The sequence below is a fragment of the Haliotis rubra genome, unplaced genomic scaffold (assembly GCF_003918875.1).
Source record: "Haliotis rubra isolate DU_JTF1 unplaced genomic scaffold, ASM391887v1 Scf100, whole genome shotgun sequence".
Taxonomy (NCBI): domain Eukaryota; kingdom Metazoa; phylum Mollusca; class Gastropoda; order Lepetellida; family Haliotidae; genus Haliotis; species Haliotis rubra.
Window position 1 is genome coordinate 649,144 of NW_025764893.1, and position 144,179 is coordinate 793,322.

Below are 144,179 nucleotides of genomic sequence, written 5' to 3' on the forward strand. Positions count from 1 at the left end.
TTCAACCTGAAGTGATGCAAAGTCTGACATATTTCACACTTCCGTGAGCGAGTGAGTGAGTTTAGTTTTCAGCAATATTAAGGCAGGGGACACCGGAAATGAGCTTCACACATTGTGCCCATGTGGGGATTCGAACCCGGGTCTTCGGCGTGACGAGCCAACCCTTTAACCACTAGGCTACCCCACCTGACAAACGAAGAAAAAGCAAGAAGATGACTGTGATAACATCTATTGGTGAATATTTAAAGTAAATAGAAAAATGTATTCTCTGGTTTTGGGTCAGTTAAATTTAATTTAATTACGCTGCTGTTAGCAATATTCCCTTAATACTACAGCAGGGGATTTCAGAAATGAGCTTCACACATTGTACCCCATGAGGGTAATCAAAGTCAGACCTTCTGTGTGACAAGCGAACACTTTAATCACAAGGCTACCCATCCCTCCCATTAAAACCCTCTTTGATCACTGATCTAGTGAGTGAGTGAGTATGATTTTACGCCGCTTTTAGCAAGATTCCAGGAATATCACGGCGGGAGACACCAGAAATGGGCTTCACACATTGTACCCATGTGGGGAATCGAACCCGGGACTTCGGCATGACGAGCAAACGCTTTAACCACTAGGCTACCCATCCCTCCCATTAAAAACCCTCTTTGACCACCTCTCTACATGAAGATCTATGGACATGCAGAACACCCCAAATCAGGTGAACACTGAGCAAACTTTGACCTCCCAGAATAAATGAAGGATGACTGATTTCTTTAGCCAATCAGCTTTCTATAGAGATTCAGTTTCACTGCTTAACCTCCTCAATACCCAACATACAAGATACAAATATACCTTAAAAAGTACATTCAAATGTGCATCGATGGCACTAAATGCCATCATGGCACTCAAAAAAACTGATTAAGATGCACTTTTATCTTTTATCATTCAGAACTGCCTGTTTAGATTTGGTTCAGAATTTAACTATGTTTACCTCACTCTCGCTCCGAGGCACCAAGAATTTAGAAGTCTCAGTGCTAAATCAGAAAGTTTACCTGGGTCCCGATCAACAAAACGTTCGTATCGCTATGACATTCGTAAGCCTATGATAAACTGTAGACTTACGACAGGTTGTAACGTTGCGAACGCATTGTAAATCGGGACCCTGATCTGAAACAGGGCATCTTCAAGTCTTCAAAACAGAGTGATATTACATCGGAGTAAAAGACTGACTGACTGAGTTTAGTTTTACGCCGCTTTTAGCAATATTCCAGCTACATCACGGCGGGTGACACCAGAAATGGGCTTCACACATTGTGCCCATGTGGGGAATCGAACCCAGGTCTTCGCCGTGACGAGCGAACGCTTTAACCACTAGGCTACCACACCGGCCCCAGAGTAAAAGATCTGCCACTGTTATTTAGTAGGGCCAAATAAATAGAAAGATTCTAACTTCTCTGAGTGGCATTTATTAGAAGTTGGAGAGTCGGATAAGGGCGAACTTTATGGATGATCAGCCTTATTCGGGTGATGAGACGTTTCGATACAGAATCTTGTATCGTTCTCGAGCAGGTATCTGTATAGAAATGTTGCATCACCTGAATAAAGTTGTTCATCCGTAAAGTTTGTCCTTATCAGAAAGATGCTATGAATTAAATGATTCTACACTAATTCACACAAAGCCAAATATACAAGCTCTGATGTCTACTGGAGGTGAACTTGTTAATGCTCTTGAACAGTTTGTTCATTAAATGATATCTAAGCTTCAGATAACTCACACATTTGTCCTACAAACACATGCACAAAACTAAGCTTTGATTAAAAAATATAATATATACACACTATTAAAAAATAATTTGGGGTAAATGTGTTTACATAATTAATGAAAGGGTACAAGATATTTTCTGTATATTTGTATGCATTACTACACACCATCAACCTAACTTGAGACTAAAGCCTACAGTGACGCACGTCTTGAACGTTCACCATATTTTTCAAACTAAAGCATCGGTATGGTCTTAAGAGATCAAGGATTATATTTTGGGAAAATCTGATTATTTTATTTATTCAGAAGGTTTTATAGTTTAGGCCAGACCAATTTTATTTCTTGTTTTACGGACTTTTTTTCTCAGAAAACCTAAAGGTAGAAGGAAAAAAAAGAAAAATCATCAGTCAAAGTAATATTCCTCTTAAATTTTTTAAAAAATTTCTTATTCTTGAAAAAATACGCCCACGGATCCATAAAACAAGAAATAGACTTGGTCTGGCCTTATATTTCAACATTCATCAGCATTGGTACCACATCTTTCTTTGTCACTTTCAATGTCCTGGTCTATCATTTAACTCAACAGTTTGTAAGTCAATAAAACTGAAAAATATAACATTCACTCCAACAACAATTGAACACAAGAGGAAAATGCCTTCGAAAAAAATTCCATTTTGTTTACAAAATATCTAGGCCTGGTCCAATCACAAAGTTTCAAGAGAAACTACACAGTAGTGATTTTGACTACCCTTCGTCTCAGCACTATCATCTGTTTCGTAACAGAAATGATGATGAAGATAATACTGATTGATGGTAATGCTTGTGCTATATCGACAATGATCATAAATGTTTCTGCTGACCAACCATTCACATCAACAATTGGACAAACATCATACTGGAAAGTCTACTGACCTGAAACGTGATTAACATATAACATTCCTCAAAACATTGAAATTTAAGCTCTGAAGATACCTTGAAGTGAGCGAGTTTGTTTTTACGCTGCTTTTAGCAATATCACGGTGGGAGAGACCAGCAATATTCCAGCAATTTCACGGCGGGGGACACCAGAAATGGGCATCACACATTTAACCAAGTGGGGAATCTAACCCAGGTCTGTGGCTTGACGAGCAAATGCTTTAACCACAAGGCTACCCCACCGCCCCTGAAGATAGCTTGAAGAGAAGTCGATTTGCATGGGTCAAGTTTTATCTGTCAACAACTCAGACCAACAAGCTGAGGGTCTCTCTGTCACAAATACCTGACAGTAGGACAAGGTTACTCTTATATGTCAACAATCAAACAAGGCTGACAAACAGGATTGCTCATCACCCATGACAACTCATTTGCTGGACAACCAAATTTGTAAAACTGACAAATACATTTTCTTTAGTAACTGTTATCGCAAACATTTCTAATAGTTGTGGACAGACAGAATAAGTCACAAGTGATTTTCCAAATGCCACATGTTTTAATAGAGGAACATATATACTGATGGAAACAAATAAGGTAACACATGACAGTACAAGTGTTCGTTTATTCTTTTCCAGGTTTCTTCAAAGCTTTGTGATGTACTGTGGGTGAATATCTAGGCATAATTAAAGGAACAATGTGACTAAGATGTGTTACCTTAATTGTTTCCCTCAGTATATTTTGGATATGCAGAGATGCCAACCCTAATTTAGCCCAATTAGTATTTTGGCCAAAACCTGATGCAAAAATTAGTATTTGGGGGCCAAAATTAGTATTAACTTTTCCAAAGAATTTTCATATTAAATTTAAATGTTTTAAAATATATAGTATTAAGACCTTGTTCTTAACATTGTACTCACCTAAATCAGTGGTAAGTTTCTACAGATATTTTGATACTGAATAAAATGTGGTTAAAATTTATTGTGCATGGTACATATGATTTTTGAATTTAATTTAATGTATTATTTTTAAATTTCAGAATTTTATGATAAAATCTAATATGATAAAATCGTATGGGTTGGCATCTCTTGATATGACAAGCCCCAAAATAGTAAAGTTTTCATCCAACATTTATATCCATATTTGACTAACATGAGACAAAAGTGTAAGATAGCGTTCCTCACTACACAATAACAGTAACAGTGTCGACACCAAAAGCACTTGGGAGAAATGTGCGGTAAGAGCTGTGCGTTGTCAGTCCTTTAAACATCAAACACCGTGAAAACTGTATAAAAACTTTATAGAAAACTATACCAAGAGTATGTATGTCATTCTGGGTGGGAGAAAACACTACAGTTCAGTTCCCATCCCACGTCAAGATATGTTCAAGTGTAGGGCAGGGTTTCATTATCTTTACGATCTTCTTCTACCGAGAATACAACACCTTCATGGAAAAATAGCGGAAGAGTAGATGTAGAAAAATACATGGCAATTTAACAATCACTTTGTCACATCAGGTCATCACATTGAGAGATTTACAACAACTAAATTAACAATTAAAACAATCAAATTTAATAAAAATAGTTTTCAAATCTTAAGACAGCAGCATATTGTTTTAATTTAATATCTTCACAGAGCAACAAACAATAACTTCAGATATAGTTCTGAGACACAGGAACACCTGTTTATAATGCTGGACTTTGTTAACGTTATTTCAACTTGAATTTGTGTTCACGTCATTATGCAATAATTATTAGATTTCTTTTAGATTTAACACCCTACCTCAATGCAAACGACTTGCACCATGTAATTATCCCTAAGTACCTACAGATAAAGAATACTGTTGTATGTACCTGTCTTTTTTCAGAATTATACACCCAAATATGTAATCCTACCTAACATTTTTTTGTTTGTTTGGCTGCTTGCTTGTTTGTCTCAGCACTATAATTGAGTCTGGATATGACAATCCAGTGACTGACATCATAAGCATCGATCTATGGAACTGGCATACAATGACATGTGTCAACCAAGTCAGCGAGCCTGACCACCTAATCCCGTTAGTCGCCTCTTACAAGCATGGGTTACTGAAGATCAATTCTAACCTGGATCTTCATGTGTAACTTAACATTCATAATTTACGTAAATCACATATGTTAATTAATCAATATTTCTGGGTAATATGAAGAAAACATCAAACCCATCAGAAGTTAGTGTATGAAATATAGAACTGGGCCATACATATTGGACTATACACAACAATGGCCGAAGTGCAAGTGACCATGGCAAAAACGTTCAAGCATTTGAAAGTGTCACATCCATGTTCAGGACATCTTACATCAGCAGGAACATCAACACAAACACCACACATAACAAATATATTCAGTTTTGAAAATGGAAAATATTTGCTCAGAACTTCATGCCCTAATGGGATATATTTGCTAGGAACCTCATGCCCTAATGGGAAATATTTTCTTAGAACTTCATGCCCTTAAGTAAATATTTCCTAAGAACTTCATGCCCTAATGGGATATATTTGCCAGGAACCTCATGCCCTAATGGGAAATATTTTCTTAGAACTTCATGCCCTTAAGGAAAATATTTGCTAAGAACTTTATGCCCTAATGGGAAATATTTGCTTAGAACTTCATGCGCCATTCCTCCATATTGCATGAGAGTACACTGATACAACTTTTCCTCTTGCCCTAATTACTGATAAGTTAGATTCAGTATATGACAACAGAAATATATTCATAAATAAGTGACCGATATGAATACATTGGCAAAATACCACTCATGAAGTGATAATCTTTGATAACAAAGGACAAGGTACGAGAAGGGACTTTTTGGCCAACAAGATCTTAACAAAATTTAGCAAAACCTTAACAAAAGGTCATCCACTATTTTACTATAAACAGTACTTTCATCATTTGATTCATTAAAACAATAAACATATGGGTAAGGCAAAGAAATATTAAAAAGTATGATCCTGTAGGTTTTCATAACTCTGTTTTCTAACATTTAAACATGACAAAGTGTTTAAACCAAGATATGTACACACACCATGTAAATAAATACAATGTTACATGATAAAGAATCCATCTTTGTCAAAATATTTGCTCATTGCTAAACTTAAGCCGTGTTTTCTTAATTTTAACCAAAATAATTTTACCATAAGTCAAATTTTTATAACAACAAGAAAAAGTCAGTTTTAAACATTTCTACCGATAATTTCCATCCCTATATTTCCGAAATTCTAACTTTTACATGGACAATTCCAATGGGAGGGAAATACCATTTTAACATATCATCCAATTTCTGATGAGAAATACGAGATACATTTTAGCATGGTCCAACTTTTTAGCATATTCATTTTGAAAAAATACTGCTTCTAACTATCTGGATGTGCAATTTGACGTTTCTGTTTTACAAACCTATGTCGTTCAGTTTTGAACACATTATCAATAACATTACCAAGCACAAGATGTGTAACAAAAATCAATCGGTTTGAATCTGTTTACTTTGGAAATAAGAACCCTACAAATGTAAAACTAAATCAAACCAATTATACCATTGAGCAATTTCCAGATAAATCATTGTAAGTTGTGATCATAGATCAATCGTATTGTACAGCTAGAGACAATTATTGTACATGCACAATAGTGATTTCAGAAACCGAAGAAATAATTTGTTATATATTGTTAGTATGGCACTTTCTGTTGTGTTCCCAGTCAAACTATTGGCCTTATCAAACATGACATTGTTTCCATCCTAACCAGCTATTTTGCAATTTTCCTGGGGTTTTTTCCAGAAAACATATGCCAGAGAAGAGGCCATTATTTCAAGGGGAGTAACTCTTAATTCATAATTTGGAAAGAAAATTAAATTATGAATCATAACACATGAAAAGAGGTTCTTTTATAATATACATTATGGTAAATAATGTTTTCAATTCTTTAAGGTGGGCTTACTGACACCAATAATCTGGGCTGAAAAGGGAAAGGTAACTCCCATGGCAACACCTGTAGGTTCGGTCACATGATTATGTCTACCTATATAGAGACAGCGCTTCATAGCAATCACGGTACGGACATCATTGATTCCTTAACATCCCCGCAACACACAGACTTCAACAAGTTCAATATTTTCAGCAAAATTATGGAACATCATATCTGGGATAACAAATTGGCTTCCTGAATCACACTGGAATCAAACCAGGGTTTATGCATATAGAATGAACACACTCCCTGCTGGACTACAGGCCATGCTATCAGCAAGCTCCAGTTGCAGTATATACAGACAGTTTTCAACTACATCGGCCATTGATCACGAAACTAGTCTACAGTTAGACTAAACATTTGTTACAGATCAACCGGATACCTGCAGCCTGAAACAGCTTGTTTGGCGTTAGTTACAACTGTTTACCTAAAAACCACTTCTAATGATTAGAAATCGATCTAATGAAGAAACAAATGATAATGGACGTCAATCGCTTTGCTTGTGAGTGAAGAGGGAGAATGCTGACATTTGTGCAGACTGTCACACTTTCTTCGTTCTCGACATGCTGATTTCCTTACAAGTTCGAAAACCTGAAACAGATCTGAACCTGGTACGAGTCATCTGAGAAATCAGGTGAATGGAGTCGCCATTTGGTGAAATGATATTTGGTGTAGGGACTTCACGTTGTGTCTATTCTGATCATTCGCAGTTTGAAGTTGTCGGCGAGAACACATGCCGCCTCGTTAGATCCGCCGCAGTAGCGAGACGAAGAGAACACGGTCATCAGACGACCCTGTTGCTGAACCTGGTAAAGTAGAACTGTGACGTTAGGCCCAGGCTTTGTGCTCAAACAAACAAAATTGTTTAAATAATATGTACAATGAGGGCTGTCAGGACACCAAGGGTGTTTGAATGGTATATTTATCTAAAATCACTAGATACCCAATCAAGGGACAATTGACCCCACTCAGATCTATCTTCAGTCATCTCTGATTCTAAATGCTGTCTCCTGAAGTACAACTCAGTTATATGTCTCAAGCTTATAGTTGTCACCAGTTAAATGGCATCACTTCTGGTTTGAGAAAACATATGCCCATATATAACCATAATAAACCTCAGTAAAAGCTATGAATACAATCTTAGTTATATCAAACAATGTTCATGTCTGCCATTGTTTGGAAAGGGAAGCAACTCTGATTCAGGATTGGTTGGTCGGTTAGTTTGTTGTTTAAAGCCGCACTCAGCAATATCCCAGCTATATGGCGGCGGTCTGTAAACAATCGAGTGTGGGCCAGACAACCCAGTGATCAACAGCACGAGCATTGTTCTACGCAATTGGGATACGATGACATGTGTCAACCAAGTCAGCAAGCCTGACCACCCGGTCCCAATAGTCACCTTGTACGACAAACATGGGTTGCAGAAGATCAATTCTAACCCAGATCTTCACAGGTACTGATTCAGGAACCGTCACAGGAATGATGAGTAGAGTAGGGTACCTTGTGCAGTTGCAACAGACACATGGTACCAAGAGTTTATGTTGTGTGTTTACCATTCTATTTTCAGCTGTGGGGTCTGCAAATTGTTATATTAACCTCACATGAAGTTAACATGACATTCTGTCAAGCCGTCCAAGTGACAATTCAACTAATCATGAAAGGAAATTTAGTAGATATATAATACAATGAAGACATTGTACCCTGGAATATGGCGGATGTCCATTACCTGAAATCCTGTTTCCTGCACCTCGTGGGCTCGGATCACGTGGGACAGACCGTTTCGATCCAGGAAGGAAAAGAGAGCATCACAACTGAAGAAGTGTGCCGTGCCTCGCCGTGAGTTGAACACAAACCCATTGTTCTCAGTCAGGTCCTGCATGACATCAGGGGTCACCAGGTCAAGGCTGAAACACAGTGTACGCGATCATCACCACGCGATCATCACGCGATCATCACAGCACTGGGTGTAGGTATACAGGGTTATTATAGAATACTAAGTGTGACTTCCATGTGTATATTACAATATAGTATGAGTGAGTGAGTGAGTTTAGTTTTACGCCGGACTCAGCAATATTTCAGCTATATGGCGGCGGTCTGTACATAATCGAGTCTGGACCAGACAATCCAGTGATCAACAGCATGAACATGGATCTACGCAATTGTGAACCGATGACACCTGTCAACCAAGTCAGCGAGCCTGACCATCCGATCCCGTAAGTCGCCTCTTACAACAAGCATGGGTTACTGAAGATCAATATTCTAACCCGGACCCAGACTGGCAGGGGCACGGTGACCCCACTTACCTGATGGGATCACTCCAGAGTATCTCCCAGGCCATGGGACTCTCTGTCTCGGGATCCGGCAGGGGGCACGGTGACCCAACTTACCTGATGGGATCACTCCACAGTATCTCCCAGGCCATGGGACTCTCTGTCTCTGGGTCTGGCAGGGGCACGGTGACCCCACTTACCTGATGGGATCACTCCACAGTATCTCCCAGGCCATGGGACTCTCTGTCTCTGGATCTGGCAGGGGCACGGTGACCCAACTTACCTGATGGGATCACTCCACGGTATCTCCCAGGCCATGGGACTCTCTGTCTCTGGATCTGGCAGGGGCACGGTGACCCCACTTACCTGATGGGATCACTCCACAGTATCTCCCAGGCCATGGGACTCTCTGTCTCTGGGTCTGGCAGGGGCACAGTGACCCCACTTACCTGATGGGATCACTCCACAGTATCTCCCAGGCCATGGGACTCTCTGTCTCGGGATCAGGTAGGGGCACGGTGACCCCACTTACCTGATGGGATCACTCCACAGTATCTCCCAGGCCATGGGACTCTCTGTCTGGGGATCCGGCAGGGGCACGGTGACCCAACTTACCTGATGGGATCACTCCACAGTATCTCCCAGGCCATGGGACTCTCTGTCTAGGGGTCCGGCAGGGGCACGGTGACCCAACTTACCTGATGGGATCACTCCACAGTATCTCCCAGGCCATGGGACTCTCTGTCTCAGGGTCCGGCAGGGGCACGGTGACCCCACTTACCTGATGGGATCACTCCACAGTATCTCCCAGGCCATGGGACTCTCTGTCTGGGTCCGGCAGGCAATTGGAACACGGTGACCCCACTTACCTGATGGGATCACTCCACAGTATCTCCCAGGCCATGGGACTCTCTGTCTCAGGGTCCGGCAGGGGCACGGTGACCCCACTTACCTGATGGGATCACTCCACAGTATCTCCCAGGCCATGGGACTCTCTGTCTCTGGATCCGGCAGGGGCACAGTGACCCCACTTACCTGATGGGATCACTCCACAGTATCTCCCAGGCCATGGGACTCTCTGTCTCTGGGTCTGGCAGGGGCACGGTGACCCCACTTACCTGATGGGATCACTCCACGGTATCTCCCAGGCCATGGGACTCTCTGTCTCTGGGTCTGGCAGGGGCACAGTGACCCCACTTACCTGATGGGATCACTCCACGGTATCTCCCAGGCCATGGGACTCTCTGTCTCTGGGTCTGGCAGGGGCACGGTGACCCCACTTACCTGATGGGATCACTCCACAGTATCTCCCAGGCCATGGGACTCTCTGTCTCGGGGTCTGGCAGGGGCACGGGGATCTTGTTGATAGCCTCTATACTGCCGTTGTCGTGCTCAGTGCTGGGGATACCTCCATGTACACAGAACACCTGAAACAAGCATTGGACACAAACATGAGTGAAGCTTGGGGTATAGTTATAGACAAAACACATGAAGTGGGCTCACAAGCTTGCTCAACCTACTCTAAAATTCACACACACTGTGTCACTATAATAATGCTGATGCGGCGTAAACTTTCAACTCACTTAACACACACTGTATGTATCTTTTCTTTTCTACGTCCCTTCGTCCACTGTCTGTCTCTCTCCCTTCTGTCTCTCTCTCGTGAGTTAGTGAGTTAGCGAATGAGTAAGGTTTTATGCCACTTTTAGCAAACTTATATCATTAAAGCAATATCCGGACAGGGAACGCCAGGCTTCACATGTATCAAATCTAACCACTAGGCTACCCCGCCATCCCTCTACATAAGTGACAAGAGAAATTCCAAAATTCCAAAATTAGCAACTGATTTTTCTGTAAAAGCAACAAGCTTACTGTGTATAGTGTGCCTATAGTGCATGCATTGTCACCATGGCAACATCAGACAATATGGCAGACATCTATGAAGCTGCAAATGTGTGGGAGAAGTCAGATTTATCATCAGGATGTTATTTATTCAGGTTCATAACAATTTACAGAACTGACTGACTGACTGAGTTTGGCTTTATGCCGCTTTTAGCAATATTCCAGCAACATCACGGCAGGGGACACAAGAAATGGGCTTCACACGTTGTACCCATGTGGGGATTCGAACCCGGGTCTTTGGCGTGACGAGCTAACGCTTTAACCACTAGACTACCCCACCGCCCCAATTTACAGAAGAGAAACAACACTTGTCATATACTGTGATACACAATACATAGATTATTTATGCTACAAATGGCAATAACTGCAATAAGAAAGGCAGGCCTCTATCCATCACTACGCATTACCTTGTCATCAATGGTAGCAGCAATAGGCATACAATCAAAGCACTCATTGACAGCATCCCAAATTTGCTGGCCTACACTGTCGCCGAACTTGCTTAAACATTCACTGCGAACAGAGTGTGAGACATGTTACAATACAATCACCAAATTCATAGTATCCTGCAAATACACCTTGTGGAAAACTTCCGAACATTGTTGTGAAAATCATAGTTTAAACTTTAGACCTGATCACCATGTCCTTTCCCAATAAGAGAGGTGAGGTGAGGTGAGGTGAGGTGAAATTGGGTTTTACGTCGTAATTGAGAATATTTCGCTCATATGACGACGTGCATGCGTGTGTATGTGTATATGCGGCTGCTTGTACTAGCCCAGACTTAAGCTGGTTTTATAGTGCTAGCTCACTGAGATACCATGCCGCAGTGAAGCATGAATACCCTACTCAGACACATTATACTGACTCCGAGCCGACCAGTCCTTGTTGTACCCATTAATGCCAAGCGCCTGGCAGGGACCAACAAGTACCATATTTTAACGTCTTTTGGTTTGACGCGGTCGGGGATCGAGCCCGCGACCTTCCGCTCTCCGGGCGGACGCTCTAACCACTACACCACGGAGGCGGTCCTTTCCCAATAAGTAGATTATAGATCTGGTGTGCAGTGATATCATGATATTCTGGCACAAGTGTTGTAAACATAGAATGATATGGATACCGAAGTTGTCAAATTGAGGAAAATAAACCCAAATCTACTTTCAAACATAGGAAGTTGTCAAATTGAGGAAAATAAACCCAAATCTACTTTCAAACATAGGCTGGCTACCTGCCGTCGCTGTATGTAGAATGCAACATCACAGAAGAAATGTGACATCATAGCATTGTACATGACATCACGTCACCATAACAATGTGATACTTTGCCCTAGGGCATTGTATGAAAAATATGAACCCCGATATTTTCGCCCTTGTAGGTAATAATGTAGTGTCAAGTAAAATTGTATCTGGTCTGGTAAAGTTAGTAAACAATCATACCAGCAGTATAATCTAATGAAAATGGTGCCAAGAGATAACTTCAGAATCTTAAGTATTGGCACAGCCAGGTAATGTCTGATTAACAAATGGATGTTCCACTCGGTATCAGTCAGTAAATATGGGGTGCGGTGGGCGAGCTGGCTAAGGCGCCAGACTAGTGATCCAGCAACCTTGAGGTGACGAGATCGAGCCCACATGTGACCGGGTGTAAAAACCTTGGAGTCAACTTTGTGTGCAGACTCTTTCAATGTCGTCACAACCCCTAGTGTACAGTACACATCCCTGTGCACTTAAAAGAACCCATGAATCCACTGGTATATGACCAGATGGTGGCCACATGAATACGTGCAAACACCTAGTTGTGGGTACAGCAACGTGCAGTGAACTTGGACAAAGTACTGTGACTATATGTCCCAGTCCACCCAGCTATGAATGGGTACCTCGTTAGGATGAGAAGGCCACAATAACTTGTTGCGCCTAGTGATTGCAAGAGTTGTCTACTCCCCAGGGAGTTGAGACTGATAATACGATGTGCCTTTGAGATTGACATCAAATGATCGAGGGAAAAAATACCAGCGCCTTGAGCAAGCACTAATTGCCTGCATATGTGCACTATATAAATATCATATAATAATAATAACCTTATGCTTACTTACGTTTTGAAATGGAACATTTCTTGGACACTGCGGAGCTCATGGTTGCCTCTGAGCAGGAAGAACTTGTTCGGGGACAGAAGCTTCTGGGCCAGGAGGTAAGACACGACCTGGAAACAGGATCACATTTGTTAAAGATTAAGCCCAGGTTTTCTTCTCATGTGGTTATTAGATTTAAACCATTTCAAACTCTGAGTAAACTCTCAGTTTGCACATTTGACTTAGTATGTTGGACTGTCCATCGACTAACAATGGGAAAGGAGATTTCTTATCAACATTTCTTTTTTGCAGTGACACCTTTATTCTAATCACATTAGATGTCTCTGATTGACCGATCACATCAGCAATACTGCAGCCATATGACTTAAAGACATGATATCAGACATTCTCCGACAAGCTCACCTCAATCCCACACTCGCCCCTGTCAACGTAGTCCCCAAGGAACAGAAAGGATGCAGGAGTGAGGAGAGGACCCATCCTCCACAACGCCTTCTCAAAACTCACCAGGTCTCGGAAGTTGCCATGGATATCACCTTCATCAGAAACATGTCATGTATTATCTGGGCATCACTCGTATAAACCCCTGATATTTGGGGATCAGTACCATCGGGAAAGAGAAATGTTACATACATGTTATATACTTGTACTTAGTGAATCACTGTCATTAACACAATGTCATGTATTATCTGGACATGTCTGTTATAAAACTTGACATATTACCACCAACAAAAGAAGTGTTTGTACAAATTATCAGCCATCAAATGTAAGACCTTTTAAGGGCCTATTCAATGCCCAATAAACAAGATTAAGGCCCTATAAAACACATATAAAACATGAGTACATGTAGTTGAAGAAACATGAGGTTGGTCAAATTTGGGATCATCCATCCAAGGGAGATTACTCTTTGCTACATCACTGTGAAGGGAAAGTTTTGCTTCGCGATGGAGATTAATTAACACCGACAGTCACTGCAAGGTATTTTTTATGTATCGGTTTTCTGTAAAATCATAACTTAACAACTTTCAGGGCAAATCAGTGGCAAATAGGACCTTTTCAAGGCTCTAACGAATTTAGGGAGTTTGAACTGTACACATTTGACATCACATTTGAGGCTTTTTCCAGCCTAGGAAGGACTAGTGACATTTAATTGCAGACAATCAACTCACCATTTGCCATACAGCTCGTCTGTGTACCAGAACATCTTGTGGACAATTGAAAATACAGTGCACCCTGGATACAATGCCATGTTTTTGAGAGAACGGATTACAACAACTGTCGTAGGTTTTGAAATGGACATTTTAATGCTTATATGTAACCCAAGGAGGACTTCTGCTGAAAAAGAATTAATGTGTTAATTATTCATGTTTCAGATGGTTGGAGTGTCTTACCAAGTATATAAACTGGAGACTTGAGCTTGAGCAGTCGCGGTTCCTGGCTGAGGATGTCTTTAGCTTGACGACATAACGTCAGAAGGCACTTTGCAAGAGCATTTCTATCAACCTGGCCCCAGTTGAACGCAGGCTGGAACAGAACAGACATCCATGCTTGACATCAATCTATGAAGCAGGTTTCGAGATAATGTAGCATTTGTGATATTTGGGATGACGCTTTTTTAACTACAGTACTTTTGTTGGGTTGAGTCCCATCCGGGATTCGAACTCACACTCTCAGAGTCAGGCACCTAATCGCCAGCAAACAGTCAGCTGTCTAACTCATTCAGCCTCGTTGGCTTTCACAGAAATAGAAGTAGGCCAACTGGTAGTCTACATCACAGACTATGTATCCCTCTGACAAGTGTAAATTGGAACAACTCCTAAGTGCTGAAAAGCTAATAAGTGTCAATAAGCATGGCTCCCACATCCAAAAGCAATGAATATACAATACTATTCAGAAAGTGGTCAAATGAAACCAATATTTGGGATTATACTTCTCAATAAAGTACCGATTTTAGTACTTTGTTAGGTAGAGTCTCATCATGTTCAAAATGAAAACTCATTGGTACAAATGAGCGTGTCACAAAACAGAAAAAATACTGCACTGTCATACTGTCATGTGAGTCTAGACCAATCCTGAAGACAAGAAACATTCTAGGTTTTGGTCTTACCTTGGGGAGTCCACCATTCTCTCCCTTGATTGCTCTCTCAAAATATCGAAGTCCAGTCAGCATTTCATTAGGATGAGATCGCTGCAAGTATGGGAACAACAGTGTTAGACATGTATTTGTGACTAAAAAACTGGATTCACCAGAGTAAAGTAAGAAGTCTTCATCAACAAATCACAGACAGCAACCACTAATTTGGAACATAGAGTGAAAGTTTAGTATAACACCATTTTGTACAAGATTGTGGACATATTGAGTCATGTAAGCTTAATGTGGGTGGGAAGTCGTAATTGACATTTACCATTCTGGTGAAATACATGAATTCAGGTATGGTGGTGACATCTAGCAACATAATCGTAGCAATTAGTATGTAAACCAATGACCACAGGCTTCTGGCATTGCAAAGGGACACAACTCTGCACCGCTGCAGTGCCACACATGCCGCGAAACAAGATTGATTGATTGATTGATTGATTGATTGATTGATTGATTGATTGATTGATTGATCGATCGATCGTCACCGCACTCAGCAATATTCCAGCTTTATGGTGTCAGTCTGTAAATAATGGAAACTGGACCAGACAATCCAGTGACTGACAGCATGAGCATAAATCTACATAACTTTGATACAATGACACGTATCAACCAAGTTAGTGTGCCTCACCACACGATCCCGTTAGTCGCCTCTTATGACAAGCATGGATTGCTGAAGACCAATTCTAACCCGGATCTTCACAGGTATGCACTACAAGAATATACTTACTTGATTGAATGAGTCGATGGAGGGCATTCGTTGAAATCTAGAGACATCTCCTTCAAGATGATGGTCGGTACTTCCACTCACAGCCGGTGTACCTGCACAACAGACAAACTAACCCATCAGCAGATCAGTAATACAACTTTTGGAAAATGACTAATCATCCTGATATCCTCAGAGAATCTCTTATCTAACCTTCAGCACATTATGAGGTGAGGTGAGGTGAAATTGGGTTTAACGTCGTGCTTGAGCATATTTCACTCATATGACGACGTGCATGCGTGTGTATGTGTATGTGTGGCTGCTTGTACTAGCCCAGACTGAAGCTGGTTTTATAGTGCTAGCCCACTGAGATACCATGCCGCAGTGAAGCATGAATACCCCACTCAGACACATTATACTGACTCCGAGCTGACCAGTCCTTGTTGTACCCATTTATGCCGAGAGCCATGCAGGGACCAACAAGTACCATATTTTAACGTCTTTTGGTATGACGCGGTCAGGGAAAGCACATTATGAATAAAACCAGAACATTCTACAAACCAGTACTAAAGCCATCAGCAAGTTTCTAAAATGAGTGAGTGAGTAAGTATGGTTTTACGCCGTTTTTAGCAATATTCCAGCTATATCACGGCAGGGGACACCAGAAATGGCCTTCACACATTGTACCCATGTGGGGAATATAACCCAGGCCTTCAAAGTGACAAGCCAATGCTTTAACCATCCAACCGCCCCATTTCTAGAATGAAACCATTAGTCCATAAACACTGGCTAATCCTGATAATACTAGACTGACTGGAGAAATCACTGAATAAAGGTTGATGGGTTTCCCAGCCTTAAGTGAATCCTAGAATAATCAGTGGATGATGTTTACAATAAAGTCTATCCATTAACATAAAATGAAACCCTTGATTGTAAAACATACTAGGATGACTGAAAATGTTTTGGTTTACACCGCTTTAGCTATAAAGTCCAGAAATGCTAACATTGTATGTGGAGAATCGGTCCTGATAAAAACAGTTTTTAACCATAGAGACCCCACCGGAATAAGAATCATTCCACAAGAGAATCCATGAGCACTGAAGGAACTGATGTCTCCTAGAGTAGACTGATGAGTAATGGCTGCTGGAAGTGAGAATGGAATGGGGGAAGAATTGTTTATTAAATATATGCTATGGTTTTTGTGATCATGACTCCACACTCAACTGACCCTGTAGATCCCAGAGGGCCATGACATCTGCTAGCGTCCCTGTCCTCCGCACTTTGACGGTGTGCGTCGCCAGCTCGTACTTGGGTAAGGGGGACATCCTCACTGCATGGGGAGCTCGTCCATCAGGATGCTTGAACACTGGGTCTACCTTGCCTGCTGCAACACACAGAACATTCATCATTATCTCCACCATAAACTTCAGTACCAGTGGGTGAGTGAGTGGGTGAGAGGGTAAAAGGGTGGGTGAGAGGGTTAGTAGGTGAGAGGGTGTGTGAGAGAGTGAGGGTGTGGGTGGGTGAGTGAGGAAGAGTGGGTGTGAGGGGGTGGGTGAGAGGGTTGAAGGGTGGGTGAGAGGGAGGGTGAGTGGAGAGGGTGAGTGAAGAGAGGGTGGGTGAGTGGGTGAGAGGGTGGGAGGGTTAGTAGTGAGAGGGTGAGAGGGGTGGAGTGTGAGAGGGAGGGTTAGTGGGTGGAGTGTGAGAGGGTGAGTGGGTGTGTGAGAAGGTAAGTGGGGTGAGAAGGTAACTGAGTGAGAGGGTGGGTGAGGAGGGTGGGTGAGTGGGTGGGTGTGTGAGAGGGTTAAGAGAGGGTGAGAGTGGGGTGAGAGGGTGAATGGGTGAGAGGGTGAGTGGGTGAGGAGGGTGAATGAGTGAGAAGATTAATGGGTGAGGTGGAGGGTGAGTGAGTGTGTGAGGAGAGGGTTAGTGTGTGAGTGAGAGGGTGAGAGGGTGTGGGTGAGAGGGTGGGTGGGTGGGTGTTTTGAGTGAGTGAGTGAGTGTGATTTAATGCGTGATGTGTAACAATATTCCAATTACTATTTATATATGTATATATATGTAGCATGATGGGTCAGCTCAATGTGGGAGGAGGAAAGCATCATGATCAACAGTGTCAGCATCAATCGACTCCGTTTGGATACGTATGACGTGTCAACCAAGTCAGCAAGCCTGACCAACCAATCGAATTAGTTTGGATGAGTGAGTGAGTGAGTATGGCTTCACCGCTTTTAGCAATATTCCAGCAATATCACGGGCGGGGACACCAGAAATGGGCTTCACACATTGTGCCCATGTGGGGATTCGAACCCGGCCTTCGCTGGACGAGCCAACGCTTTAACCACCAACAGCTAGCTACCCACCCCCTAAGCCTCTTATGACAAATATGGGTTGCTGGAGACCAATTCTAACCCGGATCTTCACAGGTCTGATTTTAATGATGGCACCCCTTTACATCATATAAACTCACTGTCTTCTACATCTAGGGGCCATTGTGAGGATTTGATCAGCTTGGGTCTGGTCTTCTTGGAAGGTGGTTCTTCATCACTGTCATCAGACTTGTTGTTGTCGGTACTGATGCTGAAAGTAAGGACAAATGAGGTTTCTTATTCTTGTTTCTTATTCTTGTGTAGCTCTTTGTCAAACTTTGTCAAACAGTTGCATTGGAAATATAAGTGAGATCAGGGCAGGTGAAATGGGGTTTAATGTCATACTTAAGAATATTTCGCTCATATGACGACGTGCATGCGTGTGTATGTGTATGTGTGGTTGCTTGTACTAGCCCAGACATAAGCTGGCTTAATAGTGCTAGCTCACTAAGATGCCATGCCGCAGTTTAGCATGAATTACCCCACTTAAACACATTAATCTGACTCCGAGATGACCAGTCCTTGTTGTACCCATTAATGCCAAGAGCCAGGCAGGGAACAACACGTACCATATCTTAACGTCTTTTGGTATGACACGGCCGGGGATCGAACCCGCGACCTTCCCCTCTCCAGGTGGACGCTCTAACCAGGGAGGTGGTCAGAAATATAAGTAATCATATGCTGAAAGAAACAGTGCTAGCAAGGAAAGTAAGATTACAGTTCATGGAAGGGTTGGTAGTGTGTTACACTGTGGGACAACTGAAGGCAACTCTGTGTAGCAACAAGGAAAGTTTAGCACCTGTGTGGTATTTTAAGAGCTCAACATTCGTGTACATCACAACATACAGACACATGCAACACATTTATTATAACAAATCAACATGATATCAACTATTGTCAGTTACTTCTTTTTTGTTACACATCAGTTAGCCAATCAAACAGCTAGGTTCTGCAGCAAGTAATGATAAATACCCTTTTATATTACTTGTACAAGACACTGGAAGACGAAGTAGAACCGATGTTCCACGGAACTTGAGCTGTCCGACCGCAATGAGGAACTCTGCTAGAGGCAACTTGTCAACTGTGTCAGCACCAAATAATCTGGAATCATTGCAACATGACTGAAACTCTCCACTACCTCTACAATCCAAACTTCTTCAATTTGAAATGATATCACAAAATTCTTGAAACATACACTTCACCATTTCTATAAAGTGCAACATTAACATGTCTTTCCAACATTTCATCTTCTCCGATAGCAAGTAAAAACATTGGAACCTTTACTATAGGGAAGGTGCACTTACACCACCCCACTTAGTAGTGTTTTGGTTGGTTGATTGGTTTACTTCTCACTCAGCAATATTCCAGCTATACAGTGGCGGTCTGTAAATAATCGAGTCTGGACCTGACAATCCAGTGATCAACAGCATGAGCTACACCACTGGGATACGATGACATTTGTCAACCAAGTCAGCGAGCCTGATCCTGTTAGTCATCTCTTACGACAAGCATGGGTTGCTGAAGACCAATTCTAACCCAGATCTGAAGACTTCCACATGTAGCCAGCCTGGTACACCCATGTACATGCATGGAACACTCCAACAAAACTGGCAAGTTCCTTGAACCAGAAAATACACAAAGTTGGATTTTGAATTCTCCTCATCGGACGACAATACTGTTATCTTTACTGAAATCCTTCAGTTCATGTAAATAAATCACTTTGTTCTGTGTGTTCTGTGAGACAGACTTACTTTGCACTGTTGGTGGCATCCTCTAAGACTGCTTCCTCATCAACAGGGAGGCCCTTCAAGTGCCGCGACGTCTTGAACAAGATCTCTGAAAGTAAACACATGAAGATTATACTGCACTCTCTGCAACATACTGAAACAGAATCTTACTCCTAGAAGATACAAAAGTTTGCTTCAGATCCAATCAAGCATACTATGCATCAATGCAACTCAAATCTCACACATTCCACACACAGCCGATGACCACACAAAGGGGTACACTGGTTGGCTGGTTTGTTGCCAGCAATATTCCAGCTATATGGTGGCCGGTCATTAAATAATGGAATCTGGACCAGACAATCCAGTGATCAACAGCATGAGCATACACCAACTGGGACACAATGACATTTGTCAACCAAGTCAGCGAGCCTGAGCCTGATCCTGTTAGTCATCTCTTACGACAAGCATGGGTTGCTGAAGACCAATTCTAACCCAGATCTGAAGACTTCCACATGTAGCCAGCCTGGTACACCCATGTACATGCATGGAACACTCCAACAAAACTGGCAAGTTCCTTGAACCAGAAAATACACAAAGTTGGATTTTGAATTCTCCTCATCGGACGACAATACTGTTATCTTTACTGAAATCCTTCAGTTCATGTAAATAAATCACTTTGTTCTGTGTGTTCTGTGAGACAGACTTACTTTGCACTGTTGGTGGCATCCTCTAAGACTGCTTCCTCATCAACAGGGAGGCCCTTCAAGTGCCGCACGTCTTGAACAAGATCTCTGAAAGAAAACACATGAAGATTATACTGCACTCTCTGCAACATACTGAAACAGAATCTTACTCCTAGAAGATACAAAAAGTTTGCTTCAGATCCAATCAAGCATACTATGCATCAATGCAACTCAAATCTCACACATTCCACACACAGCCGATGACCACACAAGGGGTACACTGGTTGGCTGGTTTGTTGCCAGCAATATTCCAGCTATATGGCAGCGGTCGTTAAATAATGGAATCAGGACCAGACAATCCAGTGATCAACAGCATGAGCATCGATCTGCACAATTGGGACACAATGACATGTGTCAACCAAGTCAGCGAGCCTGACTACCGATCCCGTTAATCGCCTCTTACGACAAGCATGGGTTACTGAAGACTAATTCTTACCCGGATTATCATGGGCACGTCAGGGGTACAAAGAAAATGTCCAGAGCACAGGTATTAGTTACCTACTCTACAAGGATCTACATTGCCCGACGTCCGAGTCCAGTGTTTTTCTCTGCCGGGCAAGCAAATTTGCATATCACACTGTACCGGTGTCCAGTTGACTTTCCAATGTTAATTATGTTGTTTATTTAAAATCAACAAGAAAACGGACGGTATAGTGGAAAACTTATCAGGGCAAGTGATTTTACATGTGCCACTGTACCAGAGTACACTAGCAATTTCAAAGTTATTTCCACCCCTGGGTTTACTCACTTGAACTCATCAAACTGCAGGAAGTTATCGCTGTTCGAGTCGTAGTATCTGAAGATGTATCTACAACGAGCCTCGGCTGGCATGCCGCCATGCTGGGTGCATGGTTCCATACATGCCAACCCCAACAACAGCTCCTTGAACGTCAGGTAGTTCTTCTTGTGGATGTCAAATGCTCTGCAAGGATAGAGCGTGAAATCACTATGATGATGTTAGAAGTATTTGCTCTGCAAGGATAGAGCGTGAAATCACTATGATGATGTTAGAAGTATTGTTGTATAATAAAAGACCAGGGTTTTATCAGGTATTTTCATTTTTGTTGTTGGTTAATGCCACACTCAGCTTTATGGCAGCGGTCTGAAAATAATCGAGTCCCGACCTGACAATTAAGTGATCAACAGCATGAGCATCGATCTACGCAAATGGGATACAATGATAGGCGTCAACCAAGTCAGTGAGCCTGACCACCCCATCCCTTTAGTTTGAAGTGATTCCTGTCTTGGAAGTTTACAACCATTGTCTTAGACCATTACAGCTCTTCCAAGAAATTATCGGAGCAAATCTGGGATGCAAATCTGGTCCCATGTACAAAAACAAATCTTTGCACTATGATCATAGTAAATTTATGCTTATGCATAGCAGTAACGATCACCTTACTGCTAAAAAGCTATGTGGAACAAGGAGCTCAAACTCTCCACACAACAATATGCCTGATCAAAGCTTATGCCAATCTCTTTAACAACAGAAGAACAGCTTGATAACTGTGTGAAGAACTACCTGAACAGTGGCAGAGGTTTGTCTCCCTTGACTCCTTTAGTGGTGATGTACCGGTCGAATGTCAGGTAGTTCATAGAGTGGCTCGGGTGACAGAAGTCGATGAACTCTTCAAACAACAAGTCTTGTTCTGGAAATAAGATAGTAACAGATTACTTCGTGCCTTTCAATGTACAGACAGTAACTAATTACTTCGTGCTCTTCAATGTATAGACAGTAAATAATTACTTCATGCTCTTCAATGTACAGACAGGAGCTAATTACTTCGGTCTCTTCAATGTACAGACAGGAACTAATTACTTCGTGCTCTTCAATGTACAGACAGTAAACTACTGCTCTTCAATGTACAGACAGTAACTGCTCTTCAATGTACAGACAGTAACTAATTACTTCGTGCTCTTCAATGTACAGACAGTAACTAATTACTCGTGCTCTTCAATGTACAGACAGGAACTAATTACTCTCTTCAATGTACAGACAGGAACTAATTACTTCGTGCTCTTCAATGTACAGACAGGAACTAATTACTTCGTGCTCTTCAATGTACAGACAGGAACTAATTACTCGTGCTCTTCAATGTACAGACAGGAACTAATTACTTGGTGCTCTTCAATGTACAGACAGTAAATAATTACTCGTGCTCTTCAATGTACAGACAGTAACTAATTACTTCGTGCTCTTCAATGTACAGACAGTAACTAGTTACTTACATGCTCTTAATTGTTCAGACAGAAACATATCACTTACATGCTCTTAATTGTTCAGACAGAAACAGATTACTTTTGCAATGTCTAAGAAGTGTTGGGAGTTTTGGGGTTCAAAGGGGTTCAGGATATTCATCATGACATGGTGCTGATATAATACACATGCTGATATAATACACATGCTGATATAATACACATGCAATCATCAGACCTTTCTTAGTCAGTTTGGCCGACTTCACCAGTGTCTCCTGTGGCGTGAGTTGTGAGCCATTCCCTCCATCAATATACTCGACACCACTCTCCACCAAGCTCCCTACAGGGCAATTATCTGAAATAAGGAAATAACTTACAAATCTTTGTCCGTGTCATCCTGTGAGCCATGCAGTTTTCAACAACAGCAGTACTATTGACAACACTTACTATAGTTAAGTGAGTGAGTGAGTGAGTTTAGCTTTCGCCACTTTTAGCTATATTCAAGCAATATCACGGTAGGGGACACCAGAAATGGGCTTCACACATTGTACCCATGTGAGGAATCAAACTCGGGTCTTCAGTGTGACGAGCGAACACTTTAACCACTGGGGTACCCCACCTACTATAGTTAAGCATTAACACATGGGCAGTTCTTGGAGGAGGTTTTATCAGACAGGGGCTTACACAAACTGTATGTTGTACCAGTACGCTGAAATAAGCTTCTCATACAATACATACTGCAATATTTGTTCTGTGTTCCATGATAAAAAGAGTATATAACAAGTATCATTATTTTTTGATTCATTTAACAAATATCTGTGAGTGCCAACTGGTGTGACACTGGCATCATAAATATACTCTCACCTTCTTTGAGCTGCTGAATGAGCCGGAGTGGTTCAAAGCCTAAAAGCCCCGGCTCCATCCCTGGAGCCATCTGCTCTTCCATGTCCTTCTCTGTTAACCATACTGAGGTGTCTGGATACTGAAAATACAACAGAGGTACAGATAAGCTGCGTATCTGCGTAAATTACGCAAACATTCACGTGAAAACTCAATTCCTATTAAGTTTATTGCATACAAGTACGCTTGAAGTTTTGTAAATACTCTATGAATTTGATCTTACATGCATACACACAAAAATGTCAAATCTTAGCTTGCATACCGATGAATTAGTTCCTGTCACCAAACCTACTAGAATTTGGAGTAAGTAGACTGATGTGCTACAGATGGAGGTTACAGAGAATGGATAAAATAACTGAGGTATATTGTGAGGTTCTATTTCAGCACATGATTTTAGCAACTTGCAGTCTTTCTGATCGTTTCTCATATTACAGATCAAATATAAATAACAAACACGTAAACCTACATTTAAACTTTATTATATTTTTACAATTAATTGAAAATAGCAAAATACCCAATTGAATTTGAGTGAGGTGGATACAATTTATTTGGTTACTCAAAGGAAAATTAGGATACCCAATTGAGATGAACACAAGCGAGTACATAACTCAATGACCCAATAATGTTATCTGTAGATGGCTTTTGAGTCCTTTCTGATTGACTTGTGATAACTATTAGGGCTGGCTAAATAAATTGATAAATTGGAAATATCATCAATGGGAATGATTATTAATGATTGTCGACATGAGTGAGTGAGTTAAGTTTTACGCCACACTCAGCAATATTCCAGCTATATGGCGAAGGTCTGTAAATGATAGCGTCTGGACCAGACAATCCCATTATTATTGACATGAAGATTGTGTCATCTATAACAAGTGTTTGCCACTGATATGGCAATGTCCCCCACCGCCAAAGAATGGAATATCTATATTTACTACTTTTTATTTTGGGGTCACATACAAGATGACTGAAATGGCTGGTGTCTGCATAATCACCCAATGTAGGCTGTCAACATACTTGAAACATTGGGTGCAATGTTTTATGAGATATCTGCTTTAAAAAGCGGTCAAAGTATCGTGGTGACCTTGAAGATAAGGTCAAGGTCACCTAAATAAACTGGTGACTGTGTAATACTCCAATGTATGCTGTCACCAAATTTGAAGACATTGGGTACAACATTTCAAGAGATATCGCGTTAACAAGAGTTAAAAGTGTGAAAAGTGTCGTGGTGACCTTGAAGATAAGGTCAAGGTCACCCAAAATCAACTGTTGTCTGCGTAATCCCCCAATGTATGCTGTCACCAAATTTGAAGACATTGGGTACAACAGTCCATAAGATGCCGTGTTAAGAAGAGTTTGAAAAGTGTTCAAAGTGTCGTGGTGACCTTCAAAATAAGGTCAAGGTCACGCAAATCAACTGGTGTCTGCGTAATCCCCCCAATGTAGGCTGTCACCAAATTTGAAGACATTGGGTACACCAGTTCATGAGATATCCTGTGAACAAGAGTTGGAAAAGTGGTCAAAGTGTCGTGGTGACCTTGAAAATAAGGTCAAGGTCACGCAAATCGACTGATGTCTGCGTAATCCCCCAATGTAGGCTGACACCAAATTTGAAGACATTGGGTACAACAGTTCATGAGATATCGCGTTAACAAGAATCGGTACGTACGTACGGACGGACAGACGGACGCTGGTGAATACAAAGTCCCCTGTTCCGCGCTGTGGCGGGGGACAATAATGTTATTAAACTTCTGTGATCAAATAGCATTTGGATATACTGAAACAATACACATGGTTTAGATCTTTATTCATGGCTTGCTTCTAAATTATGTTCAGGACGGTGTTTTGTTAATAATCCCAAACATGTCAACACACACACCGGTGACGTGCAACATGTTGATTTGTTTCAGATTTATTGTCATTTTTGCTCAAGGCTACTTTTCCGATATTTATCAATATTAGATCAATTTTCAGTTAAAAATTATCAATCTCTATGATCTTGAATAGTCAGGAAACATATAAAACTCAGCTGTTACAATTCACTTGCATATTCAATAAACCGAACCATATTTCTTCATGAATTCATTTCATTATTCACAATCACAAGAATCAAATTACATGTATATGAAATTCATATTTCAATATTTTTAAACATGAGACTTTTCACTTGAATTTTTATTATTATTTATCAAAGCAAGATAATGAATATATCCAAGCTGGGCAGAATAATAGTAAAAACTCATATATTTCATTTGACAGCAATGGGGTTACTAGTCACTATCATCACATATTAACACTGTCAACATAGTCCAAAACATCAACTGGTGCTGCGCTATGATATTCACAAAAACATTCATATTTCTTACCCTATATTCTGATATACAGTACAACCAGAAATTATTGAGAATTTAAAGATTGTAAATTTTTTTTTTTTTTCACTCATTACTCACCTATTAAATGTGAATATTAGCAGAACATAACTCCACATTCAAAGACAGGTGAACAGTTAGTATTTTGTCAAGTCACCATGGGCAGCAATGCAGGCTTCAACGCGGCGGGGACATACTACTGATCAAAGAAGTTAGAAAGTCGTGGTCCATGCTGTCCCAATATCGGACCACCTCTTCTTTCATTTCAGCAATATTTGTCAGATTTTTCTTATTGACGCTTTCCTTCATAAGTCCCCAAACATTTTCTATTGGATTTAGGTCAGGGTTATAGTATGGCCAATCTAATAATGTCATATTTTGGGTCCGAAACCAGGCCTGTGAATGCTTTGAACGATGTTTTGGGTCGTTGTCCTGCTGGAAAATCCAAATATTTCCATAGAACACTTGAGCAAATGGAAGTAAATGTCCCTCGAGAATATCTGTGTACCGCTCACTGTTCATATTCCCTTCAAATACACAGAGGGGCGTTGCCCCTAACACAGATATGCCACCCCACACGTTAAATTTCGGACTGTACTTTGGGCGCTGATACAAAGGTTTTTCAGTTTGTTTGGTCCAGAATTTCAGTGTATTAGGAAACAGCCACACAGAACTTTCATCTGAGAAAATCACATTGTCCCAGTTAAAATTTCTATGCTGTAAGCACCAGTTCAACCTTCACTCCTTTTGTTCAGGTTTCATGATTGGTGATGGAATTCCTTGACTTTTCTTCCAACCAATTGCATGCAGCTCAGTTCTAATTGTCTCCTTACAGACAACCACAGTTCCTCTATCAATCATATCCAGCCTTAAGTTTTCTTAACAACTTTGTTTGTTTTAGAAACAAGAATACCAAGCCGCCTCCTGTCACTGACAGTCAATTTTCTGGGCCTACCTGCGCCTCCCTGGTGCTCAATGCCATATCCATTTGCAATATTTTTCAAAACACGATAAACAGTGGACAAAGGGATGCCTGTTCTACTTGAAATCACTTTAGCTGATCTGATGTCCTTGTTATAATCAACTTCCTCTTCTTCTCTAAATCATCCATACTGAGGATCACTGAAAATGTCGTCTGCTAGCAAGTAAACAAAGGGGGATAACTCTTCACAAACTAATGAAAAAGGATTAACGGAGTTGTCTCTCTTGAATGAAACCAAGCACTTGATAGCTGGTCAAGGTTGTTTATACTAGAAATCAAATTAAACATATTCCTAAAATTCTCAATAATTCCTGGTCATACTATATGTCATATTCATCTCATAGTGGACTTTTAGAATAAACAATACATCATAATTGCCAGCAGAAAGCCATGCAGCCAATAAGCAAAGAATAAAATCATGCAATCCAATGATGTTGAGTTATAAAGTGAATTACTACAACAGGTCACGTGTTGTACATAGACTATATGGATAAGAGTAGCACCCTGTATTCTTTAAACTATGATATTATAACAGATATGTAAAAATTCTACTTAGCATGTTAGGATTGTACGATTTTATCGATGGAATTTGAATATTATTCGTGCTGATGCACATTAGATAATGAGGTAAATCCATTAGGCTGGAACATGTAAAAATTAATATACTATAGATACAGAGCTAGATACACACATAAATGCATATATTATCTGTTTAACTTGACAGCAATGTGGTCACTGGCCCCTGTCATGATAAATAAACACTGTCAACATGGTCAAAACGGGTCAAAGAATTTATTTTGTTTCACTCAATATTTTGAATAATAAATCAACTATTGCATTCATTATAGTCTTATTTGTTACTTAATATTCGGGATATGTATCCATATTCATCTCATAGAAGATTTGTTGCAACCCATGTACACATGATCACTGATTCCAGCCAGGCTTTCACATGTTTTAGTCCCAATTTTGACAGTGGAATTTCACATTTCTGTAAATGATCTAGCCAGTTGTCCCAATTTTGACAGTGAGCTTACCTGCCGTCCCAATTTTGACAGTCCTCAGCCCACACATATTAATTAATCCCTGATTAGCCAGTGATTATGGGAACTACTGTAACAGAAGCGTGATACGACTAAAAACTAAGACTAAAACATACAAGAGTCATCAGAAGATGACAAATCCCCCCAGCCCCCATATATTTGAAAGAACAAATCATCTGACAGTTACTTAAACTCCAGCTTCATATTTTTTAGACAAAAGTCCAAATTGTTTCCATGGAAACCGGGAAAAATAAAAATGACAAAAATCTGCAAAAATAGCAAAAGGCACCACTTTGGGATCTGCCTCACATATATGCCAAGTTTTGCTGAAAGAAGATAAGAAGTTTTCTAGTTGTGCTCCGGAAACGAAGCCCACCCCTCCCTTTTGAGACTAAGTCCGAATCGTTTCAGAAACCGAGAAAACAATAAATCACAAAAATCTGTAAATAGCAAAAGGCACCACTATAGGTTCTGTTTGATATATCTACCAATTTTTGCAGAAAAATATTGAAAGATTTTTGAGTTATGCTCCGGAAACAAAGCTCACCCCTCCCTTTAAGACAAGTCCAAAACGTTTCCGTGGAAACCGCGAAAAATATAAATGACAAAAATTGTAAATAGCAAAAGGTGCCACCTTAGGTTCTGTTTGATATATCTATCAATTTTTGTTGAAAAATATTGAACTGTTTTTGAGTTATGCTCCGGAACAAAATGATTACAGACAGATGAGGCGTCAACCATAAAAAAACTCGTAAAAAAACTAAAACTAAAACTGTTTTTTCTTGAAAATCGATGGACATCTTCACAAGACCGGTAGAAAGACGAGGGTCCTAATTTCTGAATATTCCTGTAAAGAGCTTGGCCAAAATGAAAAAGCCAGTTCTTCAAGATAGAAGTGGAGAAGACATCTCTAACAACATTATATGAACAGCTATTTTGAAGTCCATGACCAGTGAAGCAGGTTTAGATGTCAGATGGTGTTTGGCTGCTCCAGTCATTAATAGGGTCCAAAAACAATAACTATTATCATCTGGAAGCAGTATTAGTGTTCAGGAACTTCACACCTTAACGGATCAGTGACCAAGACGCTGTCAAAAATGGGACACTACCCTTTCACTTAATTACCAGAGTGTATAGTATGCTGTATAATGTTATTGAATTCCCATCTTTACAGAACCCTCAGATCATGCATTCTGCAGGCATGGACCCTTTTGGGGTTTTAAGTCATGGTAGCTCACTCCATACATTGTGAAATATACAGTCGGACACTGGGGCCGGGTGGGTTGTAGACTTCTATCGGACTGGCATATGTGGTCAAAATATGTTCAAAACTTCAAAACAACAGTATAAAAATCACTGATTATACCTTATAGCTAAAAGCTTAACATGCTTAAAACAGCAATTGTTTTTACAAGGTATTCCTACTGTCATGAAAGTGTTCACTTTGATTAGTATCTAAGAAAGTGTCGCAACCCAACAGTATGCACAACAAACCTCTTTTTGAAATATTTCAACAAAAATATAGAATGCAGATCATCTAACATGTTTAACACCAAAGAATAATTAGCTGTGACAGGTGTTGTTCTAAGTGATTCATTTCCTCATTCAGTGAGAGGTTGTTTGAATGAACTCATGAAACCTGTAACTGATTTTTTTCATCAGTTCAGTGAATTTGTTGGGGCTGAATAATTAAGCATGACATATACACAATAACACAGTAGGTTGATGACGCACATGGTTTTAAGGCCTGTAGTATAATGTGATACAGAGTTAGTGAATATAGTAAACCATCATTAACAAATGTTGCTGCTTCATATATTGTTATTAACATAATGTACACAAGAAGACAAAGTCTTCAATATCCCCCACAATGGCAAAATACTCTTCATAAATAACTCTACAAGTTATGATCAAATGTTTTGACGTGTATATAGCTAAGTGGAAGGAGAGTACTGAAAGGTTTCAAAATTTCTTCTCCAGAAAAGAGCACTACCACCAAATTCAGTTGAAGCCAAAATTGTTGCCATGGAAACGCAAAAGAACCCATTTTATTCAGAAATCCAAAACTAGCAAAAGGCACCAGTTCACCACTAGACCTACCTATGTATGAAATTTGGTGATGACACAGTGAACAGTTTTTAAGTTCTGCTCTGGACAAGAGCACTACCACCAATTTAAGTCAAAGTGAAACTTGTTGCCATGGAAATGCCAAAAATATTTTATTCAGAAATCCAAAAATACCAAAAGGCACCAGTTTACCACCAGATCATCTCTGTGCCAAGTTTGGTGAAGAAATATTCAACAGTTTTAGAGTCCAGAAAAGTCAAAGGTACACGGACGCACAGGTGGACGGACAGAGTCCATTTTAATACCCCCCGCAAAAAGGGTTGAGGGGGGTAATTATAAAGAATAAACAGAAATGGTAATGACAAAAATGAAAGAAGGAAACATCCCTACAAATACATCTGTAGTAGGGCTGCAATGAATCCACTATGAGGTGAACATGATACACATCATATACTGGGTAATGAATACAGATATTGACAAATACAATAACACGTCAACAGTTGATGTAATATTCAGATTATTCAGTGAAAGAATAACAAAATACATATTTGATATGTTTTACCATGCTGACAGTGTTAATTTATCATGAGTGAGTGAGTGAGTATGGTTTTACGCCGCTTTTATCAATATTCCAGCAATATCACGGCAGGGGACACCAGAATGGGCTTCACATATTGTATTCACGTGAGGAATATATACTTTATCATGACAATGACCAGTGACCACTGTCAAATTATAAAAGAGCATTGACTATCATCCTGACTGGTGTGGATATATTCCATATAGCATATCTATTGTTTTGATATATAACACTCAAATTCAAGGAAAAACACTCTGTTTTATATAATTCATAATGTTTTTATTCTAGTGACCTTGAATAACAAACTGATTTCATGAAGGGTCCAATACAGTCTGATTCACCAAATATGCACACATTCTTAATGCCAATAGTATTTGACTAACATATTTCTACTAACCTGTTCTATGCTTGTGAGGGGTGATGTAAGAAAGATGACATGTGTTGATGAAGGTCGGTGAGAAAATCTTGTGATGTTGGTGCGTAATACGCCTTTCAAAGCTACCCTCTGTCCACATACCTAAAACAGAAAAATGGCCTAGGATTAATATGATAAGTTAGACAGCAATGCCAACAACAACCCTATTAAATACAGAATGTCTGAATCCTCAAGTCATCTGACCCATGATAACACATTTATCATCCAAAACTGTGTTCCACAGGAGATATCGCTTGTGTGAGATCAAACGATATCTCCTAGGAGATATCGTTTTGACAGTAGATTTTGTACAATGCCCTGACAATGTGATGACGTCATGTACTTGATGACGTCACAATGCTATGACATCGCTGCACTGCAAGTCTAATGGCAGTACCATGTTCAGAGATGTACATTTTTCATTGAAAATTAATGAAGAGTGATTTTGGATGATAAATAGAATCTCACCCTCGTGTCTTCTGACATCAAATATATCAACACTCGTTGATAAAGTAAAAATATCCTCGGCAAGCCTCGGATATTTGTAACTTTATCAACTCGGGTTGATATAATTGATATCAGAAGACACTTGGGTGAGATTCTCTATATCCCAACACGAGCTGAATTCGACGTTCTGGTGATTTCGACAATTGCATTGCCCGCGCTATATCGGGTGAGTACGTGTGAGATCGGAGTGCACAAACAGTTTCACTGGTAGGGCGGGTGCCCAGTCGCTGTCATGAGAAGTTTTATTGACAATGGAAATCGGGAAGTAAAGTTATATAAAAAGCAAACAAACATCAATATTATTTACCCGAGATCGTTAATACCACTTTAGATGCAAAATCAGTTGCCTTTATTACAAAAAATAGCAAGCGAAAATTCAGTGAGATCAGTCGTCTGCTGGTGACAGGCAATATATAAATAGGAAGCCACGTGATCACAACACTCCCTCACAGTGCGGAGCAAAAAGTATGGCTCATCGTCGAAAACCCATACAAAATACCCGGATGTTACGAGCGGCCACTGTTTCGCCGATACGATGTCATCAACGCTATTTTTGTAGGAAACACTTGATATTTTTGTGTTAAATAGATGAATATATCCTTTATCATTTAAGGTTAGTAAAATAAAAACTTTAAATGATATTACAGATAAAAATTACGTTTTTGTCTTACATCGTCGAAAACCCCTGACACAGGGATACTTTTCAACCACCGAACATAACACAACTTCTCTAGATCAGGTGACATCTAGACATGATGAGACTAAGAATAATAAAATAATGTAAATAACAGGTCTATTAGAAAAAAATCAGAATGCACATTTTGTACTCTGGAGGATAGTGGAATATTCCTTAAAATGATGTCCTGAATATAGACAATTTAAATGATTATGATTTCACTGGGCCGGTTTACTTCCTTGAAACATTTTCTTTGGTACTTTGTGACTAACATGAACATTGTTATTATACAATTCCATATAATTGATTCCAGATAATGCACTAGTTAAATCAATCCAGTTTTCAGTGTGACCTGCAAACGTCAGTAAAAGTCAGTGTGTGCATTTCATGCAGACGATCTTATTGACGTGAGTCATGAAAGCGTACCTCTTCAGCCAAGTGCAGAGCAACGGATTTCAGAGTTTCGTTTTTATGCCTCTCCGCTGTTGGCAGCCACAAACCCTTGTTATCATTGTTCACTAACAAAATCTTTCCGTGACTTGAGTCGGAGATAAGTACACTGACAAATTCTGTGCTTTTACGTGACATTTTTAGACTACATTCCTAGTTTTTGGAGGTAAACAATAAATCTATATAATCAACACAGTGTAGAAATATCATAAACTCCCTCTCTTGGCGTTGTAAAGGCAATGTTAGGAGCTAGCAAGTGGTCGCGTGTCCATTTCCGGTATGTCCTAGGCAAATATTAAGGAAGTATGAATGACACAAGATGGGTTCTCAATTGAGAAAGAAGACACTATTCATTGAATTATGTCATAATACGATATGGTAATGTATATCCCATTCCTTGTAAATCGCATTCTCGATTTTGACAATGGATACTCATAACTAACCCTTACACAATAGGACATCGCGCATGCTCTAAACATGAGCACATGTTGTGAGGAAACGCAGTAAGTTTGAGCAGGAGGGTGATAAATATCTTTTGACGAATTGAGAATGTGATTGTAGTCATCCAATTTGATAATATACAATTATAGTGCCCAAACATAGGAATTGTTTTTGTAACATTACCGTGCCTGGGACCCTTATCAAACTATACTTTATATGGTAATTAATGTTTCGGCTTTTAGTTATTTTTATGAGCTCTCTAGTAATTGTTGTGTTAGGTTTTGTTAATGATTTTAGTATATATCAATTTATAAATATTATTTGGGATGGGGGGAACGGAGGAACTCTTACCGCAATGAGGATTGATCACTGGATTGTCTGGTCCAGACTCGAATATTTACAGACCAGCACCATATAGCTGAAATATTTCTGAGTGCGGCGTCAATCAATTAGAATCGGCTAAAGGGCAAAGACTATCAGACAGAGTACACATTCACGGTTCATTTCTGTCTCTCTTTGTCATATATATGATTAATTTCAGTTAAGGAGTAGTGGATGGTTCAACTTTAAGCGAAACACACAGCTCCAGAGTTCAACCTTCAACATGCAGACACAGTGTGAAGTTTGTACAGAAGAGGCAGCCAAGTACAAGTGTCCTCAGTGTGTCCTCAGATAGTAAGTTATACACATTGACAAAAAAGTGTCTTCTGTTCTTCTTTCACAACATATTTTTAATAAGAACACAATTAAGCATGTTCTCACTAACAATTAACATATTCCCTCCACTAGTCACGGCATGTATTACTTTCAAACACTGTTTAACCTTTATCATGTTGATGTTTCATCACAATGATAATCAGGAAAATTCTGTCCAACTGGCATTCACTCAAGCCCAGGCATTTTATTCAAGCTCCAGCATTTAATTATGTTCATACAGTAACGTGCCTTATCAGGGTGATAGAAACTGAGAAATACAATAAGTGTCACAAGAGTGAAGCATTTTGGAGCCTTTAGTCGTCTAGTTGTATGATTTGAAAGTTAAGTCCCTTTTATGCGCTAGGATACACTGATCCTAGTTGGATTCCAGATTCCCCTTATTGATGATTCTTGTTATCAGCATATAACCTTTGAGGTTCTCTGTAGCCAGTGAGAGGCGAAACGGCCTACCGCCTCTTTTACACGGGATGGATAGGCTCTGCATAACTAAGTGAAGCACTTGATCCCATTTAAATCAATCACTGTGGAACCACTTGATCTGGTGCAAACATGGCGAGGGATGATTGAAGCACCCCATAAACTTCCCCAAGCACGGTGGTCAATTGGGTTCACTCACATTGTGCCTACATGACATTCTGCCTACAGTCCTATAAACATATATAGGGAGTGTAGGCACATTGGCAATGGAAAGTGAAAACATTCATCATCCCCATGTCTACATGGTCTGATCCAATTAAGTAACAGATAAAAAGAACAACATTCAGAGTGCATCAATTATTAAGATGATAATGATACCATCAAACATAGCATTATGTAAAGACACTTTTCATATCCATCATCTCTACACAAAATACAGTTCATTAAAGATTGAGTTTGGGCTCTTTTCCTTCTGTTAGCATCCTCAATGCTTTGTAGATGAGAGATGAATTCAAAGACATTTGGGTGTGCTCTTCTCAGTGATTTGTTTAATTGGGAATGCCAACCCTTCAAGTGATCGTTCGTACGAGGACCATCGTTACCGAACTGATTCCACATGGACACTTTAAACATAGCATCGTCCTCTACCCAGGTTGTTGTCACATTGTCTGCAAATGAGGGCTGGTTTGGTCTGTTATCAACATGATCAAGTGCTTCTGTCCAAGCTTCTTGTACCATGTCAATGGGCAAGAAAGGAAGACGTGCTGCTCGACGAACTAAAGCTTGCACTCCAGCATCTCTCTTGTAGTCTGTAACAAGTCCAATGGTTTGCACTTTTCTCAGCATACATTGGCTGTAGTGAAATAAGCAGCCTCTAACCTCACAGTCCGGGAAGACTTCTTCGATGGCTTGAACGGCAGGTAAATCAAAGTATGTGCTGCATCATTGTCGTCAAGGGCGTTAAGCTCCTCATTGTAAATCTGCTGCATGGGGGGACATTTCTTCTCTGGCATGGTTTCTTAACTTGCTGATGAAGCAGAGACTCTCAGCATCTTCAATCTTGGTGACTGTGTGGGGATACATATCTCACACAGTCACCTACTGGTAAGGCGACCTTTACAATTAGAAATGATGCATTTCCAGTGTGTGGCAGTTTGGCGATGGTTATTGAGACGATATCTGAAGTCTCCAAAGAGAACCTGCTGACCTGAGAAGTCTGAGAAGTAATATACTCTAGTCTCTGAAGCTCTGCTATTGTACAGTTTATCTGAGAAACTGTATCTAACTCTATATATAAGGCTTTTTACTTTTTTGTTTTGACATTTCTGCTTTTATGAGCAGTGTTGTATCAAATGCTATATAAATAAACTGCTTTATTCCTTTCGTTTTAACAGTACAGCTTCATAAGCCCAAAAGCCAGGAGTAGCTTGATAAATGTGTTTATTTAGTCTACAGAGTCTACTGTATATGTTTTGGACTGGTTTCTGGACTGGTCCATTTGTCGTTATTGGGTGAGGAAGGGTGTTATTATTTGTCAAAGTGCCTACACATGCAGAACCTACAGACTGTAATATGTTGTTTTAAGACTGTAGGCAGAATGGCATGTAGGCACATTGTGAGGACACCGTCAATTGTCACTCGTAAATAAACAGGTTTCTCGATCACAGATTGCACACTTTGATCATTTGCTCTCAAGAGATTACGAAGGATGAAAAATTGTATTCTGGTAATGGGGTATGACCTATGGAATTTTCCTGTTAATGTTACTGTTAGTTTATCTTGCAGGAATGTCAAAGTTAGTCTAATGTTATATTTATTTTGTTTCTTTTCTTTTTGTAGCTGTTCTGTCCAGTGTTACAAGAAACACAAAGGTATGTCATTACCAGCCACTTGTAAGTGGGATCTCAGTCATTTCAGCTTTTTTGGTGACCTTCATGTAAGGTCAAAGTCAGTAAAGGTCATATAGCTGATTCTGATATAACTAAAATTACTGACATAACTGAAAGAATTTTAAGGCAGGAGACATCCCTGACCCATACAGTTACTCCATCTCTCACATACTCTGTTTTGTTATCGGGGCAGTGGGGTAGCCTTGTGGTTGAAGCATTCACTCGTCACACCGAAGACCTGGGATCAATTCCCCTCATTGGTACATTGCACTCACTCACTCATTTACACTCTCACCCACTTACCCTCTCACACACTCACCCTCTCACTCACTCACTCACTCACTCACTCACTCACTGTATTGTTATCATGGTTATAGCCCTACGATATACATTTCAGAAACGTGTGCAAGAAAGGATGCCAATAGAAAGGATCCGGGATCCGAGACGTTAGAAAAAGAAAGGTTTCAAGAACAGAAAGGTATGTTGAAAGGATATGTACATGCTAATTGATGGCACCTCCCAACAGAAAGAACCGCCTCCGTGGTGTATTGGTTAGAGCGTCTGCCCAGAGAGCGGAAGGTTGCGGGTTCGATCCCTGCCTGCGTCACACCAAAAGCGTTAAAATATGGTACTTGTTGGTCCCTGCCTGGCGCTTGGCATTAATGGGTACAACAAGGACTGGTCGGCTCGGAGTCAGTATAATGTGTCTGAGTGGGGTATTCATGTTTCACTGGGGCATGGTATCTCAGTGAGCTAGCACTATAAAACCAGCTTCAGTCTGGGCTAGTACAAGCAGCCACACATACACATACACACGCATGCACGTCGTCATATGAGCGAAATAATCTTAAGTGCAACATTTAACCCCACCTCACCTCACCTCACCTCACCTCATGGATAGACAGGGGCGGTGGGGTAGCCTAGTGGTTAAAGCATTGGCTCGTCACGCCGAAGACCTGGGTTCGAATCCCCACATGGGTACAATGTGTGAAGCCCATTTCTGGTGTCCCCCGCCGTGATGTTGCTGGAACATTGCTAAAAGCGGCGTAAAACGAAACTCAGTCAGTCATGGATAGACACACCACTACAATGGAATCTGTCTAAACTGGCACTCGTCGGGACTGAAGAAATAATCCGGTTTAGACAGCGTGCCGGATTGTAGAGCTGACACAGTTACCTACGACTGTTGTATCACATGTCAATCACTGCACACACTGACAATAAAAGACAAAGATTTGAGCTCATATTCACTTTTATTCACTTAATAATATAAATATGATAAATCAACATCGTCAAAAACAATCAGACATTTTGGTTTGTTTATGACTCCTTGCCACACACCGGATTAGGCAGCGCTGATTACTGTATAAGCACATATTCCGGCGGCTTATTTCATGCTGAGATCTGGAATTGACAGCTGCCTGATTGCAGAGCTTTTATATGATGTTAAAAGTACTAACCATGGACGCAACTGAGATTTTATGCTGGTGTTGACAACTTGCCAGATTGGACAGCTGCCAGTTTTGACAGTTTCAACTGTAGTATATTAGTCTGGTACGTACGACAATACCCGCGAAGATCACTCTCTTTCTTTCTTCTCACATTAAGATGGGGCGGTGGGGTAGCCTAGTGGTTAAAGCGTTGGCTCCTCACAACGAAGACCCGGGTTCGAATCCCCAATTGGGTACAATGTGTGAAGCCCATTTCTGGTGTCCCCTGCCGTGATGTTGGTGGAATATTGCTAAAAGCGGCGTAAAACCAAAACTTAGTCAGTCAGTCAGTCAGTCTCATATTAAGAGATAATGTTGTAAGTGTCAATCGACCCATGATGATCCAAGTTAGAATTGGTCTTCAGTAACCCATGCTGGTTGTAAGGTGTGACTAACGGGATCGGTGGTCAGGCTCGCTGACTTGGTTGACACATTGCATAGATTGATGCTCATGATGTTGATCACTGGATTGTCAGGTCCAGACTGGATTATTTACAGACAATAGAGCTGGAATATTGCTGAGTGCAGCGTCAAACAACAAACCAGCCAACCGACAAGTTGTTTTCTAGCGTCTGACATAAGCCACTTGTCTGAAATGACCTAGTTTGATGTGAGCGGTGGTATGTACCCCAACTTATACTGTTTACTTTCTCAGCTCCATGAGGAATATATAATACAGCATCAAGTTGTATACAGCTTAAACACTATTAAAAGCTGAAAGTTGCCCCATTTCGCTCACACTGTACAGGAGAGACCAGCCATTCCACATATACTGATATTGTTCTTTATAAGAACTGCAGCTACCTTGAAACGCCAAATACATATGTTTGTTTCCATGGTTACAGAGGAGGGTGAGCTGTCAGACACGGAGCTTGAGACAACGGAAGACAAAGTGGATAGACACCTACTGGATAAACTAGGTATGATGTGTTTCTATATTTCATGTGACTGTTGATGGTTGTTGCTGAGATGATGGTAGTTCTTATGTTTACATGGTCATTGTCAATACAAGGGCTGTAACAATGCATCGAACTATTGATGGATTGCAATTGTTGAGTGTCTGATAGCAACTAATCGATGGTAGAAACGAAAAACTATCGATGCATTGATAGCATGTGTGACTATCAATAGTTTAGTAATGGACTTCCGTTGATAAATGCACAGCGCAAAAAATACAGGAAGTATCAGATTCGTTCACTTTGATTTGGAGTTATCTGCCCCTGTTACCTCTTAAACTTGATCTGGGTCTCATGTTACTTGTCAGTTATTTATTACAAGAGACTGAATTACTTCAGCTTGTGTTTATTTCATAACTATACATTCATTTGGGAAATGACTTCAAATCAGATAATTCAAGGGAAAAAAAACTATGGTTGGTCGCAATAGTATGTTGCAATAGACTATCGTATCACAATAGTTGTTTCTCCCTCAATAGTCACTCCTAGTCATTACTTCACAGGCTTTATATACACTAACATTACATTCCTCAATCGCCGTGGATACATACTACTGATTACCAAGAAGCTCCTACAATATATGACCGCAAATAAAGTAAAATTTTGAGGACCAAAACAAGCAATCTGTAGGAAGAGGTTGGCTTGTCTATAGGTTACACTTTCATCAAACTCACTTTTCTGGTGGTAAGAAAACTACATGTGAACAAACAGAACATTACTTTTGTCTGTGAAGACCTCAAATTTGCAATTAAACATACTAGACAAGATTATTTACCTTTTCAGTTCTAATTTATTTTTACTAATTTCATTCTATGATATACAGGGATTAAGAATACCATGTGTATTTGTCCCAGGAAGCAGAGCTGGAAATAGCAGTCTGTTACGGTTACTAATACTAGTATATGCCAAAACTTCCACATCCAAAAACTTCCACGTCCCAATACTACCACACATGTTAAAACAACAACTCCTCATCACCCCTTTTTAGGTAATAGGATAGCCCGGGAAGTGCACTGAACTGAAACAACAGATAATGATACTTCACCTGATTTAGGAGAGTAGAGATTTTAGTAGAGAAGAAAGCAGTTAGTTAATATATCTGAAATATATATAGAAGTTTGTGCATACTTCATGTAGGCAAAAAACGTTAAAAAAAATGTCTTGTTTTACCTTGAAATGTTGTTGATTACGTTCATAGTATTCTGAATATACAAAACATAAATTATGCAAGCTTAACGTATATTTAATGTACATGTATATTAAACTATGTAGTTTTACAAAATAACATGGCCAATGAGTTTTGAATTTTTATATTTATTGCTTAAAAGGGGCCAACAAGCCAAATATCTGTTACATTCAGACAGTGTGCAAAATAGCCACTGGCCCGCTAGCCCATGGCTAGTAAAAATCCAGTCAGACCAGTAAATCTCCACAGTCACTGGCCCATTTTGTACATATATCACTCTCTCTGACTTGTTATGTTATAATACACTTTTAAATCATGTATGATTATGGCCTGATAAAAATGTGCATCCTATAAATGTTCATCAGCGTAATGATGAAACCTGTGTCATGCCGACAATATCTTACTCTCATTTATTTTTGTAATCATTTGCTTAGTTTCTACATTCAAATTTCGGGGCTTGTAAATTTTTAGTGGGCTAGTAACTTTCAGGTATAGCTAGCCTGTTTGGCTAGGAAAAATTGGAAACTATTTTGCACACTGCATTCAGAGAGTATTATGAAATTCGTTTTCTTCCACAAAGTGACTGTTACGAATTAATGTTCTTGTGAGAGTGGTCTTGGAATTACCGGTGTATTTTCTGTCTTCTGTGCAGGAGAATCGGAGGACCTGAAGAACCTTCTCCAGAACCCCCATTTACGTGTGATGATGTCGGCGCTGGTAGGTGCTGAAAACCCTGGCAAACTCATGGAGGAAGCCATGAAGGAACCGATTTTTTACTGAATTTGCCGATGAGTGCTTGAAGGTCATAGAGCCGGAGCAGACATGACTGCGGCTGAGGAAACTGACTAGATGTGTTATATTGTAAAACAAGAAAACAGCTGTTGAAAAATGTGAAAGACATTATATGAAAGAATGCGAGGGTGACATCACCAGTGACAATCAAGTCTTGGATGTATACATGTTGGTATGTTTGGCCAATGGTCTGTTGATAATCTGTTAATGATCTATGGATGATATGTGGATGGTCTGTGGTGTTCAAAGCTGGTGAAGGAAACAGTCAAGTGGAGTCCTGATATCATGTCACAGAATACAAGGCATCACTGTCCATTGACAGTGGCCATATTACACAGCTAAGCTTGACATGTTGATCAACAAGATAAACAAGATGGCCACTGCATCTCCAGGTTCACCAGTTAGTAATGTGCTCCTTGATCCTCCAGTGACGGCAACATGCACAGGTTTCACATCATTAGACTGGCACATCAACAGCCTGTGGTCCAGTGTAGATCTAGTCTAGTGGCCAGTCCAGTGTTATACTGTTTCAGCTAGCATGAAAACAAATATCTTAGGGGCAGATACAGCTTTTTGAGAAAGAGGGGGTGCACACTTCATTTTAACAGTTTCAATGGTCATTTAATAAACTTACAGGACAAAAGGAGGGGTGCGCACCCTGCATGCATGCACGCATGCACACACACACTCTCTCTCTCTCTCGCTCTCCCTTTCCAGTCTACACCCAGAGTTATTTTGGCCCACTCACTCACTCACAGGTCTTGTGCTTCCTGCTGCTCTGTATAGAGGGAGATAACACACTTTGTGGAGGACATAATTACAGTTACTGCCTGTGCTATATATATTGCAAACGGGAGCCATTTTCAATGTGTAAGATTTCAAGTAAAGACATTGCAGTTATGATTAATAAATATCTCGTTTTGTTGAAAGGAATATACACATGAAGCAAGATATCTGTTTCATTGTATTTCTGTGTTAGTTATCATCAGTTGATTGAGTATTGTCATAGCAATGACTGATAAAAGCTCCACATTAAATATCTTTTTTGCATAAACTGGCCTCTCTCATTGCTTGTCTCTGTGATATCTGTGATTGCTTACATCAGTGTGAAACATATCTGAAACAGGATAAGTGGTTGACTGTGTGTCTTCCTACTGGATGACCTGGATGTTGCTCACATACCAGTCACTGGTTTATGGTTTATGTAGGCAATAGAACATTAATAGCTGTACGGCCAGGCTTACCTCCCCTGGTTGTTTACAGTCATAACAGACTTCATCATAGGAGAGGCTACGGGGATGGAGCCGTATCCGGAAGACTGTCTGTACTATTATTTATGAGCAAGTCAAGATTCAAGGCCTTTTCCCGAGCTTTCCCTTCTGCCTTTTTGCAAAGTCGGGATTATACATCGCAAATGCATAAATTGGTGTTTGTGTAAATCCACGAATTGTGTTTTTTTAATTTGGTTGGGCAGATGATATAGTGATGTTTACAAATATAGCAGGTGTCTGTTCAAAGCAGAGGGGCCTTGGCCCAGGTGTTTATGCAAAGATTGCTGGTGCAATACTTTCACTCAATTTCCTTTAACACCACTTTCCTGCCACCACTGTTTCCAATACAGTCTTTCTTGAAAGCTAACTTTACGGGTAAGAGGGCAATTCAAGGCCTTTAAGACCTGAATTGCCCATTTAAACGTATACTCGTATGGCGGCGGTCCAGACCATACAATCCAGTGATCAACATCATGAGTGTCGATCTACGCTTTTGGGATATGATGACCATGTGTCGACCAAGTCAGTGGGCCTGACCACCCGACCCCGTTAGTTAATAAATCTGAAATATATATCATAAAATTCGTGCATACTTCATGTAGGCAAAAAAAGTAAATTTTGTTTTCTTGTTTTACCTTGAAATGTTGTTGATTACGTTCATAGTATTCTGAATATACCAAACATAAATTATGCAAGCTTAACGTATATTTGATGTACATGTATATTTAAATATGTAGTTTTACAAAATAACATGACTGGGGTAGTCAGTATGCTAAAGTGTGTGACTCATCGAAGTTGGGGAGTCGCAGTCTGCAGTTGCCGATGTTACAATGTTCATCAGAGCACCATAATCTCGCCTTTGGGGTCGTTTCCTGCAGACCACTTCTGCCCAAGATCGCCCGAGAAGCAGTCGTCCAATAGTTACCACCCAAGCCCAGGACCGCTACATCCGGGTTGCTCACTTGCGTCATCGTCTTGCCACAGCCGTGGAGATTGCACAACGCATCCCTGGTTTGAGACGAACTGTCAGGAATCGATTGCATGAAGTGAGGTTTCGACCAAGAAAGCCAGTTCGCGCCCCTGTTTTGAGAGACTTCCATCGGCACAAACGCTTGGAACTGGAACGGTAGAAACTGGAGGCGAGTCTGGTTCAGTGATGAATCACGATTTTTTCTCCACCGGCGAGATGGAAGACAGCGTATTTACCGCCGGAGAAATGAACGTTTTGCCCCTAATTGCATTCGACAGGTTGACAGATTCGGTGGAGCCAGTGTCATGGTGTAGGGTGAGATATCCAGCACACAAAGATCAGATTGAGTGGTGGTTCAGGGAAATTTGACAGCAAATCGGTACATCAACGAAGTCACATGCTTCCGATTAAGGACCGACAGAGTTGTTCCAGCACTAGAAAGGCTACTTTGCATACAGCACTCGTCCCGGTCAGCTACCTTGCCAATTCTAACGTCAATGTCTTGCCATGCCATGGCCTTCCCGATCACCAGATCTAAACCCGGTAGAACAACTATGGGATGAACTCGATCGATGTGTACGTCAACGTCAGACACTTCCACAACTGGCCATCCCATTGCAGTAAGAGTGGGGATGAATTCCGCAAGAGCGACTTCGTCGACTTATATAGTCTGTGCCGAGACAGTGCCCAGCAGTAATTGCTGCCAATGATGGCCATACAAAGTACTGACTTTGACGCCATCTTGTGGACTCAAGTAAACATAAACACAACAATAAAGGCTGCTGATGTGTTGGCAAACTCTTTGTCTAAAGACGTGTGAATATTCACCTATTTACCATTGAAATTATATTACATAATTGCTCTTTAACGCAATAAATTCTTCTGAAAATGGCTCATGCGTTTCTTTTTTTCTAAGACCCGTGAAGATCCGGGGTAGAATAGGTCTTCAGCAACCCACAAAAGGCGACTGTGCTTGTCGTAAGAGGCGACTAACGGGATCGGGTGGTCAGGCTCGATGACTTGGTTGACACATGTCATCGGTTCCCAATTGCGCAGATCGATGCTCATGCTGTTGATCACTGGATTGTCTGGTCCAGACTCGATTATTTACAGACCGCCGCCATATAGCTGGAATATTGCTGAGTGGGGCGTAAAACTAAACTCACTCACTCACTCTTTTTTTCTGAAGAGTGAATGACGCTGACATTTGATTCTTTGCATTGTGTGATGATGTGAGGGAATTTGTGAACAATTTGGACTTTACGCCCTATTTAGAAATATTCCAGCAGTATCACAGCGGGGGACACAAACAATGCGCTTCGTACATTGTACCTATAGTTCATCATAAAATAGCAAAATCCTATGCAATATGCGATGATTTCAGTGAAAAAGCACTTGTTGGTAGTGATTGTGTCAGTCCAAATTCTTGAATTGTGTGATGATAACGTTTCATTTTCATTTAACCAAGCTACAGCGGAAATAATCGATCCCCAATGATTACATAGCATTTTTTAAACACCATTTACACCAATATATTTCCAGATATACATCAGAAAATTTGTAAACGTGAGTACATTATATTACAAACTCGCATGTGGGCGCTATATCTCATATACATTCCCTATTATAATACACCAGCTGTTGCCATATCACCGCTATACCGCGTTTGGATTACCCTAATCGATTGTTTACCCTACAGTCCGACCGGCAGGGATGTATATTCAATCCACGTCACTTCGTTACATTTCCGATAAAATACTCCGTCATGTCGTACACGGGATCTGTATGTACAAACCTGTTACGTGTTCCGCTGACTGGTCTGATCATGTGACCGAGTTGTGAACGTGTGTTTGAGGAAGATGAACGATGCTAAATGACAAATCCGGGATATTTCCACATAGGTAAGTGTGAGCGGAAAGGTATATTGTAATCAAGAGAGAAGGCTTTAGACTAGACTTATCGTTAACACGATGACTCATTCAATGCTTTATAATAAAATATCGCGTTGTTTAATGTGGTGCTCGTCACTCTCTGTTAGGGCTGGAGGTTGAGTGTCGTACAGGACGCCGTATTTCTGTGTTAGGGAAAGGGTACATGAGTAATCTCAGTGCTTCCTCCAGTAGATGTCGGACAGTTAAATATTGTTAAGGGAATACGTGTACATACTTAAGATTCCGTTGTGAGGGCACGGGTGGATGTCTGTAGTCTTATTTACCCCTCATTCACATTGGCCTGTAGGTCTAATTTTGAGATGCAATAAGGGTGGAGCTCGTTTGGCAAATACCCATTTCCCACTACCAGTTTCAGTTTTATTATATTTATAAGTATTTGATCTAATCTTTCTTTTCTGTTTTGCTTTGTTTATTTGTATCAGTTTAGTTTTGCTTGTTAGTTCTATATTGTTGTTAGTGCATTGTACATGTATTTCTGTTTGTTGTTCTATTTTTTGTTATTTTTTGTTTATTTAGTTCTGTTTGGGGGAAGGGGGTATTTAGTTTTTGTTTTGTTTGTTTGTTGTCTTTGTTTTGTTCTTGTTTTGTTTTTTCTTATTTCGGGGCGGAGGGGTGGGTGGTTGGTATTTTTTTAACGTGTTCAAATTCCTGTCAGAAACACTTGTACGCAATCTTCAATTTCCAATTTTTAGTATAAGCTTTCCAAACACTTGTACTACAGGTAAATGAATATATAGAGAATCTCACCCAAGTGTCTTCTGATATCAATTATATCAACACGATTTGATAAAGTTACAAATATCCGAGGCTTGCCGAGGATATTTTTACTTTATCAACAAGTGTTGATATATTTGATATCAGAAGACACGAGGGTGAGATTCTATTTATCATCCAAAATCACTCTTCATTAATTTTCAATGAAAAATGTACATCTCTGAACATGGTACTGCCATTACACTTGCAGTGCAGCGATGTCATAGCATTGTGATGTCATCAAGTACATGACGTCATAGCATTGTCAGGGCATTGTACAAAATCTACTGTCAAAGCGATATCTCCTAGGAGATATCGTTTGATCTCACACAAGCGATATCTCCTGTGGAACACAGTTTTGGATGATAAATCCCGTATTTCCGCATCGGAAATAGAAAGGTCTCTGTGTGTTCCATCTCATTCATACGTCAAACCCAGTCTCATCTGCGTATGACCGTGGGACAGTCTAACAGCTTTATGCTGTGGCAATATGAACAGACAAATGATCTATCCTTTCTGTATTGAATTTCATTTATGGTGCCAGTTGTCATAATTTCATATACTTATAAACAACGGAAAATCAACAGTTAAATAATCCATTCTTTCAATACACATTGTTGACGACCGCCTGCTGCTACCTGTATAGCAGGACAATGATATTACTGACGCCTGGTGTCAATACTGATTTTCAGGGATCCATTAATTTTCATCGCTTATTTGCTTTTCAGTCAGGTCAGATGAAATGAGGCTTAACGTCGCACTTAAGAATATTTCGCTCATATTGCGACGTGCATGAGAGTGTTGCTGCTTGTACTAGCCCAGACTTAAGCTGGTTTTATAGTGCTAGCTCACTGAGATACCATGCCGCAGTGAAGCGTGAATACCCTACTCAGACACATTATACTGACTCCGAGCCGACCAGTCCTTGTTGTACCCATTAATGTCGAGCGCCAGGCAGGGACCAACAAGTACCATATTTTAACGTCTTTTGGTATGACGCGGCCGGGGATCGAACCCGCGACCCTTCGCTCTCTGGGCGGACGCTCTAACCACTACACCACGGAGGCGGCTTTCAGTCAGGTAATGTTTTTCGAAAGAAAACAAATGGCTGATTATTATTTGTCGTTATAATCAATATCCCAGTGTGTTTAAATGGTGGAGACTAAAAGTCCTACATGGAGAAACGGTCAACATAATTTCTGGTGTCCCCCCGCCATGATGTAGCTGGAATATTGCTAAAAGCTGCGTAAAACTAAACTCACTCACACACACACACACTCACTTACTCAGTAAAAAAGAATTTGACAAGATCAACATTTAGTTTCAGTATATCGATTAAATAGAATATATGAATATCGATATGTATCCCCCATTCTCTCCCCCTCCATTCTTAATGTCCATTGCACCTCTGTCACGTGCGTTTTAAGGGAATATGACGAAATCTTGTATTTTTCTGTAAGTAAAAGCGAGAAAAGGCGTGTTGTTGTATATGCTCATGCGGATCTATATTATTTAATATACAGCTTGAGTGTCGGACCACATGCATTGACCGAACTCTATTGCCTATGGTATCACGTGATCAATTGCACCTGTCTCCGGTAGACTTTACTCACTTGGGCCTGGTTTCATATTTGAAAAAGATATTAGAAAGGTTACGGTGTCCTACCTGTTATTTGCGAAACACAATTTTCAATGTTGATGTGTATGAAATTTGAAAATGCTGAATCTTTGACCGATTAATAAATTTGAAGCCGTATGATATGTTTATTATTATGTTTAATGAAAACCATGTCGATGTTCTTTGTTGTCAGTTTCTATGAAGACAGGTCGACAATTATAATGTTTTTCTTCAATGATCCATTCAGCAGAGCACGTACAATACGTTCCTCGTGTGACGCAGTATTACAGCTCGTTCAGCCTGACCTGAGCTACTCTACGTATGCATGCCCCGGGAGGTCAAATGACGCAAACGGCAGGTCGAGATAACTCCTTTAAATAGGGGAGCAAAGAATGTTATTGATGTTGCGTTCGTGCAAAACATACATGCATGGATTCGTTACAGAACTTGTCCCGGAAAACAACACTTCTGAAAAACAATCATTTCATGTTTTAATTGAATTGTTTATACAGTCATATGCTATTTAGTTTGGTTTACTAACTTTACAACGTACCTGTAGACGTCAGTTACTTTCTCAATCCGTTTCACTCTCGCTGTCGCTCTCAACAACCAGTTCAATTATCACTTTTTCTATTTCATGTTCAACTGTAATATGTTTGTAGCTTCATTTTTAAAGAAAGTTAGGATATTGCTGACGATATCTCGACCCTGAGATGTGAAAAGGCGACCTTGTCTCGGCTGTTCGGACCTGTTGACAATCAACTGACAAAGGTGCACCCCTTCACAATAATAGACCCAACCAGCTGTGACACGGTCATGCAATTCATTAGTATTCACTTGATCAGGTCAAGCTGAACAAGCTGTAAGTACACATCTTGAAGTATTGACGATACATACACATGTTGACGTACTGACATTAGATGCACATCCTGAAATACTGCCGTTATGCACACATCGGGAAGTACTGACGTAATACACACATTGGCGTTAGCTACGCATTGTGAAGTACTGACGTTAGATACACATCGTGAAGTATTAACGTAATACACACAGTGGCGTTATACACACATCCGGAAGTATTGACGTTATACACACATGGTGAAGAACTGACGTTATGCATGGCACGTGGTGAAGAATTGACGTTACGCACACGTGGTGAAGTACTTTTCAAATAACTTTTGTTTTAGGATTTTTTATGTTATGCACTGTTATTTACGTTATATACACATGGCTAACTATTGACGTTTATACACACTTGTCATCTTGATGTATTGACGTTATACACATATCGTGAACTATTGGCGTTAGCTGCGCAATGTGAAGTATTGATGCTATATATACATGGTGTAGAATTGATGTTATACACACACCGCGAATTATTGACGTTATAAACACATCGTGAAGAATTGGCGTTATATACACATGGTGAAGTATTGACGTTATATAAACATCATAAAGTATTGACGTTACACACACATTGTGAAGTACTGACATCATACACACAAAGTGGGGTATTGACGTTACATACACACCGTGAAGTATTGACGTTACACACACAAAGTGAAGTATTGGCGTTACAAATGATGAAGTATTGACGTTACACACACATGATGAAGTATTGACGTTACATGATGAAGTATTGACGTTACGCACACACCGTGAATTATTGATGTTATACACGCACCGTGAAGTATTGACGTTATATACACACCGTGAAGTATTGACGTTATATACACATCATGAAGCATTGACGTTATATACACACCGTGAAGTATTGACGTTATATACACATCATGAAGTATTGACGTTATATACACATCATGAAGCATTGACGTTATATACTTACCGTGAAGTATTGACGTTATATACACATCATGAAGCATTGACGTTATATACACACCGTGAAGTATTGACGTTATATACACATCATGAAGTATTGACGTTATATACACATCATGAAGCATTGACGTTATATACTTACCGTGAAGTATTGACGTTATATACACATCATGAAGTATTGACGTTATATACACATCATGAAGTATTGACGTTATATACTTACCGTGAAGTATTGACGTTATATACACATCATGAAGTATTGACGTTATATACACATCATGAAGCATTGACGTTATATACACATCATGAAGCATTGACGTTATATACACATCATGAAGTATTGACGTTATATACACATCATGAAGTATTGACGTTATATACACATCATGAAGTATTGACGTTATATACACATCATGAAGCATTGACGTTATATACTTACCGTGAAGTATTGACGTTATATACACATCATGAAGTATTGACGTTATATACACATCATGAAGCATTGACGTTATAAACACACCGTGAAGTATTGACGTTATATACACATCATGAAGCATTGACGTTATATACACACCGTGAAGTATTGACGTTATATACACATCATGAAGCATTGACGTTATATACACACCGTGAAGTATTGACGTTATATACACATCATGAAGTATTGACGTTATATACACACCGTGAAGTATTGACGTTATATACACATCGTGAAGCATTGACGTTTTATTGATACGCATGTAATATAGCGATCAGCTTTTCCCAATGTTTGGCACTACACGGTTCTTTGAAATCTTTGATCATTATAGTTATTCAATGTTCTTCTTAAAGCCTCAAGATTAGATCAGTCTGTGTCATGAACAGAGTATGCAATAATTATAGAACGTCACACACACACACACACGTTGTACATTATTATACACACATCGTAAAGTACAAACGCTTTATACATATCTAGACGAGCAATGATAATGCGCTGCAAACCTTTTAACATAACCAGGACGAAGCATGGATTCGAACTCGTAATCATATGTTTCCGCTACACCAAACTCTTCACAATAAATTTCATACAGTCATTTTGTCAAAATTAGCAAATATTCCTAAAAAGGAAAGACTGTTATCAGCAGATTCCCCATGAGCTGAAACCAATGCATGGTAAGCTTGACATTCCTAATTGTTAGTTTCAGGAAAATAGTTTCAGACATGACGCACAACCAGTAATAAAACCACGAGGAAGCTTCCTTGTGGATAATGACCTGTGACGTATAAAATATAGTTTACCCGAAAATAGCTTCAATTTGTCTCAAAAATGGAATAATCTTTCCCCGAATATAAGGTTTCATTATGACACTGTGCATAACTATATTAAACAGCCCTCAACGATATACGAGTATATATGGGGAAATGGGGAAAACGGTTTCATAAAAATCGCCCAGAAATATTCATGCTCCCTTACCTTTTTTTTCTTCAGTAAACTTTTAAAAAATCCGACTCGTCCTCAAATGTCTTGTCTACTGTATCTCAAACCTGTTATCATAAAACTCATTGACCCTTGTACTCACACACGGTCCTTTGAAACCGACGTCGACATATCAACCTCTCTTATCACAAAAACTTACTCTCGCATATGAAGGTAGTTTTGTTACATAACTCATTGAAGAGGCGTAGTATGGAACAAGAATCGAAACGAAACTAAACATGTATGAGGTAAGGGTATACTAATAATCATAAAAAGATTGAGTATAACAATATGGGCCCTATATCAATAGCGCAATGACGTAAGTGAAGTTACATTGGTGTTTCGTTGCAGCCGGACTCGTCCAATGGTTGTACTCGGCTGCTTAGCGACGATGTGTCTCAATGCGGGATAAATACGACTCTGTGGAACTGATCAGCACTCGGCATCTGTAGACAGGATACTAGTTGAACACGCAATACGCAAGTAGTGATTGATGGCCATGGCCGCGCCTGAAGTGGATGACCAACTGACAGAGGATCTCAACTGCCCAATATGTCTGGAACTTTTGACCGAACCGGTGACGCTATATAACTGTTTCCACTCGTTCTGTAAGCGATGTCTTGAACAGTCGATACAAGGGGCTCGCGAAACGTACAGGAATCCTTACGCTTGTCCTCAATGTCGCCGTCGTTTCCTCCCCAGCGACGGCGAGAAGGTGAACCATCACCTCAAAAACATCGTCAACAGTCACCGGAAGGCACAGGAACGAATAGCGGAAATACGTCCGTACGAAATGAAGGATGTGAAGCCACAGTCACGTGATGGAGCAGCTGCTGTTGTTGAAACAACAGAGAAGCCATCTAAGGCGGAGCTTGATGTAGGTATTACTTTGGTAAAAGAGTTTCTCACAGGTTGACCTCTACCCGTGAACATCCGGGTTTCCCCAATACCACTACCACGGTAAGAGACTCGTGAACATCCGGGTTTCCCCACTACCACTACCACGGTAAGAGACCCGTGAAGATCCGGGTTAGAATTGGTCTTCAGCAACCCATGCTTGTCGTAAGAGGCGACAGGCTCACTGACTTGGTTGGCACATGTCATCGTATTCTAGTTGCGTATATCGATGTTGATCACTGGATTGTCTTGTCCAGACTCGATTATTTACAGACCGCCGTCAGATAGCTGGAATATTGCTGAGTGCGGGGTTAAACAAACAAACATACAACCATACAGATTGATTCCCAGTTAGAATTACCCTATCTCAAATTAGAGTATCACATGCTTATAAAAGCTGACTAAAGTGAGAGCTGTTAGTTTGTCGTTGTGCCTTTGATGTGCGGGTCGGTGCTTGTTCTTTCAACAAATGGTTTGCTTATTCCAGACGCTTTTACTCACATATAACAAGCGAGTATGGCTGTAATTTGCTGACTGTGGCGTTAAACAATCTCCAGTCACTTACAGACCGCTAAACTTAACATCATGATATGGTTTGTGCTATGAACAAAAAGGTTGGTTGTAGTTTATGGTTCATCAAATGTTTTGCCAAGTCCCAGTGTGTCACTATGAATCACATCGATCTCCCTGTGATGTTGATGTTCAAACAAGTGTCATCACTTTCTGTCCAGAACCTCACATCCTTCCTGTCCACAGTGGACACGAAGCTTCAGTCTCTGCTGACAGCACTTGACCAGTCCAGTATTAATGCAGGAGGAATACGGCAGGTGCGTACTCTGGTGGGTTTTTTATAACCGGTGTTATGTGTCTGGTGCCTGTCCTTGGGCAGGTGCTGTCTGTCTGATCCGTGTTCTGAGGCAGGTGCTATCTGTCTGGTCCGTATTCTGAGGCATGTGTTGTGTGTCTGATCCGTGTTCTGAGGCAGGTGTTGTCTCTCTGATCCGGGTTATGAGGCAGGTGTTGTGTGTCTGATGCGTGCTCTGAGGCACGTGTTGTCTGTCTGATCCGTGTTCTGAGGCAGGTGCTGTCTCTCTGATCCGTGTTCTGAGGCAGGTGTTGTGTGTCTGATGCGTGCTCTGAGGCACTTGTTGTCTGTCTAATCCGTGTTCTGATGCAGGTGTTGTCTGTCTGATGTGTGTTCTGAGGCAGGTGCTGTCTGTCTGATCCGTTTTCTGAGGCAGGTGCTGTCTGTCTGATCCGTGTTCTAAGGCAGGTGCTGTCTGTCTGATCCGTGTTCTAAGGCAGGTGCTGTCTGTCTGATCCGTGTTCTGATGCAGGTGCTGTGTCTGTCTGTCTGATCCAGGTGCTGTCTGTCTGATCCGTGTTCTGATGCAGGTGCTGTGTGTCTGATGTGTGTTCTGATGCAGGTGCTGTGTCTGATGTCTGATCTGATGCAGGTGTGTTCTGAGGCAAGTGCTGTCTGTCTGATCCGTGTTCTGATGCAGGTACTTTGTGTCTGATGTGTGTTCTGAGGCAGGTGCTGTCTGTCTGATCCGTGTTCTGATGCAGGTGCTGTCTGTCTGATCCGTGTTCTGAGGCAGGTGCTGTCTGTCTGATTCGTGTTCTGAGGCAGGTGCTGTCTGTCTGATCCGTGTTCTGAGGCAGGTGCTGTCTGTCTGATCCGTGTTCTGATGCAGGTGCTGTGTGTCTGATCCGTGTTCTGATGCAGGTGCTGTCTGTCTGATGTGTGTTCTGATGCTGTCTGATCCGTGTTCTGATCCGTGTTCTGAGGCAGGTGCTGTGTGTCTGATCCGTGTTCTGATGCAGGTGCTGTCTGTCTGATGTGTGTTCTGAGGCAGGTGCTGTCTGTCTGATCCGTGTTCTGATGCAGGTGCTGTGTGTCTGATCCGTGTTCTGATGCAGGTGCTGTCTGTCTGATGTGTGTTCTGAGGCAGGTGCTGTCTGTCTGATGTGTGTTCTGAGGCAGGTGCTGTCTGTCTGATCCGTGTTCTGAGGCATGTGTTGTGTGTCTGATCCGTGTTCTGAGGCAGGTGTTGTCTCTCTGATCCGGGTTATGAGGCAGGTGTTGTCTGTGTCTGATGCGTGCTCTGAGGCACGTGTTGTCTGTCTGATCCGTGTTCTGAGGCAGGTGCTGTCTCTCTGATCCGTGTTCTGAGGCAGGTGTTGTGTGTCTGATGCGTGCTCTGAGGCACTTGTTGTCTGTCTGATCCGTGTTCTGATGCACGTGCTGTCTGTCTGATCCGTGTTCTGATGCAGGTGCTGTCTGTCTGATCCGTGTTCTGAGACAGGTGTTGTGTGTCTGATGCTTGCTCTGATACAAGACTATGTTGTGTATCATACGTTTGTATGTCAGGTGTGTTCTCTGTTGCTGGTGTTTTCGGTCAGGTGCGTTTTTCAGATACTTTCTCCTGGACTGATGTTATGTGTCTGGTAGTGGTGGTCCGATTACCCGTAATTGAAATAATCGAAGATTGGTCGTAGTGGCTAAACGACCAAGGAATCGATCATAATTTCTCATGATTGAACACAAACAATTCTGGAACACTTGTTTTCATTAACAATATTTTTTTACATGGTTGGTTTTGTCTGTTACATTTCGTAACTGCACTACAAGCTCGTTTCAAGTCATGATTGAATTTATCTTAATGATTCTAAAAGTTTATGTTCCTAACATACTAGTCATCCTTTAAAGGTGTGAAAGTTTGCCCCAAAAAAACCCCCAAAAACTACATGGTTTTTTTCCTTATTTTTATGTGCATTAACAAATTGATTGGTAGTAATGAACTAATCATCAATTATGAGATTTTAACCAATTCCCAACACTAATGTCAGGTGTCTGCCCTGGGACAGGTGTTGTCCCTTCTCTGTTACAGGTGTTATTTGTGAGGAGCATATGTTGTATGCCCAACTGTATAGTTTATGTATATGCGACTTACGGGATCGGGTGGTCGGCTCGCTGACTTGGTAGAGACATGTCATCGTATTCCAATTGTGTATATCGATGCTTATGATGTTGATCACTGGATCGTCTGGTCCAAACTCGATTATTTACTGTCCACCGCAATATAGCTGGAATATTGCTGAGTGCGGCATTAAGCAACATACAAGTGTCATAATGTGTAGTAAATAACCGTATGTTGCCTTCACCATCAGAAGGTATCGAATGAGCCGTCAGAAAACACCACCATTGTGTCGGAACAAGTACAAGATCCTCCTCTGCAACTAGTGGAAGAAGTCAGCAGCACACATCCACCCAATACACAACAACAGCACATCGGTAACAATGTCGATCGATTTTTTTCACTTCATATGTAAAACGTTATTAACTAAATAGAACATTTCTAGTGAGTGAGTGAGTGAGGTGGGTTTTACGCCGCTTTTAGCTATATTTTAATGTATCATGCATTTTACCCATGTTGGAAATCGAACCCGTTCCTTAGGCCATGAGCGTATGCATGCGTGTTACGTGATTTAGTGCGTGAGTGTATGCTTTAGTGTATGCTTTTTGAGTGCAAGCATGCGGACGTGGTTGGTTGGCTGTGTGAGTGAGCAAGGTTGAGTTCACGTCAGACTTCAAACTCGTCTCTTGGGTGTTCCCATGCCTTGGATAGTTCTAAAAACGGCGTAAAACCCTAGTCACTCACTAACACGACGAAGCCATGAGTCAGCATTCAATAATCAATACCATTTGACTGGAAATGAGTTCGTTCCTTCCTTCCAATATAACCATTACTTGATTTCTTTTCGATTTATTTGCTTCGAAAGCTATGTTCTAAGTTGAGGGGGCGACGGGGTAGCCCAACAGTTAAAGCATTCGTTCGTCACGCCTACACCCAGGTTTGGTTCCCCACATGGGTACAATGTGTGAAGCCCATTTCTGGTGTCCCCCGCCACGATATTGCTGGAATATTGCTAAAAGCGGCGTGCTAAACTCACGAACCCACTCAAATACAAAACGTCAAGGCCAGAGAATAATCAGACTCGAGATTCCACTGGGCGTTAAAAGCATGAAAGCCGGGGAAAATTAGGTGGATCGGACCCTGAACACCAATACTGACACCAGGTGTCTGTGAAATGTCAGCCACAACGTCATCTTCTTTATGCTTCAGATTGCGACTTTGAAGCAGAATCATTCGGCGAGTTCCTGGAGCGATCTTTGGTAATTGTCAAGAAACACTTCCTTCTGATCATGTTTCTCATACACGCATGCGCACTGATCTTCTGTTTCCTGATGGGTGTGTTGTGACCATGGTGACACGTGACACGACCATGTTTGTTTGCATGCCTGTGTTGTACGTGTGTGCGCGTTCTGCATGTTGCAATATATATGAACCGACGTCTTTCATTTGTCAATTGGAATAGCAGTATTTTACCTACACATTGCTGGCCAGGTTTATGAACTCAATCAAAGTCAAGCGGCACTAGAGAATAAAGGTTATTAGTTACTTAATAAACTATAGACTCCTTTGGTTGTTTGATGATGATGATGATGATGATGGTGATGATGATGACTGCACCGTGATAGGGGTGAAATGATACAGCAAAGTCATGATACACAGGTCACGATACGATACGTATCGCGATACGCATATTTGCGTCTAAAAATGTGGAATTTCTTGACTATAAACATTTCAGAACAGGTTCAAAATTAATATAGCTGTATGAACACGTTGGTAGCGGTTATTTTTGTTATGGGTTCAAAACGCTAATTAAATATTTGACTGACAGGTGTCAATGAAAGAGTGGCATGAAAACTTATTTTAACAAGTGTGTCGTTTTGTATCATACAAAAAATGATATATTGCATCGTATGAAAACTCACTATGCACCCGTGCACCGATGTATCGTTTCAGCACCATTGCGTGATCGTCACACCATAACTACTGTCTGTTTTTTATAATAAACATTGCACATTGTATAATGTTGACTCTTGAGATGGTAGAATTTGTTTGGCCCTTCATTGTTCGGGGGGCCAAGGGGTAGCCTAGTGGTTAAAGCGTTGGCTCGTCACGCCGAAGACCCGGGTTCGAATCCCCACATGGGTACAATGTGTGAAGCCCATTTCTGGTGTCCCCCGCCGTGATGTTGCTGGAATATTGCTAAAAGCGGCGTAAAACCAAACTCAGTCAGTCAGTCAGTCCATGGTTAGGCGGAGCTTGTTTGTCAGTACAATGTGCTAGTAGGCTTCATCAACTGAGTAGCGAGGCGGGTAGCGTTGTGTTAAACCGTTCGCTCCTCGGGCCAAAGACCCGTGGGTGCTACGATTGAAGCCGATACCCGGTGTCCTTATCGTTATACACATATAGTTGATACCCGGTGTCCTTATCGTTATACACATATAGTTGATACCCGGCTGTAACTGAACTGACGCTGTTCAAAATGGCGTCGTAACATACTGACTGACTGACTGACTGAGTTTGGTTTTACGCCGCTTTTAGCAATATTCCAGCAATATCACGGCGGGGGACACCAGATATGGGCTTAACACATTGTTCCCATGTGGGGAATCGAACCCGGGTCATCGGCGTGACGAGCCAACGCTTTAACCACCAGGCTACCCCACCGCCCCGTAACATACTGAAGTTGAAAGGCAAGTCTAGATTTGGAAAGTGTGACCCAGGAACTTGAAAACCCACGCTTTTCCTGCTAATGTTCTTGTTTCGTGATTTACACTAATCTGTCAGTTAATCACAACACCACGTTATATATCGCCATGCTTTCATATCGACACCGCAGCTCCAGCCCGTTACCAACCAGGGTCCCGGTCTACAAAACGTTCGTAGCGGTACGAAATTCGGTAAACTATGGTGAACTATAGAGTTACGACAGGTCGTAACGTTACGAACGTTTTTTTTTGATCGGGACCCAGGTATCACTGCAACCAGTCTGCAAGCCTTCATTACAATAATCTTCATTTCACATTATATTTTCCATCAGAAGTCAAAGTTATTGACATTGAATTGTGTGTGTGTCTCTTTTGGAATATCACGTGAACTGGGACAACAGCTATCTTACATTTTTTTTCAGATTATTTGCGTTTGTTTAGTAATTTGGATTTGGTCGAGATAGCTTGGTAATGAAATCCCCTTATTTTCTCAGTAAAATAATTAAATGTTATAATGGTTAAATGAAATATAAATTCAAACTGACAACAAAGACATTATGTTAAATGGTGTTTGAGATGTATTTGACATCATAGCATTCGTTACTTTTACGTAAACAAAACTCATTTAGCGAGTTCCTCCAAGCATTATTGTACACCGATTAGATCAGCACAGTGGGGAGCTGTCTGTCTCCGAAGATGGGCACCGAATACTGGAGCACGGTCGCTAATCCAGTTCACTCACTCTGCAGCGCATGCTCAGCACGTTGCGTTTTCTGTAACACCTCTGACATATCCTACAAGAATATCAACGTCAAGAGGAACAGTCGTATGACGTGTTTTCTCAGTCACCATTGATAACATCTGGATTACTTATTATTCCTTTAAATGGTTGAGGGTGGTGGTAGTCGATTTATTTTCAAAACGATAAACGCTGTCTGACAGTAACTGGATAAATTCGTTACGGATAAAAACAATCACCCAGAAACACTGGTACATGTACATGAAAGAAGTTCCAATATGGTTTCCACAGAGCCCTTGCAGAGATATGTGGAATTGAACAACAACCAATTTTAAATGCCTTTAATGCCTTACTCCGTTATCACTTATATATCGGTAGGCGAGATGGGGATATGTTAACTTTGAGTGGCAAAGTCTGAAGCTTGTTCTTGCCCATCCACTTCTAACGTTTTAAGATCGTGCTATTGTCAAGGTTCATCACGTGACCAATACAGAACGCAACTCATTGTCATGGTAGCCATAACATTAAAACAAAACAGGACGTATTTAAGAAATACAGTTCGCTCTACCACCATGTACAGTGTAATAAAGTACACTATTTGCCCTGAACTATTATGGTTAAAGTACGAGGTTCATTGTGGCGCCTTTGATCTTTTAATGAAGTATCTTAGAAGTGACCATACTGCAAAAATCCCTAGGTTTTCTCTCACACCCCCGCCCCCTCCCTGCCTGGGATGGGGTTTTATAATTAAATTTTAATAATGGATTTGTCGTCGCACCCAAAATCAACGTGTTTTCTTAAAATACGTCATAAGGTGATTCGATAAAGACAGAATGTCCAAGAACGCGGTTGTCAGATGGTGATTTTGTTGAACAGTTCGGTGACCTGATAAAACGTACACGTGTTCAGTATGCATGAAATAATTATGTTCAGTGTCGCAGAACATACCTACCATGCACTACATCTGCACCTTCTCCGTATTGATTTGAAATGTACTGTCGTGTAAAGTTCACATCCATGATTGACTGTGTTTAGATATGAAACGAGCAAGAAATGGTTATTCGATGGTACTGAATATCATACGGGTATCAAAGCTCTGCTTAACCGGATGTTTCCAGTGTTTCGGCGACTCAGTTTGGTAATATTTAGGTGTGGCGGGGTGGCCGAGTGGTTAAACCGTTTGTTCATCACGCCGAAGGCCCGGGTTCGATTCCCTACATGGGTACAATGTGTGAAGCCCATTTCTGGTGTCCCCCGCCGTGATATTGCTGGAATATTGCAAAAAGCGACGAAAAACTAAACTCACTCACTCACTTTGATAATGTTTGAATTATTCGGTCACATTAACCTTAATACTTAACATTGATCGTCAGTTTATGTGTGATTAGTAATGAAGGTGGCGGTTGGGTTCACTTGTTACTCCGACAACCCAGTTCGATTCCGCATACCAGTTAGGATTAACATTGAACACTCCCCACCTACTTCAAGACACAAAAGATCTTGCTAATTGGTTTACGCTATAGAAAGCAATGGTCTGACTTTATCACGCCGACCTGTCAATACTCGAGTTTGGGACACACACCAGTGGTTGATATTGTGAGCATAGTTTGCTAATTTTTAAGTCACCTGACCCCACCACGTTGTGTTAAGTTGCCTCTTAGAAGTAACGTGGTGTTGTGGACAAATTGTAAACCCCTTCTTTCTCTCGGGATCATTCTTCAACTACAATTTGGAAAAGTAAAGCATCCCTCCAGACGCTGTGCAGAGTGTGAGTGACTTTTGTTTTGCGCCGCATTTAGCAATATTCCACCAATGGTGAGGACATCAGAAATGGGTTTTACACATTACACCCGTGTAGGGAATCGACTGACTGACTGAGTTTCGTTTTACACCGCTTTTAGCAATATTCCAGCAATATCACGGCTGGGGACACCAGAAATGGGCTTCACTCATTGTACCCATGTGGGGATTCGAACCCGGGTCTTCGTCGTGACGAGCCAACGCTTTAACCACTAGACTACCCCACCGCCCCTGTAAGGAATCGAGCGAACGCTTTAACCACTAGGCCTCCCCACCGTCTCCGCTGTGTAGAGAGGCGCCCCTGATTTTCTCGTCCTCGTCCTGTGGATTTGGGTTTAAATCCCATATCCTCACAGAACCCTGATGTGTCATCACATAATGGTTTCGACGACATAGAAAACATCCGGGTCTAACGCCACACTCAGCAATATTTCGGCTATATGGCGGCGGTCCGTAAATAATCGAAACTGGACGAGACAGTTCCAGTCAACAGCATGAACATCGATCTACGCAAATGGGATACGATGACATGTAGTCAAGCAAGTCAGCGGGCCTGACCACCCAATCCCAGTCGCCTCTTCTTACGACAAGCATGGGTTGCGGAAGACCAATTCTAACCCGTATCTCGGTGCTCGTTAATCTGACACGCTGTGATGTTTCTGAAAAATTATTTTATCGGGTAACATGAATCACTTTCACCTCTTCTGACCAGCGGACATTTGCAAGTAATTTTGAATTGTTTGAAGCACGGGTACAAATCTTTTTTTTGTAGCCATGGGCATCGCTAGATTTTGCTGACAAGAAAAACAGATTTAGAGTTACCTTCCATCGATTTGCATTCGCAAAACATCGGTTATTTCCGTACATCATACGTGATTCAGTGTTATTCGAGATAAAGAATTACTACCACGAAGTACCAAATGAGTTGCCATTGACAGCGGGGTACATTGAAATGTTACTCGCTTGTAAACGGGGTACATTAAAAATTATAGAAGAGCGCTCAGCCAATCAGAAAGCGACATTTATGTGTGAGGTAACCATGTCATATTTATGAAGTGTCATACATGCATATTGTTTATATGTATATCCCTCATGAATATGTATATATGCGTCATGCTGAAACTCGTGGAGTTCTACCAGTTCAATATGTCGGTGTGATTCAGTACGTGCAGTGCCGTACACTAATCAATTGTAATTACTCGTTAGGCGACTAGTTTATGCAGCTGTCGCCATAAACGTTTGAAATTCGAAAAACCACTCATCATATGATTTGCGGATTGGGCGCCGGGAATCGTTCGACTGCACAAGTGCTCTTCCGGTCAAGGCGCGCTGTGGTAGCCTAGTGGTTGAGTGATCGCCCGTCATCACGCCGAGAACCCGGGTTCGATTTCCCACATGGGTACAATGTGTGAAGCCCATTTCTGGTGTCCCCCGCTGTGGTATTGCTGGAATTTTGCTAAAAGCGGCGTAAAACTAAACTCACTCACTCTTCCGGTCATTCCTGTATGGTTCCGATGCGGAACAGATCATCAGTGAGCAGTACGTGCCATCCGAATAGACCCGGGGCTCAGGTGTCTGAATTGGCCGAGTGCTTGTCTGCAAGCCTTGCTCCAAGTCTGTGATGAATGATAATTTCAGGGATTTATAGTAATTCTAACCTTGAATTGGAGTAAACTACTACTAACCACTCAAGTTAGCCTTTTATATAGGTACTGTTGTAATTGTGTTTGTTTGCGTTCGCACCCATCTGCCATTTAAAATAGTCAAAATATAGATTGAAGCAAAATATATATGGTAGCATTCCTTCGCAATAAAAATGTCGTTCTCTTGAAGGATAAGGAAGGAACACTAGAAATATATTATAATCAAGTGATAGAAGCTTCTGCATTTCCGCCATGGTCAAAAGAATATTTATAGGGTTCATTCTTCGTGTTTCCTGTCAAAAACACTACCTATCATAGCGACGCAGCTCCTGTTCAAACGCTGGATTATTGTTCGTGCGTTGAACTGTCACTGGTGTGATGGCCCAGTTGTAGCTGGAGCAGGTGGTTGTCGTCAGGGTCAAATACAATAGACCAACTGGTCAGTCTCGGTGACGTTGCTGATTTTGTGTAATTGTTGGTCATAATATCAATCACACGATTGTCAGGTCAAGATTCGGTTGTTTTACAGGCCATCCTTAAATGACTGAACTAGTTCTCTGCACGCCGTTTGAAAACATCAACACTGTGGCACTCATTCCAGCCATCATTGTCTATTAACCTGGATTTAGATGGAGTAACTTTTTCTTTCTGAAACAAGTGCGAGGTACCACTGATTCAATAGTCCAGTGTACAGCTGTTTGTTAGATTCAATAGTCCAGTGTACAGCTGTTTGTTAGATTTGTTTTGTTTAAATGTTTTTTCACTTCAAGCCATGGAATTAGACACAATACCGTTATTGCGTGTTCTGTGCCCCGTTTATCCGAACCTCGGGTATCCGGAAAACTCGCCTTCCGAACGAAAATTCCTCAAAACGAATTCACAATGTTGTAAAATTACTCACTTATCCGGAAATCCAGTTTCCGTAACCGGACGGTCATTTTCATATACAAAACGCTAAATTATATGGATTTTATTCTCGTATATCCGGATGGCTGAGCACCTGTCAGCATGTTTACACAGTTTACAGAGTGTCCTTGCGCGCCCTAACATAAAGTCGGCAGTCTTTGAAGTGTGAGAGGATTAACTACCTGTAATTAGCAAGGTGACGCTGAGTTAATTTTGAGTTGTGATTGGCAAGGCCAGACGTCCCTGTTGTTTTGGTAGTGCGGAAGTTTATGTTAGGTACAGCAACAATGCGAACGCGAGGATGACATCAGAACTGTTTCGTGATTGGTTGCTGGCATTTGACAGACAGATGCATGTACATGTATGCAATAACGATTACGTCTGCGGTTTAGTATGTTTCTTTCTTTGTATGTCTTTTTACACATGCACCGTGGTTCAGATATCCGGAAATTCGTGTATCCGAACAACATCGAGAAAACCACAAGTGTCCGGATAAACGGGGCACGACTGTACTAGATACACAAGCAAGGTTCAGAATCTCCCATCTCACTCACAGGTTCATTTTCAAATTAAACGGGGTTAATTTTTCGTCAATATTTTATATTTTCTAGGATCTTAGCATCAGCGTAGTAAGGACTTGACGATCCACTATGCTATTTTTATTCCAAAGATAGATAAATCATTTCCTTCAGGGGAACATTTTTGTTTGAATTATTGCTTTAAAAGAGCCCTATTGAACCATTAGTGTTCACCCTTCAAAACAGTGACCTGGCACAATGGAAGATAACGGGATAAAGAACAATGCATTATCACCTGGGAGAACACCACATCGATGGAATAATGCAAGGAGCTTCTCCGGTATATTCTCTACATGAGCTGATCAGTGTGACGTGAAAAGGTGGAAACCTGTGGAGTTGTGTTTGGACCCGGGTATTTTCCATTGACTGCTTCAATACAATACAGTATCATTTCGAGAATAGTTTAGATTTTCAAATCGCGCCTTTGTTTTGGAAGCAGGTATTTATTCTGAAGTATCCCACCCACCAAAGATATCAAATGGGCGGCTTGAACCACTCAGTACACGCGTATCCAGATATTTCAGTTTTTAACCCAAAATCGTCGGAAACATCGAAGGACTGAAACACACGTCTCCCTATTGCACTTCAGCCATGTGTGTGGAGCTGAAACCATGACAGTTCACATCGTGTGAGAACATCAGTTTGAGATATCTACCCAAATATTAACAACTGAATTTTGTTATTTTCAGTCAGGGCGACCGGTTCGAGTGAGATGGGACCTCCTGTATGTGGAGCCAGATGACGTTTTGTGCTAGTCACATGATCAGCTTGTTCAGACCGGAAATTGTATGACGTCACGACGAACGAAGGCTCAACCATCGCCCGGAAGTAGAAGCCATACCTGTAACTGCTGGAAAAGGAGTATTGGTGCAGTGGGTGGCTAACGCGTTCAGTTTTAATTTAGAGACACGGCATTCATCAAGAATTGTCTCCCTTCCATATTCATCGAGAATTGTCTCCCTTCCACAATGCGACCGTGGAGCCCCATCAACATAGGCTTACACCAGTCTTAGGATTGTTGGTGAAACAGGGCCTGCCATCCCACATCCTCAAATGCATGATCGGGAAGATGCCACAACCTCACATGCATGATCGGGAAGACGACACATCCTCAAATGCATGATCAGGAAGATGACACATCCTCAAATGCATGATCGGGAAGTTGACACATCCTAAAATGCATGATCAGGAAGATGACACATCCTCACATGCATGATCAGGAAGATGACACATCCTCAAATGCATGATCGGGAAGATGACACATCCTCAAATGCATGATCAGGAAGATGCCCCATCCACAAATGCATGATCAGGAAGATGACACATCCTCAAATGCATGATCGGGAAGATGCCACATCCTCAAATGCATGATCGGGAATGTGCCACATCCTCAAATGCATGATCAGGAAGATGAGAAACAAAGAGGCTCCTTATCATACCAGTGCGTGTACCCTACCCAGACACCGGGGTCCTGGGTTCGATTCTTCAGTTGGGTGCAGTGGGTGAAGCCCATTTCTGATGTTCCCGCCGTGATTTTGTTGGAATGTGACATAAACTTATTCAGATACTCAGATATTCAGATATGTGATACTTTTTATTGTTATACATTTTCAGCATTATATGGTTGTTTAGAAACACATTGGGCAATCCGGGTTTATACAGGTCCCCAGTAGCCTATGCTGGTCGTAAGGGGCAGTTGAATGGGGCTGTGGTCACGCCTATTGAGTTGGTTTATTGTGTGTTGTACCCACACTGTGTGGATCTTTGCTCACAATATCGATCACTGGGTCACTATAGCTTGTTCTTTCGTGTCAAGATATTATTTGTTCTGTAAATAAATTTTGATTTTGTGATACGTGTATGGTTTTGTCTATTGCCATTACAAATATGAAGAAATAAATGGAATGAACGAATTTGTGATTGAACGCGCTTGTGATGATCATTGTATTATTTAATTTCCACACCTAGCTAAAACTGCGGTAGGGTAGCCTAGTGGATAAAGCGTTCACTCGTCACGTCAAAGATCCGGGTTCGATTCCCACATGAGTACAATGTGTGAAACCCATTGCTAGTGTCCCCCGCCGCGATATTGCTTCAATATTGCTAACAGCGGCGTAAAACCATACTCACTCACTCGCACCTAGCTACAGAATGCTCGTCTTTGCAAAGGGATAAGTTCGGCGTTAGTTTTACCCACCTACAACCAATGCCAGTCGAAAGAGGTAATACGAATTGGGGTTTTACGTTCAAGACAAAATGCATTTAAATTGCGATGTTTATGCAAGTGTGTGTGGCTGCTCATATTGGTCCAGACTTGAGCTGGTTTGAGAGGCAACTCCACGGACACACCGAGAGATATTCTAGTGTTTCACGGATACCCCAGTACAGTGACTCCGAGCTGGCCGGGCATTTCTGAAACCGGCCCGTGAAGATCCGGGTTAGAATTGGTCTTCAGTAACCCATGCCTGTCGAAAGAGGCTATTATAAGGATATGGTCAGGCTCGCTGACTTGGCTGACACATGTCATCGTATCCCTATAGTCTGTTTGCAGTGAAAACGTACCGATCAATGTCACTTTAAACCAAAAAGTAAAACAAATAAAGTGAAATTAAGATTGCGAATCCTCATGATTTTACCTTGCCAGTTGAACATTTAAATCTCAGAATTTTATTCGACTTAGGATAAAAGTTGTTTAATAAACGATCATAGTTTCACATGGCTATTATTGGTTTGTATTACAAGGGGGCATGCACATCAAATGAAACACTGAAAACGACAAGGGTTGTTATAAGTTAACGCTCTTCGCGTATCGCACGTTTCATTTGTTTCGCTGTTCCAACGACTGCGCTTACCCCCTTGGAATACAAACCAGTAATAGCGATTTGAATCTATGATCGTTTGTTAAACAACTTTTATCCTAAGTTGAATAAAATTCTGAGATTTAAATGTTCAACTGGCAAGGTAAAATCATGAGGATTCGCAATCTTAATTTCACTTTATTTGTTTTACTTTTTTGTTTAAAGTGAAATTCATCGGTACGTTTTCACTGCAAACAGACTATAGTGTCTGGTCCAGACTCGATCCTTTCCAGACCGCCGTCATACAACCGGTATATTGCTGAGTGCAGCGTTAAACCAGAAACCAATATATTTTCTGTAACCGGTAATGCCGAACACTGAGCAGTATAACAACAACCATCTTTAAATTTCCTTTGACATTATGCGGTTTGGGGATAGAACAAATGACCTTACGTTTTGGAGGCATACACTTTGTCCACTGGACTAAAGAGGTGGTCGCTAGACCTTTGAGCTGTCCATGACAAGGATCGCGGGGTAATGTTGATGCAACAACGTTGTTCGAGCTACTGACCCATGGTATGTCCAGTCCAGTCACGGTCATTTACAGGGCGAGATGCCCCGATATAGATGTAACATTCCACATCGACGCAACTTTCCTCCTTAAGGATTGATTTGATTGACACATGTCATCGTATCCTAATTGCATGTATCGATATTCATGATGTCAGTCACTGCCGGCTTCACGCATTACCCTTGAGGGGAATCGAACCCGGATATCTTCGGTGTGAAGAGCGAACGCTTTAGCCACTAGGCTACCCCACCGACCCTAAGATTTGTGCATTGTAAAGTTATATATATTTAACCTGCGGAACAACTGTTGAAACTACTACATCTACATCTACATCTACATCAACATCGACATCGACATCGACATCGACATCTACATCTACATCTACATCGACATCGACATCTACATCGACATCGACATCGACATCTACGTGGGATTCGGAATGTGGATTGTTGTGAAAGTTGGTTGGTTTATTATTTATCGCAAAACTCAGCAATATTCCAGCTATATGGCGGTGGTCTGTAAATAGGCTGACCAGAAAATCCAGTGATCAACATTATGAGAATCGATTGGGATACGCAAATGGCATATGATGACATGTGTCAACCACGTCAGCGAACCTGACCACCTGATCACGTTAGTCGCCTTCTCACGACAAGCTTGGGTTGCTGAAGACCAAATCTAACCCGGATCTTCACGGGTGTATCAGTGAGTGAGTGAGTGGGGAGGCAGTAGGGACCATGAGGAGTCCAGGTATCCAGCATCAGTTACACAGCTTCGATAGTGAAGCGGGTGCTCACGAATCTGTTCTGCCCTTGAACCTACAAGTGTGCAGTTGGTGGGGGAGTGATGGGGTGGGGGTGGGAGTTTATGTGATCACGTGACCCAAGTCGGCGTTTGAGGATTTATCTCTGCCCCTATCACTGCATGATAAGATACCTGCACACTGTGCACATGGGGTACACAGCATGCACTACATGAGTAGATATGCTGTATATCCCCTATGGGGTTAATCGCAGTAAAGATAATCAGTGTGAATACCTACGGTGTAGTGTAAGATAACATCTGTGTATACATGTTCATGCAGAGAATACCCTCGGCTCATTCAAATAGGACTGTTATCTCTCTTGCCTGAGGGGTTTATCTTAATCGCAGCGAAAGAACACTACAATTATCGCCTATGTGATCACCACTATGCCGATGGGATTTATCTTCACACCCATATGCCGTCCTACTGAGTGAGTTTTTTTGTGATTTTTAGCGATATTACTTCAACATGCAGCACCTCGTGAACAGTCTGTTTATGACGATGTGAAAGAAAATGTATAAAGAAAATATATTTGTTTGTTGTTTAATGCTGCATTCAGCTATGTTGTATCTGTATGACGGCGGTCTATTAATAATCGAGTCTGGACCAGACAATCCAGTGATCAACATCATGACCATCAATCTACGCTGTTGGGTTAAGATCACATGTGTCAACTAACTCAGCGAGCCTGACCACCCGATCCCATTAGTCGCCTCTCACGAAAAGCATGGGTAATATATTTTATAATTTAAGTTATTTTAATACAATCACCAAAGGCTTCCAGTATATATTTGCAGGGACGTGTAAGGAAAGGTGAATATCACAGAGCTTTAAATGTCCTACTGTGACATTCCTCCCGACAGAGTAAACGACCCTTCAACAATGCTCTACGATTTACACTAGTCTTTCTACTCGGGTACCCAGTGCCAGCACCACTACAATGTCCAATGATATCCGGCAGGCAGAGTTACATAGTTATTCGGCAGGTGGCCGATGTATTTGAACCACACCACAAAACCTGACATAACATGAAGCGTCCGTAAAATATAGATAACATCAACAAAATTCGTAGCTCTTGTCACGTACATCCACCGTGTGTAACTGTGCCATTTCACACAAAAACACACACACCATATCCCTATTTACTGAATTATAATTAATATCTTTGACGCACTCTTCCTACCACAACATCGTAATAAATCTCATTCGAAGGTGGAAAACCCCATATATATAAAAAAAATAATTCAGAAGCTAGAGAACGGCCAAGGCATTATAAAGTCTCTCTTGGGCCCACAGGCTCTACTTAATATATGAAATCAGCCAAACGTTTAGAAATTTCAACACATTCATGATTTGAGTACACTACGCATTTTACAAGTGTGATGAAATTTATGTTAAAAAAAAAGGAAAAAGATTTCCCCTTTTACGCTCACCTGTACACCAGACAGACCAATCATAATAAACGGTCTGTATCTTGGATTCGACCCATGACCCCTACTGTCTCCCCACTCACTCACTCACTGATACACTGAAGATCCGGATTAGAATTGGTCTTCAGCAACCCATGCTTGTCCTAAGAGTCGAGTAACGGGATCGGGTGGTCAGGCTCGCTGACTTGGTTGACACATGTCATCATATCCCAGTTGCGTGGATCGATGTTCATCACAGGATTATCAGGTCCAGACTCGATTATTTACAGACCGCCACTATATAGCTGCAATATAGCTGAGTGCGGCATAACAATAAACTCACTCAATCACTCACTCTTTCATGGTGCAAGAAAAGGTAAACCGCTAGCTTCAATAGGATAGGAAAAAAGAAAAATATGATATTATTGAGCTAAAATGCTGTTTTAACAAAATTATCAAAACTATTAAAACCAACAATTGTCCATTACCAACGGATACTCAAAACACCTGTATGAACCAATAATATATTTCACAAATATTCATCTGGTTGCTAAACTACATATATCATGTAAACATGGCGGTTGTAAAATTCTTGTAGTTACCATTTCTAGTTATTATTTATCTATTTACTCGTCAAACATCTATGACAGTTATGCCTTATCATCATTATCTTGATAACTGCCGGCAAGGACAAAGACTACCAGTTTGAGGAGTTTAAGTGTCTTCTCAAACTAACCCTCACCACACCGTTTTATGCTTTTAATATATGCAATGGTAGTACCTCCCTACCAATAATATACATATTGATCCAGTTGGGGGTAAATGTTGTTTGAACAATTTTATTTATAATAAATGCGGCAGTATGTGCCTGAAGTGTGTTTTTGACATAACACGTCTTAGAATAAAAAGTTTAGATTAGCAAAGAAAACATAGATATTTCAATATTTATATAACACATTTCTCTTAAAAACAAAACGTGCCTAAAGTTTATCACAGAGATCCAGGCGTAAAGAAAATCTGAATGCATTTGGTAAGCAAAAGCTTGCATTTCACAAGCACCAATTTTGAATTTTTTCATTTAATTAAAATTATACTCTTTAATCAGAGTAAGTGTAAGGGAGGTCACTCTCTTTAGGTTTGCCGTGCCACGTAGATATCGCGAGAGCTCGCGAGAAGTTTGGATTTGTTTGCAAACCCGGCGAGTATTGTTGGGCATTAACCCAAATAATTGATGCGTTGGACTTCCGAGAGATTTGTATACGGGGCGTGGTGAGTATGAGAGGTAGTGATACACAGCTGGTGTTTTGTATGAGCCGAATTTGGATACTTGGAAAGTGTAGCAGACGAGATTTCGATTGACAGCCGAAATGTGGAAGTGAGTGTTATGAGTTGTTCTGATTTCGTGAATGTTGACGGAATGTGGTCTGCACATGCTGTTTCCTGGTAGGCCTGTAATACCTCGTAACAGTCACGATCTTGTGCGAATTTACTTGAATGCGCTATTGTTGTCTAGCCCAGCCTATTGTCAAGCATAAAATATACAGAATCGTTTTACAGACTGCTGTTAGACTAAGGCACTTTAGGCAGGTCCAGAATCGGTTTTGTCAATATCATCGTGTTGTGGGTTATCGGATCATCCGTTATTGTCTCGATTATCACGCAACTATCCTTGTTACAGTGTGAATAAACACTGCCGAAGGAAAGTATGTGACCCAATGTCCGACGATATGTCCCAAATGTTGCTCTTCTGTACGGGTCCCATGTAATATTTGTTTCACTTCTCTGGAGTATTTCATAGTATTTCTGATTAGACCTAACACAATGATGGTACTAATGGTGACGCTTACTGATCAGTAGACATGGGAGTTGATGATTATAATGGACAATGAGCTGTATCGTAGTATACAGACTAATGTTTTATTCATTTTATATTGCAATATTCCGACTTGCCGGAAGTGTTGATCTCTGCAACATGTGTCACTCATGTGGGTGGGATAATATGTTGGAACAATAAGCTGGTTTTCACGGCATTGTTTGCAAGTGAAGAATATTTCCAACATCACTGTTTCGGGATCTTTTATTGTAAGATATACACATGCAGAGCTCCAGATAGGATTTAGCTCATGTGGGTACTGTACCCACTGTATTTTTTTTGAGTGGGTATTATGAATGTTGAGTGGGTATTTCATTTTCCGTTACCCACTGCTTTCAAATATGTGCATATTTCAGTCATTTTACTCACCTAAGTATTACGTCATTGAGTAAGTTTACTAAGCAGGTATGTTCTGCCTTATGTCATACCTAATCAAAACCAACTTAAATATAATGAAAATGATGTCATAAAAATCGCTCATCCTATACTGACAGTACAACACTTGTCCTATACTAACAGTACAACTTGATAGCAATCGATGTCTTTTTCCTTACGCAAGCGATTTTTATAAATATATTCTGTACGCATTTGTTTTAAACTTTTTGCATATCTAACATTTTAAATGTGTAATTGGTACACAACAATTATTTTTTCAATGCGTAATTTGAAATTTTCTATGCGTATTTTACCCTGATACGCAGCTTATCTGGGCCTCTGCACATGATCCATGGTAACTTTACTATGTCAACCTGAATACTGAAATGTATTTGACAAGTCTTTATCTTACTGCTTAACCAAATATGCTTGCAATACATGACTAAAACCAACCCTCATTTGGTTGAAATCACCGTTTCTCATCGGTATTTAACCTTTAACTTGTCTGTCCTCACAATCATGTAATCATATCATTCATCATATTTGTACTCAAAGGTAAGAACTACCTGTTTCAGACTATCTAAGCTCCCCCAGTTTTCTAAGTGCTTCTCGGCAAATCTTGGTTGCACATGTGGATATCTTACAGTAGAAGATGCCAAAACATTGATGTTGGTTAATATTTTACACAGACGTCCATGGGCTACAGTGATTATGTGGAGTTACATTCCTTAGGCAGGCAAGGATCCTGTGAATGTTGATTTTAACGCAAGATTCATCACAATTATGATTTTTGTTGTCTGTTCATAGACACCATACTGTTCATTAAAAAGGTAATCATCTACCAGCTGCATCAAATTGGGATTTTCCCCTGTATTGAACAGATAATGAAATGACAATACGGTATTGTATTATGATACAAGTCGAATGATACAATTTACAACCTCTGTATCACAATATGTACAATACATGCCATCACAAGTTATATTCCTGTTCGGGGCTGTGGGGTAGCCTAATGGTTAAAGCGCTGGCTCGTCATGCCGATGACCCGGGTTCGAATCCCCACATGGGCACAATGTGTGAAGCCCATTTCTGGTGACCCCTGCCGTGATGTTGCTGGAATATTGCTAAAAGCGGCGTAAAAACCAAACTCAGTCAATCAGTATATTCCTGTTCATACCCATGTTTACTTACGAAAACTGTTCAATATCCAGCATACTTGATTCTCTTGTGTTTTCAGGTTGGCTAGAAACAGAACATTCACAGTGCTCTGTGATACTCCTCAACAATATCCTTTCTTTGATATTTGTCATTTAAGAACTAATGATTCAGAATTATGATTCACCGACAAAAAGAAAGAAAATCAACATATATGATGGCAGTAGAGTAATCACAAATCGTATCCCACCTATTGGATTGGGATATTTATTACCTGCCCATTTAATCTGACGATAGCCATACAGCTGTACAATACAGTGAGCCTAGGCAAATTCCTTATTTCACCCCAATATACATATTGCACAGCTGTCAGGTTTACGCTGAATGCACTTCACATCGTGACTCTTCAGTAACAATGCTTACTATCAGTACTTTTAACATGAATTTCAATTTATCTTCTCAAACAAACCCCATGATGTTTAGAGTTTCAGTCTGTTCCATAAAAATATATGTAATACAACTCATACTAGTGATTACACAATGCCATTTAGAAAGTGGTAAAATGCAACATATGTTATATTAAAGTGTAATCCCAAATATAACTTATGTTGCAACTCATACTAGTGCATTTCAGTTATTTGGACCTTATGAATGACTCGAAGATGTCATGGTAGGAGAGAAACATCTCGTTCTTCAAACTTGTTATCCCCCGCAACACGTTTTGGTGGGGGGTACTAAAATGGACTCCGTGCGCGTGCGTGCGCGTGCGTCCGTCCGTCCGAGCACTTTTGTCTTTTCCGGAGCAGAACTCTAAAACCGTTCAGTATTTCTTCACCAAACTTGGCACATAGATAGATCTGGTGGTTTACTGGTGCCTTTTGGTAGTTTCTGAATTCTGAATAAAATATTTTTGGCGTTTCCATGGCAACAAGTTTGACTTAGACTGAAATTGGTTGTAGTGCTCTTTTCTGGAGCAGAACTCTAAAACCATTCAGTATTTCTTCACCAAACTTGGCACATAGATAGATCTGGTGGTGTACTGGTGCCTTTTGGTAGTTTTGGAATTCTGAATAAAATATTTTTGGCTTTTCCATGGCAACAATTTCGACTTAGACTGAAATTAGTGGTAGTGCTCTTTTCTGGAGCAGAACTCTCAAACCGTTCACTATTTTTTCACCAAACTTGACACAAAGATTGGTCTGGCGGTATCCTGGTGCCTTTTGGTAGGTTTGGAATTCTGAATAAAATATTTTGGCGTTTCCATGGCAACAAGTTTCACTTTGACTGATTGGTGATAGTGCTATTTTCTGGAGCAGAACTTTTAAAACCTTTCAATACTCTCCTTCCACTTTTCTATATACACACCTAAGTATCTGACATAATCATAACTCGTAGACATAATCATGAAAAGTATTTTGCCATTGCGGGGGATATTGATGACTTTGTCTTCTTGTTGTTTCTCTTCTGGGGGCGGTGGGGTAGCCTAGTGGTTAAAGCGTTGGCTCGTCACACCGAAGACCCGGGTTTCGATTCCCCACATGGGCACAATGTGTTAAGCCCATTTCTGGTGTCCCCCGCCGTGATATTGCTGGAATATTGCTAAAAGCGGCGTAAAACTAAACTCAGTCAGTCAGTCAGTTTCTCTTCTGCCATGACATCTCCTTGCGAAATACATAAGGTCCAAATGCACTAGTATAATGTTCTATATGTATTATATTGCCATCCAATATCACTAGACCTCTGGGGCGGTGGGGTAGCATGATGGTTAAAGCGTTCGCTCAGCATGGTGAAGACCCAGGTTTTATTCCCCTGCAAGGGTACAATGTGTGAAGTCCATTTCTGGTGTCCCCTGCTGTGATATTGCTGGAATATTGCTAAAGACAGCGTAAAACTAAACTCACTCATTGAACCTCTACTGACAATGATATTTGTATGGGTGAAATAGCCAAAGTGTGTACGGTGGAAATTTGCACTATCAGTGTTACATATCTCATATTGGTCAGGTTGATGCACTACAATTGAAAATGTTGGAATATGTATTATTATGTATTACAATGATTATAGACAAGTATCGATATTTGGCAGTATTACACAGCTTCCTATATTTTCCAGTTAATTTTAAAGTAATTCCATATGTTATCCATTGTGAGAAACACAACAATTTAACATGTCAGTTTTTACCTGATTTGCTGGTTCTAAATAATAGCTGTGATAAACTGCTATCGGCGCAGAATGGTTTCAGTACTAACCAGCTACTGACCATGTCAAATCTGTATTTGCTCAGGGCGGTGAAAAAAAGCGTTAGCTGATCATGCCATAGACTCGGGTTTGATTTCCCACATTGGTACCATGTGTGAAGCCAATTTGTAGGGTTTCCAGACATGATATTGGTGGAATATATTGTTAAAAGAGGAATAAAACTACACTCACTCACTCACTCACTGTATACTTTCTCCTGTATTTTTGTCATCTCAGTAGCATGTGTATAGTATGTTTAGACACTTGTGCTCAGGGCTCCTGATTGGGATAGCTTTTATCATGTTTATGTAAGCATGTGTAGATAGGCTGCTCCGAGCGAGTCTCAAATCATGAAAACACCAGGACTGGACGGCATTACCAGCATCTTAGTTTTGAGATGACTGTTAATGTTATCAGAACCGTATAACATGTTTAGGGCTTTAGTATGTAGAAAAATATTATCTGCATGTGCAGTAAGTGTCAGTCACTGTCAAAGAATTAAGTTGCCAATATATCACATTTCACAATCTGTATAAAATGTTGTGGTCCTATATATGTGCCAATATACAGCCCAAGTAAACACAGTGGTCTAAGTTACATTAACCAAGATGGTGTGCACCAGTCTATAAATCCCTGCAGGAGAGTTCATATTATTATATGATATTTATATAGCACATATCCAGGCAACTAGTGCTTGCTCAAGTCATATATGCAGGGCGGTGGGGTAGCCTAGTGGTTAAAGCGTTGGCTCATCACGCTGAAGACCCGGGTTAGAATCCCCTCATGAGTACATTGTGTGAAGCCCATTTCTGGTGTCCCCCGCCGTGATGTTGCTGGAATATTGCTAAAAGCGGCGGCGTAAAACCAAACTCAGTCAGTCAAATGTGCATGCTGTCTGCACACAGTCTGTCATAAACAATTCCCCAGTGTTCCCTGTCAGAACAAATGTCAGAAGTTACATCCATGATTTAATGTAATTAGTTTCGGTAATTCCAAGATCTGTACTCTTTTGTTTCTATCATGTCTAATTGGAATTCCGGAGTATAACATTTGTGTTCTTTAACATGTTTAATCACACACCTGACCGTGAAGATCCAACAACGTATATTTCTTGAAGTCGAGTACACCCAAATTACGTCATGACAATTTTCTAAATATTTTGTAGTGTTAATATGGTGTTAGTCTCCGTATTTGAACCACAACCAGTGAAGATCCTGGTTAGAATTGGCCTTCAGCAACCCATGCTTGTCATCAGAAGAGACTAACGGGATTGGGTGGTCAGACTCGCTGACTTGGTTGACACATGTCATCGTATCCCAATTACGTAGATCGATGCTCATTCTATTGATCACTGGATTGTCTGGTCCAAACTCAATTGTTTACAGTCAACTGCCATATAGCTGGAATATTGCTGAGTGCTGCCTGCAACAAACAAAGAAATTAAGGTTGACCACGGAGGCGGTAGAGAGTCTCTTTACAAAGGCAACCAACAACAGCATTAAACAACAAACAAACGTAATCACACACCTGTATGTAAAACCCCACTGACTGACTGCCCCTTCTGTTTCAGCCTGTGGTGAGAGGTGATGATGGCATGTAGCACATCTCTATGGAGCCGTTTAAACTGACACTCCAGCAGATAACATTTGACCAGGATCAGTTTGAGTACGCACCCCAGCTCAACTCCTTTGACGCTGTCATCAACTACGACTCCAGTTTTTCAGCCGAATCTCCACCTGCTGCAACAGTAGACACCAGCACAACATCGAGTACAACTACTTCATCACCACTACTTCCCCCAGGAACCCACGGTATGTACATCAGTGCTCAACAAAAACTGAACATTTGCTAAAAAATGCCAAATATACACACCACTATTCGATTAAATCTGAGTTTCTTGCCAGTGAATGCATGAAAAATGTCATAACCCCTAAAGTAAAGCCCATAATTACCACATATTTCCCTTCCAGTTGTTTGCATGTTTTTTTTACACTGATGATTATTTACCGATTGAATGCAGGCATACCATGTACATGAACTCTACAATGAGTGAGCGAGTTTAGTTTTACGCCGCACTCAGCAATATTCCAGCTATATGGCGGCGGTCTGTAAATAATCGAGTCTGGACCAGACAATCCAGTGATCAACAGCATGAGCATCGATCTGCACAATTGGGAACCGATGACATGTGTCAACCAAGTCAGCTAGCCTGACCACCCGATCCCATTAGTCGCCTCTTACGACAAGCATAGTCGTCTTTTACGACAAGCATGGGTTACTGAAGACCAATTGTTACCCGGGACCTTCACGGGTCAACTCTACAATGAAGGGTGATGGGGTAGACTAGTGCTTAAAGGGTTCATTCATCACATTGAAGACTGGACTTGGTTCCCCACATGGGTTCAATGTGTGAAGCCCATTTCTGGTGTCCCCACAATGATATTGCTGGTATATTTCTGAAAACAGCATAAAACCGTGCTCAATCACTTTTCTGCATTCATGTGCTCTATGTGTTGTTCATTGGTAGGGTAGACTTGTGCTTAAAGCGTCTGCTCGTCACACTAAAGACCGGGGTTCGATTCCCCACATGGATGCTATATGTGAAGCCCACTTCTGGTGTCACCGCCGTGATATTGCTAAAAGTGGCGTAAAACTAAACTTACTCGTGGTTAAAGCGCCTGCTTTCGTCCACGCATTTAAAACTAGGTTCGATTCCCCACATGGGTACAATGTGTGAAGCCTATTTCTGGTGTCCCCCGCCGTGATGTTGCTGGAATATTGCAAAAAGCGGCGTAAAATCATACTCAATCACTCACTAAAGAAGCCAGCAGTTATCCAACAGTTGGGAAGGCTTTAACCACTAGGCCACTCGCCACCCCAGCTGTCCATGATATTCATGATTTGACCTTGATACTTACAACTGACTGGATGAAAGTTCCACTTGATGCTCAATTTTTTTCATTCAGCCTGCTCAATCATCAGATCATTGTCAAACATTCCTTTTATCTGAAGACATCAATGATACTCCATCAATCATGTTATAATCTATCATTCGAGTCATTATGTTGAAGAATAATATTTTTGAATGTGGTTAACATGATCTTTGCTAATAGCAATGATTTAACATGTTCAAATTCCAAACAATTACGACCAATCATCATGATCATTAAATAATTGCTCATGTGTCTCATTATCATTATCTTATTTTCTCTGATATAAATATGTAAATATATCATATATGGGTTTATAGAAACATAGTTTACGTATGGAAATATAGTTTTGAGCTGGTTAGGTCTGAGCTGGTTAGGTCTATCATGCTCAGTATAGACACTTTTAACAGATTTACATGTATTTAGCTTAACAAAATGGTGGGTAGGTGTAGGCTAATAAATATTTTCCAGTTTCAGTTTTTGTTTTTGCTTTCCTCAATGTTGAGGATCTTTCTGTTATAGACACAGGTCTGTCAAGATGCGTCTTTATCATAGTAATTTTTAAGCATAGAGATTTGAAGTTTTTGAGAGACATTTTCAACAGATTTTAATCATAGTATCTTAAAAATTACATATTACTATCATTGATGGGCACGATAGAGAACAGATAAATCTTCTGAAATATAGAGCACAAAGATTATGTCAACGATCATTATTATGACAAATCAGTCCTCACACATATTTATCTTATTATTTATGTGGAAGAAGGCCTCACGGTATCTGTTTATCTTGAATTTGCCATTGTAAACCCTGGTCATAATTCAGCCAAATCTGTGTATTACGGGCAGGAATTCCATAATTTACATATTTTTTCTATCAATAATTTAAGGGTCATTCTTATTATTGAGTATCAGGTCATCACACCTATATTAAACAAACCAGAACACAAGAAACAAACTAAATGTTTGGCCTGATATAAAAAAAACCCTTGATATATCTCATATTTCATGTCAGAGTCGAGGTGTGTGCATTTTGCATTTAGTTTCTGCTGTCTGTTTTACATATTGTTCAGCAACACCTGTGCATATCAGCACAAGCTGAAACCATAGCAACAGATGGAAATGTTCAACAATCCGTACATACCTACACATTAACATCTGTACAGGAAGGCTGTGAGCTAATAAACGTACTCGGGTTTCTGTACCCTGACTTCACTTCCACACACTGAGTTTCCTTTCACAAAGATGTATGTTCCACATAACTGTTCCTGTTCTTGTTATCCCCCGCAACACGTTTTGCAGGGGGTATTAAAATGGACTCTGTCCGTCCGCGTCTTGTCCGTCCGTCCGTCCGCACATTTGTCTTTTCCAGAGCAGAACTCTAAAACCATTAAATATTTCTTCACCAAACTTGGCACATACATGGATCTGGTGGTGTACTGGTGCCTTTTGGTAGTTTTGGAAATCTGAATAAAACATTTTTGGCATTTCCATGGCAACAAGTTCGACTTAGAATGAAATTAGTGGTAGTGCTCTTTTCCGGAGCTGAACTCTAAAACCGTTCACTATTTCTTCACCAAACTTGGCACATAGATAGATCTGGTGGTGTACTGGTGCCTTTTGGTAGTTTTGGAATTCTGAATAAAATATTTTTAAGCGTTTCCGTGGCAACAAGTTTTGACTTAGCCTGAAATTGGTGGTAGTACACTTTTCCGGAGCTGAACTCTAAAACCGTTCACTATTTCTTTACCAAACTTGGCACATAGATTGGTCTGGTGGTGTACTGGTGCCTTTTGGTAGTTTTGGAATTCTGAATAAACTATTTTTGGCATTTCCATGGCAACAAGTTCGATATATTTGACATAATCATAACTCATAGACATAATCATGAAGAGTATTTTGCCATTGCGGGGGATATTGATGACTTTGTCTTCTTCTTGTAGCTGTTTTGACATGCAAAAACATTGCAACTGACATTAGTTGTCAGATAGAGCAAAATCATGTGCATTAAATAATAAGTAACAATTAATTAAAAAAATATACTACCTACTGACCAGTATCCATGGTAACCTTTAAGTCCATGCTTCTTGAAAAATAAGGGCCGGTGGGGTAGCCTAGTGGTTAAAGCGTTGGCTCGTAACGCCGAAGACCCGTGTTCGATTTCCCACATGGGCACAATGTGTGAAGCCCATTTCTGGTGTCCCCCGTCGTGATATTGCTGGAATATTGCTAAAAGTGGCGTAAACCTAAACTCAGTCAGTCAGTCTTGAAAAATATGTAGACAATCTACTCATGCTTGTGGGGTGATAGGGGTAGCCTTGTGGTTCAAGCAGTTTGATATTCATCATGCTGAAAACCAGGGTTTGATTCCCCACATGGGTCAATGTGTGAAGCCCACTTCTGGTGAAATAACTGGAATATTGTTGAGTGCGGCTTTGAACAATATTGACAAATTCTCACGCACAAGTAATGGTGTATTATTGTGTTTGCAAAGCTGTTGATCAAATGGGTTTTACTCCACTTTTTTGCAATATTCGAGCAACGTCACCAGAAATGAGCTTCACACCAGGGGTGGAAATAACCCATTGCCCAACATCCAAGTCCAGTGTTTTTTCCAGTGAGGCAAGCAAACTTGTATATCACGCTGTACCAATGTCCAGTTGACTTTCCAATGTTAATTATGTTGTTTATTTAAATAATTAACAAGAAAATGGTCCGGTTTAGAGGAAAAATTATCAGCGCAAGTGATTTTACATGTGCCACTGTACCGGTGTACACTAGCAATTTTAAAGTTATTTCCGACCCTGCACACATTGTACCAATGTGGGAAATCGAACCCGGGTCTTCAGCGTGATGAGCAAACGCTTTAACCACTCTGCTAGCCCACCGCCCGTTTAAACAAAACTGACCGGTGTCCTTGTGTTGCAATGCCCTGTGTCCATGATGACCTGCAGTATAAAGCTGACCAGAAACACTGGACATGTTTACAGGACTATTCAGTCAATTCAGTCAGGTATTCGGTAAATCCGACCATATCCCTTCATTAATACAATTTGTCATACAGGATCACCAGAGCATGTAGAATTGAATATTCATGAAGCTTTTTAAAGGGAGTGTCATTTGCCTGAGTTTAGGTGTTATTTATGAAAACAATATATGGAGAATGGAATAGGTTCAAGCCAGACAGCATAATGGCCAACACCAATATATTTAATTTGACAATGATCTGGTCACCGGTAATTGTCGTGACTGTCACAATTCTCAATACATGTCAAATAAATATTTTGTTGTTATTTCACTGAATATATGAAATAATACATCAACTGCTTACTTCTGATTGTATTCGTTACTCAAGATTTGTATTCACTACCCAATATTTGTGATATGTATCATGTTCGCCTCGTAGTGGATTTGTTGCAGCCCTAGCTCTTAGCGATTCGTTGAATGTAGCAACTGGTTGACATGTTATATCGAGTTACACTGAACAAAGTCTTCATTGTGGGAGTAGGGGAGGTGAAGGAATAGACTAATGCTCTATTACTAGGACTGAATGGTATTACTGGTATACTGCAATACATTTTTCAAACGATACGTATTGTAATATTTTTTCTGAGAACTAGTATATTGGGTAAAGAATGTCTATGAACTTTTGTGATTATTTTTATGGTTTAAATTAAAATCTACACAGACTTTCATTCACAACAGATGTTTTCCTTCGTTATTCAGTGACATATAGCGTACTGTAACATAGCCTGTCTCACAGTCCCTGAACCACATTATTTTCCCTACTGCCTAGCCCTCTCTGCAGTGCTAAAGCTGTAATTGAAGCAAGTCTAGATTTCCTCAGGTTCAGGATCTCTGGTCTCCCTGGGGCTCCTTTTCAATATAAATGGGCTTGTTTGTTACTATCAAAATTATATATATTCAGAGACTAAGCATCAGTCTAACTGTAACATTATAAATTGTATCAAGAAAGAAACTAGAGTCCCAAACTATGCAATCAAATTTTGAAATTACTGTTATCAGAACCATAACATATATTTTTTAGGGACTTATAATGTAGAAAATAGGATCGACATGTCCAATTATTGTCACTTACGTCAAACACTTAAGTTCCCAATATATTGCAATACGTATCACAATGCGGGTACCTGAATCACAATAGATTGCAGTACAAATTATTTGCCAGTACACAGCCTATGATGCATAGTCTCTGAAAATATATCATTTTGATGCCATTTTACGTCCACGTGATATTGATTTTTCCGTGGAAAATATCTACTTGTTATTTAGGGTTATAACATTACAGTTACTGAGGGCAGGACACAGGGGAAATACTATGATGCAGGGACTGTGAGCCAGACTAAGGTACAGTGTAGTTGTAACCATTGTCAGCTGTTGTATTTCTGTCATGCCTATTGCAACAGTTAAAATGTCCCAAATCATGCAAATACTTACCATTTTAAGAGAGAAAGTTGCAAATATGGTTTTTGGTGTTTTATATCATGTACATACATGCTGCTGGCTTGTATATATGTACATAATTTCACCCAAGTGTCTTTAATGTTAGGTAGCCATGTGGTTAAAGTGTTCGTACATCACAACGAAGGTTTGATTCCCTACATGGGTACAATGTTTGAAGCTCATTTCTGGTTTCCCCACTGTGATATTGCTGGAATATTTCTAAAAGTAGGACAAAACCATACTCACTCACCCTGTACAATATTGAATTGAATATGAGGTATGAAACACTGAACAATTCATCCACAACCAGCATTTTATGTCTGCTTTCTAATGTGATAGCATGGTTCGCATACAGGCTAGCTTCAATGGCATAGTGATAAATGATGTCATTTGATTGTGATGACATGGTAACTGATAAGGCCACAGTGGTCTGCAAAGCACTTTATATCACCCAAGGCCCAAGGTCATCTTCTAATAAAGCCATTGTTGGATGAAATACTTGTAAAAGCTTTGTTAGCCTTGTATCCTGGACATGATGTTTCTTATTCCTGTCAGGACACTTTCTCTCTCACTCACTCACTCACTCACTCACTCACTCACTCACTCACTCACTCACTCACTCACTCACTCACTCACTCACTCACTCACTCACTCACTCACTCACTCCAGTGATAACAACACAGTGTGAGGTAAAGACTTGAGATCCACGTCAAGGGTTTTATCTTGGAGTAGGATTTCTAACTAAGGCAAAGTGGGGAAAATCACCGACCTCTAATCCCTTACACAGAGCTTCAGATAATCTTTTGAGCCATAGTATGTATACTTACTTGGTAGTATTACTGACAGTTCAGGGGTGGAAATAACTTTAAAATTGCTAGTGTACTCCGGTACAGTGGCACATGTAAAATCACTTGCCCTGATACGTTTTGCACTATACTTGACGTCTTCTTGTTGATTTTTTAAATAAACAACATTATTAACATTGGAAAGTCAATTGGACACCAGGTACAGCATGATATACAAATTTGCTTGTCCGACAGAAAAAACACTGGACTCGGACGTCGGGCAATGGGTTATTTCCATCCCTGTAGTTTGGGGGCAATTGATATATTTTTTACTCTTTTTACACCAGTCTTTTTGGTATTCTTGCACCATGGATGGACAATTTTTAAAGATAATTTTTAAAATGTGTAAAATAATGTTTGAGGTGATTAATTTTTTGGGTTCGTGTGTTGCCTGAAGAGTGTATCATGGCACATTAGCTCACAATTATGTCATTCATGTTTAATTCACAATGATCAAGGCATCGAGCCCTTGTATTCACTGTGGTTTAGTCCATGTACATCAGTGGTGCCTGCACTAGAACAGTAGGAAATGCAGGTACAAAGTGGTTTTGAAATTTTCATGCATATTTCTATGCAAGCATGTCCACATTAATTGGGTTATGTTGATGCACAGCTTATCTGGAATTGTCAAGAGCTCTGCCTGAAAACAACCAGGATGTGAATCTGTTTATATTGTTTGCTATTGTGCTGCCCCATCTGGCTATTTGATAGCTTTCGCTAATATCAGCTGCAGGTGCGTTTGTCAGTGTCCTGGAAACTATAGTAGCTAGCACCATTTTCATGGAGCAGTTGGTGAAATCCTTAAGGCTGCATATTGTATTAGGCTTTTGCCTTGACCTATGAAACTAGGGTCAGGACGACCCCAGCTATATGTACAAGGTTAAAGGGTCCTTACCAAACTAGGGAAATAGCTACAGAGGCCAAGATAAGCTGCGTATCCGGGTAAAATACGCATAGAAAATTTCCAGTTACGCATTGAAAAAAAATTGTAGCGTACAAATTACGTATTTAAAGTGTTAGATATGCAAAAAGTTTAAAACATATGGGTATGAAATAAATTTATAAAAATCGCTTGCGTTGTGAAAAAGTCATCAGTTGCTATCAAGTTGTACTGTCAGTGTAGGCAGGATGAGTGATTTTTTATGAAATCATTTCCATTATATTTAAGTTGGTTTTGATTAGGTATGACATAAGGCAGTACATATCTGCTTAGTAAACTTACTCAGTGACATATACTTAGCTGAGTAAAATGACTGAAATACGCACATATTTGAAAGCAGTGGGTAACGGAAAATGAAATACCCACTCAACATTCATAATACCCACTCCAAAAAATTACAGTGGGTACAGTACCCACATGAGGTAAATCTTATCTGGAGCTCTGCAGCTATATGTTCAAGGTTGAAGGGTCCTTACCAAACTACAGGAAATATGAAGGTCCTATACAGTAATGAGTGAGTGATATGGTTTTATGCCGCTTTTAACTGTATTCCAGCAATATCACTAAGGGGGGACCCCAGAAATGGGTTTACTCTTTGTACCCATGTTTGGAATTGAACTCCGATCTTCGACGTGACTAGGAAACACTTTCACCACTAGACTACCCCACCAACCCTTGTAAAGTAACGAAATGGTGTAGTGTGCTGTATTGTTATATTTCTTGTCAAGAGTATGCCACAATGAATATCATTCTGTATCCCTCAGGATTCAATTTATTTTTATCTACATTCTTTTTACTCATTTGTGTTTACAAAATGCACATTTCTGCATCACATAGAATCCCTGACTATGTTGTGTCACTTATATTGACATTCAAATTTCTCCAGACCCTAAAGATTAAAGTTATAAGCAAGTCCGATGCAAGTCTAGAATGATTGTAGCTATGTATTTTTTAAAAATACCCCATATATTAGCATGCCATGGCACGGTAAATATCGAAATGGCATGGGAAAAAATGTTCTCGGTACCCTTATGGCACCGCCTATGTTATTAGAGACTTAACACACCTTTGGACTCTTAATAACCAAACAAAACACTTATGCAAATGACAACCAGGCAAAAACATTTATTGACTTTATCGCCCAGGAAATAACTGGAATTATGATGGTTCATGTAAAGAAATCTGGTTGTTTTTTCATTTAGAGTGTTGTGAGTACTGATAGTTCAGTTATTGAAGAGGAAATTGTGTATGTTAGATATATAGAAAAAAGTGAACCTCTCACACAATTCTTAGGTATTAAAGGTGTTGGGAAAGCAGAACAAATGAAACATAAGAAAGCCATCTTAAGCAGAAGACATATCAGTGATAACAGAAAACTGGTTACATTTGTTGTTTTCTGACAATAAATTTCAAAAATTCATCATCTTGCTACAGTCATTTATTCTAAAAACATGTGGGTACACCTGAATTCTGAAAGGCACACCTAAAATATTTACCTGGTGCCTAAAGTATTTCTATGCCTGATTTAGATAAATCAATTTCTGGTGCTGAATGTCTGTGTTTGTCAAACTAAAACAATTCATTCATGATATGCAATATTCGGCCATCTACTAGTCATCCCACTGGGCTTGAACAATCAAGATAATGGCATCAATATCAGCTACTGAGTATAACTGTTAGACGCTGTAGATTTATGCAAATGTTCGACTGGCTATGTCCAGAAGACGACTTGGGGGAATTCAGTTACAGCATCTCTTCATCAGGCGAAAGGGGCGGTGGGGTAGCCTAGTAGTTAAAGCGTTGGCTTGTCACGCCGAGGACCCGTGTTCGAATCCCCACATGCGAAAATGATGATGATGATGATGATGATGATGATGATGATGATGATGATGATTATTACTTTTAGTTATTGAAATAGATGATAACCATGGCAATAATAGTGACTTCGACGAAATGTAATCTGAGAGGAATTTACATTTGAAAAGGAAATGAGGAGTTCAGACGTATTACCACAGTTATCAAGTTGACTGTTGAAACTGTGTGACAGGTACACTGGTAAATTGGCTCTTTTCCTGATTTGTCTCACAATATCAGTTTTTAATGCTTGGTGCATCAGGGGATGAATCACTGTTTCATGGGCGTATCCAAGAATTTTCAAAGGAGGAGGTTCAGGGGGTTCGAACCAGTGCAAAATGTGGTCTTTAGTCATTTTCAAAAACAAAAACAAAACACACACGCACAGACGCACGCACACCAGATCCGCCAATGTGTTTAATGTTATACACTTGACGAATACATTCAAAATGTTTACGTAATTCCAAAAGGAAAGATTGCAAAGATAGAGGTTTATTTTCAGTTACCTCCCTTTTCAGTTACCTCCACCAGTGAAGAACATTAGCTTCAATGTGGTCTTTAGTCATTTTCAAAAACAAAAACAAAAACAAAACAAACACGCATGCACGCACGCACACGCACACGCACACCGCACACACACCAGATCCGCCAATCTGTTTATTGTTATACACTTGACGAATACATTCAAAATGTTTACGTAATTCCAAAAGGAAAGATTGCAAAGATAGAGGTTAATTTTCAGTTACATCCCTTTGTGCATTCATATGCTTCTCTCAACAATGGGGCTGTGGGGTAGCCTAGTGGTTAAAGAGTTTGGTAATCAGGCTGAGAACTGAGAGCTGTGTGGTTGACTTTCGTGCGCTTCCGGGAGCATGTTCAGGGCCATGTGGTTCGTCTTCAGTTAGACTACCGTACGGCCATGACGTACATCCTGAAGAAAGGCGGCACGGTGTCCCTAGAGCTCCTTCAAGAGACGTGGGAGTTTCTCCTCTTGTGCGACCAGTGCGACTGTCAGGTGATTCCTGTCTATCTCCCGGGGCTAGAGAACGTGCGAGCAGACGCGCTCTCTCGCCGGATCCTGGCCCCGCACGAGTCGATGTCGATCGGCAGAAATTCGGTGTTATCTCCAAGTTGTATGGGTCGTTCCAGGTGGATCTGTTTGCGTCCGGCGGGACAAATCAGATACCCGTGTTCTGCTCTTGAATACCGGACCAGAGGGCGTTGGCTTCCGACGCCTTCCTACTGGATTGGACGGGCAAGGTGCTGTGGGCGTTCCCGCCACTACCATTCATTCCCGGGTCCTCTCCCAGCTGTCCACCAAGCCAGCTTGGCTGCTGGGTGGCGTGGATCGGGTTCGACCTGCTCTCAGGCGTACCAGCCCACCTTGGGATTTGTCAATCGTGCTTGATTGGCTGTCCCGTCCTACTTTCTCATGTCTATCGGCTATTTCCGTTCAGCTGTTAACATGGAAGGCCGTTTTTCTGGTGGCGGTGACATCTGGGAGAAGGGTCGGTGATTTACATGCTATGTCTGCAGACCCGGCGCTGACTGTGTTCCATCCAGATCGCGTCAGTATTCGCCTCCCAGATTACCGTCGGTTACTGTCCGAAGATCGATCATGCTTTCCATTTGGCAGCTCCTATCGAACTTCCTACACTTACCCAGCTTTCCACATCGGGGACCTCTGCAACGAGCACTCACCCGTTGGACGTCCGTAAGATCCTCAAGGTCTATATCAAACGAATACAAGGGATCCATACGGGTACCCATCTGTTCTGCTGTTATGGTGGCGGGAGGGCTGGGGCTCCTGCCAGCAAAATGACACTTTCTCGCTGGCTTGTGTCGGTCATTTGTGTGGCGTATCAGGCTAAGGGCAAGCCTCCCCCTGAGGTCGATGCACATTCCCGTGATCGAGCACGCTTTGGCCGTTCTGTTTTCTCCGGTGGACAGTGTCCTGCCACCCTGACCAAGTGAGTCTTGGTTATTTGGTTTTCAGACACTGTGTTCAATTGTTGTTTAATTGATATATGCGCTGTTGATTCTTTCAATTGCTCGGTTGAGATATTCGGCTGTGAGTTGTGGTTTTCCCCTTATGGTGCTCTCTGTAGAAGCGGAAGCTTCGGGGACACTTGACAGGTGAGTCTTATGGTGTGAGTAACTTTTTGTAATTACGAGATCGCTATTTATTTGAACTGTGACAGAATTCCCTCCTCCCTGGTCTCCGATCTTTGGGAGTCTGTGTTAATGCATATATGTACCCCATGGACGATCTCTATGAAAAAGAATTAGATAAACTTGTAGAGGTGTCCAATTCTTTGAAGTGAATCGTCCTTAGGGTAGGGCCGCCCACCTCCCCGCAATTCTGTTCACTGATTTGTTCAGCAGAAGGAATGATGATACGGGCTTAGGTGCTTACCTGGTTGGCTGCGCATGTGTGACAGGGAGGTAACTCCACGTGTTAGGAGCCGTATAATAAGATTTTTGGCATTTATATTTTCCCCAGTTTCTATGGAAACGATTCGGACTTAGTCTCAAAAGGGAGGGATGGGCTTAGTTTCCGTAGCACAACCCGAAAACTTCTTAATATCTTTCAGCAAAACTTGGTAGATATGTGAGGCAGATCTTGAAGTGGTGCCTTTTGCTATTTGCAGATTTTTTGGCATTTTAATTTGTCTCGGTTTTCATGGAAATAATTCGGACTTAGTCTCAAAATGCTGGGGTGGGTTTCGTTTCCGGAGCACAACTTGAAAACCGTTCAATGTCTTTCAACAGAACTTGGCAGATATATGAGGCAGATTTTGAAGTGGTGTCTTTTGCTATTTACATATTTTTGGCATTTATATTTTTCCCGGTTTCCATGGAAACGATTTTGACTTAGTCTAAAAAAAAATCAAGCTTGACTTTCAGATGATTTGTTCTTTAAAAAATGTGGGGGCCAGGGGGATATGTCATCTTCTGATGACTCTTGTTTTCTGTTTTCATGGCAACAATTTGGACTTTGTCTTTTTTTAAGGGTAAAGTTCATTTCCGGAGCAAAATTCTGGAACTAATTGACCCATCTTCACCAAATTTGCTACACTGCCTCTCTATATCATGTAGATGTGCCTTTAGGGGGTTTGAACTTTTCTTTCAATTTTATTTTGTTCTGTTTCAATTATTTTTTTCTGTTAGGTCTCAATGCTGAATTGAGGGAATGGGGAGACATCTGTTTTTACGAGTAAAAACACTTTCTAGTTTCTGTTGTTTGTGTTTCAGCAAGCTTCTACCAGACTTACACGCCCCAGCCTGTCGTGCATCAAGTTGACCCCGGTGTGGTCCGACTCCTCAAGCAGTCCACCACACCAACGATACCTCATCAACCCTGACGACAGCTTCATCAAACTCACCGACCCCCACAATGGGCACTGTGTGGCCCACACAGCCGCAGCAGACATAGCATACCTGTCCCAGGTACGTCTTACCCTACACAATGGTGTTTGTTTGACCACCGTTTAGAGACAAGCATATCTAAACTTCTGAAGACTTCTTCTAACCAGCGACTTGATGCATCAGTTGCAATCTGTGGGTGGCTGTGAACTTATTGTAGATGTGGTTTTTGAAGCACCAAGAGCTCTTTGTGGATACTGGTCTATTGAGATTGTGTGTCATTACAGGGGTTCATCAATGTGTGAAGCCCATTTCTTGTGTTCTTCGCCGTGATATTGCTGGAATATCGCTAAAAGTGGCGTAAAACCCAACTCACTCACTCCTAGTTAAATGCCTGTATCATGTTCTGATGGTGAGGTACATGGATCCATCACAAGTTTTCATTCTGTGGAGATTTCCCAATGTAAGAGATTGTGTATGACCCCTCTTCCTGGCTGTAGGTTACTGCTAACACTGCAGCTGTCAACCAGCACGTCGCCAAGAAGAAGCGCAAGTTTGTGGGGAGAACCACAGTTATCAACTCCACATCGACTGCTGTCACCACCATGCCATCTGAGACCACGTCATCGCCGCCAAACAAACAACCAGCCCCCGAGGGGGAGGAGAACAGTTCCTTTGAGACTGTTGCAGAAGCTCTGCGATTACAGTGGTCTGTAATAGGTGAGTCTTAGGTAACAGTGTGATGGATAAGATGATTACTCCCAGTATTGTACCTTGGCCTGTCTGACTCGATTACAGTTGTCTGTTATAGGTGAGTCTGAGGTATCATAGCATTGTGGATAAGTTGTATGGACCCCTAGATTAGTCCCAGTAGTATACCTTGGCCTGTCTGACTCGATTACAGTTGTGTGTTATAGGTGAGTCTGAGGTATCATAGCATTGTGGATAAGTTGTATGGACCCCTAGATTAGTCCCAGTAGTATACCTTGGCCTGTCTGACTCGATTACAGTTGTGTGTTATAGGTGAGTCTGAGGTATCATAGCATTGTGGATAAGTTGTATGGACCCCTAGATTAGTCCCAGTAGTATACCTTGGCCTGTCTGACTCGATTACAGTTGTGTGTTATAGGTGAGTCTGAGGTATCATAGCATTGTGGATAAGTTGTATGGACCCCTAGATTAGTGCCAGTAGTGTACCTTGGCCTGTCTGACTCGATTACAGTGGTCTGTTATAGATGAGTTAAGCTATCACAGCATTATGGATAAGTTGTATGGACCCCTAGATTAGTCCCAGTAGTGTACCTTGGCCTGTCTGACTCGATTACAGTTGTGTGTTATAGGTGAGTCTGAGGTATCATAGCATTGTGGATAAGTTGTATGGACCCCTAGATTAGTCCCAGTAGTGTACCTTGGCCTGTCTGACTCGATTACAGTGGTCTGTTATAGATGAGTTAAGCTATCACAGCATTATGGATAAGTTGTATGGACCCCTAGATTAGTCCCAGTAGTGTACCTTGGCCTGTCTGACTCGATTACAGTGATCTGTTATAGGTGAGTTCTGATGGGTATCACAGCATTATGGATAAGTTGTATGGAGTCCTAGATTAGTCCCAGTAGTGTACCTTGGCCTGTCTGACTTCGATTACAGTGGTCTGTTATAGATGAGTTAAGCTATCACAGCATTATGGATAAGTTGTATGGACCCCTAGATTAGTCCCAGTAGTGTACCTTGGCCTGTCTGACTCGATTACAGTGATCTGTTATAGATGAGTTAAGCTATCACAGCATTATGGATAAGTTGTATGGACGCCTAGATTAGTCCCAGTAGTGTACCTTGGCCTGTCTGACTCGATTACAGTGGTCTGTTATAGATGAGTTAAGCTATCACAGCATTATGGATAAATTGTATGGACGCCTAGATTAGTCCCAGTAGTATACCTTGGCCTGTCTGACTCGATTACAGTGATCTGTTATAGGTGATTCTGAGGTATCATAGCATTGTGGATAAGTTGTATGGACCCCTAGATTAGTCCCAGTAGTGTACCTTGGCCTGTCTGACTCGATTACAGTGGTCTGTTATAGATGAGTTAAGCTATCACAGCATTATGGATAAGTTGTATGGACACCTAGATTAGTCCCAGTAGTGTACCTTAGCCTCTCTGAATCAGCTTTTGGGCTTCTCCTAAGTGCTTAGTTGATTGAGGTGGCCTAGCGTCTAGAGGCACTAAGATGCAACCTATGTGCATCAAGTCTGCAGTAATCGGGTGAATGGGGGTTTTAATCGTTCTTTGCCCAGTTATGTTTCTAGGTATCAAGCAGGTCTAAGACCTGCTACAGTTTGGTCTTTCTTTCCACAATAATGGCATTAAGTTGCATTACAGCCCAACTCTTGTGTGTAACTTCACTAATCTGTAAAACTTAAACACCACTTTGATAATTTAGAGAATAGAGTTAAAAAGAAGAAAACTGAATGTGAATAGTTTCTTACCACTTGGGGGCGGTAGGGTAGCCTAGTGGTTAAAGCATTTGCTTCTCACACCATAGACCCATGTTTCAATTCCCACATGGGTACAATGTGTGAAGCCCATTTTCTGGCATCCCCTGCTGTGATATTGGTGGAATATTGCTAAAAGCAACGTAAAACTAAACTCATTCACTCACTCATTCACTTACTGGTGCGCAGCCTGATGGTTAAAGCGTTCGCTCGTCACGCTGAAGACCCAGGTTCGATTCCCCACAGGGGTACAATGTGTGAAGCCCATTTCTGGTGTCCACCGCCATGATATTGCTGGAATATTGGTAAAAGCGGCATTAAACCACTCACTCACTCACTCACTCACTCACTCACTCACTCACTCACTCACTCACTCACTCACTCACTCACTCACTCACTCACTCACTCACCTCTTTGAATAACATTGATTGTAGAAATAAAAATAGAGAATGATTATGTATTGTTAATAATTTATGTCATTTGCAGTGAGATATAACTATTGTTATAACCCGTGAAGATCCAGGTTAGAATTGGTCTTCAGCACCCCATGCTTGTTGTATGAGGCAACTAATGGGACTGGGTGGTAAGGTTCGCTCACTTGGTTGACACATGTCATTGTATCCGAATTGTGTACATCGATGTTCATGCTGTTGATCACTGGATCGTCTAGTCCAGACCCGATTATTTACAGACCACCACCATATAGCTGGAATATTGCTGAGTGTGGCGTTAAACAACAAACAAACACATCACTGTTGTTGCTCTCATATTCAGGTAACAAAGACATCACTCCAGCATCACCAGATGTTGTTGCTCAGATTGTTGCTGAGGCAGAGAAGAAACTCAAAGCTGGTGATGGATCAGGGACCACAACTCCTGTGCTGGACACATCAAGGGGAACAACTCCTGTAATACCAGGAGCCACAACTCCCACCACTCCAACCCCAAGGGGGACAACTCCTACCACACAAACTCCAAGGGGGACAACTCCAGTTTTGCCTGAAGCAGCAAACCCAAATCTTCCAAGTCCCGGTGCTACACATGATTATTCACAGGTGATAACTTTTGCATGTTAACTAACAAGTCTTGATAAGGCTGTAACCATTGTTACCAAAGACTTAGGCAAAATGATTAGGTTGTGATGACTAGATTTGAGACCTGCACTTCAGACTTTCTTTCAGACCTGCACATTCAGCTGACATGCAGTGATATAACGGGGAATACTATCCAATACGATGCCAAACCCAACTCATTTGCTTAATGGTTAAAGGGTTCACTTGTTCTGGGTTTGATTCCCTACATTGGTACAATTTCTGATGTTCTTGCACAAAAACTGTACTGGTACAAACGTGTTCTCGAAATACCACATGGCTGTCTGAAGTTCCTTATCCTTCAACCTTCCCTTATGTTGTAGGTGCCAAGTCCAACTTTGTCTCCTCAATCACCAACAGCTGAAGTGATCAAACATGATACTACTGACACCCCGCACAGTGTTAGTAAGGAAACTACAAAGAGTGCAGATACTGCTGAGACCAAGGAACTGATCCGCATCCCTGCAGGATCCCTGACACGGACCACCACCAAAGAGAAATCTGGCTGGTTCGGAGGCAAGGACCCCAAGGCAGCAAAGGTAGGACCGAAGGGTGACAAGAAGAAGTCTGACAAGCAGAGGAAGGTTTCTGAGGACAGTCTGCAGGATGGACCTGTGAATGGTTCCGGAAGTGTGAGTGACAGGACAGATGATACCAGGAGCGTGTCCAGTATCTCCAGTGAGCAGGAGTTGGAGAAATATAACCAATCTGAAACCGACAACTTCTTGAAATCTTTGCCTCCTGTTAAATCAGTGGATATGAGTCAGTTTGTGCAACATAGACACTCGCCTCCTGTGAAGGAAACCTCTTTTAAACCTGTACATAATGCAAAAAGTCCTGCCCAACAAGCCAAAGTCACATCCTCAGATTCGGGAGTGGACATGGATGTTAGTTCCCTTTTGCAACATCCGCTTACATCTACACCTTATGCAATTCCAGCAAACAAGCCACAAATATTTGTTCCACAAATTGGTCCCTTGTTTCCAAAGACAGAGCCGGTTGTGTACAACACTAGCTCACTGCTTCAGCGTCCTGTGAAGACCAGCAAATACGGTGATGCAAGTCCAGCTATGAAGAAGCAGTTGGATGAGGCTCTGAGAGAGAAAGCCAAGCTAGAAGGACAGCTGGAGGTGCTAACACAGGAGGCGCAGTCCACACTCCAGGAGAGAGCTGAGTTACAGGCCCAGCTGGCCTCACTCAGACTCAAGATTCTGTCTCACAAAGGCGGAGAACATGATCCAGAAAAAGAGTCCCTTAGACATGAGGTTGATATGCTGAAGAAATCGCGAGAAACCTTGGAACAATCAGCGAGAGAGATTCAGAAACTCCTAGAGGAGAAAATCGAAGAAAGTAAAATCTCTCATGAAGAACTTCAAATGACCCAGGAGGCTCATGACAAGCTGCAGCTCAGAATGAAAGATCTGAGAGATGATATCATGTCTAAAGAAGTAGCAGTACAGGCTCTTAAGAACAAGGTAGCTGAGCTCTATGTTGAAGTGCAAAATGGACTGCAGTCTAAAAAGGAGTTTGAAAATGAGACAAGATCTGCCAAAAGTGATCTTGTGTCTCTTCTGAAGACAAAGGAATGGTACCAGCAGCAGTTGCAGTTGGCGCATGATGTCAGGTCACAGCTCCAGAAGGAGTTGACCATCCTACAAGCCCAGAGTGTCAGTCAGGGAACAATTGTTGAGCGGTTGAAAACAGACAATGCTAAGCTAAGGGTGCAGCTGACTGAAGCTCAACACAGAGCCCTGAAACAGAAGGAGATGCTCGCCAAGCATCTTGAAACAATTGAATCTGACATGATGGAGCGTGAGGCAGCCTTTCAGGAGATTCAGAGGGAGAGGGCAATGATTGAAGATACTTTCAATACACAGATTACCTCAGCTGAAGATGAAAGGTCCAGACTGAATCTTCTCATGCAAATCAACAATGACCTGCAAGCCAGGCTGGACAAAGCTCAGGAGGACCTCAAGAAGAAGCATGGGCAGATATTTGATATGGAAAATGAACAGATGGAGTTGATGAAGAAGATGACTCTCTCCCAGGAAACTCTGATGGAGAAGGAGAAAGAGCTTGAGGATGTGAATCAGAAGCTGATCGAGGTTGAGGCTCAGCTGAAGGCCTTCCAGGCTGAGATCACACAGAAGGACAAGGAGATCCTTCAGCTGAGGGAGGAGAAGGCTTCAGCAGAAATCTTGTATCAAGCTGTGAAGGAGGAGAAGACAGTGGTGGATGAAGCCCTTGAGAAGCTTCAGAATGATATGTACAAGGTGGAGAAGAGCTTCAAGATGATGAAGAGTGAACTCAATATGAAACTGACTGAGTTGGAGAAGGTGAACTCAGTCAAGTCTCAACTTCAGAAGGAGCTTGAGACCATGAGGAAGGATCTCAATATCAAAAACCGTAGCTATGAATCAATGCATACAGATTATAATGGTAAGTCAACTCAGGTGCAGCAATTAGAGATCCAAAAGACCTCCTTGGAGAGTGATGTGAAAATGTTGAGGGAACAGTTAGCTGCAGTTATGTCGACTCAGGATACAAGTGTGACAGAGAGACAAGCATTGATTACAGAGCTTTCAGAAACTAAACAAAGGCTAGAGGCAGCAGATCAACAACTCACCATGAAAGTGGACAGTGTTAGTGTACAGCAGAGTACTGAGAGTACTGTGTCAGATGAAAGGTATGAGGACATATCCAGGGAGAACCAGGCTGTGAAGGACAGATTAGCAGAATCAGAACAAAGGCGAGAACATGAGAAACAGAAACATAAAGAACACAGTGAACAGCTCAATAATGATCTTAGCTCTCTGAAGGAAGAGTTGACGAGCAGACAGAAGGCGTTTGAGGTCAACGTTGAGACACTGAGTTCCCGACTGCGAGAGGTGATGGCAGAGAAGGAGAAGGTGCAGACAGAGCTGGAGATGATGCAGAGACAGTTTGAGATCAGTTCCATTGAACAGCAGGACCAGATGAGGACAGAGCTACAGGTAGGTGATGCTTCATGGATGTCAGGGTGGAACTGTTTATAAAACATAAGAGAGCATTGTTCAGAGGTAGTGGTGTGCCTTGATATTCTGGTAATGGTGAATTTCAGGAATTTGGTTTTGGGGATTCTCAGGGAGCCAATAGTGGATGGTCTAAGGAAGCACGTGGATGCAAATTTCAGGCAAATCTCCAGATACATGTTTAGGGGACCACAGGAAATTGATGATGGGGGATCTCAGGAAGCAGATGTGGAGGAGCTCATGGAGGGGGATCTTCAGGTTGGGAATCTTAGGAAGGGCATCTCAGAAGGCACATGGGTGGAATCCTAGGAATCAGTAGGTGGGAATCATTGGAAATATAGTCGATACCACATGCTTGCATCAATACATATAGATTGACAGTCACGTTTTGTGTTACCTGGTTTAGTTGTGGTAGCCTCTCGTGAAACTTTAATAATGATTTTTCAAACCAGACTCTGGCCACTGAGTTGTCAACATCCCGTCTATCACAACAAGAACTTCACAGTCAACTTATTGCTCTACAACATGCCAAGGAGACAGAAGTAGCCACACTCAGGCAGGAGTTGTCTGCTCTTGATGCAGCTCTACAACAGGTGAGGGAGGAAGAGAGTGAGAGGGAGAAGACAGATGAGCTGAATCAGCAGCTGTCCTTGGAGCTGGAGAAGGAGCGAGGAAGATTGGCAGGTTCGTGGTGGGATGATATACAGGTTATCACATGGCAGTCGCATACAATTGTTTCCTATTATTGCCTTAAGCAGATGTGGGATTTGCTTGTTTCTTTCTTCATTATCAGACTCTGAACTATGACACTTATACAGAGATTTAACTGGGTTACTTATTTATGAGATCAAAGATTACAATTGTGGGGGCCAAAGCTGTAAAATGTTTATCTCAAGCTGTTTGTAAGTTGATGGGTTTGTTACAGGTTTGGTGCAGAACAACAGTTCCTTGAAGCAGCATGTGTCCCAGCTGGAGGAGGCTCTGGCACGAAGAGAGTCCTCCCTGGTGGAGGTCCATGCCCAGTTGACCGATGCCATGGCAGGACAGGACAATGTCCAGCAAGACTACCTTCGCCGGATCCAGGGTCTTGAGGACCTCCTGCAGAAGGAGAAGGATGGTCAGAGGGACCTCAGGAAGCAGGTGGGTTCAAGGACATTAAGAAGCTGGGGGTGGTTGTTGACATCACGAAGCATGTATATAGAGAGTACAGAACCTCAGAAAGCTGGTGGGTAGGGTCCCTGGGAAGTACTTGGGTAGAGGGTCCCTAGGAAGTCAGTGGGAAGAGGGATTCTAGGAAGAGGTGGTTAGAGGGATCCTAGGAAGCTGGTGGGTAGGGTCCCTAGGAAGTACTTGGGTAGAGGGTCCCTAGGAAGTCAGTGGGAAGAGGGATTCTAGGAAGAGGTGGTTAGAGGGATCCTAGGAAGCTGGTGGGTAGGGTCCCTACGAAGTACTTGGGTAGAGGGTCCCTAGAAAGTCAGTGGGAAGAGGGATTCTAGGAAGAGGTGGGTAGGGTCCCTAAGAAGCCAGTGTGTAGAGGATCCTAGGAAGCCAGTGTGTAGAGCAATCCTAGGAAGACAGTGGGTAGAGGGATCCTAGGAAACAGGTGGGTTGAAGGTAGGGGGCCTTAGTAAACATGATGGCATAGGGGATGGATATAGTCAACAGGCTGTTCGTTTCCACAGATCGGGACAAAGATATCAGAGAACAAACGTCTGAAGAAACAGTCAGATGCTTCAAAGCAGGACCTGGAGCAGTTGCGACAGGATGTGCAGACACGAGATGCGACGCTGAACCAGCTGCAGGCTGATCTGGACTCCAGCAGACAGACCGTGTTGAGCCACCAGGCCCAGGTGACCAGCCTCTCCTCTCACAACAAGGGGCTGGAGCAGGAGCTGGAGAGGGTGCGGCGGGATCTCGCAGACAACATCGCCCGCAACCCCCTCATCATGGAGCAGATGCAGGTAGGAGAAGCACTAGGAATGTGGCTGTCATGTAGGGAGGTTCTGGTAGGAATAGAATCAAGTGTGGTTGTTGGAGTTCCAGTAGTGTAGCTGTTAGATAACTGTACAAACGTGGCTAACATGTTTTGTAAAGATGATTACTCTTTCAATACATAAATGCAAAATCAGAAAATAATATTTGTTATGTGCTATGCCTGACGGTAATGTATTCTGTGTTGCAGTCCCAACAGTGGCAGCTGCAGCAGAAGTCGGTAGAGGTGGACCAGCTGCAGGAACAGCTGCGTCTGGCAGAGCTCCGACAGCATACGGAGCTGAACAGCATGAGGAAGACCCTTCAGGTTGGTACAGGCAGCTGTAACATTACTTCTCTGTTGTCTAGAAAACCTTAAATTGATACCAACATGTTAAAATGTCACAAGAGTGAAGATCTAGATTGGAATTGGTCTTCAGCAAGTCTTATAAGGAGGCGAATAAGGGATCTGGTTGTCAGGATCGATGATTGGTTGATATCTTGCCCAATATGTGTGGATTTATGCTTGATTATTTACAGACGACCTTTAAATATCTGGAAGATTACTGTGTGTGGCATTAACCAACTCATTTACTGCTTGGTGTAAGAGAAAGTATACAGGATCGGTTTGTCAATTTCCAAATGAACAAAGGGATCTGAATCAAATGCCAAAACTGTTTTTGTAAGAGTCAACAAACATAGGCATCCCTAAGCTGTGCCATTGCTGACCATGGTGGTAAACGTCACTGCCTCATGTATGCCATCTCCTACAGGAAAAGCAAGAGGAGATTGACTCTCTGAAGGCGGAGATGGCAGCCATTAGGAAGGACAAGCTGAGTCAGAAGACCCGCGTCACGGAGCTCCGGAGTGCCCTCAAGTCATCAGTGCAGCACCACAAGGTGGGGGAGCAGTTCATATTGTTTTTATTTGGTTTAGGAATTTTTGTCAAAAAACTTGTTGGTAGTTTGAACGTATACATAAACATGAAAAACAAAGTTCATTCTCCAATATGTGTTTTTTATTTCATGCAGTGTTTCACCATACTTCATCTGTTTTGATGCATTTTCACAGTTTTTGTGTTATTTTAGATGATGTATGTATTGATGATAGTGACAGTAAATGGTTGAAATCTACTTACCAATGATTTACAAGGCTGGTGGTATAACAGAACCTTGATTGCCATGCACTTATTTTGGTGCCTATGATTGGAGTCATGGACTTTTATCATGGGATGATGTTCAGATATACCGGTGCAAATAATCATGATCGTGATAACTACAAATCTACAGCTTGCAAAGAAGATCATCTCCAAGAAGAAGGAGCTTCAGATGGCGGCAGGTGATGGGGTGGTCACGTCCAGCGGTGAGGATAAGGGGACGCAAGTCAACTTTGAAACCTCTACCCCCCTTCCGGCGCCGTCCTTTGACCTGGAGGCTGTGGAGAGGCTCCTGCAGGACACGTCAGTGAAGGCCCTAGAAAGCAAGTAAGTCACTCTGACAATCTCAATAAGATACATGATAGATAAAGATCGGTTTTTTATCTTTAAAAATATTTACAGACAAGTATGCAACATTTTCATGGGGTTGTGGGCAACGTACATTTAATGAATGGATGAAATGTCAGTTTTTCATTTTTAATATGCAAAAATATTTTCATTTGAGATATACACAGTCATGCTCTGGAAAATGCGATGACAGAACTTGAATACTGTTCATAGTGACGTTAAAGTCACTCACTCACTCAACCCGTGAAGGTTCGGGTTAGAATTGGCCTTCAGTAACCCATGCTTGTCTTAAGAGGCGACTAACGGGATTGGGTGGTCAGGCTCGCTGACTTGGTTCACAAGCGTCATCGTATCCCGATTGCGTAGATCGATGCTCATGCTGTTGATCACTGGATTGTCTGGTCCGGACTTGATTATTTACAGACCGCCGCCATATAGCTGGAATATTGCTGAGTGCGGCGTAAAACTAACTCACTCACTCACTGTATAAACTCCAGTATAGTACTAATATTTCCAGTATGGTTCAAATATTTCAAAGAATGGTTACAATATCATTTACTTTGTGAATCACATACTTTCTAAATGTCATTCATTGTGTGAATACCAATCTTTCTATATTGATGGTTACAATAATACTGGTTGTAAGATTTGTTGTGAGGTGTGTATGTATGGAGTTGTCTCCCTTGTACAGACCCCTGGACAACCTTCAGACCTGCCTGAGCTCACTGAGGTCCGAGATCTCCGGACTCCAGAGGCAGATGGATGTCCACACCACCACTGTCCACACGTCAAACAAGAGCTGGAGGTACGTGGGGGCGGGGGAGGGCGGGGCTCTGATCTGGCACAGTCTTGCAGGGGAAGAGATTTTCTTTTGTTGCAATATGAGATACAATCCTGATCAAATACCAGTATGTGGGTCAGTCATTTATTGAACACTTTGTCTAGTAAAGTTCTGCAATATCTTGTAAGCTCAGCTGATAGTTGTCCCTGTTTGTCACACTGTAAAAAAATATTATACACCATTTTTATGTTTTTACAATGATTTGATACAACACTTTTCTACATTGTCACCAAATTTGAAAAATACTTTAACGACATTTTGATCCATGTTCTGGAAATTGAACCAATCCGTAATCATCAAGTGAAAATGATGTTAAAAACCAACTGTGGGCTAGTAGAGGGCAAAGATATTTGACGCAGAATATGTGAAACTTCAGTCTTCAGATGTCAAAGGAACGTATCCATTATCAAAGGAAAGCGATAGTAGCTGTCAGATGTTCAGTAGCTTTGAGTATTCTTCGTAGTTGAGTTGCAGACAGTATTGTGCAATTTGTGTTTAAACATTTTACTTTTCAATTGGCCTTCAGCAACCCATGCTTGTCGTAAGAGGCGACTAACAGTGGTTAGGTTTGCTGACTTGGTTGACACATGTCATTGTATCCCGACGGCGTAGTTCGATCCTCATGATGTTGATCACTGGATTGTCTGGTTCAGACTCGATTATTTACAGTCATATAGCTGGAGTATTGCTGATTATTAACAACAAATACACAAAGGACAGTGCATCTGCCAGGAGAGTGGCAGGTTGATGGTTCTATCTCTGATCACGTAATGCTAGAAGACGTCAAGAGATGGTACTTGTAGGTACCCTGCCTGGTTGACTTGGAGTCAGAGTGTCGTGTCTCTATGAAGTATTCATGTTAAACTGAGAGAACACTGGCCCAAGAAAACTGGTGTAGGTCAGGGCCAGTACAAACAGTCACACACACGATGCATATGAATGACATAATCGTAAACTAAACCTGTTGTTGGAGCGGTTGATCAAATAATCGGTCTATCACTCGATCTCACCTGCATCAGTGATTATGGATGGGCTTGGGAGACTAAACGATGTTCGTAAAAAAAGTAAGAGAGTATATTTCCTATTGTTGTGTTTATTAAATGAAGACATAAACAACTTATGCAGTTTCCTGACTCGTGCGTCTCAACAGGAAGAATCCTGCATCATCTTGATCGTAGTTTTAATCAGTGCCTGTTTTGTGTGCGCAATGTTGTGATTATGTCTCATTGTTGCTCACATGACTTTTGAGGTGTGGTTTGCAATTACAATCGATTACAGAGCTCCAATTATCTATCTGCCTATTGTGAGTGATAACCATCACTAATTATAGTCTGTTTGCAGTGAAAATGTACCGATGAATTTCACTGTAAACAAAAGAGTAAATCGAATAAAGTGAAATTAAGATTACGAATCCTCATAATTTTACCTTGCCAACTGAACATTTAAATCTAAGAATTTTATTCAACTTAGGATAAAAGTTGTTTAACAAACGATCATAGATTCAAATCGCTATTATTGGGTTGTATTACAAGGGGGTAAGTGTAGTAGTTGGAACAGTGAAACAAATGCACGTGCGGTATGTGATGAGCGTTAACTTAGACCAAACCTACTTGTTCTCGGTGTTTCATTTAATGTGCCTACCCCCTTGTAATACAAACCAATAATAGCGATTTGAATCTATGATCGTGTGTTAAACAACTTTTATTCTAAGTTGAATAAAATTCTGAGATTTAAATGTTCAGTTGGCAAGGTAACATTATGAGGATTCGTAATCTTAATTTCACTTTATTCGATTTACGTTTTTGTTTAAAGTGAAATTCATCGGTACGTTTTCACTGCAAACAGACTATAGACTTTCATTTCAGTCAAACCTTGTTTCTCACTGTTACTTTGCCATAACAGGAGCATCGAGTCCGAAGTCAATGAGCTCCGAGAGGTGGTGAAGACAGTAGCCAACACAACCCTAGCAGCAACTACATCGACAACATCCAACGCCTCAGACGTTGTCCAGACACAGTCGGATATTGTGGACATTTAGATCATCCCATACAGCACAAATGACACCGCTCCTGTTGCTATGGTTTCACGTAGGTGACGAAGATGCACAACAGAATCTCATAACGTGATACTACAATGCTCACTGTTGTTGATGAGACTTTCACAGAATGAGTTTGAGTTGAATTCACTGACACAAATTTCAGTGACCACGATTTTTAAACTGGGATGACATTGCGTGAATGTGTATGTAAAGAGTGAAAGATGATCCCTTGCTTCTTTCAGTGAGTCCTGACAAGGTCATTTAATGTCCGTATACATGGGGGACAAGTTTGTAAATAGCAGTCATATATTGGCAGTAGCTGTGGTTGAACTCATCTTGGGACGACTTCTACCGCACTTTTAACAAGGTGACGTGTATATAGTTATTTATTTAATACCGATATTCATAAAGCATGTTTGTTTTGTCCTGTAAACATGTTGTTGTTAGTTGTGAAGCTTAAGTGATGCAGCTGTTGTGGAAGGATGAGTACTGTGAGAAGCCAGCTTAATTCTCAAAGGATGCAGGCACTGTGCCATGTTGGAAACTGAGCAACTGATTTAATTTTTAAAATTCTTCTGATACACTGCTTTGTATCATGCTTGAGCTCTCTACTGGTTTGGTCAAGTAGAAGCAAGGCGGTGGGGTAGCCTCGTGGTTAAAGCATTTGCTCGTGACGCAAAAGACCCGGGTTCGATTCCCCACATGGGTACAATGTGTGAAGCCCATTTCTGGTGTCCCCCCGCCATGATATTGCTGGAATATTGCTAAAACTTCACTCACTCACTCACTCAAGACGAAGCACCAGATAGTCATTTAAACAGTAATTTTCTTGTCTACTAACTCAAGTTATTTTGGCTAAACGATTACCGTAGACACAATTGCAAAGTTGGTTAACATTCTGAGTCTCTTCTTTATTATCACAGAAACAGCCACTGGTGTCACTATCACTTCACTGTAGCCCTACCGCAAGAGATGTACATAAACGACCCTGGCTTTGCATCAGCTTGCATGGTCTGGGTAAAGGATGATTATATTTTTAGTTGTAATGCAGTCATCATAATCATCTGTCAATTATTTATTTCCTTCTTGTAATGAGAGAAGACCGGGTATGTATTATTACACTGAATCTGACTACAGTGAAGCACCGTTCATCTTTATTTTTACCTGTCTGGTGGTTCTCTGTGTACAAGGGACATTACTGTAGACAAGATTACTTCATTCTATTTGTTTCCTGGGACAATATCATGGGAATATATTTCATCAGAATTTATTTCATTGCATAAGCCTACCATTGAACTTCAGACAGTGTAGTTTTAACATTCCAAATTCAAAGCGTGGGATTCAAGGGTGACCGAGTCATCCAAGTCATCACTAATGGTGCTGTGCAGAGAAGGCCAGGGTTCTGTGATCGTGGGTCGGAATGCCAGCATCTTCATTATGATTCTGGGTATTCCCATTAGTAGTATTAGCTGCAGCATCTTCAACAACTCAAGAAAGGAACAAGTTATGTGCGAGAAACATAATGCACGGTTTGTAAATAAACAGTGGAAACAAACCCTGGAAATATTGTCGGTGATGTCTGTGTTCTCAGTGTCGAGTACTTCTCTCTGTGTATGTGATGCTGTCTTAAAGAAGTTCCTGGAAGTACAAGAACACCAACAATCAAAGACACTTGGTGCCACTGTTCAGTCAGTACTGCAAATAATTATTTTCCTTGTTAAACAGTTTGTAGTTCTAGCTTTTCTAATCAATTCCTTCAACAGATGGACGTACATTCACCAAAGCCAAACATATTCCCAGTGTCATCATACCCAAAGTGTGAAAATGAAATCCAGATTTTATTCCTACTTTTGGTGTAATAGTGTGAAATTCAGATTTTGTTGAAAACGCACATGAATCTAGATTGTTTTAGTATGTTTCTGTTACCATGGTTACAACCAATTGAATGCTGTTGTGATATTTGTATGTAGTACTCTTTAGTTTCAGCTCTACCCTTACTCACAGGGGTGGAAATAACTTTAAAATTGATGGTGTACTCCGGTACAGTGGCACATGTAAAATCACTTGCCCTGATAATTTTTCCACTATACCGGCCGTTTTCTTGTTGATTTTTTAAATAAACAACATAATTAACATTGGAATATCAACTGGACACCGGTACAGTGTGATATACAAATTTGCTTGTCCGACAGAAAAAAACACTGGACTCGGACGTCGGGCAATGGGTTATTTCCACCCCTTACTCAACATTCTATTGGCATCATGTCTTATCATGGTATTATGTTTTACTGCAGTAGAGCATGGTCAGAATGAACTTGGAGATAGTTTATTATTATTATATTTTTTTCGGTAGAAAACAAATTGGCAAAAGAAAAATGATATTTTGCAAATTTCAAAACACAAGAAGTTATGATGAATTGCAACAGATCCTGTTTATAAGAAATTTTCTGTACTTGACATTTTACGGAAGTCAGAACAAAACATTTGAAATAAGAATATTTCATTTCAGACCTGTTTTCATTATGAAAGGCTTTAATAGCTATATTTTGTCATAGTTGTTGTATTTATATCATTATAAAATCAACATTAGCTGACAGATTAGTGACAACAGTAGGCAGGGGTTTCAAAGTCTTTCAATGAACATGTCAAGGACAATTATTGGAAGATGTGCTCCGTATAAATCCACATTTTCAAGAGGCCATCCTGACTGTTTATTAATGCTTGTCAGCAGGGCGGTGGGGTAGCCTAGTGGTTAAAGCGTTCGCTCGTCACACCAAAGACCCGGGTTCGATTCCCCACATGGGTACAATGTGTGAAGCCCATTTCTGGTGTCCCCCCACCATTATATTGCTGGAATATTGCTAAAAGCGGCAAAAACCATACTCACTCACTAATGCTTGTCAGCAAATTATATTGAAGTGACCAATCGGCTTGAGGAAGACATGATGCTATTATCTTACTACTATTGTCAATACTTCATGTGTGATGAAAGGAAACAGTGTCCAAACCAGGAACTGTTGATGTGGAAATGCAAGAGCCAGGCATTTTAAAAGTATACTGGCCTTGCAAATTTAAAATTGTGTGTTTAAGCTATCTGCTTGAGCTGTGTGTCTGTGATTACTGTTCTGTGATTGTAGAATGATTAATTGTAATGATATTAATGTGCCCCGTGCTGTGTGAGTCTCCTGATCACGACGTGGAATTCTTGTTGAGTTTTGTTGATAAATATTTTGATACACTGTACATAAACCTCATCAAAACCTTGTATGACAACTATGCACTGTGTTTGTATCTGCGGCACAGGGAGGGTGGTTATTTCTTACAGAGAACATTGTTTCATCTTCCTGGACTGTTATTATTGTAATTATTTTGTGATGCTCTCTATGGCCTTCAGACATGACTCTGTGAAAGATTTACAATATTTGTTTTCTTTTCAGTTGTTTTTGTTCAGCATAATGATTTTACTTCTTACGTCCCTCGTCCTTTGCCTTACGATAAAACGTGCCCGATGGGTTGTAGGCAGCGTTCAAAATTAATATTGACCCTTAAGCCCGAGGCTGACTGAAAAACACTTGGACCTACAGCTTTTGTTTTCTGCAGGTGCTTATGCTTTTCATCCCCAATAACTAAGAGTATTATTTCCATATTAAGATATAGGGCCTGCACATTCAGATCAGGACCCACAACTTTTATTGTTAAGGGCAAACACTGGTTGTATGACTGATAGTATCACTCTTGATCTTGTTGCCATCATAAAGTACATTGAAACCAATATTCTACCTTGTACTCTGATTTCCTTAGCAGTATTGTTTTGTCCCGACACCATATCTCCCTTGAGAACTTGCAATAGTCTATGTCGTTAATATATCCAAGATTGGTTTATGGCATTCAACATGGCCGCCAGTCCTGTAAATTTCCCAGTAACTGAAATCTGTGACAGGACAAATGTGCATGACAATATAAGTAACTCAACAAATATGGCCAATAGTTTGACATAGTTAACTGAAAAATAAGAACACATATATTATATTGTTTCATATTCTTGACAGTGTGCAAAGAGTTATCTCCCCTAATGTCAAACACCTTTGAAGAGATTTTTAAAGAGCAACAAACACCTTAGATGTCACACAACATGTGAGAGAATTTAAAGTGCATCAACGCCCATGGGTTGGCTAATGATAAAGGAAGACATCTGTAAGTTTCTATTTTAAGCAACCAGAATTGATATGTTTTGCTGTCAAAAGACACGAGTGGGTTGTTTGTATATCCATCTTTAAATGGTTGTGTATCACAGAATAACCGCTTTATGCTGTATATATAACCAATGTGGTTTTGTATTCCCAAGAAGAATTTTCTCATAATTAAGAAATTCAGGTCGACATCTAACAAATAATGAAAAAATGTTATGGGTGTTCTTCATGGGTTTTGTAAGGACAGTACAATAACAATACTGGTGCCCCCCTTGTAAGGATATATCACAACAAGAATGGTGGCTGGTTTACTAGATACATTTCTCTTGGCTGCAGGTATACTGATGATTGTATTGTGGGGAAGGCTTAGGCATGAATATGGTTTTCGTCATCTATTTCGTCATTTGAAATTATTCAGTGGAAGCATATTTTGAGGTTGATCAATGATTTTTTATTGTGTCGTGTAAGAAATCTGGTTCCTCCTGCTGCTGGTAATTCTTGCTCTTGAATCCACAAGTTCCTCCCATTGTCTACATTTAATTCAGATCATATATTAATGTGACCCGCCAGTCATGTTCAAAGGTTACTGGAGACACGGTCACAATCCAGTTGTTCACAGTTGGCAGTGATCAAAATTTACCTCACACTTTTTCTTTTGACATATCACGGGGACTGTAGTTTATATATTCATATATATGTAAATATCAAAACATTATCCTGTTATCTGAGGGGACGTTGCATTCAGAAGAGACAAGCTGTTGAAACTTTCAATTTATTTACTTCATTTCTCTTTGCTTCATCTAACAATTTTTACTGCTTGTGTAACAAAAATATCAATCATTTTGCTTTTGCTGTGTTCATATTTATTTTGGATCCATCCCTTCATGGGGCAGAGTAATTATACAAATATTGGTGCAATATTTGTTGCAGCAATTCCATATATGGAGTTACTTCCCTTTGATACGTTAGGATGTGCTGATAAAGTTTTTAATCCCAGATTTCCCTGACTGTACTCATGTATTTTGTTTGGTGTTACTGTCACACTTACCATATTCCAGGTATATTTAGGTGGCCTGTAAATAATCAAGGCTGGACCAGGCAATCCAGTGATTGACATCATGAGCATCAAACTCATGTGTTTTACCAGTGTTAATTGTCACTAACTATGTTTTTCTGGGCTTTTACTGACGTTAGTGCTTAAAACTGGTATACCTGTGCTTACAGGGGTTTACCTTGTTGTAAGAGGCAGCTATATGGATCAGTTTGCAGGGAAAGAAACCTTTTAAACATTTCCCACTAGACCACAGGACCAGTAGGTGGACAATAATTAGTGGTCCGGTCTGTACTTCACTGGTCCAAAATAACATTCATAGATTTATTAACTATCAATACAAAATTCACTGGCCACCAGGACCATTGCAAACTTACCATCTAGTGGTCCTGATGAATTTTTACAAGCCAGGGACCACAGGACCAGCGTAAATTTTTAACACTGGTTTGTGAGGTCAAGGTCATTCATTACATGAGATGTTGCTCATTATATCAACCACTGGTTAGTCTGCTCCTGATTGGATTATATACAAGATGCCATGGTATAACAACATCAGAGAGACGCATATCTTAAATCCATCATTACATACACTGACAAAATCATCTGAAAAAATAATATTTAACTTTTTTTTCTAGGATGTTACACAAGAAAATATTTTCTTTAATTTCTTTTCCAAACTTATTTTTTTACATTCCTTATTTTGCAATATGTGGAAAAACAAACTTTTCTTCAGGATGGACATAAAGAAATCTGTGAACACCTTCTAGAAAACAAATTATTACTTGGAAGAACTGTGTGTACAGTAAACTAACTTTTTCTATATAAGGTAATGTATCCGTCAAAAAGGGAGAGAATGAAAATAATAATAAGAAAATTTATTATTTAATCAATGATTTCTTTTCCTAAGGCTTGGGGAATGCATGGGGACATTGATCAAATATTCTGTCAATAGAGGGGTATATATTCCTATTAATGGTGGTCCGATTAATTGAAACAATCAAAGATTGGTCGCAGTGCCTAAACGACCAAGCAATCGATTGTGTTTTCTCAGAATCGAACAACCAATTTTGGAACACTTGTTTGCATCAACAATACTTTACACAAGGTTGGTTTTGTCTGTGTCATTAAATTTACATTTCATAAGCACTACAAGCTCATTCCAGGTCATGATTGAATTTATCTTAAGGAATCCAGGAAATATGTGTTCCTAACATACTAATCATCCTTTAAATATGCGAAATTTGCCAATGGATTTTGTGCAATTTTCGAAAAAACAAACAAGTTACTACATGTTTTTTCCTTATTTTTTGTGTGTGCATTAACAAAGATAACAGGAACATTTGATAAATGACGCTAACCAATTATTTTCGATGATTGATCTGTTGTAATGAACCAATCATCAATTATGAGATTTTAACCAATTCCCAACACTAATTCCTATATCTACCATTGTTTGGGGACAACATCTATATGCATGCTGTAGTTACAACAGAACTTATTGTACCCCAACTTTGGGGTTTACTGACATTTATTAGAACACGTAACATCAGATTACCATTTCAACTCATCTGTTTGATATAACACAGCATTATTTAGTAGAATGCAGTTCTAGTCAGTTAAAGCAATGTTTACTTTGTTAGATTTTGGGTGGTTTTAATTTGTAAAGGGTATTCAATGTATTTCCATTGTACAGCCTAAGCATTGTTTATAGCATATTTGCGGGTGCAATTACGCTACTCATGTGATCTACTGTTGCTGATGTAATCAACATTAATATGACACCCTAGGCCTTTCTATGAAAAAAATAACAATAAAATTGTGTTGATGTTAATCTACAAATATCTGGAATTAATATTAATACAATGAAACCTAAGCCTAATAAAATATACTGTATCAGTAAACCTGTATTGATAATAATCTTTGAATATTTGGAATCAACATTAATACAATGAAACCTGAGGCCATACTGAAAACAAATAACAGTAAACATGTATTGATAATAATCTCCAAATATTTGAAATCATTGAAATGCAAAAACATTTAATCCTTGGAAACAAACAATTGATTATAATAAGTTATTTTTTAGAAAACATTACAAGTGTGACCATACTTTCTATTTCACACACCAACCTGATTATGTCTCAGACCCCTAAATATTATCCCATTGAATCACTATTTTCATTTCAACTTTATTCTCATGCATGATTTGGTGTAATGAAACTACAGAATATATATATTTGCAAATCATACCACCAGATGAAAGATTTTTTTTATGTTGAACAATATACCTGGCACTACACAAACTGCATTATTTTGTTTATAATCATTCTAATGATCTGTTAAAGTTTTCAATGTAACATTTTACCACGCAATGACTAACAGTATTGGGGGTGTTAGTGTGCTATCATCCCTTTGTTTTAATATATCCAGAGTTATTTTCTTAAAACATTCATACCAACCAACATTACCAAGAGGGTGTTGATTTATTATTTAATTTTCAAATCAAACAATGCCTGTTCTTTAGCGTGTTGGTAAAAGAAATCCCCAAACTATAATATATCTGTATGGATGAATTGTATATTTATCTCCCTGTTTTAACCTAATTAGTCACTATAATAGAACCCAACCGTCTAATGGGCTGCAAGTCTTAGTGCAGAGTTGCATCCCTGACATTATGAACCAGGATCCGATGATTGTGGTTTGCCCTGTTCATGATCATTGTTATAACCAATGTCAACAGCTTTGTCAGCACAAATGCTTGTGGGTTTCACTGGAAGCAGTGTGCGAAATAGCCACTGACCCGCTTGCCTGTGGCTAGTAGAAATCCAGTCAGGTCAGTAAATTTCCACAGTCACTGGCCCGACTGGCTAGTGAATTTTCATGGGGTCATTTTGTAAATATATCACTCTCTCTGACTTGTTAAGTTATACCACACTTTTAAACCATGCAGATCTAGCCCAACTGGCTGGCAAAATTTTGAAACTATTTCGCACACTGACTGGAAGTATAATTTCCATAACCAAAGTCACTGGGTTTTGCTATCACATTAATCGCATATCTTGAGGGAAATGGAATCAAACCAGAAAACTCACTCAAACAGTATCCCTTCTGAGGCCCATTTCATAAAATATCTAGTACCATGATAATCATAAGTGTAGGGTAATACAATAGACTTACCATAGTGGTTATGATCTCAGGGCTCTGCTGACTTGATGGGAATAAATAAACATATTTGTGAGTATAAGTATAAATTTGTCCTTGTATTTCTTCTGAAGAAAGAGCTAGTGGTGCCATATTTGTACTTTCACAACCAAACCACAAACAAACTTTCTAAGTTTTGAAGGAAACAGTTGGGGTGACAACACATGGAATATTCTAAGTTGCCTTTAATAAGGACTGGACCTTTTGTGAAGACAGTAAAGAGCAACTGTTCAAACAAGTGTTACCATGGTTACAGGACATTTCCTTAGATATGTTGGCATAAAGGGTCATCGTACAGTTAGATCTGTCAAGAAGGACCTGGTACCGTTTTATTTCCTTGATTGAAGAAGTTTGGCTGTCATTGGAATAAAGAATGTTTCTTTCAAGAGCTTGGCAATCACAGACTTATCAGCTTAAACAGTGCCTTAAAGCTATTTGTTGCTAGTGCAGTGTTTAGTTGTGGGATAGTATTTTGTCCAGGGCAGTATCTAGGGGTGATAGGCCATTGCAGGACCTGGTGGTGCACCCTTGGGGCCCAGCACTGTAGTCCTATGCAGGCCTCCCACCCCCCCCACACCCCACACACCTCGAAGTGTATATACTAATGATGTTCACATATACTGAACAAATGAAGTTAGGGATCCTGGATATTTTGGGGGTATTGTTATGAAATTGTGACCTCAGTCTTCATGACAAATATTCACAATCTGTGTGATTGTTCATCAGCACATAGCTATTTAATTATTTGGTCACAAGTTTTCCAAAATGCTGAGCTATCATTATCCTGTCCAGCGGAACTTTCAAAAAAAGCTTGTGGGTTGTTTATGAAAAATCAAACATTGATGTTAACAGTTCATCTGGACCAAGGATGAAGTTCCATGTGGATCTTTTGGAGTTTGTTTAAGATTCATCTCTGTTTAAGATTCATCCTGGCCTTTTAAACATTCTGAGTTAGTGCTTTATAGAGGTCGATATAAAACTATACCCTGCTCTGTGTTGGTCAGAGGCTTTGTCCAGTCAGTGGTCACTGCCAGAGGGTGATTGTCCAACAGATTTTGCACCATCATCTTTTGCTTGTTGGTTTAATTATTGTAGAGGCTATTTTTAGTTGATTTACTTGTTGACATGTGGGATAAACATGATTGGAAAATAAAAGCATGACTATCACAGCTTGTGTTCTTGTTTTATGCGAGAGGTTCAACATTATTTCTGAAATTTATCTGAAAGACTTAACGTTACAGTTACAGTTTGGTTTCCTTTGATGTACCGGCTCTCAGAACCTTTACTGGGGCATCTCACATTTGCTAAAACAAACTGTTAAATATGTTTGTGTGCTGTTTAACAGCAATATTCCAGGTATATGGTCTCTTAATAATCGAGTTTGGACCAGAGAATCCAGTGATCAACATCATGAGCATCAATCTATGCAATTGGGATATGACGTGTCAACTAAGTCGGTGAGCCTGGCCACCCCATCCCCTTTAGTCGCCTTTTACGACAAGCATGGGTTACTAAAGAGTTTGTAGGCGGTGCAGCACATGAAACCTTATTGAACTCAGTGTTCGGAACTAAAATTAGTGACCCCTGGATATTGAATGAAACCTCGAACTCACGAGGAAACAAAATTTGACTTCTTACATAACTTGGCTTTCTGGTCCCATGCTCCAGCTTAAAATTTCTATTTGTTTAACGCCACATTCAGCAATATTCAAGCTCTCTGACAGCGGTCTGTAAACAATCGACACAGCCGTACTGACAGCGGCCTGTAAACAATCGACACAGCGGTACTGACAGCGGTCAGTAGCTATCGTGCAAATGACATTTACGCTTACACAGAAGTCAACCTGATTGCCATCAGTGGTGGGAATGAACCTGTTGAGAAAACCTTACTGCAAACGTATACATTCGGGAAAAGACCCTCTTGATAGTGACGTTAGCTTTCCAATACTAACCTCTTGTAGTATTCTAAACCCGACAGGAAAAATACTCAGGACGATGAAAATGAGCCACAACAACTTGATCAAAATTCCATCATGTAGCGCTGGCCATTACGATTTCCCCGTATGGTCACAAGTGTCAAGTTAGTCGTGTGAGTGAGTTTAGTTTTACGCCACTTTTAGCAATATTCCTGAAATATCCGAAGGGGAAGACACCAGAAATGTGCTTCACACATTGTACCCATGTCGGGAATCGAACCGGTGCGGACGAGCGAACGCTTTACCCACTAGACTACCCCACCGCCCCTACAGTCGTGTGAGACTCATCCACACACCGTAACCGAGCTTACACCAAAGGTAACAGTGGGATGAATGTTTATCGGCACGTCAGCAGTGTTAATGCGAGTCCCAACTCCAAGACGACCATCCGTAAGTTGGAGCAGGAACCTGCTTTCGTCTGACCTATGGATCAACCTCCAGGTCCGAAGATTTCAGTGCCGTCGAGCAAACTGTAAACGTTGCCTTTGGTGTTAATGAGTAAGAGTTGGACGCCCGATGACCCTTCGGGGCCGCAAACCAAGAGCCTTGAGACGGTTATGGGAAAGATTTCCGCCCGTAACCCCCGTATTGTTTTTAGGCCTATGGTTTTTATAAGAAGCCTTATCCCTAAACCTTAACCTACACCTAAACCAAAGCCCTAAACCCTCGAAATAATCCTAATAAATAGAATACATTTCAAACGGGGGTTACGGGCGGAACTCTTACCCACATCTGTAAGCCCACTGGTGGCATGAGAAGAAGGGTGGAGGTTGTCATCCAGGCATATGGTGGACACATAGATAGTGATGTCAACACCTCGGTAGATTTCAAGGGGCCTATACAGATAACGAGATCCGGCATTGTCTCATCATGTATAGTACCCGGACAATACCTATTCAATGAACTGCTTTTCACAAAATCAATAGTGTTGGCATTTCTCACGTACAGAGCATACAAATTAACATATTGCCAACATTTTGTTGTCTTTCTGGTGTCACTTCTTTGAGTGGCATTTTAGAAGTTGGGAAGTAAAATATAGAACAAACTTTATGGATAACAACTTCTTTTTATTCGTGAGTGCGACGTTTCGATACAGATTCTTGTACCGTTGTTATCCATAAAGTTTGTTCTATATTTTCTGGTGTCAGTTATTCAGTCTTCAAACAGATAATGAGGCATTACTGCCCTTCTAGAAGCACGAAAGTTCTGACACTTTTCTGTCAATATCACCGTTTTATTACAGAGGGGCTCATGTTGTTGATCACTGGATTGTCTGGTCCAGACTCGATTATTTACAAACCGCCGCCATATACCTGGAATATTGCTGAGTGCGGCGTAAAACAAAACTCACAGCAACAGACGGTGCTCAATGAAGTTCCTTGTGTGCATGTACCTAAATGCTCTTATTACAACATATTGTGTTTAGCACATTTCGGTCGACATTTACAAATTTGTTTCTAATACACCAAGTAAGCTAATAGATTCGTTTTCATGCTGTAGCTATTTATATTGTACTGATATGTAACTAACCTGTAAGGGCCTCTATTAAACCAGTCGATGATCTACAGTGGCTTGTGTGCTGTGCTGGTGAAGTGCTGAGTATTAGAATTTTACACCAGGCCAATCAGACATAAGCTGTCTTAAACAAAGGAGTGACCCAAGCTGCCAATCCTACCCCACAGCTACTCAGTGGCAGTTGAATAATACCAAAGTTGAATTAAAGCTAAGTACATAAGCTGTACGAGTATATCATGTTTAATACATCACAGTAAAAAGTTAATACACTATTTTTTTAAAATTAAATATATAACACGTCACAATTTAATTCTGGACTCATAAAAGTCCAGAAACTCTCCGCACTGTGGGCACTTTCTGACAAGGGATTTGACCAAATTAAACATGCAGTTGTTATGAATATATGCCAAGGATGGCCCATGGACGAGCGAGTTTAAATTTAAAGATTTCGAAAAAATTTGTTTTTCATTTTTTCATCCTTGGCATATATTCAGAACTGCATGTTCAATTTGGTCAAATCCCTTGTCAGAAAGTGCCCACAGTGCGTTGAGGGAAATGGAATCAAACCAGAAAACTCACTCAAACAGTATCCCTTCTGAGGCCCATTTCATAAAATATCTAGTACCATGATAATCATAAGTGTAGGGTAATACAATAGACTTACCATAGTGGTTATGATCTCAGGGCTCTGCTGACTTGATGGGAATAAATAAACATATTTGTGAGTATAAGTATAAATTTGTCCTTGTATTTCTTCTGAAGAAAGAGCTAGTGGTGCCATATTTGTACTTTCACAACCAAACCACAAACAAACTTTCTAAGTTTTGAAGGAAACAGTTGGGGTGACAACACATGGAATATTCTAAGTTGCCTTTAATAAGGACTGGACCTTTTGTGAAGACAGTAAAGAGCAACTGTTCAAACAAGTGTTACCATGGTTACAGGACATTTCCTTAGATATGTTGGCATAAGGGGTCATCGTACAGTTAGATCTGTCAAGAAGGACCTGGTACCGTTTTATTTCCTTGATTGAAGAAGTTTGGCTGTCATTGGAATAAAGAATGTTTCTTTCAAGAGCTTGGCAATCACAGACTTATCACTTAAACAGTGCCTTAAAGCTATTTGTTGCTAGTGCAGTGTTTAGTTGTGGGATAGTATTTTGTCCAGGGCAGTATCTAGGGGGGTGATAGGCCATTGCAGGACCTGGTGGTGCACCCTTGGGGCCCAGCACTGTAGTCCTATGCAGCCTCCCCACCTCCCCACCCCACACACCTCGAAGTGTATATACTAATGATGTTCACATATACTGAACAAATGAAGTTAGGGATCCTGGATATTTTGGGGGTATTGTTATGAAATTGTGACCTCAGTCTTCATGACAAATATTCACAATCTGTGTGATTGTTCATCAGCACATAGCTATTTAATTATTTGGTCACAAGTTTTCCAAAATGCTGAGCTATCATTATCCTGTCCAGCGGAACTTTCAAAAAAAGCTTGTGGGTTGTTTATGAAAAAATCAAACATTGATGTTAACAGTTCATCTGGACCAAGGATGAAGTTCCATGTGGATCTTTTGGAGTTTGTTTAAGATTCATCTCTGTTTAAGATTCATCCTGGCCTTTTAAACATTCTGAGTTAGTGCTTTATAGAGGTCGATATAAAACTATACCCTGCTCTGTGTTGGTCAGAGGCTTTGTCCAGTCAGTGGTCACTGCCAGAGGGTGATTGTCCAACAGATTTTGCACCATCATCTTTTGCTTGTTGGTTTAATTATTGTAGAGGCTATTTTTAGTTGATTTACTTGTTGACATGTGGGATAAACATGATTGGAAAATAAAAGCATGACTATCACAGCTTGTGTTCTTGTTTTATGCGAGAGGTTCAACATTATTTCTGAAATTTATCTGAAAGACTTAACGTTACAGTTACAGTTTGGTTTCCTTTGATGTACCGGCTCTCAGAACCTTTACTGGGGCATCTCACATTTGCTAAAACAAACTGTTAAATATGTTTGTGTGCTGTTTAACAGCAATATTCCAGGTATATGGTCTCTTAATAATCGAGTTTGGACCAGAGAATCCAGTGATCAACATCATGAGCATCAATCTACGCAATTGGGATATGACGTGTCAACTAAGTCGGTGAGCCTGGCCACCCCATCCCCTTTAGTCGCCTTTTACGACAAGCATGGGTCACTAAAGAGTTTGTAGGCGGTGCAGCACATGAAACCTTATTGAACTCAGTGTTCGGAACTAAAATTAGTGACCCCTGGATACTGAATGAAACCTCGAACTCACGAGGAAACAAAATTTGACTTCTTACATAACTTGGCTTTCTGGTCCCATGCTCCAGCTTAAAATTTCTATTTGTTTAACGCCACATTCAGCAATATTCAAGCTCTCTGACAGCGGTCTGTAAACAATCGACACAGCCGTACTGACAGCGGCCTGTAAACAATCGACACAGCCGTACTGACAGCGGTCAGTAGCTATCGTGCAAATGACATTTACGCTTACACAGAAGTCGGGCGGACGAGCGAACGCTTTACCCACTAGACTACCCCACCGCCCCTACAGTCGTGTGAGACTCATCCACACACCATAACCCAGCTTACACCAGAGGTAACAGTGGGGTGAATGTTCATCGGCACATCGGCAGTGTTAATGCGACTCCCAACTCAAAGACAACCATCCGTAAGTTGGAGCAGGAACCTGCTTTCGTCTGACCAATGGATCAACCTACAGGTCCGAAGATCCCAGTGCCGTCGAGCAAACTGCTGACGTTGCCTTTGATGTTCACGAGTAAGAGTTGGACGCCCGATCACCCTTCGGGGCCGCAAACCTAGAGCCTTGAGACGGTTATGGGAAAGATGTCCGCCCGTAACCCCCGTATTGTTTTTAGTTTAAAGTGCCAACTCTGACATTCCGTGCTATCCACCGCGATGCTCCTCCGTACATTTCTGAACTCATCCAAGAATACAAACCTGAGAGAACTCTACGTTCCTGTAACCAGTGTCTCTTGAAGCTTCCGTCAGCTCGTACATCACTTGGCGAGAGAAGTTTCGAAATCTCAGCCCCCCAGTTATGGAACTCCCTCCCACTTGAAATAAGAAGTGCCCCTGAGTTTGAATCATTCAAATCACTACTGAAAACACATTTGTTTAAAGTCTGCTACTGTTAGACTGTGTATTCCCAGGACAGTTCATTGCTCACAAGCGATTTGAGCAGTTGATTATACTGGAAACAAGCGCTATACAAGTGTATATTTATTATTATTATTATTAGGCCTATGGTCTTTATGAGAAGCCTTATCCCTAAACCTAACCCTACACCTAAACCAAAACCCTAAACCCTCGAAATTATCCTAATAAATAGTATACATTTCAAACGGGGGTTACGGGCGGAACACTTACCCATATCGATAAGCCCACTGGTGGCATGAGGTGAAGGGTGGTGGTTGTCATCCAGGCACATGGTGGACACACGAGATCGTGATGTCAACACCTCGGTAGATTTCAAGGGGCCTATACAGATAACAAGATCCGGCACTGTCTCATCATGTATAGTGCCCGGACAATACCTATTCAATGAACTGCTTTTCACAAAATCAATAGTGTTGGCATTTCTCACGTACAGAGCATACAAATTAACATAATGCCTACATTTTGTTGTCTTTCTGGTGTCGGTTATTCATTCTTCCATCAGATAATGCGGCATTACTGCCCTTCTAAAAGCAGGGCGGTGGGGTAGCCTAGTGGTTAAAGCGTTGGCTCGTCACACCGAAGACCCGGGTTCGAATCCCCACATGGGTAAAATGTGTGAAGCCCTTTTCTGGTGTCCCCCGCCGTGATGTTGCTGGAATATTGCTAAAACCAAACTCACTCAGTCAGTCTAGAAGCACCAAAGTTCTGACACTTTTCTCTTCATATCACTGTTTTATTACAGAGGGGCTCATGTTGTTGATCACTGGGTTGTCTGGTCCAGACTCGATTATTTACAAACCGCCGCCATATACCTGGAATATTGCTGAGTGCGGCATAAAACAAAACTCACAGCAACAGAGGGTGCTCAATGAAGTTCCTTGTGTGCATGTACCTTAATGCTCTTATTATAAAATATCGTGTTTAGCACATTTCGATCGAGATTTACAAAGTTTCTAATATACAAAGTAAGCTAATAGATTCGTTTTCATGTTGTAGCTATTTATATTGTACTGAAATGTAACTAACCTGTAAGGGCCTCTGATTAAACCAGTCGATGATCTACAGTGGCTTGTGTGCTGTGCTGGTGAAGTGCTGAGTATTAGAATTTTACACAAGGACAATCAGACATAAGCTGTCTTAAACAAAGGAGTGACCCAAGCTGCCAATCCTACCCCACAGCTACTCAGTGGCAGTTGAATAATACCAAAGTTGAATTAAAGCTAAGTACATAAGCTGTACGATCATTTTCAGTACATCACAGTAAAAAGTTAATACACTATTTATTTTTAAATTTATATATATACAAATACATTTACGTGTTTTCCAAAACACAGGTGTCAAAACGCATGCAAAAAGTGAGTAAGTTCATTGTGCACAAAGTGCACGTGCCACGCGCGATACGTGACATCAAATTCTTAACTACGTTTTTATGGTTATTTTTATGACTTGTCAGATATCTTTATTTTATGCAATTTTATGTTATGCACAATTTTTTCCTTGAGTATATATAGTACCGACAAACTGTAGAGGCAAGAATTTTATGGATGTCAACGTCTTTATTGTGACCCTTCACAATAAAGAAGTTGACATCCATAAAAATCTTGTCTTTATGTGTATCACTTCTAAATGCCCTTCAAAGACTCGACAAACAGTAGGTTAATTTACAATATATATGTAAGTTATCGTTCAAGCAGACTCGACAAACAGTGCGTACATTTACAATAATGTGGCATTATGGATGTTCACACAGAATTCAAACTGTTTGCGTCTGCAGGGAACTTATGATACTTAATGTAATCTGGCTAAGCACACCCTTAAAAATATAATCTGAAGTACAGACCCTGAAACAAATATGCCCAATACAGCCCATGCAAGTCTAGAATATGTGGCAAGTCCAGATTCCCATGGTAGTTTCAGGTTTTCATTTCTCAGAATGAAGAAAGTCTATGGGCTTATTCTTAGTTATTTTATTAACATAATTTAGGAACCGTTTGTTCACTAAGATATGTTATTTTCAGAGAATAGATGTTACTCCAACGCTTAAAGAGTGCCTCCGATACAATATGCTGAACAGACAAAACGGCGACTTGTTTGCAGATGAGATATCACAATGTCAAGTTGCCCGAATGTTTGGCAAATGGTGTTATTTATCGACTGTTAGACAAGTATCCTGAAAGAGTTGTACAAAGCGATCTTAGTGCTAAGGTGATCGTAACTCCCATACCATAACATAGGCCTACGACTGTCATAGCGCTAAGGTGATCGTAACTCCCATACCATAACATAGGCCTACGACTGTCATAGCGCTAAGGTGATCGTAACTCTCATACCATAACATAGGCCTACGACTGTCATAGCGCTAAGGTGATCGTAACTCCCATACCTTAACATAGGCCTACGACTGTCATAGCGCTAAGGTGATCGTAACTCTCATACCATAACATAGGCCTACGACTGTCATAGCGCTAAGGTGATCATAACTCCCATACCTTAACATAGGCCTACGACTGTCATAGCGCTAAGGTGATCGTAACTCCCATACCTTAACATAGGCCTACGACTGTCATAGCGGTAAGGTGATCGTAACTCCCATACCTTAACATAGGCCTACGACTGTCATAGCGGTAAGGTGATCGTAACTCCCATACCTTAACATAGGCCTACGACTGTCATAGCGCTAAGGTGATCGTAACTCCCATACCTTAACATAGGCCTACGACTGTCATAGCGCTAAGGTGATCATAACTCCCATACCTTAACATAGGCCTACGGCTGTCATAGCGCTAAGGTGATCGTAACTCCCATACCTTAACATAGGCCTACGGCTGTCATAGCGGTAAGGTGATCATAACTCCCATACCTTAACATAGGCCTACGACTGTCATAGCGCTAAGGTGATCGTAACTCCCATACCTTAACATAGGCCTACGACTGTCATAGCGCTAAGGTGATCGTAACTCCCATACCTTAACATAGGCCTACGACTGTCATAGCGCTAAGGTGATCGTAACTCCCATACCTTAACATAGGCCTACGGCTGTCATAGCGCTAAGGTGATCGTAACTCTCATACCTTAACACAGGCCTACGGCTGTCATAGCGGTAAGGTGATCGTAACTCCCATACCTTAACATAGGCCTACGACTGTCATAGCGCTAAGGTGATCGTAACTCCCATACCTTAACATAGGCCTACGGCTGTCATAGCGCTAAGGTGATCGTAACTCCCATACCTTAACATAGGCCTACGACTGTCATAGCGCTAAGGTTGCTTTGTACAACGGCGCCCAGGACATGGCAGACCTTAAAAAACCCGAGACAAGACCCATTCTATTGCTTCCAGTGCCCTACAGAGAAGTGTCTGCTCCTTTTATCAAAAACTATTTCCGTATAAGGACAGGAAAGCGATATCCTAAAACCCGGCTCAATACGACTCACCTGAAAGCATAGCGTCCTGTGTTGGTTGACCCCAACATCTTGATTACTATAGCCTGCAAAGACTGACTGACTGAGTTTGGTTTTACGCCGCTTTTAGCAATATTCCAGCAACATCACGGCGGGGGACATCAGATATGGGCTTCACATTGTACCCATGTGGGGATTCGAACCCGGGTCTTCGGCGTGACGAGCCAACGCTTTAACCACTAGGCTACCCCACCGCCCCATAGCCTGCAAAGAGGGGGGCGGGCTACGCAACGCCTGGTAAGAACTTTGCGTCATTTACATTTACAGTGGAATCAAGGTTTTGCCTCTGATATAACCGATGGAACAAACACCCCACAAAACACACAAACTCCCGTTGTTGACGACTTCGCACGAACGATATGCCAGCGCAACAGCTCCGGAGTCTGGACCTGATCGTTATTTGATCAGTAATGGTGTTGGAGCGCCAACAGACATGGCTAGCGAGCTGATTTGGTTAGTGTGAATGGACATTTGACTGGCCGACGATGTCTACGAGGTGTTGTCAAGTCGTTGCTCCAATCACTAGAAATATAGGCAATATTATTGAACAGCAAGAATTCAAGTCCCGATCGCACCCAGGTGGTCGCGGGTTATCTCCGGCTAGAATACGTATGGATCTGATTTGGATTGGGTTTGAGGTATCTCCAGCATCTGTTGGATGTATTCGGTGGAGTGTCTGCGCCACATATACAACACCAGCCAACATGGCCCGTGGTAATACCAAGGCTAATCAACGAATGCGAAGGCTAATCAACTATGAGTGAGTGAGATGCTGCTTTTAGCAATATTCCAACAATACCACGGCAGGGGACACCAGAAATGAGCTTCACACATTGCAACCATGTGGCTAAACGAACCCGGGGTGACGAGCGAACGCTTTAACCACGAACCCTAACCCCCTGTTAATCAACGGTATGCCAGCAAGGTGTCATTCATGTATCGCTAAACTGGGTGGCACGCCCGAAAATAATTTGACAGAAATTATACTTTCACTATCTTACCTATCGTATCCAACGAGTTCCCTTGTTTTGTAAGAAATATGCACGTTTACTATGGGTGATACATCTCATAAGGTACCAGTGGCTCTGTAATATAAAGTGCCGATAATTCGATATGAAGAGTTGCGTCCCTTGGGCGAGCCAGAAGCCTATGACAGTGGGTTTGAATCACGGTTTCGCCCTTATCATGGTAACTGGTTTGTCAGCACCATGTCTGTGCTCGTGGGTTTCACCAAAATGGTAAACGACTGAGGCCTTCATAACTTCCGACATTCCTCCCCCATTAAGCAGACCCGCCGTGATAAAACTAGATTGTTCAACAAGACCCTATCCATCCGCTCACATCATAGATTGACGCGTATCTTACCTGTACGAGAGTGGACCATTGTGGGTGATAAACAAACAACATAGTAGAATTAGTACCAAAATAATTGCGAGCGAATGTCGGTGGTTCCATCCACTCTCCGTCTCCCACCAGAAGACCTTAAAAGGAGGTACCTGTTGTTACCCTGCCTTGTGCTTGGCACTAAGCAACCCGTGAAGATTGGGCTAGAATTGATCTTCAGTAACCCATAGCTTGTCGTAAGAGGCGAGTAACGGCATCGGGCGATCGTGTTCGCTGACTTGGTTGGCTTGTCATTATATCCCAGTTGCGTAGATCGATGCTCATGCTGTTGATCACTGGATTGTCCCGTCCAGGATCGATTATTTTCAGACCGAAGCCATTTAGCTGGAATATTGCTGAGTGCGGCGTAAAACTAAACTCACCCACTCACCGCTGTCAAAATACTGTCTGACAAGGGTATCAGTGTTAAACTGCGACATCGTGTCAGGACTAATGCAAGCGTGCACGCAATACGCACGCACGTACACACATATACACACATGCTTGCAGTCGTTTTATTAGTGAAATATGTTTCGGGGCGACGTTAAACCCTATTTCACATCACTAAATATGCATAACAAAATAAAAGATAGATAAAAATATGTTTTATCTTTAAAAAAATATTTACAGACAAGTATGGTAAAACATTTTCATGGGGCTGTGGACAACGTACATTTAATTAATGGATGAAATATCAGTTTTTCGTTTTTAATACGCAAAAATATTTTCATTTGATCCATACACAGCCATGCTCTGGGAAATGCGATGACAGAACTTGAATGGTGTTCAAAGTGGCGTTAAACTCACTCACTCACTGAATCCGTGAAGATCCGGGTTAGAATTGATCTTCAGTAACCCATGCTTGTCGTAAGAGGCGACTAACGTGATCGGGCGATCGTGCTCGCTGACTTGGTTGACAGAGCATAGATCGATGATCATGCTGTTGATCACAGGGTTGTCTGGTCCAGACTGGATTATTTAGAGACCGCCATATAGCTGGAATATTGCTGTGTGCAGCGTTAAACAACATACAAACAAACAAATACTCGCTGGATGTAGAAGTTCAACATATGTTCCATGGACAAAGCCCACCTTTCGTTCTGGAAAGTGAAATCAGTGATGAATATGCATTTGAATGAATGACTGTCTGTTTTCTTCGCCTGTCTGTTTACTTCTTCTGTCTGTTGAGTCTCTCCGGCAATATCAGACACATGAGTATCGTTATCCAGAACACCACCCCGAAGAGAAAGAAGGCAAAGCTGACATCTAATGGCGGACCAGATCCACGACTTACTGTCCAGGCAAAGACACTTCCACCCATAGCTGGCGCCAGGGTCCTGAAATACACCAAATGTGGGGGGATATGGCAATTGTTTGTTATAATATCAGGGGTGGAAATAACCCATTGCCCGACGCCCGAGTCCAGTGTTTTTTTTCTGTCGGGCAAGCAAATTTGTATATCACACTGTACCGGTGTCCAGTTGATATTCCCATGTTAATTATGCTGTTTATTTAAAAATTCAACAAGAAAATGGCCGTATAGTGGAAAAATTATCAGGGCAAGTGATTTTACATGTGCCACTGTACAGGAGTACAGTAGCAATTTTAAAGTTATTTCCACCCCTGTATATGACATATCAATCAGTCCTGTGCAACAGTTTTTGTGCAATCTTGAAGTAATCCTTTCTACTGATCAGTTGAGATATCATTTTCCATGACAATACTGCAAAACAAATAATATTGTCCAACAAAATCTGAAATAATTACTCGGAGACCTTTTCAGTTTTTCTGACCAGACTAGCTATTCTCGAAACGTTCGCAGCCCTACGAACTTGTTAAGCCCATTCTTAACATATTGGCTACGATCAAACTTAAGAATTCTTGGGGCTACGAACGTTTCGAGAATAAGGGCCCTTTTTAAATATCACATGTTAAAAACAAAGCTTTAGAGGTCCGTCCTTCTGATCTTAACTTTTACAATCTAGATTTAAATGTGACGGACTACATAACCTTTCATGAGTTCAAGGTCAGGCCGACGTGACGGAACCTTACAGTGAGGCATATCAACCTGCCTATTTAATTCACGACCAAAAGTGACGGACAACTAACCTCTATTTTGCTATGAAGGCATTGCCATGTGACCGAACCTGATCTTGACGTCTACAGATTGTATAAATCGCAACGGGCTAACAGACAATTGTATGTATGACAACTTATTTCACTTCTTGAGTGCGGCGTTTTAGTGTCGCGATCAAACAAGTTGTTATCCATTTGTAATAATTTGTCATTATTCTTTTCCCAACTTGTAAAATGTCACTCAAAGAAGTCATCCGCGGGCTAACTGATCTTTCAATAGCTCTGAATGTCAGGCTGATGTGGAGGATCCTCACCATGACGCATACCATCTAGATTGTTTAAATCAATTACAGTGACGGACAAACTGACCTTGCAATAGCTGTGAAGGTCATACCAATGCCGTTGACGGCACCAGCGTTGTCGGGTGTGACTGAGTTGTTGATGAAGAGGGCGGTGGCGGAGAAGCAGCAGCTGGCACAAAGCCTCTCCGGGATGAGGATGAGGAGCATCACTGGCCACAGCACTGTAGGCCTGGAAACAGAGGCCTGACTTAACGACTGGGTTTTACCTTCATTTGAACACTGTTTCAGTTACATAACAGCCTATCAGCTGTATGATGGTTAAATGCATGACACTTTTTATGAATAACAACTTATTTAAAAAAACTTCTAGGAGATATCGTTTTGACAGTAGATTTTGTACAATGCCCTGACAATGCTATGACGCCCTGAACTTGATGACGTCACAATGCTATGACATCGCTGCACTGCAAGTCTAATGGCAGTACCGTATTATGAGATGTGCATCTCGGCAAGCCTCGGATATTTGTAACTTTATCAACTCGTGGTGATATATTTGATATCAAAAGACACTCGGTGAGATTCTCTATATATTCCGTGGCATGATGTTTTAGAGCTGCTTCTTGCACTTGGCTGTGGGGTAGCCTAGTGGTTAAAGCGATCTCTCTTCGGGGTGATCTGAAGACCCGGGTTCGATTCTCCACATGGGTACAATGCGTGAAGCCCCTCTTCTGGTGACCCCCGCCGTGATATTGCTGGTGAACCGATATCATTCATGTTTCAGACGTTTACAATTTTGGTGAACTCAACGATCAAGGGTATGGGGCTGACAGACCAACAAACATATACAGGGAGAATAAGGGATTCGAACCCAGGATCACAGGTTTCTGACCCTCCTAATGGGAACATTCTGAACATACTGACAAACCTAATAACATCATCAGAAGCACATGTGGTCAGTGGTTTCAACAAAATCGGTAACGTCCTTCCTCGTTTCTGGTTTTGTCCCTACATTGTAACAACGCACAACATCACTGAAACTTAGTTCCAGCTTAAATAATTCACAGAGAAATCATAAGAAAGTTATTCATATGTATACCTCTGGACGCCTCAAACTAACATCGGGTATCATTCGTGACTCACTCGTACTTTGAGGTTACGAGAAGGGGTGAGGAATGATCGGGTAGTGTTTCTTAATGAGACCACCTCCATCACATTGTGCCAAAGATGTTAATTTTCTATACCATGTGCATATATATACTCGCCCGAAAAAGAAAGTGTGCATTTAAAATATTATTATATTTCAAAAAGTAAACATCAGAGGAGCACGAAATTCAAACCTAGAGATACCTGAGCGCTATGGAACAGAGAGGTTCACGTGTTAACGAATTGTACGAGACACTGGATCACGTGATGCACGTGAAGAAGAAGGCATGCTGTTGCCTGTAAGAAGTGTAAAATGCATGCAAAAGTGCAAATGATATGCCTACTTAAAGCCCACACATGGCCAATCCAAACGTACACATTGCCAACCTAATATCGCAAAGCGGCCCGCCACAAAGAAATGCCAAAAATAACAACAGGTGAACGACACATAGCCCTGGGTATGCTACGGTCTGGTTCTACCCAGCGGGAGGTTGCTCAACACTTTAATTGTCACCGTAACATCATATCAGCATTAGTCCGTCGATATGATCAACAAAACGACGTCAGAGATCGCCCACGTTCAGGGAGACCAAGAGTTAGGACCCCTGTGCAAGATTCGACTGTTCATCTGCGTAATCGGTGTCAACAAGCAACAACAACAGCCCGTAGCATCCCCAACTGCAGACGGATTCATCCTCCAACCGTCATCAACCGCCTTCGAAGTTACGGCTTACGTGCAAGGAGACCTGCAATTCGTCCCCTTATGATGTTACATCACCGCCGGGCACGGATACAATGGTGCAGACGACATCTCAGACATCCCGTTTTGGTGGAGACGTGTGATGTCCACATACAGCCCGTGTTGTGCAACAATGTTTCCAGCAACAACAACTGGTTGTGTTGCCCAAGCCAGCAGTATCACAGATCTTTCGCCAGTTGAGCAAATTGAGCGCCTTCGACGTCTGCCAAATCTCCCCGCAACGCTTCATGATATCCAAGTAGCGCTTGTCCACATATTGAATAACATTCTCCAGGTATTTCACGCTCGACTAATCTCATCCATGAGGCGTCGTTGTACAGCTCTGTTGCAGTTGTGACTTTCTGTTTTTACCCTTTCAACTTGTGGACCCCTTTACGTCCCTACGGTACAATAAAAACATTTCACTGCGTTCATGTGTGTAGACAAATGCATTTTGTTTTATGCAATACCATTGCCATTGGATGAATTAGTTATGTCATTTATCTATGAGCCTTTTTTGCGATGCACAGTTTCTTTTTTGGGTTAGCATATATGCTGACGCGATGTTAAACCCAGTCTCACCCCGTTACGCCTCACCTGTAAATGGGTGGACCTATTCTAATGGATAAGGGGAAGGCCCAGAGTACATTGGAAGCAGGGTGTGTTTGTAGGAACTGTGACCCACCTGTCAGACAGCAGATGGAGAACTGGACATGCCGTCACCGACACCATCATGATGAAGGCACAAATCATGTAGGTCTGAAACAGGATTTACAAAATTAAATGCGAGTCACTGCTTTCTCACCAATACCTGTGGAGATTCGGAGTAATGTGGACGGGTGTGATTAGAGGAGGCTGGTGACGAGTGATTACAGTGAGAGAAGTTGACGAATGCTGACAGAGAGTGTTGTTGAGCGATGATGAAAATGAATGTTGTTGCAGAAAGACTCGTACCTGAAGAATGTTCTTGACGAATGTACCTCGGGAATGTTCTCGACTTAAGTTCTTGGTGAATGTTCTTGACGAATGTGATTAGTGAATGTTCTTGACGAATGTACCTGGTGAATTTCCATGACGAATGTACCTAGTGAATATTCTTGACGAAAGTACCTAGTTAATGTTCTTGACGAATGTACCTAGTTAATGTTCTTGACGAATGTACCTAGTTAATGTTCTTGACGAATGTACCTAGTTAATGTTCTTGACGAATGTACCTAGTTAATGTTCTTGACGAAAGTACCTAGTTAATGTTCTTGACGAATGTACCTAGTTAATGTTCTTGACGAATGTACCTAGTTAATGTTCTTGACGAATGTACCTAGTTAATGTTCTTGACGAATGTACCTAGGGAATATTCTTTACGAATGTACCTAGTTAATGTTCTTTACGAATGTACCTAGGGAATATTCTTGACGAATGTACCTAGTTAATGTTCTTGACGAATGTACCTAGGGAATGTTCTTGACGAATGTACCTAGGGAATGTTCTTGACGAATGTACCTAGTTAATGTTCTTGACGAATGTACCTAGTTAATATTCTTGACGAATGTACCTAGGGAATATTCTTGACGAATGTACCTAGTTAATGTTCTTGACGAATGTACCTAGTTAATGTTCTTGACGAATGTACCTAGGGAATATTCTTGACGAATGTACCTAGTTAATATTCTTGACGAATGTACCTAGGGAATATTCTTGACGAATGTACCTAGTTAATGTTCTTGACGAATGTACCTAGGGAATATTCTTGACGAATGTACCTAGAGAATGTTCTTGACGAATGTACCTGGTGAATGTTCTTGACGAATGTACCTAGTAAATATTCTTGACGAATGTACCTAGTCAGTGTTCTTGACGAATGCACCTAGTTAATGTTCTTGACGAATGTACCTAGGGAATGTTCTTGACGAATGTACCTAGGGAATATTCTTGACGAATGTACTTAGTTAATGTTCTTGACGAATGTACCTAGTTAATGTTCTTGACGAAAGTACCTAGTTAATGTTCTTGACGAAAGTACCTAGTTAATATTCTCGACGAATGTACCTAGGGAATATTCTTGACGAATGTACCTAGTTAATGTTCTTTACGAATGTACCTAGGGAATATTCTTGACGAATGTACCTAGTTAATGTTCTTGACGAATGTACCTAGTTAATGTTCTTGACGAATGTACCTAGGGAATGTTCTTGACGAATGTACCTAGGGAATGTTCTTGACGAATGTACCTAGTTAATGTTCTTGACGAATGTACCTAGTTAATGTTCTTTACGAATGTACCTAGTCAGTGTTCTTGACGAATGTGCCTAGAAAATGTTCTTGACGAATGTACCTGGTGAATATTCTTGACGAATGTACCTAAGGAATATTCTTGACGAATGTACCTAGAGAATGTTCTTGACGAATGTACCTAGTTAATGTTCTTGACGAATGTACCTAGGGAATGTTCTTGACGAATGTACCTAGGGAATATTCTTGACGAATGTACCTAGGGAATATTCGTGACGAATGTACCTAGAGAATGTTCTTGACGAATGTACCTAGTTAATGTTCTTTACGAATGTACCTAGTCAGTGTTCTTGACGAATGTGCCTAGAAAATGTTCTTGACGAATGTACCTGGTGAATATTCTTGACGAATGTACCTAGGGAATATTCTTGACGAATGTACCTAGAGAATGTTCTTGACGAATGTACCTGGTGAATGTTCTTGACGAATGTACCTAGTAAATATTCTTGACGAATGTACCTAGTCAGTGTTCTTGACGAATGCACCTAGTTAATGTTCTTGACGAATGTACCTAGGGAATGTTCTTGACGAATGTACCTAGGGAATATTCTTGACGAATGTACCTAGGGAATATTCTTGACGAATGTACCTAGAGAATGTTCTTGACGAATGTACCTAGTTAATGTTCTTGACGAATGTACCTAGTCAGTGTTCTTGACGAATGTGCCTAGAAAATGTTCTTGACGAATGTACCTGGTGAATATTCTTGACGAATGTACCTAGGGAATATTCTTGACGAATGTACCTGGTGAATATTCTTGACGAATGTACCTAGGGAATATTCTTGACGAATGTACCTAGAGAATGTTCTTGACGAATGTACCTGGTGAATGTTCTTGACGAATGTACCTAGTAAATATTCTTGACGAATGTACCTAGTCAGTGTTCTTGACGAATGTGCCTAGAAAATGTTCTTGACGAATGTACCTAGAGAATGTTCTTGACGAATGTACCTGGTGATTGTTTTAGACGAATGTACCTAGTGACTGTTCTTGACGAATGGACCTGAGGTGAATGATGTTGATGATGAAAGAGGATGATGAATGTCTGATGATGAATGTCGATGATGAATGCTGTCAGGTAATGTTGTTGATTACATGTAACATTAACCACGAGGATTGACGAGAAGCTGGTCAGTTACCTTCTTTATGCCAAAGTTTCTCTCTAGAGTTGAGAAGATGAAGATAAGCAGCAACAACAACGGTATTCCCACCATGGACAGCACTGTCCCGATCTTGTCCGTGCTGAACCCCAGACCGTCTGTATCAAATATCAGCAAACATCAACACCAAAATAACTTGAAAATGTTTGTTTTGTTGTTTAACGCCGCACTCGGCAACTCTCCAGCTATATGGCGGGATTTGAAAATGACAACATCCATGACACTCATCCTTTGCTGTTACAAACAGACTCAACTAATCATATTATAAATGTAAATGCTACATTTGTGACATGTGTTCATTCACAAATGGACATTTTCCAGTTGTTATGGGGCTTAGAATACAGATACCGTATTTCGTCTAATAAGCGCCCTTGGCGCTTATTTTTTCAACGGACCTCCAGACCCGGCGCTTATTAGAGGCTCGGCGCTCATTAAAATATTCTGTATATTTAAAAGCGGGGATGAGTACATGAAGTTGTGATTTAAGGGACCATTCCTTAATATATTTATTTTCAGACCAAGGGAGAATACATTTGCGAAAAAATGCAAAGGTCTCTACCCGGCGGTTATTAGAGACCCGACACTTATTAGAGGCCCGATGCTTATTAGAGGCCTGGCGCTTATTTCTTAAAGCACTGCTTTATTCCCGGCGGTTATTAGAGGCCCGGCGCTTAATAGAGGATATACGGTACGTATGTACAGCAGTTGTCGACCAGAACAGTTGTTCCCGTCAAACAGAGGTTTCAAATGAATGGTAACATCACTTTTTCAGGGGGTTCATAATTAGATATAGTCGCTATGCCCTAATGTATGAAATACGCCCAAAACCCAGACAGACATCAGGGCTGGTAACTTCAAAATGTTACATTTATGGAACATGTTATCTAAAATGTTACCAGACCATCAGGCTGGCCAGCTGTAAATTTAGACCGTCCGTCAGAAATCTAGCCCGTCTCGGAAAGTCGGACGGGCCTTATTTCATACACTGGCTATGGATGAGATATTGTTTATGGAAAGGGCTTTGGTACTTGTGTGTACCAGTATAAGATTTAGATTGATCGATTGTAGCTGTGTCATGTCTGCTGAGTTCGGCAGATTCTTCTGTTTGTCAGCAATGAAATGTTCTCAGTAAGTTACCGAAATGGTCAGGAATTGGCTATGTAAAGAAATATAACAGCTTTTTGGCATACTTACCCAGACGAGTTTCAGTAGACGCCCATACGTTGAAGACGTCTTCAAAGCCAATGATGGCGAAGGAGAACACGGTGAAAAGAATAACTGACTGGCGGACATCGTTCTGTCTGAGGTAAAAAAATAACAGTTATTTTCTGTTTATGGACAGTGAAGTGAGTGAAAATGGTTTTAAGCAATATTCCAGCAATATCACGGTGGGGAAACCAGAAACGGGTTTCACATATTGTACCCATGTGGAGAATCGAACATGGTCTTCGGCGTGAGGAGCGAACGCTTTAACCACCAGACTACACCACCGCCCCTACAGTGACGTGACAACATTTAGGTCTGTTTATTGCAAGTGATGTGAATGAATATTGTTTCACGCCGCTTCCAGCACAATCCATTTGACAAAGTGCTGAAAATAACTGATTCTGGACCAGAGAAACCCGTCGTGGATTGCAATAGCTTCGGACTACGTTGTTTAGGTCAATAGATACCTGTTATCGTGTCTTTTTTGCATGGTACATACAGACACAGATATACATTGCAGACCTTTATCAATTTCAGCAGCGCCCTCGCGTTTAAACCAATCTTAGTGCTCACTACAGCTCAACAATGTTCTAAGAAAATCTCATTTCGCGTCACATCAAAGCGAACTTTTGTCCAAGCGTCGCTCACCAGATCAGGAAACATTCGTCTCCACTCGCCCTTTTCCGTCCTCTGACGGAATAACACGAGTGGGTCACGGACGATCGGGGAACTGAAGTCGGAATGTGTTTTCAATCTCGTATTCGTCCTCGCAACTTTCCACAATCTACAGCAAGAAGTCTCGTCCTCCATTCGTGACCAACTCGTGTGATTCCGGGACAAGCCGATTGCGCGACCCTGGCCCCTTCGTGGCCGCGTTTGCTACAGGGTCAAAGCGGTAACTGGCATAACTAAAATATTTGTCAACTCGTGGGACTATTTAGCGTAATGATTTACGTATATTTCTCCTCACAAGTAGTATATATTGCAGATGCTATTTATAACGCAACGGACTTGACTTGGTATGCAGTATAATTGAACACAGTTCACTGGATCTTGGCTTTATTTTCACGCATGTTAATTAATTAAAGAAGACCTCCTCCGTGGTGTAGTGGTTAGAGCGTCCGCCCGGAGTGCGGAAGTTCGCGGGTTCGATCCCCGACCGCGTCATACCAAAAGACGTTAAAATATGGTACTTGTTGGTTCCTGCCTGGCGCTCGGCATTAATGGGTACAACAAGGACTGGTCGGCTTGGAGTCAGTATAATGTGTCTGAGTGGGGTATTCATGCTTCACTGCGGCATGGTATCTCAGTGGGCTAGCACTTTAAAACCAGCTTCAGTCTGGGCTAGTACAAGCAGCCGCACATACACATACACACGCATGCACGTCGTCATATGAGCGAAATATTCTCAAGCACGACGTTAAACCCAATTCCACCACCAAATAATATAAGACTGCTGCTCTGTACTTAAAACAGATTCAATTGCTTCAAATATATACTGAGGGAGACAAATAAGGAAACACCACTTCATCGCCGTGTTCCTTTATCTATTCTCAGATTTTCACCCATAGTACGATACAAAACTTGAAAAGAATACAGTAACTCTTGTACTTTCATGTGTTCCCTTATTTGTTTCCCTCAGTATATATTTGAAAGCACTGATCCACACGATGGTACGCAATGAGCTATACGGGAGAATATACTTAAATGTTGTAGGTATATGTTTAGAAATAATTCACCACACATCAAGAATATGATATTCCGCTATATTTTTACAGTACTTAGTTCATAAGTTTGTGTATTGTTAACGCTCACCATGAAAGGGCAGATTCAGGTATGAAATCGGATCGTCACGGTTTCAGTGAGTGAGCGAGTTGGGTTTAACGCCATTTTGAACAGTATTCAAGTTTTATCATGGCATTTCACCAGAATATGACTGTTCCAACCTCTTACAGGATTGGAAGCAAACCTTTTCAGTACAAGTCGGTGAAGGTGGACATTTTTCAATTGGGCGAGACAAGCCGTGGCACCAGAACTTCATCTCACAAACCAAATATCCCACCATAACACATTTAAAAGGTTACTCCGTGTACTTTATGAGAATGGTGTTATAATTTAGGTTCGTATTACTTTCGCGTGGAATCCGAAACTTCATGAAATTACCCTGAATGTGACCGCTGGTCACGCAGTGTAATAACACATTCTAGTCCACAAAAATGGGTCGCTGACAGTACAGACGCTGACCTATTCGAAATGTCTGTGAAGAGATAAGCAGTAAAATATTTATTTTTTCAAAATACACTTTTTAGTTAGGACACTCAGTACGTCAAGCGTACAATCAATTTGATGACAAACTATTAGTTGTGGCCTGGAACATCAGCAATTTAATACCAAAACGCACGCACGCACGCACGCACGCGTACAAATACGCACTACGCACACACACAAACATATACGCCCCAGAACCACCCCAACCTCTATTCGAATACCAAACGGCTGAGCCTTCATTGTTAGAGATGTATTCTCTTCCAAAATCCCTAAAGGGTCTCCTAATAACAAGTTTGATAATAATCACCAAAATATAACCGAAAGGCAACATCATCATCATCATCACAACGACTTATCTTGGCGAGCTTTCTAACTCACCTCATGTTTGTAACCAAGGCACTCTCTCGGACTGCAACACAGATCCCTGAATTCTGGCACGACTGCTTCTGGCTGTCCGATTCCAATCCATGGGCAGAATGGAAACTTTTCCCATCATCGTCTTTAAGCATTCGTGTGTCATCCATCCGTTGATTATACAAATCACACATACATTCCCTCTCAGTGCTCGTTATCACAGATTCGCTATTGGGAACAGATGATATATTTGGAACAGACGAATAGAGTCGAGCGGTACTGGCCTCGTTTTGAACCTCGTTCTTACTCTCGTTATCATTTGTCTTATGAGTGTCCGATATCCGGTTACCGTTATTTTGAGATAATTCATTGATTTCGGTACTTCGTGAATCATAATTTGTTGATATGTCAGCTCTGCGATATGACTCCGTGACGTCATTGTGAGATTTGTGACGTCTGAGGTCATTGCATCGGCATCCATTTCGAACCTGGCCGCCATCTTGAAGAGGTTCACTTTCAATATTTTTTATCAAGAAATCCCTGAAAATATACGCAGTTTGTGTTGTTATCTTTTGAATAGGTTTACATTTGGTAATTCCATGTTCGAAATTACAAACTTGAAAATAACGTACTTGCCCAAGTTAACGAAACAACATAAAAGAAACAATTCTAGACTTGCCAAAAGAGTTTAGACTTTAGTCGGACTTCCTTTTCAATGTATTCTTTTGGATCTGGGTAACCGACCAGTAGCAGTTTCCAAATAACACAACTGCTTCCAGGAGTTGAAATTTGATGAATAGAATGTTGAGTTACACCACCGTCAGCTAACCAGCTAACAAAACGCATGTCAGGGTGGGTACAAGCTGAGGTTATCGGCTCAATATAACGAATGGTCCGAGTGTAGCCGCATTCTTTGAAGGTTTGAGAGTAGCTGTATACGTATTGGGTTCGAGAGTAACCGTAATCACGGCAGGTTAGTCAGTAGACGTATTTATGGAAGGTTCGAGAGTAGACGTATTTATGGAAGGTTCGAGAGTAGACGTATTCATGGAAGGTTCGAGAGTACCACGTTACCTGCTATGAAGCGTCTCTTTCATCTTGAAGGCTAGGACGAGGAAGACAATGACGTTGACGAAGAAGGTGACGATGGCGGGAATGATGTAGGGGAAGCGCGTGAAGAATCCAGGGGAGAATGTTTCTGGGTATTTCACCACCGGGGATGCTAGGTAACCTGGCAAGATGAGTGAGTGAGTGAGTGAATGGTGTTCGGTACCAAAGTACCATATCACTAATCACAATGATGAATGTTTCTACGTCTATGCAATATATGCCTAACATCATATACTCAATATGATGTGAATATTTGAACTATTGCATATATGTGCACCCAGTCTCATTACAAAACAAATACCTTTATATATGCATGATCCCTCACTCATTCTGTTCCGCTTACATTTTCTTCCTGCTTTGAAACATCCTCGTTATAATGCGACTCTGGGTGTGATATAACGCATGATATGATTCTGACAGCACAATCATGGTCATTTGTAAAAAACTGTTTACGCAAAAGGCCGCACAGTCACAAACTGTTAACTAGAATAATCAGCCCCATGGTTTGATTCACCCCCAACACTGACTTACCCCCTGTAGCTGGACCAAGTATGATCCCTGCCCCCCAGGCCAGGCTGATCATGGACATTCCCATTGCCTGGTTAGTGTTGTCTGACACCTCGTACAGGACGGTCTTGGCCGTGCCCAGGATTCCTGTAGATAATAAGAGAGACTTCTCAAATCTATAAACACACGTGACACTTCTCAAATCTATAAACACACGAGACACTTCTCAAATCTATAAACACACGAGACACTTCTCAAGTCTCATCCTGCCATTCACTATCCTGGTGATCGTTTCAGGATACTATCTATATAGTAGTGGTGGTCAGATTAAATGAAATAATCGAAGACTGGTCGTAGTGACTAATCGACCAAGCAATCGATCACGATTTCTCATAATCAAACACAACAATTTTGGAACACTTGTTTTCATTAAGAATATTTTTCACATGGTTGGTTTTGTCTGTTATATTTCGTAAGAACTACAAGCTTGTTCCAAGTCGTGATTGAATTTATCTTAAAGATTCCAAGAAACTTATGTTCCTAACATACTAGTCATCCTTTAAAGATGTGAAATTTTGCCAAAAGAACACCTTGTTTTTTCCTTATTTTTATGTGCAATAACAAATTGCATAAATGACGCTAACCAATTTTTTGCGATGATTGATCGGTAGTAATGAACCAATCATCAATTATGAGATTTTAACCAATTCCCAACACTACTATATAGTAGTGGATGAACCTTTGATCTAATGAACATTTAGGTGAAGTTATATCTCAGTAAATGTGCAAATGTCAAGTGAGTGAGTGAGTTTAGTTTTACGCCGCTTTTAGCAGGATTCCAGCAATATCACGACGGGGAACGCTAGAAATGGGCTTCACACATTGTACCCATTTTGGAATCGAACCAGGGTCTGCGGCGTGACGAGCGGACACTTTAACCACTAGGCTACCCCACCACCCCTACAGTTTAGATGACTATGATGGCCACGTAATTATGGAACTGAAATAATATTTGAAGTGTTTGTTTTCGCTGACAAACAATCAGAACAACGTGCCTCTTTACATCAGACGTGAAGTAGTGAATGTGATTATAGGATTTCATGCCGCTTTCAACAGAAACCTTTTTGGCCATACCAGCAAACACGGTGAGTTTAACTCTGAACTGACCTAAATTTATCACCAAGTTATCAACAATAAAGTTTATATCAAGAACTGAGGCAACCAATTGATTCCAATCTTGAGCTGGACTCTTTTTCTATATACTAGTATTCTCTAAGCTCTGGGCCAAAGGCAATGCTACCCAACATCCACATTTCGACCACCCTTCTCGTCCTTAAAGCTTCCCTGGATATGAAAGATTCAAGGTAAAGTTGAATCTCTCTCTTGTCTCAGTGCCTGATACATATCCGAGTATGAAGCTGTGTGACAAGCCTCTGCCGAACTCACCACTGAACAGTCCTGTGAAGAACCTAGCAGCAATGGCCATGGCGAGATTCTGCGTGAACCCGAACAGGAGCGAGAATACACCACTGCCACCTAGCGTCAACAGTAGCACCAACTTCCGGCCCTTCCTATCTGAAAGCCATCCCCAGAAGTAGCTGAATCAGACAAAAGAAAGAAGCCATTTTATTACATTTTCTTCTTCTTTTCGACATGCAAGTAGTCCTTGACCGATGCGACGAAGTGAAATGTTACAGTTCAAATTTGAAACTGAAATCAAACCATATCGCCATGTATTGTAAAATGTTCTTTGTTCAGCCAATCAGATGATTGCTTGTCGTATTAATACACGTATTCATCCATCCATCCATCCATATACATACATACATACATACATACATACATACATACATACATACATACATACATACATACATACATACATACATACATACATACATACATACATACATACATACATACATACATACATAGATTTGTATAGCGCCGACTTTTTACGTCTGTATCATGTTTAACGCTGCACTCGAATCTAGATCAGACAATTATGTGACGGACATAATGAGCACTGATCTACGCAGTTGAAGGCCTTTCTTAGATAACAAAAATATATTTGCAATTCCGGGGTAATCAGGTCTGTTATTGAAGGGTACCCGGAAGTATGTACATACCTGCCCGCAGCTCGACCGGCGAACACGGAGGAGGCCACCAGCCCAGCATAGTATCCCTTCTCTTCCTCGCTGTATCCGAAGCCCTGAAAAGAATTTACGTTATATAACTGAAAAGACTTGGTTATCAAAATTAAACTAGGTGAAGTACATCTCAACCTCCTCCTCAGAGTAAAGACTTCACATTCCACTTACACACCCTTTACACTCCACCCGCCCCTACATACTTCACCCCATCCCCCTTCCGTCCACACACACAAGCACATTTCACCCCAAATACCTCCTGCTTACATGTACAGTAGATTACTCAACGTGAGAGTAAGGACTTCACACTTCACTCCCCAATCCCTAACACTCCAACCACCTCTCCATACTTCACCCACCTCACTACGCTTCACACAACTTACGGGGGCGTTGGTGTAGGCTAGGGGTTAAAGCATTCGCCTGTCACGTCGAATACCCGGGTTCGATTCCCCACATGGGTGCATTGTTTGAAGCCCACTTCTGGTGTCCCCCGCTGTGACATTGCTAGAGTATTGCTAAAAGCGGCTTAAAGCCATAGTCACTCATTCCAATTACCTGCTTCCATGTACAGTAGGCTACTCAACTTACCAGGATCATCTCTGGGAGGAAGGGGAACAGGAATGTCAGGGTAAAGGCGCTGGCGAACTGAAACAAACTACACAAATATAATTACATGACGTTTGTAATCAGAATCTTGCTGAAGGTTCACGCACTGAGAACATAAACCAAATCCCAGATCTAGACTCCCAGCATTCTAGGCTTGAATGAGTACCCAGTGCACTACGCTCACAGCTGGAGCCCTTGGGCCCGATGCACAAAGCGATCTTAGTACCACCGTGGTCCTATGTTAAAGTATTGGAGTTGCGAACACCTTAACACCAAGATCACTTAGTACAACTGGGCCATCAACATTCCAATACAATATTGGACGTGCGTTTCTCAAACACCATGCATATGTCGATGCACGATATATATACAAATCAGAAAAAAAATACTTCGGTGAAATATATACATAGTATTCTCACTTTTTCATCATCATCATCATCATCATCATCATCATCGTCATCATCATCCATTTACGCACTCCACTGATCCAGATACTCCGATCTACTCAAACACGGTTTAATTGTTTCCCGAGTAGTGGATCTGTAAGCATTCCAATTATCTTTCCCAACTCCCTGGGGAATGTACTATCCAACCTGCTCGCGGGCGCTGGAGTTTATACATCTACCTAACATGTGGAAATCCCAAACCCTGCTGGTCGAATAGAGGCACATGTGAACTGACAGGTTTGGGTCATTTTAATTCGATAACTTTTCAAATCACCTTTCCAGATTACAAGAAACTTAAACATACGATGGGCATGATCATTGAAAAAGAGAACGTCATAATCAAAGTCCCACCAGTGCAAGGAACATGAGGCCGATGACGGGCCAGTTGGGAGGCGTCACTCCATCTCCTGAGAATAAGAGCTTGTTTTTGATTCGCCGACATAGTCGTGACGTCATGGGCCGACTTCCGGTAAGATCGCCAACGCTTCCCATTGTTGCCCTCTGATTGGTGAACAAGACATCCTAGTTGATCCCTTCGCCTCTGAAACAAGCCGCCATGAATTAGTTAATTGTGTGAACAAATACCTGAAGCTGTAATTACATGGACCCTAGTTGATCACTGGATTGTCTGGTCCAGACTCGATTGTTTTTACAGACAGCCGCCATATAGCTGAATTGCTTAATTATAGTGAGTGAGGTGTGGTGGGGAAAATTTGTGTAAAGTATTGAAAATCAAAATGAAATTGTAGTTATGATAAGGTAGATATGGCTTCGTCTTGAAAAAAGACACACACACACACATTCTGATCAGGCCCCACAGCTTTCATGGCTCTGGGTCCTTAGGGCCTGCAGCTTTTCAGGGTTAAAGGGCAACCACTGCATGAGCATCGATCAACGCAATTGGATATGACGCCATACATCAATCAAGTCAGCAAGTGTGACCACCCGATTTGTTATTCGCCTCTTACGACCAGTATAGCTAAACAACAAACCAAACAAAAAATATCTTTATACAAGCGAATAGTCGCGTTGTTTTGCCATGCCATAGTCTAATCATCAGCCTTGCAGTCAAGCACATATTCTAGTACAGTTCTAATAACCATTAGTCATGCAGTAGTGACACGGTATTGATCGATTTACAACGGGAGGCGACATATGTCGCCCTGTTGTCTGCTGGTACCGTGTTTGTTTCTGTGTGACTAACACTTTTTCCGCGAAACTTCGCGTGTACCAGTTTTGGGGTTTGGGGGGTGTTTTTTGTCTTCTGAGGCCTTTTTGTCAGCAACACACCTTTCTTCAGGTATGAAACCCAAAAGAATGGGAAGTGACACTATCTCGAGCAGACATGTATCGTATATTTGCATCGGGCCGTGGGGTAACCTAGTGGTTAAAGCGTCCTCTCGTCACGCCGAAGGACCGGGTTCGATTCCCTACCGGGTTCGACTTCTGTTCTGCCCCACAACGAAACACATGCAGTCAAGTGAGTTTGTTCAAAATTGCCTCTGTTAACCCCACAGAAAATGGGCACCCGGAGGGATATGTCATATGATTATTAATCTTCTGGTGCTTCACAGGCATCTTGGGTTATCCGAGGTAATAATGCCCATCATGCTGTATACGCTTAGAGCATTCCCGTGCGGCGTGGAGCGTATAAACGGCCTATCAGTATCAGTACCCTCGACATGGCCCGTGAAGATCCGGGTTAGAATTGATCTTCAGTAACCCATGCTTGTCGTAAGATGCGACTAACGGGATCGGATTGATGCTCATGATGTTGATCACTGGATTGTCTGGTCCAGACTCGATTATTTACAGACCGCCGCCATATAGCTGGAACATTGCTGAGTGCGGCGTAAAACTAAACTCACCCACTCACTCACTGTATATCGAAATACGTTTTTGTATAACACAGTGATTATTATTATTGCATTATGTATGTATGTGTATGTATGAACGTGCGCTGAATTAATCGTAGATAGGTGCTGCTCAGTCTAGAAAACTAACAACCATATTTTAGCATGTATTTACTCGACTTATCGTTCATGTTTCCTATTTGGTTTTGGTTTTGGAGACGGCTGATATCAATACGGCATCCCAGGTGCTGTCACACATTGCCATGACATATCTTGTAGCTGATCATGCTGCATTGTCTTAGTGAGTGAGTTTAGTTAGCACTCAGCAAAATTTCAGCTATATGGCGGCGGTCTGTAAATAATCGTGTCTGGACCAGACAACCCATTGATCAACAGCATGAGCATCAATCTGCGCAATTGGGAACCGATGACATGTGTCAACCAAGTCAGCGAGCCTGACCCCCGATCCCGTTAGTCTCCTCTTACCACAAGTATGGGTTACTGTACATTCTAGCCCGTACGTTCACAGGTTGCGTTGTCTTAGCAGAGATGTTTAATGATTATGGAATATACGTCGTAGCAATATCACGCATGGCATATATGGAGATTATTACACAGGTTTTATTTTGTAAGTTTGACTGCGAAGTCCATCCATGGTACGACCCTTAACCCTCGCTCGGGCAATAATAATAATGAGTATTTATTCAGCGCTGTATCCATCCACAAGGTGCAAATACAAAATTTCACACTCGTTTCGTATAAGTCACACTTGCGAGTCTAATAATTTCTTAATTATCCATTTTATTCATATACATTTGTGCAGTAAAACACGTTAAAAGCAAGTGTGACGGCCCTGTTCATTGACGTCACGTTCAATTGTTTAATGGCGCCACAGACGAAATACAGAGACAATGGTTGCTAGGCAAAAGTGATATGTGCACATGTGCACATATGATATATATGACACTGGTTATCTCACCATATTGATAATAAGTGGTTTTATGTACAAGGAACATACACGAGGAGACAAACAAAGAACACATATTTATAAAAATAAACAGTTAATCTTTTGTTTGTTTGCTTGAACGCCGCACTAAGCAATAGTCCAGCTACAGAGTCGTGCCAAAAGTAGTCGGCACTTGACGTAATTTCCATATACTTACATGTTAATTTAGTGTAGCATAAATAATTTAAATGAATTTAATTTTCGTAACATCCAAGTCAAATTTTGCACATTGGTGAGGAATCACTTTACCTACAATCGTTTAATTTCTGTTTAATTTTCCGTTGCTTATTTATCGAATGGTAACATTTTAATCAACACGTGTACAGTGCCGTGAACTCCTTTAACATGGCGGCCTATGGGATTGTGCATTGTGGAACCGTACGTAAGTTGATAAATGTGATGTCATTAGTTAAATAGAGGTCGGAAAATAAATTGAACTGACATTATGTGCGCAGAGCAGAGATGATTTCAAATTTGCCTGTCAAATTTACAAAGATCCATCCAAAACTCACTTCATGAAAATTATTTATGCTACACTGAAATAACATGTAAGTCTATGGAACTTACGTCAAGTGCCAAATACTTTTGGCACGACTGTATATAGCAGCGGTGTGTATATAATGGAGCCTGGACCAGACAATCCAGTGATCAACATCATGAGCATCGATCTACGTAGTTGGGATACGATGACATGTGTCAACCAAGTCAGCGGGCCTGACAACCCGATCCCGTTAGTCGCCTCTTACGACAAGCATGGGTTGCTAAAGATCAATTCTAGTCTTCACGGGTAAGGATACTTGGAACATATTACACCACGACTCTGGGACACTGTATTGGGAACATATTCTTCATAGGAGGAAAATTCGAACGGGGATATTGAATACACAAAGAAAAAAGTTGTTATGCAACAAAGCATGCACTCCAACACCTTCCTGTTGAACATGGACACACTACTACTACCACGAAGCAGTTAACACCAAAATAAAACACTACCAACCTGCAAGGTGGAAATCTAACAAACAGCACAAACTATCATTCTTTTGGCACAGCATCTGTGCAGTCAACAATAAAACACTGCAAGTGGTTGCTGAAGCACAATGAAACATGACGAAACACCGGGAACATATGGCACATTGTGAAACTTACCACCCAGCTCCATGTCTGAACACACTTTTATACTAAATGCATTAACACTGGTATTCCACACGACAGCACGATACCGTAAAGCCTTGATTAAACGCTTGGGTGGCTATTAGAAGTCATTTCAGAGATGAAGTATGCCAGGCGCCTATATGTTAATGTTCAGAACGTGCGGCTATTTTATAATTGTGTAAATACCTTCATGAACATGGTGCGTGTAATTTAAATGAAAATTGTGTGATTTGCATTTTGTATGATAACGGTCTTATTTTCTTTGAGAGGCATTTTAGAAGTTGTGAAGATGAAGGAAAACGAGTGCGACGTTTCGGTGTAGGTACTAACACCGTTATCTCGCTTATGCTTGTTTTTTAATTGTGCTATGTATTTGAAATAGTGTTGTGTATGAAGGATAAAACTGTACCAGTGCGAAAAAGAAATCAAGTGAACCCCCCCCCCCAAAAAAAAACAACAACACCGTTATCAAGCAAGTGATACAACAAGTTGAAACAAGGAGAATATATACATTGCTGCATAGTGAGAATATACAAATAAAAAAGGTTGATGTACATTGGATATTTGATAAGTGATTACAGCAGAGGAGGTTGATGTACAGAGTGACTGATTGTGATTAGAGTTGAGTTTATACAATTGATGAGTTGACGTACAATAGTTGTGATTACAAGCACAAAGGAGAGAGCATGGAAGCCAGATGGACAAAGGAGGTATGGAAGAATTACTGGTGGTGGTCTTTGATTAGGTGGTGATAGGCTGAGGAGATGAAACAACCTTGATCACGATTCATGGTGGGGTTGTGGCGTTGGATGTTTATAGCTTCAAGGAGTTTCCTAATTTTGTAGTCTTGTCGGTTGATTTCCAGGATATAGATGTTGTTCCATAGGATGGCATGGTCAGGGTTGGCTTGGGTGTGGGTCGGCTATGTGGAGTCGTTTTTCTGGACTGAAGCTTTCTGTTCTTTGATTCGTAGTGGGAGCGGGCGGGATGTTCCACCAATATAGAAGTCTCCGCATTGACAACGAATCTGGTAGACTACTCCCCAGGGGTCATCTTTTGTTGTTGACGGTGGTTTGCCTGTGGCTTGGAGGAGGTTCTGGATGGACTTGCTTTTCTGGAACAGGACGTCTATGCCTGCTTGCTGCTAAAGGAGTCGTCTTAGCTGGTGGCTGACTGCTGGGACCTACGGGACAGGGGTCTGTATGAGGCGAGCGTATATTGCAGGCGCATATTCAAGGAATGAGTCTATTTGACTCACGCATCTATTTTAGGCAGCCATCTATTCAAGGCAGGTGCCAATTCAAGGCAGGTGTCAATTCAAGGCAGACGTCTGTTCAAGGAAGGCGACGATTCAGTGCATGCATGTATTCAAGGGGAGGCGTTTATTCAATGCGGGTGTCAATTCGAGACATGCATTTTTTAGGGCATGCGTCTATTAAAGGGAGGCATCAATTCAAGGTAGGGTATCATGCCGGAAAGCACACGTAAAATCTCCAAATCATCATCATCATCATCATCAAGGTATGTTGTTATTCAAGCCAGGCGTCTATTCAACACAGGTGCATGCTTAACGGTTTATATACACCAAGATCCCATTTACAAATAATATTTACGTTTGTTAAAACCCAATGGTTCTATTGAATACTGTGAAGCCGTGACCAATGGAGCTGGAGGCCACAAGCTAGTCGATACTACGATACTGAGGCTACAACGTAATACACTGGCATACGTCTCAACGGTAGGACTGGTGATCAGTGTCGCTTTCTGAATGGTACGAGGTCTAAAGGATAAAAATATGATTGGTGAAAAATATATCATTCCTCTCCCATGTGTGTCACAGTGAATTTACAAAGCTCGTGCAAGACACACGGCGAGAATAATCGCCGGGAATAAACGATTCTGACACCAGGTTCATAAAATCAGTATGAGAGTCACGTTCGTGTGATAACTACTATACATAACATACGGCTGAATCCCACTGCATTGGATAGAGAAACCGCTGCATGGTATTTAGGTTACACATGTTAACTGTTAATGCACTTGAAGTTTTATTATTCCGTCAAACACACTAAGGTGGATTGCGCCGATGTCCCCACATTTTCAAAAGACAGAGACTTGTATAGTAATACGCTTGACCTACTTTAAGGAAGGATTTCCTATCATTCTGTGTGCTCATATGAGGCTTTAAACAGTTTTAAACATCAAAAAATGTTATTAAATACAAAACACGTCCTGGTGGAGCACACATTTTATGAAACTCGTGAATAAACTATTCACTCGTCTCTTAAACATGCTACAAACGGGCAGCCGTTCAGTATTCTATGTTCTATATGATATACCGTATTTAACCCATATATAGTTTTACGATTTCGGATGTAGTTTCTGTCTTCGTTTTCAACTCACCCATTAGCCGTAAAGAAGATATGATGCGCGGACTAATACGTATTTACTATTAAGATAAGTTATAATGTCGGATGCATTTTGACAATGTACAAATCTTTCAGCTTTTAAGACGATCATTTTCGTCAATTATATCGCTAAT

General features: G+C 41.0%; 5 protein-coding genes across 13 annotated transcripts in view; 3 read left to right on the plus strand and 2 right to left on the minus strand.

Moving 5' to 3' along the window:
- Positions 1-7,246: 7,246 nt before the first annotated feature.
- On the minus strand, positions 7,247-33,006 carry LOC124266523 (serine/threonine-protein phosphatase with EF-hands pef-1-like). The gene is made up of 19 exons (XM_046701321.1): positions 32,750-33,006; positions 31,123-31,242; positions 23,649-23,766; positions 23,023-23,139; positions 22,111-22,237; positions 21,337-21,510; positions 20,553-20,636; positions 19,091-19,219; positions 18,220-18,329; positions 16,978-17,133; positions 15,774-15,865; positions 15,014-15,094; positions 14,298-14,430; positions 13,312-13,442; positions 12,913-13,019; positions 11,234-11,336; positions 10,209-10,351; positions 8,381-8,558; positions 7,247-7,460 (listed from the first exon to the last, which is right to left on the minus strand). Exons 1-19 carry the CDS (start codon positions 32,909-32,911, stop codon positions 7,335-7,337), a joined length of 2,391 nt encoding a protein of 796 aa, XP_046557277.1. The 5' UTR covers positions 32,912-33,006; the 3' UTR covers positions 7,247-7,334.
- Positions 33,007-33,032: 26 nt separating this feature from the next.
- On the plus strand, positions 33,033-41,715 carry LOC124266532 (zinc finger HIT domain-containing protein 3-like). Its single transcript, XM_046701330.1, has 6 exons — positions 33,033-33,276; positions 33,756-33,889; positions 36,188-36,219; positions 36,635-36,715; positions 38,573-38,647; positions 40,522-41,715. Exons 2-6 carry the CDS (start codon positions 33,819-33,821, stop codon positions 40,647-40,649), a joined length of 387 nt encoding a protein of 128 aa, XP_046557286.1. The 5' UTR covers positions 33,033-33,276; positions 33,756-33,818; the 3' UTR covers positions 40,650-41,715.
- A 2,888-nt stretch (positions 41,716-44,603) lies between these two features.
- Positions 44,604-63,780, plus strand: LOC124266540 (tripartite motif-containing protein 75-like). Of its 5 annotated transcripts, XM_046701369.1 has the most exons (6): positions 44,604-44,803; positions 50,875-51,400; positions 52,152-52,259; positions 54,595-54,718; positions 55,551-55,600; positions 63,402-63,780. In XM_046701369.1, exons 2-6 carry the CDS (start codon positions 51,017-51,019, stop codon positions 63,465-63,467), a joined length of 732 nt encoding a protein of 243 aa, XP_046557325.1. In that variant the 5' UTR covers positions 44,604-44,803; positions 50,875-51,016; the 3' UTR covers positions 63,468-63,780. The 5 variants fall into 5 exon arrangements, with proteins under 5 accessions (XP_046557325.1, XP_046557294.1, XP_046557302.1 ...); XM_046701338.1 differs by lacking the exon at positions 63,402-63,780 and having other exon boundaries at positions 44,607-44,803; positions 55,551-56,368; XM_046701346.1 differs by lacking the exon at positions 63,402-63,780 and having other exon boundaries at positions 44,607-44,803; positions 54,598-54,718; positions 55,551-56,368.
- Positions 63,781-69,470: 5,690 nt separating this feature from the next.
- Positions 69,471-101,707, plus strand: LOC124266562 (golgin subfamily A member 3-like). Of its 2 annotated transcripts, none has more exons than XM_046701382.1 (14): positions 69,471-69,564; positions 75,507-75,747; positions 88,224-88,418; positions 88,835-89,054; positions 91,603-91,883; positions 92,243-94,912; positions 95,383-95,614; positions 95,856-96,070; positions 96,613-96,891; positions 97,113-97,229; positions 97,675-97,800; positions 98,191-98,384; positions 99,097-99,210; positions 101,149-101,707. In XM_046701382.1, exons 4-14 carry the CDS (start codon positions 88,940-88,942, stop codon positions 101,282-101,284), a joined length of 4,479 nt encoding a protein of 1,492 aa, XP_046557338.1. In that variant the 5' UTR covers positions 69,471-69,564; positions 75,507-75,747; positions 88,224-88,418; positions 88,835-88,939; the 3' UTR covers positions 101,285-101,707. The 2 variants fall into 2 exon arrangements, with proteins under 2 accessions (XP_046557338.1, XP_046557346.1); XM_046701390.1 differs by lacking the exon at positions 69,471-69,564 and adding an exon at positions 69,572-69,670.
- A 20,504-nt stretch (positions 101,708-122,211) lies between these two features.
- Positions 122,212-144,179, minus strand: part of LOC124266581 (protein ZINC INDUCED FACILITATOR-LIKE 1-like) — a 42,968-nt gene continuing 21,000 nt past the window's right edge. For 3 of the 4 annotated variants that reach the window (XM_046701395.1, XM_046701392.1, XM_046701393.1), the window contains 12 exons: positions 137,978-138,167; positions 137,163-137,219; positions 136,554-136,636; positions 135,871-136,022; positions 134,449-134,571; positions 133,882-134,038; positions 132,832-133,347; positions 130,174-130,280; positions 128,959-129,077; positions 126,214-126,287; positions 123,714-123,875; positions 122,212-122,605 (listed from right to left, as the gene is read on the minus strand). In XM_046701395.1, coding sequence (XP_046557351.1) covers positions 122,437-122,605; positions 123,714-123,875; positions 126,214-126,287; positions 128,959-129,077; positions 130,174-130,280; positions 132,832-133,347; positions 133,882-134,038; positions 134,449-134,571; positions 135,871-136,022; positions 136,554-136,636; positions 137,163-137,219; positions 137,978-138,118 — 1,860 coding nt within the window. In that variant the 5' untranslated portion in view covers positions 138,119-138,167 and the 3' untranslated portion in view covers positions 122,212-122,436. Of the gene's footprint in view, positions 122,606-123,713; positions 123,876-126,213; positions 126,288-128,958; positions 129,078-130,173; positions 130,281-132,831; positions 133,348-133,881; positions 134,039-134,448; positions 134,572-135,870; positions 136,023-136,553; positions 136,637-137,162; positions 137,230-137,977; positions 138,168-144,179 lie in introns of those variants that run through there. The other variant, XM_046701403.1, reaches the window with a different exon arrangement.

Excerpts from the sequence above, each read along its gene's own strand:
- LOC124266523 (XM_046701321.1), bottom strand. The coding sequence starts at position 32,911 with ATGTCACGTAAAAGCACAGAATTTGTCAGTGTACTTATCTCCGACTCA. Across the intron at positions 20,637-21,336 it reads CTGCAGTTTGATGAGTTCAA|AGATCTTGTTCAAGACGTGC; the intron begins GTGAGTAAACCC and ends GTTTTCTTTCAG. Across the intron at positions 11,337-12,912 it reads GAAATGTTCCATTTCAAAAC|TGAATGTTTAAGCAAGTTCG; the intron begins GTAAGTAAGCAT and ends CTCTGTTCGCAG.
- LOC124266532 (XM_046701330.1), top strand. The coding sequence starts at position 33,819 with ATGCAGACACAGTGTGAAGTTTGTACAGAAGAGGCAGCCAAGTACAAG. Across the intron at positions 36,220-36,634 it reads GTGTTACAAGAAACACAAAG|AAACGTGTGCAAGAAAGGAT; the intron begins GTATGTCATTAC and ends TATACATTTCAG. Across the intron at positions 36,716-38,572 it reads AAGGTTTCAAGAACAGAAAG|AGGAGGGTGAGCTGTCAGAC; the intron begins GTATGTTGAAAG and ends CCATGGTTACAG.
- LOC124266540 (XM_046701338.1), top strand. The coding sequence starts at position 51,017 with ATGGCCATGGCCGCGCCTGAAGTGGATGACCAACTGACAGAGGATCTC. Across the intron at positions 52,260-54,594 it reads TACGGCAGGTGCGTACTCTG|AAGGTATCGAATGAGCCGTC; the intron begins GTGGGTTTTTTA and ends CTTCACCATCAG. Across the intron at positions 54,719-55,550 it reads TACACAACAACAGCACATCG|ATTGCGACTTTGAAGCAGAA; the intron begins GTAACAATGTCG and ends TTTATGCTTCAG.
- LOC124266562 (XM_046701382.1), top strand. The coding sequence starts at position 88,940 with ATGCCATCTGAGACCACGTCATCGCCGCCAAACAAACAACCAGCCCCC. Across the intron at positions 96,071-96,612 it reads AGAGGGACCTCAGGAAGCAG|ATCGGGACAAAGATATCAGA; the intron begins GTGGGTTCAAGG and ends TCGTTTCCACAG. Across the intron at positions 98,385-99,096 it reads GTGAAGGCCCTAGAAAGCAA|ACCCCTGGACAACCTTCAGA; the intron begins GTAAGTCACTCT and ends TCCCTTGTACAG.